The following is a 144,179-nucleotide window of genomic DNA, read 5'->3' on the forward strand; positions in this document are numbered from 1 at the left end:
ACAGTATCTACTGTTGACCCAAATTTCACAGCTAAATTGTAGGGAGGATATCACCACTACCACATTGAAATAGTTAACCTGTTTGGAAGCCAAAGCTGTGTTCACACAGCAGACTTTCTCATAAATTCACTTCCCATGTTATATTCTGTTTCTTTGTTTATTTTGTATCACACAAAAGGGTATTGCCACAGCTGTTGGATTAAGTAATGCCTCAAAACATTAGTCTTCAAGGTCATGCAAATACACTATTTCATCCTTTGTGAAAAGTTGATAAAGATTTCAACTTCTGTAAAAATCTCCTGTATATTCAAAAATAGCTCTACCATGGATCACCTCTTCTCTCCAAAAAGCATATTAAAGACAGTTTCTTGTTTTTTAAAATTCCTAGCATGTCCCCTGCTATCTCTCCTTGAAGCACTCTACTTTCTGGGTTCTTAAGAATGTTAAGATTGTTTTCCAGGTATTATGCTTACAGCTTGTTGCTGAAATGAGAGTAAAATGAAATACAAAAAAATATTTGGGAGTCTAGTACTTCAGAAAAAGTAGGATTTCTTAATGAATGTGTAGAAAATGCATATTTAAAAATCTTCCAGCTTACTGCACAAGCTAAACTCTGAAGGCCCCTATATTTCCAGTTATTGGATTAGTAATTATCAATTCTTTAGAAATGGTTCCATTTTTACTATTCTAAGCTATCATTAACATTTTGAAGATTTAACAGATGAAATTGTGGCTTTTTAAAAGTACCCAAACAGAGAACTCAGTTCTTTCAGGGATGAATACATTACTTCCTTTGTACATTGAAATAAGAGAAGTCCTCTGATCTTGATCATTCGGGCATATTTCTCCTAGAACTACCAGTCCTCCTTAGTACATGAATAAGGCACTGAGGAATTAACTCCTTCAAAACCCAAGGAACCCACTTCAATACAGAGGTGTTGATTTACTGTACTATCCTGTATAATCAAATGACTTTATATAGCATCTTTACTGAAATGCAATTAAATTATTAACCCCCCAAATAAACCAATAACCTGGTTTATTTTCTAGAAGCAACATAAACATTAGAAAAGTACAAATCAATTTTAGACTAAGAAGAGATTACAATCACGTATTTGCAGCCAAAGGAAGTATGAGAGAGGTGGTGGGGAAGACAAAGGGGAAAAATGGCATACAGCATTGATTATTTATTACAAGTTTTGCTTTTAAAGCAAAACTAACATTCTTAAGCAGCATACACACACACAAACACACACACACACCTGATTTTTTAAGACCTACTTTTCAAACAGCACTCTTAATGTCTTTGTAGATAGCACCCAAGAGTTAAAAAAATAAATAAATAAAACACTCTCATCTTGTGTTAGATAATACCACAGAGAGTATTTCTAACTTCAGCTTTAGCTTTTTGTCTACTGACTAGACCTATTTAAATTTCCTAACCTTTTTAATGAGCTCCAAAAATAAATGTATATTATACAGAAAACTGAAGCACGCTCACTCTTTACAGAGAAATGACACAGAGAGGGAATTTATGCAGTATGTAACCTAAATAACCTAGATCAGATTTAATTCAATATGGGAGCCTGGGATTACATTAGGGCTGTTATCTGGGTCTACCAGTAACTGTAACAGCATCTTCAAAAGGTGGTACAATCTTGGCTCATCTGTGTCCTAACAAAGAATGAACCCTTTGTGAGAGCAGAATTCATTTTTGTTCTCAATTTTTAAAAAATCAAATGACGTTTCCTTAAAATTTTATAGCTATTTATAAATAAAGAAATTAAAAATTAAAAAAAAGATGCATTTCTGACAGTGCTCAGAAAAACAGAAAGAACTGTTCCCAATGACTGCCTTTCACTGCACAAACCCAACACTTAGGCTGAGAGGTACCCGGAAAGACATTCCATAGAAGCTTCAATTTTATCACCACAGATTCAGTCTTAAAAAATTCAAGTAATGCTGATGAGGAAACCCACAGTCCTGCCAAGACTCTAGTGCAAATGGGTTTATCCAAGTGATTTTTGGCAGATGGTTCAAGGCAGCAAAAGAAAAAGAACAACATGGAAGATATGCTGAAAGGGAGAGGTGAGTGGGAAGCAGGGCCAAAAAGAAGTTGCCAGTGATTATTTCATAATAAAAATGCTTGCCTAGAGCCAGCTATGGCTGTTCCTCCCACCTGCTGCCACTCACCGAGATCCTAGGGTGCCTTGAACCCACTGATGAGAGCAATGAAGAGGGGAAGTGAAGCAAAATAGAAAAGTTGGTAACACTTTTCTGCTGTTGAACCTGGTTAACACCTGTAGTGGATACAAATAATTTGACACAGCAGTTGATTGCATAAGATCAAATATGTCAAGATAACAATAGTCTAAGTGGAGAGAAAGTTGTGGTTCTAAGGAACTCGATAATTTCCATTTATAATAAAATTTACTTCTGAGCAACAAAGACCTACGAAGATTCAACATGTAACTGTAACTGATGGACACTGGTTGGGGAAGATCCTCAAGCAGTCCCAGCTCAGGCAAATTTAGTTCAAAGAGTTCAGTTACTTCTGAAAAGCAGCAAATTGGAAGCCTCTTAGTATCCTTTCCCCACTTTATAAAAGTGCCCATGATGCTGAGGGTGCAGTTCATGCTGAAGAATTAGTTTCTTGTAAATTTATTTTTGCAGTGTAAGAAATAAGACTTCTGATGATAATTCTACTTTCAAAGAGATGAGTTCTGGAATGATAAGTCTAGGAATAAGATCTGTAAGAGATGCCAGAGTGTGGGTAGAAGGACATTCTGTGGAGGTAATGTCTAGAATAGCACAGATCTGTTCCTTTGGTGGATTTCCTTGTGACTGTCCAGAGGAGAGGGGGGAAACTCGAGGTGAACTTAAAGGGTATATGTAGTGTCAACATATATCAGACCCTCCCTTTTTTTTCTTTTAAAAATATTACTTTTCTTCTTTCAGTTACTTCTTATTTCTCTTTACCAGAACTACATCTCAAATTTCTAATTATACCCTGGTAGAAATCGAGCCTTGAGGAAGGTATAGAAACTCGTTCTAAACTGGGATACCACACACTACACAGTAGCAATGCACCTGGCACACCCTCGTTTGAAAATCTGTCTCTGAAAATTTTGGCAGAGAAGAAGGCTGTCTAGTTTTCATTTCTCATGAAAGTTCACTTCATTGGTTTCATGTCATAGGCCCATGACTCTATAGAGTCATAGTTTTCATAAACACAACAATGACTCAACAGAGAAAGGTTGTAAGCTGTAATTCAAACACTGATAGTAATTTCAGAGGCCACTAAAAGAAGAGTTTTTACTAACCAAAAAATTGAATAACACAGTTCCTGACACCCTGAACAAACCATTTTTGCTATATAGTGACTGTAGAAGTCACCAATAAGAACTTTCAACACTAAACCTTCAGGTATGAAAAACCATATTAAAATCAATAGTTACTTCAATCAGTTGGTAAAGTTTTGGAATTTACTTAAACACAAAGGAATGAAATGATCTCTGCAAATATGTTGGCTATAGTTTTCAAATCTGGTGACTTAGTTTGAATTAACTCCTTTGCTGCTACTTCTCATTAACACATAAATATAACAAAAATGAAAGATAAGCTTAAAATTTATGAGGAAATTATTCTAGCACCATTTTTTTGGCATAATTAAAAATTAATTTATTTGTTTTAATTGGAGGCTAATTACTTTACAATATTGTAGTGGTTTTTGCCATACATTTACATGAATCAGCCTTAGATGTTCATGTATCCCCCATCCTGAACCTGCCTCCCAACTCCCTCCCCATCCCATCCTTCAGGGTTGTCCCAGTGAACCAGCTTGGAGTGTCCTGTTTTATGCATTGAACTTGGACTGGTGATCTATTTCACATATGGTAATACACATGTTTCAATCCTATTCTTTCAAATTATCCCACTCTCGCCTTCTCCCACAGAGTCCAAAAGAGTGTTCTTTACATCTGTGTCTCTTTTGCTGTCTCACATGTAGGGTCATCGTTAGCATCTTTCTAAATTCCATATATATGCATTAATATATTGTATTGGTATTTTACTTTCTGACTTACTCACTCTGTATAATAGGCTCCAGTTTCATGCACCTCATTAGAACTTATTCAAATGTGTTCTTTTTAATAGCTGAGTAATATTCCATTGTGTATATTTAGCACAGCTTTCTTATCCATTCATCTGCTGATGGACATCTAGGTTACTTCCATGTCCTAGCTATTGTAAACAGTGCTGTGATGAACATTGGGGCACACGTGTCTCTTTCAATTCTGGTTTCCTCAGTGTGTATGCCCAGCAGTGGGATTGCTCGGTCATATTTCCAGTTTTTTAAGAAATCTCCATGTTGTTCTCCATAGTGGCTGTACTAGTTTGCATTCCCACCAACAGTGTAAGAGGGTTCCCTTTTCTCTTCACCCTCTCCAGTATTTGTTGTTTGTAGACTTTTTGATAGCAGCCATTCTGACTGGCGTGAAATGGTACCTCATTGTGGTTTGATTTGCATTTCTCTGATAATGAGTGATGTTGAGCATCTTTTCATGGGTTTGTTAGCCATCTGTATGTCTTCTTTGGTGAAACGTCTGTTTAGTTCTTTGGCCCATTTTTTGATGGGTCGTTTATTTTTCTGAAATTGAGGTGCATCAGCTGCTTGTATATTTTTTCGATTAATTCTTTGTCAGTTGCTTCATTTACTATTATTTTCTCCCATTCTGAAGGCTGTTTTTTCACCTTGCTTATAGTTTCCTTTGTTTTGCAAAAGCTTTTAAGTTTAATTCGGTCCCGTTTATTTTTGTTTTTATTTCCATTACTCTGGGAGGTGGGTCATAGAGGATCCTGCTGTGATTTATGTCAGAGATGTTTTACCTATGTTTCCTTCTGGGAGTTTTATAGTTTCTGGTCTTACATTTAGATCTTTAATCCATTTTGAGTTTATTTTTGTATATGGTGTTATAAAGCATTCTAGTCTCATTCTTTTACAAGTGGATGACCAGTTTTCCCAGCACCACTTGTTAAAGAGATTGTCTTTTCTTCATTGTATATTCTTGCCTCCTTTGTCAAAGATAAGGTGTCTACACGTGCATGAATTTATCTCTGGGCTTTCTATTTTGTTCCATTGATCTATATTTCTATCTTTGTGCTGGCATAATTTTTGAATGCGTTTTTCAGTTGTTTTAATTTGTATGAAAATTATTAACAAGGAGTTAGTTGCCTATGTCGGAGAAGGCAATGGCACCCCACTCCAGTTCTCTTGCCTGGCAAATCCCATGGATGGAGAAGCCTGGTAGGCTGCAGTCCATGGGGTCAGAAAGAGTCGGACACAACTAAGCAACTTCACTTTCACTTTTCACTTTCATGCATTGGAGAAGGAAATGGCAACCCACTCCAGGGCTGCGTCTATTGGGTTGCACAGAGTCAGACACAACTGAAGTGACTTAGAGTAGCAGCAGCAATTGCCTATGTGGGCCTTTAGTGGAGCCCAATTGTTAGAACTTGTGTAAAAAAATAAAGCATTTACAACTTTTATGAGATAACTGGAAATTTGAATCCAGATCAAGTATTTGATGATAGTAAGAAATATTTTTATTACATTTTTAGAATAATATGATGATTTTTAAATAACTTATATATTGTTTATTACACTTCATCATTATCTTAGTCATCAAACATGTGTTGACCTTCTGCTGTATCAGAGGCACTGTGTCCCAGAAGAAGTATTTGATATTGGGCAGAACCAGGTGGTAGTTATTCCATCTCTGTTTGAAGATTATGCCCTGCCCATTTGACTGCTTCTAACTTAAGTTCATTCTTGAACACTTGCCACTGAATTCCAGACATTTTCAATGATAAATTACTCTTTATAAAGTCAATAAAATATGTGTTAGCTGTATGAAGTAACCCATTTGACATGAATATGTTATGTCAGCCTTAATATCATTGCAAAAGGACCTATAGTGAGTTTAAGATTTGGCCTCAGTTCTTTTTAAATATGTGAATTTGGCTTGTCTCAATGTGCGTGCGTGCGTGTGTGTGTGTGTGTGTGTATAAAACAAAATAGTATGACAACACTTAAGAGGACAATGACATATGCTTGCCTCTTACCCTCTTTCCAACCCACATATTCAAGGATCTGTCAATGCCCTCCAGCCAAAGGCCACCAGGAACAGACCTTTAATTGAACAGACAGGGCTTATTACTCATTTCAATGAGGGGGAACTCACACCATGAGGAGCTATGGTGCATCTCAGTTAAAGGGTATTGAAAGGGATTTATTATAAGATTGGGGCCTTTGTTGAGAAGATCCCCTAGAGAAGGGAATGGCTACCCATTCCAGTATTCTTGCCTAGAGAATTCCAAGGACAGAGGAGCCTGGTGGGCTATAGTCCACGGGGTCACAAAGAATCAGACCTGACTATTTTACATACAATAGTGTGTATGTTTTCATGCTACTCTCTCCATTTGTCACAACCTCTCCTTCCCTGTCTGTGTCCATAAGTCTGTTCTCTATGCCTGCATCTCCATTGCTGCCCTGCACATAAGTTTATCAGTACAATCTTTCTGGATATGCATTCTCTTTCTGACTTATTTCACTGTGTACAATAGACTCTAGATTCATTCACCTCATGAGAACTGACTCAAATGCATTGATTTTTATGGCTGAGAAATATTCCATCGTAAATATGTACCACTGCTCCTTTATCCATTCATCGGTCAATGGACATCTAGGTTGCATACATGTCCTAGCTACTGTAAATAGTGCTGCAACGAGGGTACGTGTGCTGCAATTGGGGTACATGCATCTTTTTCAATTATGGTTTTCTCAGGGTATATGCCTAGTAGTGGGATTGCTGGATCATATGATAGTTTTATTTCTGGTGTTTTAAGGAATCTCCACATTGTCTTCCCTACTGGCTGTATCCACTTACATTCCTACCAACAGTGCAAGAGGATTCCCTCTTCTCCACACCCTCTCCAGCATTTACTGTTTGTAGATTTTTTTTTGATGATGGCCATTTTGACTGCTGTGAGGTGATCTCATTGTAGTTTTTATTTGCATTTCTCTACTAATGGGCAATGTTGAGTTTTTTGTCACGTGCTTACTAACCATATGTATGTCTTCTTTGGAGAAATGTCTGTTTAGGTCTTCTGCCCGCTTTTTTGATTTGGTTGGTTGTTTTTCTGGTATTGAGTTGCATGAGCTGCTTGTATATTTTGGAGGCTAATCCTTTGTTAATTGTTTCATTTGCTATTATTCTCTCCTATTCTGAGGATTTTCTTTTCACCTTGTTTGTAGCTCCCTTTGCTGTGTGAAAGTTTTTAAGTTTAATTAGGTCCCATTTGTTTTTTGTTTTTTTTTTCATCACTCTAGGAGGTGGGTCATGGAGGATCTTGCTGTGATTTACATCATAGAATTTTCTGTCTATATTTTCCTGTAAGAGTTTTATAGTTTCTTGTCTTATATTTAGGCCTTTAATCTGTTTTGAATTTATCTTTGTGTATGATGTTAGGAAGTGTTCTAATTTAACAGTTCAGTTTTCCCAGAACCACAGAAAGAGAAATTAAGGAATCAATCCTACTTACCACTGCAACAAAAGGAACAAAATACCTAGGAGTAAATATACCTAAGGAGACAAAAGAGCTGTATACATAAAACTATAAAAAACTGATGAAAGAAATCAAAGATGACATAAACAGATGGAGAGATATTCCATGTTCCTGGATTGGAAGAATCTGTATTGTGAAAATTACTATACTACCAAAAGGAATCTGCAGATTCAATGCAATCCCTATCAAATTACCAATGACATTTTTTTACAGAACTAGAACAAAAATTTTCACAATTCATATGGAAACACAAAAGACCCCATATAGCCAAAGCAATCTTGAGAAAAAAGAATGGAGCTGGAGGAATCAACCTTCCTGACATCAGATGATGCTTCAGTGCTACAGTCGTCAAGGCTGTATGGTACTGGCACAACGACAGAAATAAAGACCAATGGAACAGATAAAAAGCCCATAGATGAACCCATGCATCTATTGGCACCTTATCTTTGACAAAGGAAGCAAGAATAAATAATGGACAAAAGCTAGTTTCTTCAATACAATAATTGGTGCTGTGAAAACTCCATTGCTTTTGGAAAAGCTACATCCCTTGGTAGTTTCCCAAGAATGGGTATAGAGGAGGCAAAAGCTTTGATATTTGCATACCTGAAAGATGCCCTTTCTCCCCCTGCACACTTTTAAAAAGTGTCTTTTCTCTCAGCTTTATTGAAATATAACTGACATATAACATTGTGTAAGTTTAAGGTGTACAGTATGTTGATTTGATGTACTTTTTACTGTGATATGATTACCACTATAGCCTTAGCTAGTAACTCCACCACATCATATAATTACCATTTCTTTTTTCTGTCCCTGGCTCAAATGATGTCTTGAGGAAAACAGAATTCTGAGTTAGAAAGAGGGAAATCTCAGAATATCAAAGTCACAATTGAGTGTTGATTTTGAAAAGTCTAATGCCTTCTGATTTAAATGTGACCTTTCTTGCCTCTTTGGAGGCTATTAGTATCTTTGTCCTTTATGCTTTGAATATTCATAGTATTTAAAGTAATATGAATAGTCACAATAATATGACTAGTTATGATTTTTTTCTTCTTTTTTCAATCTATAGTTCTGATCCTATAGTTTCTTCAGTCTGGAATATCAGACACTTCATATGGGAAATTTTCAGTTTTTTGATAATTTCTTTCTTTTATTTCCTTTTTCTAGGACTTATATTAATTGAACCACTTAGACTGAACCATTAATTTTCTTAACTTCCTTTTCTTTTTTCTATTGTCTTTTTGTCTTTTGTTTGACCTCTGGGATATGTTTACCTATATACCAGCTTAAAAACTTCCTGTTGTATTTTAACTCCTATGAGATCTTTCTCATTATCTGAGTACTTCTCTTTTTTTAAGAAAATCTTTTCTTATTGTATGGGTACATTATCTTCTCACATCCTAGATGCTGAGTATTAATTATAGATTTATTCGATATTTTCTTCTCTTTCCTGTCCTGGCTCTGTTATTTCAAGTTCTTTGTGTTTGCTTTAGTCTTCAGCAGCATGGAGGAGGCTTGTTTCAAATGCCTCACCCCCTTGACTGATATTCCATACTCAAAAGTGAAGCATTAGGCTCACTGTTTGGAAGGTTTTACATAATTACATAGGGCTTCTGACTGGGTGCTTCATCATGAATGACCTAACAGGAGCAGGGCAGTCTACAGAGGGTGAGGAGAAGGGAGAGGAGCACTAAACATTTCCTATGAATTGGCCTTTTTCTTGGGGTATTCAGTCACTCTAGAGAACAAACTTCTAATCTTCTGCCTGAGAGGTTAACCTTGCTGGCTCTATTCTTGGACCTGAGCAGAATAGAGTGGGACTTCACTTTCTAAAATCTCACTTTACCGTTATGGTCAGAATGGCACTCCCTTCCGGTTTTCTGCTCAGCCTCCTGCCTCTGCTGCAGTTTTTTCATAGAGAACATCTCTAGCTTCCAATGGGTGGAAGAGAGACTGTTGCCTGGCTACGTGGGGCAGAGAGGAGGGATCTCGGTATCTAATGGCTCCCCAAACGGAATTTGAACAAAACTTGTTTACATCTCTAACTTTATTCTCAGTTCAGAGTTATTTGCTGCCTCTAATTCCTGGGCTCTCCTGAGCTTCTACGGCAAGAACCAGTCTATTTTCCACCATATAGGGACAGTATTTGCTTGATTAGGTTATTTACAACTTGTCCATCTGCTTCTGATCTTCCAAAAGTTTGTTGACGTATTTTCTCTGTCATATTATCACCATTTTCTTTGTCCTTTGTAGTTTACCTGTTGTTTTATCTTCTTCAGTGGCATTTTAGGAGAAAGCAGAGATAGAATATATATTAAATCTATATTGTTTAACCAAAAAGTCTTAGCTTTGATTTTTACCACCTGTTTTACAAAGACATTTTAAAATTGATCATTCTGATATTTAATTGCATTTTCCCAGTACAGTACGTTATTGGGGAAAATAAAAACAAAACAATCATTTTTGCCTCCTCTTTCCACTCACCATCCAGTTGTGAGGACTTGCTCTAAATAGATAAAAGATATTCAACAAGAGTTTTCAAATGGGGAAAAATTAATGTGGGCTGACTGCACCAAAGTTTGGGGTCAGTAACTACGTAGAAACTCAAAGAAAATAACAAAATCAGATAACAGAACTAATAATGTTGCTAACATCTGATGTATCCACAGCTCCTCACCATAAACAAAATGGAAAGTAGCAAAGTTCCGTATACTTGGAAACTTTACTGTCCTCTCCTGCCTAGCATCAGTAGGCTGTCCAGTCTATTGCAAAGTTATACTTCTTCACTTGTTCAGTGAGTGACTGTCCTGCTTACTGGAATTTCCTCTGCACTCACTTTGATACTTTTGTATGAAGAACTGCAGTCTTTTCAACCACATAATGTTTTGTATGAATTCAAGACTGCATACTAATTCCTTTAATGTCAGTGGAAGCAAAGAATTCTCAGTAGAGAAAGTATTTGTAGTCATAATAATGAGTAACCACAATGAAGATGCTAATCCATTGTAAAGCCCATCAAGGTGAATTTTTTGCAGTTAACTTCTGTGGGTGTCACAAACCTTGATTGCAAATGTCAGTTCTTTCCATGGTTAGTGACATCAATTAACTGAAAACAAGATGCAGGAACATGCAGATGCTTGTTTTAATGAGTAAACACAGCAAGCGTGGCCTGTGGTAGGTCTCACCTTGCAATATTACATATTTTGGGGAAGCTAGACAGAGAACAAGTTTAGACTTGAGGACAGCAAATGTCAATGAGGCTAAAGCAAAATGTTTCGGCTTTTTTCCTCCTGACCCGAGAGAGTATTTTCCTGCATATCTAGAAAGAAATAAATGTATATTGGTTCAGTGATTCAGCATTTCATTATCAGTTTTATTCAATACTTAAAATGTACATGGTGTAAATTCCCCATTAAAGTCTTCTGTTTTTAGGGATTCATTCACTACCTATTCAAACATGCCAATATTTTTCTGACCTCTCCTAATTTATTAGATATTCCAAAGAATTGTCCCATGCTATCTAAAAGATGATAAATCCAAAATTAATCAAATGATCTACCTATCAAGCTGAATTTTTTTCTCCAAATTCCTTGACTCATTTGGTTTACTATCTGTTCAGTCACCTAAACCAAACATTTCAATCATACTCCATTACCAAGCACAGTTTTATACAAGTGGCCAAGAAATGTTTCTCAAGTAAATAGATGACTGGGTTTTCAATACTTTCTGTTCCTCTTTTTATAACTGATGATTTAGAAGTTATAATTCAAGTCAGGTTTAGTCGCTCAGTTGTGTCTGACTCTTTGTGATCACATGGACTGTAGCACGCTAGGCTTCCTTGTCCATCACCAACTCCTGGAGCTTGTTCAAATTTACACCCATCGAGTTGGTGATGCCATCCAATCACCTCATCTTCTGTCGTCCCCCTTCAGTCTTTCCCCAAATCAGGGTCTTTTCCAATGAGTCAGTTATTCGCATCAGGTGGCCAGAGTATTGGAATTTCAGCTTCAGCATCAGTCCATCCAATGAATATTCAGGACTGATTTCCTTTATGATTGATTGATTTGATCTCTTTGCAGTCCAAAAGACTCTCAAGGGTCTTCTCCAACACCAAAGTTCAAAAGCACCAATTCTTTGGTGTTCAGCTTTTTTTATGGTCCAACTTTTACAACCGTACATGACTACTGGAAAAACCATAGTTTTGACTAGATGGACCTTTGTTGGCAAAGTAATGTCGCTGCTTTTTAATATGCTGTCTAGGTTGGTCATAGCTTTTCTTCCAAAGAGCAAGCATCTTTTAATTTCATGGCTGCAGTCACCATCTGCAGTGACTTTGGAGCCCCCCCCCAAAATAAAGTCTGTCACTGTTTCCATTGTTCTAGTTCTAGTTCCTTTACTTCAAATCTCCTCTCAAAACATCACCTTCCTTTGCCTGCACTGTTGCTGCTCTAACATGGACTCTCAAGTCACTTAATTCTTGTGTGTCTACCATCTAAAACATCTAACTCCCTAAAGCATAGATTTTACTATAGAATTATTTGGTTCAAAAATATTTAATATCTCTCTTTTGTCTGCAAAAACACAATTCCAACTTCACCACTCTCCGTAATTATTTCTCTTACCACTTCCCAGACTCATAAACCCTCTTCAAAAGCCATGCTTTCCTCTTTTTTATCATACAATGTCATGTCTTACTTCCTTGCCTCTGATCATATTATTTCCTATGCTGGAACATCCCTTCCCTCTGTTGTGAAAGCTGCTCAAATCCTGCTCATACATTAGCTCCTAATTAGGGATTAGGCCTCTAATCTGGAGAAGGAAATGGCAACCCACTCCAGTACTCTTGCCTGGAAAATCCCATGGATAGAGGATCCTGGTAGGATACAGCCCATGGAGTAGCAAAGAGTCGGACATGACTGAGCGACTTCACTTTCACTTTCCAGGCCTCTAATCCGAGTGAAATTTTTACCCCTCAAAGCTTTGGGGATACTCTGAATTCACAGTTCTGCTCTAATTCTCAACACAGTTTAAGCTGATTTCAATCATCTTTCTGCCTTTCTCTGAAGTTCCCATCATGTAGATAGTACCTGGGCCACAGTAAATGCTACAGAAAGTTCTCAGAATTGGTATCAAATTAAAGCCATATACACAACATATGCAAATTACATACATATTTCAGGAGTTAAAGGAACAGAAGTCCCTGAAAAATAAGATTTCCACTGGAGAATAAGCCCACACCTTTACCCCAACCCTTACCACCCCTTCCCATATCACTCTTTTCCTTTTCTTCAGCCTCTTCACACCACAAAAATTCTTGGGCAGTATTTAGGCCTGTGGTGGCATTCACTCTTTATTCCCTATTCACTGGGCTGTATTTTCCCATTTCATCTTCTAGGTGTTCTGAGTGTTGCTCTAAGAACTCTGGTGCTTAAGATGAGACAAGGCAATGCCCATGGGAGGGAGGGCAGAATTCAGGCTGTGCTTTGGAAGTTTTCATTTCATTTCAGAGTCTCCCAGAGAACAGGAGCCTGTCTGGAATGTACTGCCTTCTGCCTCTGGTGCTGTACTCTCCCTAATGAAAGGAGGGGCCTAGAGAGGAGGCAGCAGGCTTCTTTGGGTTTCTCCTCACACCCTGGACTCCTCCAGTATCAAGTCCTGTAATGCCTTGGCCTCTGTACAATGTGCCAATGGAGGGGCAGGCAGCAATGGGAACTTGCTGTGAATGAATTCTAATTATACACAGTGAAGATTTCTCACTAGTTAGAGAAAGCCACTCTTCAGGTTTGCTTTCTTTTAGTGAAGGAGCATTTTATCCAATTAGAGAGAAATTATCAGAGAGGAAAGAGGCCAAGTACCTATCTTGATCTCACTGCAGATGTGCCATAGAAGAAGGCACTAATTAAACTAATCTCCTACCCAGTGGTAATAGACTCTGCTCCAGCAGAGGAATATTTTTAAAAATTCTTTATGGTAAAAATATTATAAGTATATGCTAACTAGAGATAATCATAAGGACTCTCACATGGAACTATATCCAGCTTCAACAATTATTAACCTATAGCTAATTTTATTTCATCTATACACCACTACCACAATCTCAGATTATTTTAAAGCAATTCAGACAACATATTAGCTCATGCATAAGTATTTTAGAGTATCACATAGAATTATTAGCAATGTTATTAACTTAGTTTACCTTTGATTATTATACTTCTCATCCTACCACAGAATCCACATTTTGTTGCCTTAAAACGTGAAAAATGTATGGAGCTTCCACGGTATATCAAAACTGTAAAAGTTACATGGCGAGTGGGATTGTGTGAGCTAACTCTGTCCCCGTGGTTTACCATTCTGTACACAATGGCATCCAGGGTGCTGGAATGCCCCTCCTTTGGTCACCTAGTAACTTTTCACTGGTCAACAGAAGCTGAATAAACTATTATGTGGCAGGAAAGTGCTTGGCGAGCTGACTTGGATCATCTCCTAGATTTTAGAAGAAAAAAAAAATCCATAGCCAAGATTAAATTTGCTAAACCTTTAGGCTTTGCTGTCAGGAAACATTCCACTCTTGGAGAGTAAGATGGATGCAGAAGACATGGGCTCAGGTAAACTAGGCCATATATTGAAGCAGATTTGGAGACAAAATCTGATGCTAACGCAGGTGCTTCTGGGTGAAGACCACTGTGAAGGGGCTGGTGGGGCCTCTTGGATCGCCACAGTGGTCTTTCTGGGTCAGGAGCTCAGTGGGGCCCTTCACCAACTCTTGGAGCACACTGCAGGGACTCTGCGCTCCACCTGCCAGCAGCTGTACGCACTGCTTGACAAAGAGAATCATTGTACCTGGAGACAAGGCAAGTATTTATTTATTCTTTCTCTAAAAAATATTTATTAGCCACTCTGAGAGGGCTAATGAGCACACAGAGGCTACGTTAAGGTCTCAGTCCATAAAGAATGAACGATTTGATGTGGGAAGTAACACAACTGCACAGTAACACAAGGGACATTGAGGACAGTCCCATTACAGACGTACAAATGAAGTGCCTTAAGTCTTCAGAAACAGGTGAGATTACATTTTTTTCAGGTGGAGAATTTTGCTAAGACAAATGCAGCATCTAACCTGAGGGTGAAGGAATGGATTGGGTTTATGCAGCCAGAACTTGGGCACGTTGAAAGAACATTCCAGGCAGAGGTGTTATCAGCAGGATCCAACACTTAGAAGTAGGAAAATATAGGCTTAGTTGGAGGCAGGTTGATCAGTTTTTCCATATTGAAATATGATATTCTAATTTTAGACTTATTTAAACTTGAACTTGCTAATCGCAAAAATATTGGGAAGTCCAGGGTGGGATGGAATATGAAATTATACCCCCAAGACACACATAAAAAGGGGTGCAGGTTCTTGGGAATAAGCCCAGTTATGGATGCTAAGTACAGCATGGCAGGAAGAATGTGGTATCCAATGCCTATTATCTCAAACAACAGTTACTCTAGATAAGAAGATGGGCATCATGAAATCCAACTCTAAATAACATGGGGTGAAGGCAAGTGGGCAGGTCTCATCAATTGGGAATCCAGGGCAGATAATGTTAAAAATTCAGTCTAGAGAGCAGATCGTGAACATTGAGGGAAATCTGTCCAAAAGCAGCATGACCCAGAGACCCTAAGCTGGAACTCAGAGACAGGAATCAAATCTCTAGAGAGACCTGAATGTGATTCTAGGCAATGTATGAAGACGTGATTATTCATGGAGAATAAGGTCAGCTCCTAGAAGAGGAGTTCAAAATAAAGACTGGTTCTCAGATACAAGACAAAAAAAAAAAAAAAAGTCAGAACTAGAGCCCAATGATAAGGCTAGACTAGTTGAAGATGTTTTAGTGATGACTTTGAAAACACTGAGCCATATGGCACCTTAAATTACATATTTCTGAGTTCAGAGTTGAATTTTAAAGATTGGAGAGTTGCTAAGCCTATAAGAAGCCATCAAGTGACCCCAGCTGTGAGGAGAGGAGGAATGATTAAATAGGAAAATAAAATAAGAAATAGGGATGGAGTAAGAGACTATATCAGATCAGATCACAATGAGAGGTTTACACCAGAGCAAAGAGGTTTGACTTGGTTTATTAGTTCTTGAGTAGCCAGGTTCCAATCAGAGAATTGGTGTCAGAGCTATTCTTTGAAAGGCTTATTGAAAATTGTCAGTGATCACAAGCCCAGCAGGATGAACAGTGTGAACCTAATTCAATCATAATAGCAAACAAAGTACTCAACAAAATATAGCATCTGCATCAGCAGAAATAATGTAGATATGGCATGCCTGCTACCCAAGTCTATTTGAAGCATTCCACTAAACTTCAGGCAAATCATTATATGTGGATCATTGATAAACTGTATAGTACATTCAAAGAAGAAAAATAATTTCCCCCAAATCATACCAAATGAGGAATGAATGGAGGGAGATGTTGACTTCAATAAGACAGCATGTTATGGGGAGGTTGGTGGTCATGATACCTTCAAATATTCAAAGAATTTTCACAAGCAAGAGGAATTGGATTTATTCTTTGCTATTATGTTAAAAAGACAATTTGTCCCCAATTTCTAGATGTGTTTAAAAAATTACAGTTGTACAAATGACTTCTTCAAGAGGGATACAGGCTTTAAAGCCTAGTAAGGGTCTTACACACACAAAGGTCTTTACAGATTTCTAGGATAATTTCTCCATACTTTATTACATGTCAGTGGAAAAACAATGTGGTTTAGTTTTGTATTTATTCTTTTTATGTGTCTCTGTGTGTATTGTGTGTGTAGAAACCATTACGTTCATAGACTGCCTCATGAAAATAAATGAATATTTGGGGAGCACTGCTACATTTCTAAAGAAAGAAGAAAAGGAGATGTGTAATTTATGCGGCATGCATGATGAATGTACTCCACTGCAGACAAAGTCCACCATTCAAGATATCAAAGCAACAGACATTGCTGCAAGAGGGGAACAAAATGTCATAGAAACAGCTACTGTTTCTCCCACAAATGGAGAGGAAAGTCATTACACAAACCAGGTCCAGTTGAAAAAAAATAAAATACATAAGAGTTCAGAATTAGTGGAAAAAGAAAACAATACATCATTGAATGGAGATGTAACAGGGCAAGAAGAGTCACAGAACAAAATGTTCCCAGATAATGCAGAAAATAAAGATGATAAACAAATAGAACACATGACTATTGAGAGTATAAATGGCAACAGGGAAGAGTTGCATGACATAATCCAGACAACAGAAAGAGAAATTCAAGAGATTTCAGAAAGCCAAAGAGAAGAGATTACCACATCCTCAATAACATGTGATAGCTCCAATAAATGTGTGAATAGTCTTCCCAGTGACTCAGAGAGTCTAAAGCAAAAGAATAACATAATGGAAAAGGAGTAAGTAAATACAATGTAAGAGGTGCTTGTGTACGCCTACCTATATGTGTTTCCACTTGTATATAAAACAATTTACACATGAGTAAAATTTTATATCTATATTTCATATCTCCTAAAGATATTAGCAATCAATAACTGTTTAAATTACTACCATAAAAATTTATAAGGCTGTTATTATTAGTTTCTTACAGCTTCCAGAAAAAAAAAATGCTTCTTTAATGGAAGAAGGAATTGACTGTTTAAGAAAGTGGTTAAAATGAACAATTGTCCTGAACACGGACAGTTTCCTAAATCAGTACTCTTTAGATTGTCATGAGGAAAAAACAACTAGGAGACTGCAGAGTTCAAATATTAGAAGAGAATTTCCTAGCCTCTGATTTATTTTATGTATATTTTCAAATTCTCACATTTATTTTATGTATTAATATAAATCATCATGTATCTGTAACCTGTGTCTGTAGAACTCTGGGAGGGCTCAGGCATAAGCTTCGGGAGATTCTTAAAATTGAATGTATATTTTCACAACTACTTTATATCCTTGGAGATGGTCTAGAGCTCTCGCCAGACTTTCAAAGAGCCCATGACTTCAAAAAAACATGTTGAAATTGACTGGTCTATTTTATGAATCCATCGCCCCTATACAAGGTAATAATAATCCATATTTCTCTAAATAAAATAAAATATTCATAAGCTATATTTTCCCAGTAAAAATAAGACTCGTAGAAGACAATGGGGAATAAAAATATCATTGGTTTAGAAGACAGATAGACATAAATTTATCTCCTGTTTTATTCCATACTAGTTCTGTGACCCTGAGCAACTTGTTTCATTTCTTAGACCCATTTTCTTATTTGTAGAAATTATATATACTTCCTGGGATTATTTGATAAGATCAAAGGATAAAATCATCTAAAGGGTCTAGTACCTTGTTGCTTGGCCAACCTTCACTCTCAGCTAAACATCTCTATGTTGATTTATTTTACCACCACCAATCCTCACTTTCTCCACCACACACACACCATCAAACATCACTTATCCTATCTGTGCTCTTTCAGACACACAATACCATTTCCAGGACAACACCACAAATGAGTCTATGGTCTCAGGCAAGTCATTTTGCTCACTTTGACTTTGTTATCTCATCTATGAAAGGAAAGGGATGAGCTCTGAGGTTCCCTACATGTCTGAAAGTCTAGTCAATTTCATAGATGTCACAGGAGCACATTCAAGGCATGAAAGACCCCCCAGGTTTGAAAGACTTATGCTTCTGAAAAACAACTGTTAAAAGCAGTCAATATGTGGTTCCCATTTCACTTGAGAAAAACATTAACACTTTGAATCCTCACACTCAGAAATGACTCAATGCATCAACTAATGAGTCACTGCTGAACCACTCCCTCTAACACCTCCTTTAGGTGTTCTTGTTAGTGATTTCCTCTTTGTGGCAATGTAACCACTTTTGCTTGGCTTGCATGTTTCGTAAGATGACTGCTCATTGAAGCTCCTCAGGCTAGGAAGCCATGGTGCCCCAAGAAAGATGAGTGTCATAAACAAAACCTAGTTTGGAATCTGTTGTGATTCCTTCCTGGAGAATATTTTTTAAAAAGTCTAACTCTTTCAGGGTAGTTGTCCTAGTGTATACAGACTCAAAGGGAAACAACACTGGAATAAACCAATATGATTATTTTGGTGGCTGGACTAGATCTGCTTGATTAGATCTACAGGTCTCCTTGCTCTACTTTGTTAGTCTTTTGGAAGAAGAGTGTATTGAGTTGGGCTTCCAGGGCACAGAAGAGAGTCATTTTTGAAGTGTTACAAGGCAGAATCATTGCACCTTCCATTAAACAATGTATCTAATTTTCTGAAGTACCATTATCATCATGATCAGAGAATACTCAAACAGACCAATGACTTGAGTAATTTTCTATTCCTTCTCACTGTATGGGTTAAGAATTGTAAATATAAATAAATAATCCTTTCTTCTATTTCAACATATTTTTTAGATTTCTGTGTTACAGGGCATTTTAAAGTTAAATTTATTAATTGAAAATAGTTAAAACCTGATTATTTTAGAACTGGGTATTTACGCTGTATTTTATAAAGATCCTTTTCTTTTTTTAAAAAAAAATCTTTTTTAAAGATTCTCTTATTTCTCTTTGACACTGTTTATGTTTCAGTCATGTCACTGGTAGGAAATAAGAAATAGAAAGAAGAGAAGAAGTGCAAGCTGTGTAGAGATTTAATGTTTATTGAAAACTCATTTTATGTTAATTCACTATTATAAGAAGTTGAAACATTTTATCTCATTCAATCTTCACACTATTGTGAAGATTGAATTATTTGATATTTGATATTTGTTTCAGTTTATAATGGATAATGAAACCAGCATTTTAGAATGATTTGAGGAAGTCTGATATAATAGAAAGTTTGAGCTTTTGTGTTAAAGATAGATGGATTCATTTATTGACTCTACAACTTAATATCTGTGTAATTTTCAGAAAGTTAAAATTTCTAAACCTCAGTTTCTTTATTTATAAAATGGTAATGACAGTGGGATATGCCTGACCCCATAGCATGGGAATTTAAACGAAATAATGTCTAGCACAAAACCTGATCATAGAAAGAGCTAAAATATTATTAATAGCTATTTTAATAATAATTATTGATGTTAAAGATAAAGCAGTTAGTAAGTAACTAATATCAAATTTGATTTCAAATCTATAAGATTCTAAAATGTTTGGCAAAGCTGATGATACAGAAAGTAAGAGTAAAACCAAAGGTAAAAATAAGCTTTTGGATTGGTTCTTTGAGGACTGTGAATATTCTGTTTCTATTCACCTTGATTAAATGTACATTCACAGTACTTTTATATTTTCTCAATTTTTATTAAAAATGTAATAAGCATCATCACTTGATTTATGGCATTTAGACAATTCCAGGACAACATATATATACACACACACACACACACACACACACACACACACACATTTCCTTTCATCAAAACTTAGAAAACTATCCAGGTATTAGTTTTTGATTTATCAAGAAGCTTCAGCAATCTTCAGATTTATATTTGAAGTGAGCAAAACTGAGAGATGAATTGACCACCTAAATAATAACTGTAATAACAACAATAACAATGGATAACTTACATGGTACTTACTATATGCCAGGCATAGCTTTTAAATGACTTTACTGTATAATTGTTCATTTAATTCTCACAGCCTTCATATGAGACTGGTATTATTTTTCACTATTTTAGAGTTGAGAAAGTTGAGGCACAGAGAAGTTGTGTATCTTGCCCAAAGTCACAGTGTCAGAAATGGGAGAGCTGGGATTCACACCACAACACCGTGGCTCTAGAACTGATACTCTTAGACATTTCACTATATAGTCCATAAATCAACTAATTGAAAAACAATGATGTCCCCTTTTCCCCTACAGGTATCTTGATGTGCTGAGTGATGATACTGTCCCCCAAGTGTCTTGTTATATTACAGCACCAGCCTATGTTCTACAACATTTACAATGCCAGATAACTAATAGCATGAGTTCTTTAATAGTGAGTGAGAATGAAGAGTTGGTCAGCAATGTCATCACTGTGGAGTGCTCAGATATGGAAAAGAGAATTCCATTTCCAATATGCATTGCGATTCCATTTACTGCACGTTACAGGGGAAATTACAGAGATATCATGGTGAAAGTGTCTGACATAAACCTTCGATCAAGTTATCTAACTCCAAATTCACTGGAGGGAAAGACAGGAAGTTACAAGGTTGGTCAATCCTTGATTACACCAATATTTTCTCTGTGACTCTTCTTCTAACTAATTACTCAGATTACAAAATCATTGTATAGATATAATTGCTTCATTGGTAAAAATGGAAGGATTGATGAGATTTATGCTGGTGAATCCATGTGTTATTTTTGTTTGTTTGTTTCATTTTTCTATACATAAAGATCAAACAGCAGAGCTTGTTGGTCAAATTTGGGAGTGAAAAACTTGATTCTAGGAACCAGCAAGTGTTATATTTTTGCCTGGAAAGCAAAACCAACATCATTGTTTAATTAGCGTCATACCTTAGACTAGTTTAGACTAACATTTTTAATGGGATGAGCTTCTGTTTAGAATCTCTAGATGACAGTAGCTTTATTTTTATCATTCATGGGTTGAGAAAATATTTGAGTGTCTGTGTGTGCTTGTGTGTGTGTTTGCACTGAGATAAATCATGTTTACTATAAATCATGTTTAGTATATATATGGAAAACAGTAAATGTGGTAGTTAGGATATGGATTGTGGAGGAAGACTGCTGGGTTTGAAGTTTGGTTTCTACATCAAACTTTGGTTGCTTGCAATGTCCACTTGAGTAAATTATGTAACCTTGCTATGACCCAGTTTTTTCATCTTAAAAGTGAATACAATAATAGTGTCTACCAGGTAGGGTAATAAGGATTAAATGAGAAAATACACTCAAGATGATAGAAGGAAGCCCATAAACACATTATAGTAGTTAATAAACTATCATTTATATGGTAGACTTTACTATAGTAACTCTAAAGCCATCTATTCCATTCCAATCCCAAAGAAAGGCAATGCCAAAGAATGTTCAAACTACTGCACAGTTGCACTCATCTCACGTGCTAGCAAAGTAATGCTAAAAATTCTCTAAGTCAGGTTTCAACAGTACATGAACCAAGAACTTCCAGATGTTCAAGCTGGATTTAGAAAAGGCAGAGGAACCAGAGATCAAATTGCCAACATCTGCTGGATCATCGAAAAGGCAAGAGAATTCCAGAAAAACATCTAGTTCTGCTTCACCGTCTATGCTAAAGCCTTTGACTGTGTGCATCACAACAAACTGTGGAAAGTTCTTCAAGAGATGGGAATACCAGACCACCTTACATGCCTCCTGAGAAATCTGTATTCAGGTCAGGTAGCACCAGTTAGAACTGGTTCCAAACTGGGAAAGGAGTATGTCAAGGTTATATACTGTCACCCTGCTTATTTAACTTATATGCAGAGTACATCATGCAAAATGCCAGGCTGGATGAAGCACAAGCTGGAATCAAGATTGCTGGGAGAAATATCAATAACCTCAGATATACAGATGACACAACCCTTATGGTAGAAAGCAAAGAGGAACTAAACAGCCTCTTGATGAAAGTGAAAGAGGAGAGTGAAAAAGCTGGCTTAAAACTCAGCTTTCAAAAAACTAGGATCATGGCATCTGGTCCCATCATTTCATGGCAAATAGATGGGGAAACAATAGAAACAGTGAGAGACTTTATTTTCTTGGACTCCAAAATCACTGTAGCTATGAAATTAAAAGACATTTGCGCCTTGGAAGGAAAGCTATGACCAACCTAGACAGCATATTAAAAAGCAGAGACATTAATTTGCCAACAAAGGATGGTTAGCCCAAGTTATGGTTTTTTCCAGTAGTCATGTATGGATGTGAGGGTTGGACCATAAAGAAAACTAAGAACCAAAAAATTGATGCTTTTGAACTGTGGTGTTGGAGAAGACTCTTGAGAGTCTCTTGGACTGAAAGGGTATCAAACCAGTCAATCCTAAAGGAAATCAGTCCTGAATATTCATTGGAAGGACTGATGCTGAAGATGAAGCTCCAATACTTTAGCCACCTGATGTGAAGAACTGACTCACTGGAAAAGACCCTGATGCTGGGCAAGATTGAAGGCAGGAGGAGAAGGGGATGACAGAGGATTTGGTGATTTGATGGCACCACTGACACGATGAATATGAATTTGAGCAAGCTCCCGGAGTTGGTGATAGACAGGGAAGCCTGGTATGCTGCAGTTCATGGGGTCGCAAAGAGTCTGACATGACTGAGCAACTGAACTGAACTGAACTGCTAGCCATCTGTGGTGACAAAATCATATGCTTTGAAGAAAGAATGCATGCACAATTATTAAACTGAGCATAGAGTTGATGGGAACTAAAATTTGAAGTTCTTCTCTGGACCACGGGAACTTATTTTTAAATAATTAAAATTATTTACTTTTCAGCTTTATATAAGTTGTTATTATTTGTAGAGGTGGGTAGGGAATAAATGTAAAAAAATGCCATACATACAAAGAATTCTTCTTGACTCATCTTTTCCTCTTCCAATTTGGGTCTTTTCTGAGTTATAAACAAGATTATACAGTTGAATATGAAAGCTGTGCCTGTTCTAATTATTTACTCCAATTCGTGCAACTAAGACGTTTTCTATTCAGTCTAGGAAGTAGCTTGTGGCCTTTTACCATTGACCTATCCATGTGACTATCATAATAATAACAAAAAATGTTCATAGCACATATGCTTTTCACCAAATAGATATGAAGATGGTTAATAAATAGCGCAAAAGAAAAAAGGGAGAACATTTCTACTCAGAAAAATAAAAGCATATACTTTTCTTTTAATAGTTTTCTAATGGTAGTTATCCCTATATTTAGCCCAAGAAAATTTAAACTCTGGATTCCTTCCAAATTTTTGTGTGGTTCATACGACATTTAAGAATTCTAATTCTGGAGTCAGATAAACCATCATCAGAATTCTGCTCATGACACTCCCCTGCTTAAAAATCCTTCCGTTTCCCCAGTATCTGCCAAATATACTCTAACTGCATGGCAACCATCATGAGTTCCGAGAAAACCTTTTTTCTTACCTCTCACCATTTTCCCTCTGGCCAATTAAGAACATTCATCATGCCGTGAATTTTCCCAGCAACAGATTCATGCAGAGATATTGTGAAATCTCTTCCTTAGTCAGTTTTCAAATGATAGATTATTTTCCATTGTGATTGTCCTGAAATGTTTGTGTGTGTGTCTGGATGATTATCCTCTCATGCCTGGGTGGAGCTCGGCTGGTGTTTGGGGAAGCATTGAATAGACCAGATTACTTCTAAGTCCTCCTCTTCATTTTAAGCTTTGGTGATTATATTGAGTAGATAATTATGTTTTCATTTATGTACACAGTTCCTTTCTGTGTGATAAAAAAGCTTGAATATGTCCTTGCATATATGCATTCCAAATTTAAATGTCACTATATAAAAAAGAAACACAAGTGTGTCTCTTTGCAATCATCTGCTCCCCCTGCGTGGAAGAGAGAAATAGAGAAAATGACTTTATCAGAAGGTTATGAATTGTCAGAGGAAGGAATTTGCTGACAGTATAAGTGCTGTAGGATTGGTGTAAACTACCCAAATGATGAAATTTTAGCCCTCAGAATTTCTAAAACTGTTAAACTTTCTGGATAGAGGCCAGTGCTTAAAGTCCATTCTGGAAAAGAAGGATAGGATTCCAAACATGATTAATATTTGTGAAAACACTAAATTTACCTTTTACCTTTTCAGGGGAATAATTTAAATTGAAAAATATATTTATTTCTCTTTTTTTCTATTGTGTGGTTCAAGTTTGAGAAACTCCTAGTAACTACTTCTAGTTTATCTCATGAAAGGACCATCCATTTTGGGTTAATGAAGAAATTCTCAATGACAGAAACAGCATATAGCTATTGTTTTTTCTTTTTTCCCCACAGCTGTAGAATATATACAGCATATACTTCCAGAATAATGCACTACTAATGTGTTTTAATGTCATTGTCTTAATATCCTTCAATCCACACAGGGGACCTGTGCTGAAGTCAAAGTTTACAAGTTGGGGATCTTTTCTGTTGTGTCTTGTTTAAAGAAAGAGTCCTTTACAGTAACAAAGAAAGGTCTTACTCATAAGACAACCATGGATTCCCGAATATCCTTAAATTACCCTCCAGGAGTTTTCAACTCACCAGTGCTTGTACAAATAAAGGTAAATATTAAAAACTGGTGAGGCTTTGTGTGGGTTATCAAACTTTGTCCTAAAAGGGAAGAAGATACAAATATTTAATATAGCAATAAATGAATTTTCATACTTTTAATCACCTAACTTATAGTGTCATCAGTGAAATAGTGGTGATTTAGAGCATATTAAATCTCATTCCCAAAGAAATCCCTGACTTATTGTAAAGCCTGTTCTAGCTATTTTTTGTCTTATTTTGTTGTACTGTTTATGATATTTGTTGACCAAAAAAATGTTGAATATCTATGATAGAATTAATGTTGGACTTTGGGGCTTTTGTATAATTCAAGAATTCCACCTGAGAGGATGTTTAAAAAAGAAGCTAATCAGTTAGAACATTTCTGATTATGAATATTTGGTTATATTTAATTATAAAACAGTTCTTTTGGGGATGAGAATTTAATTCATACAAGCATTACATACAAGACGTACAACTATGTATCAGTATACATTTTAGAAAACATATTTCTTCAATATTTCCTATCCTTCTAGCCTAACTCTCCCTCATGCTCTCCTAATTTTTCCCAGTTGTTACCATAATGGGTAAGGGAAGAAAAGTCAGGAAGAAAACATATTATAAATAATTGATTCATAAATATTTTCTATAAACTGTGAAATTTTGAAATCATTCTAGTTATTTTTATTGGCCATTCTTATGTGAGAGGAAACAAATAAATGTAGTCTTGTTTGTCTAGTTTCTGAAGATCACTTGATCTAACAATAGTTCTAATTAGAAATTATGTAAAATGTCTATTTTGTTTTCTGGGTCATTTTGTTGCCTACAATTAACAGTGATTCTCAGTTATTTATAACATAGAACAAGAAACCTAGATTTTACAAAGACTTTGCAAAAAGAGGACCAATCACTATGATCTTTCATAAGATAGTGTTGATTCTAGCCAACAATGCAGAGAAAAATGTATAAAACTATGTTCTAATAAATTTTTAGAAAATTGACTTGGACATGTGCTGATACTTTGCATCTTCTGCTATATCCTTTATTTTTCTTTGTTTAGGTTCAACCAATTGAACCATCTCTGGTGGCATATTTAAAAACTCAGCAAGAGACTTCCTACTCAGTACTATCCACAAGCCCTATGATTCATGTTCAGCACCCATCTACACATTCTTTTCAGAAGCCAGTCACTGTACTCCTACCTTGCTCTCCACACCCTGACAAAAAAAATCTTGGGTCTGAAATAGATCATAAAAGAACAGCTAGTACCACAACAAACAGAATCATACCTTTGTACTTCAACAGGTAAGTTTGACCCTAATGGCTCTAGTTGACTTAATGGCAAACAAAGAAACATGATTAAAAGTGTAATCAGATATAGTTAAGTATCAGCACCGAAATATGATGAAATATTTTTAATATAGAAACAAAATATTGTGGATCTGGAAGGGTAATGGTTTTAGCTGTCATAGGTCCAAAAGTATGCTCTGAGAAAAGATTGACACAAAAGAGGCAAAATTAATCCTTGCTTTCAAAAAATTTATGATATGGTTAATTACAAAGATGTAAAGGTTTGATCTCTGGGTCAGGAAGATCCCCTGGAGAAGGAAATGGCAACCCACTCTGGTATTCTTGCCCGGAAAACCCCATGGACAAAGGAGACTGGAGAACTACAGTCTATGGGGTCGCAAAAGAGTCAGACACAAGTTACTGACTAAACACACACACACACACACACACACACACACACAAATAGTAACCCTAATCTTTGTTTCTGTCCTTTCATTTAATACTTTTTTTTTTTCCTAACAAGAAATGTAAACAGGAACCTTTACATTCTTTGATTCTGAAGGCAATTTTTTTTTTTTTTCTTTTTGGAAAAAACATTAGAGGGAGAAACAACTTCAGACAGAAATAATAACAATTATTAACTGAGAAGCTAATTTTTTAAACCAGATTCCTTATGTATATTATCTCATCCAATCTGCCCACCACCTCACCTTCATTTTATCACTTGGAAGTCTGAAACTCAATGAGACTAAGAACTTGTATTACAATTATCTGCAGGTTGTACATCTGAGGATCAATCTATCACAGGTCAATAATATTTTTTTAAAAATTCTAGCAAGCTTCCCAAGGCAAAACTTGAATATGCCATGCACTGGCAACTATTTATATACCATTTAACTGTATCAAGTATGATAATTAGTCTTGAGATAATTAAAAAGAAGATGTGTGTCTAGATTATGTGCAAAGCCTATGCCAATTTCAAAAGGGACTTGAAAAGTTTGGTACCTGTAGGGGTCTTGGAACCAGTCTCTTGCACCCAGATACTGAGGAGGGACTGTGCCTAAGAAGTGTGTGAGCTGGGTTTGGACTCACATATTTTACCTCTAATCATGACTCTGTATAGCACATGGATCTGCCATGTATTTAGTTTGAGGCTGTAAGATTAGAAATTGAGAGGTGGAGTATTTGCTCTTTACCACTGCGTTTCTAATTTAGGAAGCTGACAATAGTAGAACATTGGCCAGGCGACCAAGTTAAACTTTGGTTAGTATTAGGTATGTGAGAGCGAACATAGAAGTATAGACACGATTCAGTTGTCTGTGCTTTTGCTGTACAACACTTTATGTATTATATCCTAATGGCATTGAGTTAATCCATGTTCTTGTACATCATGGTAAAGTAAGATTTAAAACCAAAAATATCCTGGAGCTTCCTACTTAAACATATTAGTCTTAACAGATTAAGACATTCTCTTTCAAATATCCTCGCATTTTATATACATATATTTTATATGTGTGTGTGTGTGTGTATATATATATATATATATATATATATATGTATTTAAAGATGAGAACTTAACTCTAAAATTTGATTCTTACTGGTAACTTATTGCTAAAATCTAGTAAATGTTTCAGTTGTCTCTAGGGTAGGTTGCAAAGGATTAATAAAAATAAATTTGTGTTAACATGTACTTTATATTATAAAACAAAGTAGCTACATTTGCCAGAAAGATAATAATAAAACAATTTCCTGTTCCCAATTGTTGATCTTATTCATAGTCTATATACACCAGTGAGAATAAAAATGTATCCCTGTCATACACAAATATCATTTGTGCAAGTGACTAGATCAATGTTTCTTTTGCCTCTCCCTTGCTGTACTTCCACATCCCTCAGAAACAACAGGGCAGAATGTGGAGAGAAATCGGAAGCAGTGTATTGCACTGTCAAAAATGAAATTGCCAAAATATAGGGACAACAGTAGAGGCAATAATATCTCTAAAAGATATGCATACTGGGGGTGGCACATTTTCATACACTTCATTGACTCGAAGTACTGGAAATCTAGTCAGTACCGATAGGAGAATGTTACACCTTGGTCCAGAGAAATTATACTCGGCAAAAATGACTAGACACTGAAAACTGGTTTAGAAATGTTGCCCTCTAGATCTATGAAAGATTCAAATGACAACCAAATTGAAAATGGGTGAACAGATGTTCACTCGAAGATAAGAAAATACCCAACTCCTCCATGATGTGGTAAGGGAAAAAAAATAATACCAATCAACACTAAGACTTCGAAGAAGAACAAAAATAACAACAACAAAAATATATAGAAATGACCATCAGGATGGGGCAGAAAAGAATAAAGAACAACAGGGTGAGATACAAAGATAAGAAACTGAGATGAAAAGTCACCAAGGTATGATAAGGACTCATCTAAAGTGATATAACTTAAGAAATTTAAGTACCATTGAGAAAGAGACCAAAATAACCACAAAAGAAGTAATAATCAAAGGCACAGAAATGTAATTTTCTGATGTTGACTAAAACCTTGAGTTAGCAAGTGTTATTTCAAAATTTATGGAAAAAAACCTATACTTTAGACATAACATAGCAAATTGAAATGTATTTTTAAATAAAAGGTAATTCCATAAGCATTCATTCAGCAGAAATAGATTAAGTAAGAAGGAATAAAATCAGTCTAGCCCCAGGCTCATTCTGTATAGCATGATAAATGGACTAAAGCCTTCATAGATTTGAAGGGAAGATGTGGAATTAGGATTTTCACCTAACAAGCTTTTTTTTTTTTTAAACACAAGTGCTCACAAAATGTACTACTCACTTGATCTTAGCAAAATAAATAGATAAAATTAATGAGTTGGGAATAAAAGTTTAACAGATCAAGAATAGGACATTAACTCATTTTCAAAAATCTAGAATTGAATATAAATTATATAAAAGCAAAAGAAAAGTAAAAATTGATATGGCAAAGTGGTAACAGAAAGAAAACAAGAAAACAGCATGGTGAAATTAAAGAGAAACTATTATATAAATAAAATCATCATTTATATTAATGGGAAATAGATGGGGAAACAGTGGAAACAGTGTCAGACTTTATTTTTGGGCTCCAAAATCACTGCAGATGGTGACTGCAGCCATGAAATTAAAAGACACTTACTCCTTGGAAGGAAAGTTATGACCAACCTAGATAGCATATTGAAAAGCAAAGACATTACTTTGCCAACAAAGGTCCGTCTAGTCAAGGCTATGGTTTTTCCAGTGGTCATGTATGGATATGAGAGTTGGACTGTGAAGAAAGCTGAGCGCTGAAGAATTGATGTTTTTGAACTGTGATGTTGGAGAAGACTCTTGAGAGTCCCTTGGACTACAAGGAGATCCAACCAGCCCATTTTAAAGGCGATCAGCCCTGGGTGTTCTTTGGAACGAATGATGCTAAAACTGAAACTCCAGTACTTTGGCCACCAAATGCTAAGAGCTGACTCACTGGAAAAGACCCTGATGCTAGGAGGGATTGGGGGCAGGAGGAGAAGGGGACGACAGAGGATGAGATAGCTGGATGGCATCACCAACTGATGGACGTGAGTCTGAGAGAACTCCGGGTGATAGTGATGGACAGGGAGGCCTGGCGTGCTGCGATTCATGGTGTCGCAAAGAGTCGGACATGACTGAGTGACTGAACTGAACTGAAATATAAATAGGTTAAACATAATTTATATGAATGTCCACCTTAATCTTAAATATTTTTAATATTTTATATGCTACATTTGTGGAGATTTCCTTAGATTTATCATATATTTTACCAATTTTACCGTCAATTGTTTAAGTTGTTCATTTTAATAATTATAATTCTCTTTTCTAAAAGGCTATTATTATATATTAAAATTTTTAAAATATCTTTTCTGAGGTTCTCTATTTTTTCATTATGCTTACTATTTCTTCTTTTATTCCTTTAATCATTGTAAACACTTTCGTTTTAAGTCTCATTCAGATTATCTTACCTATGAGCATGATATTAACTGTGATATCTATTTACATGGTATAAACTAGTAAATTGTCTTTCATACTAATTCTACTCTACAAATTTTAGCCTTAGAAATTTATTTCCAAGTATTGATTATACTTCTTGATCAGATCAACTGTTCTTATCCCTTCCTTTCCACCCACAGCTTTTTTTTTTTTATTTTTAAACTTTACATAATTGTATTAGTTTTGCCAAATATCAAAATGAATCTGCCACAGGTATACATGTGTTCCCCATCCTGAACCCTCCTCCCTCCTCCCTCCCCATACCATCCCTCTGGGTCGTCCCAGTGCACTAGCCCCAAGCATCCAGTATCCTGCATTGAACTTGGACTGGCAACTCGTTTCATACATGATATTTTACATGTTTCAATGCTATTCTCCCAAATCTTCCCACCCTCTCCCTCTCCCATAGAGTCCATAAGACTGTTCTATACATCAGTGTCTCTTTTGCTGTCTTGTACACAGGGTTATTGTTACCATCTTTCTAAATTCCATATATATGCGTTAGTATACTGTATTGGTGTTTTTCCTTCTGGCTTACTTCACTCTGTATAATTGGCTCCAGTTTCATCCACCTCATTAGAACTGATTCAAATGTTTTCTTTTTAATGGCTGAGTAATACTTCATTGTGTATATGTACCACTGCTTTCTTATCCATTCATCTGCTGATGGACATCTAGGTTGCTTCCATGTCCTGGCTATTATAAACAGTGCTGCGATGAACATTGGGGTACACGTGTCTCTTTCCCTTCAGGTTTCCTCAGTGTGTATGCCCAGCAGTGGGATTGCTGGATCATAAGGCAGTCTTACACTGTTGGTGGGAATGCAAACTAGTACAGCCACTATGGAGAACAGTGTGGAGATTCCTTAAAAAACTGGAAATAGAACCACAGAAGCTTTTGTATGCTTCTTTGTTGCTTTCTTGAGTCAGTTGTTCAAAGGGATTTTGGTTGTTTTTGTTGTTTCTCATTTCAAGGCCAGTACTGTCCTTTTGGGGGTTCCAGTTTTATGACTGAGTCAGTTCTAGCTGACAGCTGGAGGCTGTATGTAATGTGCCTAAGTGCATGTTAGACTCCAGACCCCACACATCTGGTGTGTGTGTGTGACTGGTGGGATTGGGGCAGGCTGATTCATGGAATCAATCCCTTGTGTTCCCTAGGAAGGAAAAAGAATTCTAGCTTTTTGAGATTGTTCTCCCCCCAGATCTAGGGGATTTTCTTTCCAGCTTCAGAGTTTGTCTAACTTGTGTGTTTGTGCGTGTGTGTCACTTTGTCTGGCATTCTAAGATTGCCATTTGTCATCAATTCAACTAGCCAAATTTCTTTTTTCTTCTCCATTTCTTTGCCTTTGTACATGATCTCTCTGCTTTTTCTGCCATGATTAGCTGAAGAACTCTCATTTGTTCTATAAGTTGAAGCTCAGCTCTCTCCTTATGTCAGGATAGTCTGTGATCTCCAGAAGGGATTAACTGCTCCTCTCTTAGTTCCAGCCCTGTTCTTTTGTATATCTTAAATCACACCATAGTGTTATTAAATTTATCTTTTCCATTTATAATCACTCAGCATAATTACAACATAGTTGGTGCCATGTTGAATTTGGTGAATTAAATAAATTAATGAGTAAATTTGTGGAAAAATATTTCATGCCATTAATTTTCTGTACTTTCTGACAATACTAAATTGATAAATTATGATATGCTCTGCTGCTATTAGTGATAGACATGGGAGATGCATTTTCCCTATCTAGAGGAGCATAAAACAATTAAGTAAAAACCTATATGAACTATTTACTTAACATTCTTATATCAAAGAGTAAAAGTTAGCTGAACATTTTCTGTGGAAATAGAAACACAATGAAGCAATCCATGTCTCAGAATATAAAAAAGATAAAATGATTTGATGTCAAAATGTAGTTTGAAAATAAAGAATAAAAGGTCTTTGTTGTAGTACATTCCTTCATGTGTGAATGATTTCTGGGCAAAACATGACAGTCATTTAATTATGAGCCAGAAAAGATTTCTTGATAGTAATGAAAGGAGAAATTAATTTATTAAATAGAAGCTTATTTCATACTATGCAAGAAATATTTTAGAGAATTAGATGGGAAATTGTGTGTTTGTTTTTTTTTTGCATGAAAAATGCCATTTCTACAAAATGCTATTGGTTTTAAGATAAACTTATCAAAATATATGTGAGTCATATACAAGAATATCTGTACAATATACATGTCATATAAAAATAATAAAATGGAGAAACTGGTAACACTATCACATAACTTAAGAAATTATATATCATTAATAAAATTACATCTCTTTACTTGTCTCTTCCCATCCTATCTCTTACCTCCCTACCCTAATTACTCTTCATTTTCACCGAAGTTAACCACTGTTAAAAAATTTAGACTCATTCCTTTGTTTTTAACATTTTTTACTTTCATCAATTTATTTTTATTCATCCATATATAATGTCTTGTGTGGCTTTGTCTGTGCTTGCCACCTCTAAAAATGCTACCCTTCTGCATATAGTCTTATGGTCTTGCTGTTCCATTTATTATTGTATAAAGTTTGTTCTCATTTCTGTATAATAGTCTATTGAATAGCTTCATATTTCAATCATCAGTGTTCTTATTGGGGGATATTCGTGTAGTTTCAATTTTTGCTAACATGGATATTACTATTATGATTATTCTTCACTCAAAGTATATTGTGTAAGCACTTCTTCAGAGTATCTACCAGTCTTACTGCTGGGCATAGTGTATACACATGTACAATTTTACAGGTTTTACAAACTGGTAGAACTAAATTTCATTTTCCCAGTATTTTTTATATTTTTTAGCCTTGCATATTATCAGATTTTTTAATCTGAAAATCTAATAGTTGTAAAATGGATTTTTGTGGCTTTAATCTGTAGTTCTCTGATTAAAATAAAGGTGGCATCTTTCATAATGCCTTTTATTAGATATTTGTGTTTTCTTATATGTCAGTTCAGTCAGTTCAGTCGCTCAGTCGTGTCCGACTCTTTGCGACCCCATGAATCGCAGCACATCAGGCCTCCCTGTCCATCACCAACTCCCGGAGTTCACCCAGACTCACGTCCATCAAGTCAGTGATGCCATCCAGCCATCTCATCCCGTGTCGTCCCCTTCTCCTCCTGCCCCCAATCCCTCCCAGCATCAGAGTCTTTTCCAATGAGTCAACTCTTTGCATGAGGTGAACAAAGTACTGGAGTTTCAGCTTTAGCATCATTCCTTCCAAAGAAATCCCAGGGCTGATATCTTTCAGAATGGACTGGTTGCATCTCCTTGCAGTCCAAGGGACTCTCAAGAGTCTTCTCCAACACCACAGTTCAAAAGCATCAACTCTTTAGCGCTCAGCTTTCTTCATAGTCCAACCCTCACATCCATACATGACCACTGGAAAAACCATAGCCTTGACTAGACGAACCTTTGTTGGCAAAGTAATGTCTCTGCTTTTGAATATGCTATCTAGGTTGGTCATAACTTTCCTTCCAAGGAGTAAGCGTCTTTTAATTTCATGGCTGCAGTCACCATCTGCAGTGATTTTGGAGCCCCCCAAAAATAAAAGTCTGACACTGTTTCCACTGTTTATCCATCTATTTCCCATGAAGTGATGGGACCAGATGCCATGATCTTCGTTTTCTGAATGGTGAGCTTTAAGCCAACTTTTTCACTCTCCACTTTCAATTTCACCAAGAGGCTTTTGAGTTCCTCATCACTTTCTGCCATAAGGGTGGTGTCATCTGCATATCTGAGGTTATTGATATTTCTCCCAGCAATCTTGATTTCAGCTTGTGTTTCTTCCAGTCCAGTGTTTCTCATGATGTACTCTGCATATAAGTTAAATAAACAGGGTGACAATATACAGCCTTGACATACTCCTTTTCCTATTTGGAACCAGTCTGTTGTTCCATGTCCAGTTCTAACTGTTGCTTCCTGACCTGCATAAAGATTTCTCAAGAGGCAGATCAGGTGGTCTGGTATTCCCATCTCTTTCAGAATTTTCCACAGTTTAAAGTGATCCACACAATCAAAGGCTTTGGCATAGTCAATAAAGCAGAAATAGATGTTTTTCTGAAACTCTCTTGCTTTTTTGATGATCCAGCGGATGTTGGCAATTTGATCTCTGGTTCCTCTGCCTTTTGTAAAACCAGCTTGAACATCAGGAAGTTCACGGTTCACATATTGCTGAAGCCTGGCTTGGAGAATTTTGAGCATTACTTTACTAGCATGTGAGATAAATGCAATTGTGCGGTACTTTGACTGTTAATTTCTTGCTCATTTTTGAACTTTTTACATTGATTTGTAAATTTTTAATGGTCTCGGTGCTAACCTTTGTCAATTTGTGGCCTGTAGTTTTATAGTTATGTGACTAATTTATCATATATTTCTTTTATTATCAGTGTTTTTTGTCCCAGTCCTAAAATACTTCTATCTCCTAAATTATAAAAGTGTTCTTCTTTATTATCTTATAATTTTAAAGGTTTGGATTTCATGTAAGTCTTCAATCCATCTGAAATTGACTTTTACATACAATGTGAGGTAAAAATTCATATATTGTTTTTATGTGGATAGACAGCATGATTTATTGAATGGTTATTTCTTTCCCTAACAATCTGTGAAGCCTCCTCTGTCATATAACAGATTTTCTTCTGAACTGTTCCACTGGTCAGTCTTGTTGTATAGTTTGGAGCTAATCTAACACTGTCATAACTTTTAAGGCTTTATAATAAGTTGATCCCTGATAGGTAAGCCATATCATATTATTCTTATCCAGATATTTTTTTGGTTTGTTTTCCTTGAAATTTTTCCACTCATATAAAATAGAATTTGTTAAGGTCCACAAAAACAAACTGTTGGGGTTTTGCTGGTAATTGCCTCTGACATATGGGTCAGTTTGGAGAAAGATGACATCTTTAGTATATTGTATCTTTAAATCTATTACCTGTAATATATGCTTCAATTTGTGTTGTTTTCCAATGTCTTTCAATGAAGCATTGCCAAAAAGTCTCCACACATATACTATATATATTTTATTAGGCTTATTCCTAAATACTATATAGCTTTGGTATGTGGATTGGAAAGTCAAGTAAGAATTTAATTTTCCAAATCAAAAATAAAATATCACTCAGACTGGCCAACATAATACAGTAAGCCTCCTTTGTGCAAGTTGTGAACTTTCAAAGATGTGAACATGTGTCTGCATGCCCAACCATGTAAGTTAGTTCACATGTCTGGCATACATCATCATGTGTATGCATTCTCTACAAGTGGCTATGATTTTGTGTACTTTATTGTTCTATGGAGTATTCAGTAGAACAGTATCTTTATTTCAAGTCCAGGATGTATGGAAAAAAGAGTAAAAGCAGTGGTGATACAGTTGGTACTGCTAAGAAGTGCCAAGAGATACCGATGGAAACAAAAGTGAAAATAATTGAGAGAGTGGAGCGAGGCGAAAAGATGACAGACATCTCTTGTTCTTATAACATGAATTGTTCTGGTATGATTCTAAAGAAAAAAGACGTGAAGATTATAGAACGTGTGAAGTCTGCTGTGCTGATGATGTCAATGATGTTGGCAATACTATTTAAGAAGCATGGAAAAGTGATAGAGGAAATGGAGAAACCTCTCAGTGTGTGAATGCATGCATGCTAAATTGCTTCAGTCATGTCTAACTCTTTGTGACCCTACAGACTGTAGCCCGCCTGGCTCCTCTGTCCTTGCAGTTCTCCAGGCAAGAATCCTGGAGTGGGTTGTCATGCCCTAACCCAGGGGATCTTCCTGACCCAGGTATCAAACCAATGTTTCTTATGTCTCCTGCATCAGCAGGTGAGTCCTTTACTACTAGCACCACCTGGATCAGCATCAAGTCCCACTTAGCTTAATGCTGCCTGGGAGTTTCCTGAAATACTTTGAGAAATTATTGATGAAAGCAAGTATTTACTTAGTATTCCCTGGTAGCTCAGATGGTAAAGAATCTGCCTGCAGTTCAGGAGACCTGGGTTCAATCCCTGAGTTAGGAAGATCCCCTGGAGAAGGAAATGGCAACCCACTCCAATATTTTTGTCTGGAGAATCCCATGAACAGAGAAGCCTGGTAGGCTATAGTCCATAAAGCTGCAAAGATTCAGACACAACTGAGCAGCTAATGCTTTCATTTACCTAAGGAGGTTTTTAATATGGATGTGACAGCGAATGTGCAACAGAGAAAGAACAAAGAGAAACCAAAGGAAACAGGAGTAACTGAAAAACCAAAGAGATTCGTGACACAGGAAATGGCAAGGAGATTTTCTTTATTTGAGGAGGTACTGTTTATTCTTGAGGGACAGGACCCAGATGTAGAATGTTACATGAAGGTTGCAGCAGCCATTGCAGAATGCAATCCAAAGCTACCCTGTCATCTATGACAAGAAAAAAAGAGCTACTACCCAGACATCACTGGATTTTTTTTTCCAAGAGGGTAGATAGAATTTAATCCAGCAAGAAACCAGAACCTGTGCCATCAATGTCAGGCATGAGTGAAATTGCAGCTTGGCCTCCATCTCCTATTGCTGATGATCCTTCAGCTCTACCACCTCTCACTTTCTTCTCATTCCTCTAGTCAGTAACTTGTTTTGCTTCTTTACTAGATGTCAACCCCTGTGTGCAAGCTATTGTAATATACTACAGTACTTTTCAAGGTACTTCATGATTAAAAATGATTCCTTTATTTTTTGTGTTTGTTTTTTATGTATTATTTGTGTGAAAAATATATTAAACCTATTACAGCATAGTACTATATAGCTAATCATGTTAGTTGGGTACCTAGGCTAACTTTGTTGGACTTATGAACAAAGTGGACTTACAAACTCTCTCTTAGAACAGAACTCATTCATATATAAGGGACTCACTGTATTAAGGAAGATCAGCATTGGAGGACTGACCCTCCCTGACTTCAAGGTGAACTATAAAGCTACAGTGATCAAGACAGTGTGGTAGTGACCACTTAAGAATTGACACATAGACCAATAGAACAGAATAGAGAACCCAGAAAATACAACCAACTGATCTTTGACGAAGGGAAAAAGGCAATACAATGGAGCCAAGTCAGTCTCATCAACAAATGGAGTTGGAACAAGTGAACATTCACATGCAAAAAGAGTGAGTCTAGACACAAATATTATACCCTTTACAAAAGTTAATCCAAAATAGTAGCATGTAAACATAAATATGAAACACAACAGCATACAAAACTCCTAGAAGATAACATAGGTGAAAATCTAAATGATCTTGTGTAAAGCGATGACTTTTTCGATAAAACATCAAAGGTATAGTCTGTGAAAAAAATAATTGATATTGTTGGACCTCATAAAGTTAGAAACTTCTACACTGGGCAAAAAATGCCAAGTGCGTAAGAAGATGAGCCACAAACTGGGAGAAAATATTTGCAAAAGGTACATCTGATAAAGGACTGTTATCCAAAATTTGTAAATAAGTCCTAAAACCCAACAATAAGAAAACAAAGACCTGATTCAAAAATAGGCCAAAAACTTTAATAGATACCTCACCAAAGACAATGTACAGTTGCCAAATAAGAATTTAAAAAGATGATCTATATCATATAAGTGAGACTCACTTATAACACTTATAACATATAAGTGTTAACATAACACTTATAACATCTAAGTATTAACATAACACTCTAACATATGTAGATATCACTACATATCTATTAGAATGACCCAAATCTGGGACACTGACAACTTCAAAAGCTGGTGAAGATGGGGCAAAACAGGAATTCTCATTCGTTGCTGGTGGGAATGCAAAATGGTACACTTTAGAAGATAGTTTGTTGATTTCTTACAGAACTAAATATAATCCCACCATATGATCCAGCAATAGCACTCCTTGGTATTTCCCCCAAAGGAGTTAAAAATGTATACACACAGGTGTTACAGCAGCTTTATTCTTATCTGTCAAAACTTGGTAGCAAGCAAGATGTTCTTCAGCAGGTGAATGAATAAATAACACCCACACAATAGAATATTATTCAGCACCAAAAATAAGTGAGCTAACAAGCCACAGAAAGACATGGAGCCACCTTAAATGCGTACTGCTAAGTGAAAGAAGCCAATCTGAAAAGGCTACCTACTGTTTGATACATACTATACAGCATTTTGGAAACGGCAAAACCATGAAGACAGTAAAATATCACAGTTATAGGAGTTTGGCATTGGAGACAAATGAACAGGCACAGTACAAAGACTTTTTAGGTTGGTAAAAACCTAAATCACTCTGTACAATACTATAATGATGGATATGTGTCAATACGTATTTGTCCAAATCCACTGAAGTGTTAGTCACTCAGTCATGTCCTATTCTTTCAATCTCATGGACTGTAGCCCTCCAGGCTCATCTGTCCATGAAATTCTCCAGGCAAAAATAATGGAGTGGGTTGCCATTTCCATTTCTAGGGTTTCTGTAGGGGAAACTAGAATTGGATGCCTCCTCTAAGGAAGATTCCTGGGCATGTTCATTGTCAGAACATTCCTCTCCTTTGAAACACTTAGGGCTTCCCTGATAGCTTACCTGGTTAAGAATCTGCCTGCAATTCAGGAGACCCTGGTTCAATTTCTCAGTTGGGAAGGTCTGCTGGAGAAGGGATAGGCTATCCACTTCAGTATTTCTGGGCTTCCTTGGTGGCTCAGCTGGTAAAGAACCCGCCTGTGATGTGGAAGACCTGGGTTCAATCCCTGGGTTGGGAAGATCTGCTGGAGAAGGGAAAGGCTACTCACTCCAGTATTCTGGCCTGGAGATTTCCATGGACTGTATAGTGCATGGGGTCACAAAGAGTTGGACAGACTGAATGACTTTCACTTTCACTTTCTAACTGCCAGATTGTTTAATTGTTAGCCATTCAGTGCAACACAAAGAGTGAACTCTAATGAAATTAAGGACTTTGGGTGGCTATGCTATGCCAATGCAAGTTCATCAATTATAGTAAACATACCACTCTGGTGGGGAATGGGGAATGGGGATAAATGGAAGAAGTTATGCATTTGTGGGAGTAGGTGATATATGGGAAATCTCTGCACCTTTCTCTCCTTTTTACTATGAATCTAAAACTGCACTAAAAATATAGTTTAATAAACAAGAAAAGAAATTATCCTTGAAAAGTCCCCTGTATCGTCTATTTGCAAAGACAAAATATTGAGGTACTTTGGAACAGATCTTTTTATCTTGGAGAAAAATCTTTACTTGTGTGGCACTAAGGCATATGTCTGGGAATTATGTTATCAGTACACTGTAAGACTTGAAAAAAGCAGCCTAGGGCGGATATGTGCTGGTTTGTGTATCCTTCTACTTTATTTTTAGATAATTATACCAGAAATTCTAGAAATTGTCTTTTCCATCCATGTGGAGCTCATAGAAGTTTTCATGTTCTTCAGTGTTCAGTATAATTGAATATTTGACCTCAAACGGGCCAAACATAATTCCCTCAATGCCTGAAATTTTGGACATGGAAAGAGTCTTGAACTCAAGAAATAGCAAAGTCAGCTGTTCTTGAATAAACAGTTGATTTAATAAAGGTTGATTATGTTTTATGGAACTATTAGTATATCAAAATCTCATCTTTTGTGGAGTCTGATCAAGGGCTATTCACTGTCAGGTAATACTACTTGTCAAAGTTTGCTGATGGTATCATAAAACAAAGAGTTTAATTACAGAGTTGTTAAGAACATCTGGAATAAATAAGGATGTCATCAAATTATTTAATTTCAATACAGGTTGTGTCTATTATCATATTAAAGACTAAATTTTAAGTGATAGATGTACTAACTAACCTAATTATGGCACTACTTGTCAATATATACAAGTATCAAATCATCACATTGCACATGTCAAACTCACATAAAGTTATATGTATATTGTATCTCAATGGAAAAAAGTAGTCTAAATTTGATCTTCATATCATTAAGGACTTTTTTTACTTTAAGTGATAGAAAAACAAACTCAACAGGGAATCCTTTAGTCCATGTAAATTACAAATCTAGGGATACTTTTATTTTAATATTTCACTTGAGCCATAAAGAATAATATTAAAATATTATTTTTCAGTATTTCTGCTTTTTCTGCCTTTCTCTGTGCCAGTTTCATTCTTTGACATATTCCTCATGCTGGAGATATTTCTACATCTTCAAAACTCCAAGTTCAGTAGAAAAGAAGAATCTTTCTTTCGCCATGACTATACGTAAAAGCCCTGGGTCTTATTCTTACTCCAAATCTGTCACAAACCCATCACTAAATAGATCACTGAAACCAAAAGGAAGACGTGCTATACAAGGCAGGCTTGCCTAGTTTATGACATGATAACAAAAACCTGATTCATCAAAGCCAGGCTGCCTCTTGGTCATCTCTCTCCCAGACTTAAGTTGAAGGGCAGTCATTGTTTTGTTGCTGTCATGGTAGCAGAAAAAAGAGCCTTAGATACACTTAAACTAGCAGTTAAATACTTAGCCTGAAAATGACAAAATGACATTTCTCAATATTCATTAACCAGAACTGGTCACATAGCCCCACTCAACCACAGGGGACAAGGAAGTACATTTCTATCATGTGCTCAGAATGTGCAGAAATCGGGCATTTTGGCAGACAGCACTGATGAATGCCACATGTACTATATGGCTCAAATCAAACACCCACCCAGACCTGGGAGTGGGGTGAGCCCCACCACAGTGGATAACATGTAGATTTTCACAGAAAACTTAGGCTATTAGCAGGGAAAAAGTAGTTTTTTATCAGAAAAAATTAATATTACACATAATGAAGTCAATGTATAGTAAATGACCAAAATTCTGAATTCAGTATGAGTATATCTTCCTGTGTTAATAGATCATTAACTTCCAAGTGTTAAAAATTTACCATATTTGTGATTATAAGCCAAAAGCTGAAAACTTATATTTTCCCCTATCCTCTTGCTTTTAATCTGGGTTGATCAACATAGTCTAAATTTTTAAGGGTAGACATTTTAAACATAGTTCAATTCCTCATTCCAGTTCATAAGATAGCTCAACCTGTGAAACTAAAGTGGTTTTAAACACATAACTAATTCTATTCACAAGTGAAGATGGGAGATTCACGTTTACATATTCATTCTTTTTGTTTGTTTTCTTTTCTTCTTTCTTTTCTTTTTGTTTTAACTTTTTTGGCCTCATAGTATGGCATGTGGGATCTTAGTTCCCCGAGCAGGGATCAAACCCACATCCCTTGTCATGGAAGTGAGGAGTCTTAACCACTAGACCTACAGGGAAGTCCTTGTCTTAATTCTTTTAATTTTTTAAAATGTAGTTTCACTTATTTATTTCTGGCTGTGCTGGGTCTTTGTTGCTGGGTAGGCTGTTTATCTGGTTGTGGGTAGCTGGAGCTACTCTGTAGTTGTGGTGTGCAGGCGTCTCTCGTGGAGCACAGGCTCTAGGGCATACGTGCTTCAGCAGGTAGGTTCAGTATTTGCGGCTCCTGGGCTCTAGAGTACAGGCTCAATAATTGCGGCACTCAGACTTAGTTGCTCCACTGTACATAGTATCTTCCTGGATCAGGGGAATGAGCCCGTATCTCCTGCATTGGCAGGTAGTTTCTTTACCACTGAGCCATCAGGGAAGCCCCCTGTCTTCATTGTTAAGTACTTAGCTAGAGTTGTTCTATCCTCTTATGGGATGTAGCATCATTAGATCAGGTTTTGTTTTTCTTTTTCCAGAAAGATATTCAGTATCAAGGAATTTTCTTTCATTAATTGTGAGGAACCGGTATCTATTTCAATGAATTTAAGAAAAGAAGAACTTACTGTAAGGCTTCAATACTTAATCTCTGCTTTCTCCATCTCTAAGCCTACATTATTTGATCTTGTTTTTTTGTTTATTGTTTTTCCTTTTCTCTCTTCACATCTGCTCTAGCATTTCTTTCTTAATAATCTCTCTGCTTACTCATTTTCATAGCCCAGGGCACTACAACCAAAGGGCAGCAAGTTATAATACAATATCTGGGCCTCTTTATTAGTTAAATTTCAAAGACAGGAATCAAATTGGTTAGGTGTTGGAAATTGATCCACTGTTAGCGAAATCAGCTCTGGTTGGGGGAAAGTATCACATAATACAATACAACTGCCTCTTTTAAGGCTTTAAGGTGGGGCAGGTTAGCAAGAAGGAGAACTGTACAAGAAAGCTAATTGGCCATGCCTACTGTAGGAATTAGGATGAGAATATCAATACCATTTACGCTTATACAATTTTATGTGCTTTACAAACTGTAACTCATTTAATCCTACAAGGTTGATAGTATCATTACACTCATATTGCAGATGAGAAGACTGAGATATAGGGAGGTCAAGGCAGAGCCATCCAGAATTTGGAAGTAGGTAGCATTGCTCCAGAATTTATGGTGCTATATCATGAGTCTTGGCTATCCTAAAATATTGGTTTACATCAGTGAGTTTACTGTCTTGGGATATTCCCTTAACTCTTTGACCGGGAGCAAAATGCTTCTCATTCTCCAAGGCTCATCTTGAATATTAGCATTGTCACTTTGCAAGCTCTCCTTCTGCTGTTAAACCATCTCATACATTCCCTTCATTACTACACAGATCACCTTGTCCTATGATTAATACTGTGAGCTTCTACTGAGCAAGGGCAAAATATTTCTTACCTTTGTGTTCTTGATGCATGGTATAATGACTGGCACACAACATATACTTAAAGAACTGTTATTGGATAGTTCACTTAATGAAAGAATGAATTAATTAATTATGATTTATGCTACACAAACCTTACAAATTTCTCTCCTGCTACTGCAATATAGGACAAAAAGCACTTCCATAAGAAAACCCAGAAACAATGCTTGCGAATCTTTGAAATTATTGGGATTCAGAAGCCGGGAGAGTGGTTGGTTTGTGCTTGATGATGTCGTGGTGAGATCTGTGCAGAGTGGCCTGATGTCATTTGAATTGTGTGAACATCTAGAGAGGTAATACAATAGTAAACAATAAATGTTGATGATATTCTATTCTGATGGCTTGTAATTGATGTTTATAGAAGTAGAATCATAGGATTCGATTTTTTTTATTTCTCAGATAGAAATATGAATAGTCCTTTAGGGTGTGTTTAAAATGCAAACTAGATCTGACATGAATACACTATCTGTAATTTCATTCATGATAGTTTAATAAGTGCTGTTGGAAACAAGTCTTAACTTAGATTTATTTTTACAGCTTTCTTCTAACTCCAAAATAGTTCTAAAATAGTGCCTTCATTTCTGAAATTCCATGGAGATAGTAATTAACTGTTCTTATTATGCTCATCTCCTATGTATGTATTAACTGAATTTATTTCTGTGTCCTCATTTTGCTTTCTCATTTCCATGTTTTCTAGACAGCTCATTACTCTAAGGGTTTCAGACATTTAAAGGTTCATGAGAAGTAGACACTCATAAAGAGAGGGCCATTACATGTCCAAAGACAACCTTTATCTTACAAAGGAAGAGTTACATCTACAATTGTTGTGGGTCAGTTTCCCTAGAAAGAGTCTAAAATGAGAATGCAGGTGATAGATTGAGAGAAGGCTCCCAGCGGACTCCTGTTGAGGAATGAGAAAAACAGATAGGGGCAAGGGAAGAAATGGGAGAAACTATGGCTTAAGTTGAGGTTTGACCTCAGCCTGACACCTCAGGAGAGCCCTGATGTGAGTACCAAGGAGACTGGCTTCACACTCTTTCATCAGTTAGTCTTTGTGGATGTGGGGCTGTGATGGGGGAGGGGGCTCTTTAATGACCTCACACTGATTTGATTACCTCTGTTAAGAACATACCTCCAAGAAGGCCACATTCTGAGGTATTGGGGATTCGGTCTCCAATGCAGAAGTTGGGTGGAGGTGACACAATTCAAATCATTCGGGGTACACTATAACAACCCTTATCACACAGTGATGAGATGAATATTTCTATCCCCACTGAATATGATGTATATTTTTATCCTATTGATACTAGGATATTGTTGATAATAAATGGATTATCTTGATTCTCTCTCTCTTTTTGAAGGAGTACTCTTTGGTAATGCTAGGTAAAATGTAATTTAAAATATGCTGCCATAGGTAGAGCTAACCTGATGATTTCTTTGTTTATGGACATCTGTTTTAGATTTAGCTTGATTTAAGCTGGTTTCCTGACTGCCAAGAGTTTCATTCAAGTCATTCATTCAAATTCATTCCATTAATGGATTTAATCAGTCTTTAGAATGCTTGATTTTTAAAGGAGGTTTGGTTTATCATGGCCTTTCGGAGGTGTGATTAGTTATTTGTGATATTTTTGAGACCGGTTGTTTTCCCTCAGGTCTCCTCTTTACCTCTCTGCAGGTTTATCGTGCTTCACTCTTCTTCCAGTGTGGACAAAGGCCATTTGGTTTCCTTTGTGAAGTCTTTGGAGGAAGCCATGTTCAGCACCACTGCCTGTGTTATACTTTATTACCAGAAAGACAACCCACATAGAATTGTTATTTTAGTGGTGCCTTCTAAAGATTTATACCAGGTGCTTGGGAACTTGCGCTCAGAAGCTTCTAGTGGTCCTCCAGAACCATCTCGCCATTTCCAAGTGAAAGAAGGAGAACTGCTTCTTTTACGATTTACTGGAAATATATTTGCTTCAAGTAAGTATCATGAAATTGTTTTGTATATACTGTGGGCTATCAGCCACGTGCTTCAGATGGAGTTCCCTAAATGTGCTTCAAAAGAGTCTTCAAAGGACTGAGGGAAGGCTTTGGAAAAGTAGGAAAAGGACAAGGACTTATTTATGTCTTTCTTTCCAGTCTGTTTCTTCTCTTTTTTAGGGCATGCATGTTCCCTTATGGGCCTACTCTAAGTGACACTCTTCTGGAAATAGTCTTCTCTCCATAACTGCTCTAGCTGAGACTATGCTAGGATCATCTTTCCAACACCAATGTAGTTGCTTTCTAAATATTCCTTTGCTTCTACTATTAGCCATGTGAAACAAAATGTATTTCCATACAGTAACAGCAGTGATCTTTTAAAATTATAAATCATACTTTATTACTCCCCCCAGTTAAAACTTTATAATTACCTCCTATTCTACTTCAAACAATATCAAAACTCTTTATGTTGTTCTGCAAAGAATCTGATCTAGGGTCAGTGTACTCCCAAGAGATGTGTGGATAGAAATATGTTTCAGTATAATTGCCTTATTTATAATTCCATTTCTTTTACTTTGTATACCTAAAAGACTACACTGAGAAGGAGTCAGTAAGTTTCACCACACTCAAAAAGGGTTCAAAAGTTGCTATGAACCTCAAATCCAGATGACATACCCCTGCTTACCTCTTATCTTTACATTTATCTAGTGATCTTTTATTTCTATTACAAATCTTACCACAACTTGAAATTATTTATTTGTTCTTATACTTTTCATTCCTATACTTAAGTTCTTGACTAGAATGTAGATTCCATGAGGGCAGTGACTGTGTCTTTCTTGCTATGCATCCCTGAGACCAGAGTAGTTCCTGACACTTCAAGGGCTTTCAATAAATTCATAGTGAATGAATGAATATATGATGCCAAGGAAAACAAGGTGAATGACTATGAGAGGTGACAGGAGAGGTGGGAGAAGTAAGGAAATGACTGAGGTAGAAAAGCTAAAAAGAGATAAAAAAAAATAGTAAGCAAAAAGAACAGAGAGAAAACAGCTGTGTGAGAGAAGGGAAGAAAAAATCTTTGGGGGGTGCTGCCATCACAGGCATTTATTTTTATGAAAAAGACTACTTTCCCTTTCTAACTCCCTTCCTTGAGGTAGAATAAGATCTAACAGTGTGCATGTAAAGGAGGAGGTGTGGGGGGAAATTCAGAAATGGGTTTTGTGGGGATTTCTGGCTCATTATAGACTTGACTTAAAGTAATATTCTCTATTTATAAATTAATATAGATCCCATTGATTTTTTAATGGTTTCTGTTTTCTAATTTTGAAAATTACTCCAAGCTCCACTGGCTCTTTGCTCTTTGTTGTTTCCAAAATGATGTGGCTTAAAGCTTCAGCTGACCTTTTTTGGTTTCTCAGAAATAAGTGAGATTCAAAGTATCCCAATTTGAAGTATCTCTTCCACTGTCACAGACATTGCCTCAGCCATCTGAGCCAGCTGTCAGGACCTAGGGAGTAAGTGACACAATATCAGAAAAAGAGGAAGGGAAAGGAGAGGAGGAAAGGAAGGAAGGGTGAAAGACATCCCTCCTACTTGGCTTCCAGAGAAGAAACCACCCTGGGACAATCTCTCTAAGATACAGTCAAAACCTGGAAGTGTCTCACCCAAACTAATGATGCAGAAGACTTCCTGTAATACTTGGGACAGCAGCTGTGTTTACTTCCTGCCCTAAACAGGAGAGTTACTGTGATTCTCATAGGCAGGGGTGAAGTGTACTGTCATCTATAAGGGGGAGTGAAGAGCATACACTAAAATAAAAGTGCCTGGAGACAGCCAGTGCGTTCACAGTTCCTCAATATAGGAATGGAATACTCCTCTTCAGTCAGGGAAAATGCACCAGGCAGAATGCCAGGATCCTTCCTGCTTCGCCTTTTTTAGAGATGTATATTCAGACATGGAGCTTCACTGGATTTTCTCCATCCATCTTTCTAGTGTATAACATATAAGCCCCCAGTACAATCTAAGAGGAGCAAGACCCTCAGCAAAAAACTGATACCTCTGTTTGATTCCCTTTGTTGTATGGCAGAAAGTAACACAACATCTTAAATAAACTATGCTCCAATAAAAAAAAAAAAAACAAAACAGAATTGTTACCTCATCCTTTCATCAGGGCCTGTGGTAGCCTCTGTGAATCTCAAATACAAACAGCCAGAGGTTGTCTGCCTGGGGGTCCATCTCTTGACCTATCCCCACGGGCTTCTGCAGTTGTCTCCTACTATATTTTCATATCTCATTATAATGATCATGTTCAGAGAAGCCTTTCCTGTCTTTCCTGATTATATCAGTTTGTATTTTACTTTTTCAGATTTCTATGTAACTCTCATTGGAAATGGCCATAGATTTCATCTTCTATTTATTTTTTAATTGCTTGATCAACATCAGTGTCTGTGACTACAGTCCCAAGAGAGGACTGTCTCTTTAATTAGGGAGGACTATTCAATTCCCAGCACCTAGAATGGTACCTAAAAGCTATACGAAGTATTTGTTCAAAGAATGAAGATAAAACCTTGGGGATAAACTCAACATTATAGTATTGTGTGATTAAAAGTATTTAAAACTTTAATAAATTTAGATGGCTTCTCTCTGAGAAATATCAAAATCTCTAAATTCTTTACATAGTTGGACATTCAGTCATGTCTGATTCCATGGACTTTGTGACCCCATGGACTATATAGTCTATGGAATTCTCTGGTCCAGAATACTGGAATGAGCGGTCATAACCTTCTCCAGGGGATCTTCCCAACCCAGGGATCGAACCCAGGTCTCCTGCATCACAGGTGGATTCTTTACCATCTGAGCCACCAGGGAAGTCCAAGAATACTGGAGTGGGATCTTCCCAGCGTATACTTCCCAGGAATCAAACTGGGGTCTCCTGCTTTGCAAGCAGATTCTTTACCAACTGAGCTATCAGCTGGAGCGATCAGGGAAGTCCGGGCTACCAAGGAAGCCCTCTAAATTCATTACATGGAATATAATGATTCTTTTGATTGAGGATCTCGCTACATGGAGATTATTTCTACTTCTAAGAGAAAATTAGACATATTTCCCCTTTACACTGGCCTTTGGCATTCCTCTGGACACTGCTAGAATCTGCCGTCTTTCTCTAGGTTATACATGTTGATATAGCACTTAAGCTTTCTAGTGTATCACATCTGAGCCTCCAGTGCTCATAAAATTCATAAAATGCTGGGAAAGGGGCAGAGAGAATTGTACATAATGATGCCTTAGCACAACTCACTCATAACACTAAGTAATGCCCTAAAGAGGTTTGTGTGTGTCCAAGTTTCCCCAAATACCCTTTGGCCTAGAGAAGTAGTTTTCCCAGACACAAGTGTTAGAGTGTTAAAATGGCCATCCTTTATTCATTTAACAAAGATTCCTTTCCTTTATTATATTGTATTTTACTGCAGAGAGACATAGAAGAAGCAAATAAGTAAATAAAATGTACAGCTTAATGAGATGGAAGCTTCCTTAAAGAAGAATAAAGCAGGGAAGGGACATAGAAAGTCTCAGAGAGAGTGGCAGATTTGTAATTTTAAATAGACTCATCTGAGAAGATCTTTTTGAGAAAGTACCATTTCAGCAGAGACTCAAAGATGAGAGAGCAAGCCACGATCCTATCCCAGGAGAGTCTGTCCCAGGCAGAGCAAGAAGGCTGAGATGGCTGGATGAGAGGGAGGGAGAGGAGACTTGGAGGAGATGAAATGGATACTGTTCCTGCCTTGAAGGGCATTTTAAGGACTTTTCCTTTTATTCTAAGTGGAAAGGGGAGCCTTGGAGGGTTTTCAACAAGGTTGTCACACAATCTGGGTCAGATTATATCTGTGTTGAAATTAGATGATGTAAGGCAAGTTAGCAGCAGGGAAATCAATTAATAAGCCATTGCAATGAACCAAGCAAAGAATACTGGAGGTTTAGAGGCAAACATATTGGAAATCATGTCTGGCATTTTTGCCATAGACATCTTTGCTGTGAACATTTTTACTGAATAACTTATTGACCATAACGCAATTTTGCCATAGAAGATACAGTGACAAAAAATAAAAAAGGGAAATTTAAAAGCAAATTTTAAAAGCTAGTGGAGGTGATGGAATTCCAGCTGAGCTATTTCTAATCCTAAAAGACAATGTTGTTAAAGTGCTGCACATAATATATCAGAAAATTTGGAAAACTCAGCAGTAGCCACAGGACTGGAAAAGGTCAGTTTTCATTCCAATCCCAAAGAAGGGCAATGCCAAAAAATGTTCAAATGACCATACAATGGTCCTCATTTCACATGCTAACAAGGTAAATCTCAAAATCTTTTAAGCTAGACTTCAGTACTACGTGAACCAAGAACTTCCAGATGAACAAACTGGATTTAGAAAAGGCAGAAGAACCAGAGATAAAATTGCCAATATGTGTTGGATCATAGAAAAAGCAAGAAATTCCAGAAAAAAATATGCTTCATTGATTGTGTGGATCACAACAAATTGTGGAAGATTCTCAGCCAGACCACCTTGCTTGCCTCCTGAGAAACCTGTATGCAGATCAAGAAGCAAAAGTTAGAACCGGACATGAAACAATGGACTGGTTCCAAATTGGGAAAGGAGTACATTAAGGCTGTATATTGTCACCCTGCTTATTTAACTTATATGCAGAGTATATCATGTGAAATGCTAGGCTGGATGAATCACAAGAAGGAATCAAGATTGCTGGGAGAAATATCAACAACCTCATACATGCAGATGATACTACTCTAAAGGCAGAAAACAAAGAGGAACTAAAGAGCTTCTTGATGAAAGTGAAAGAGGAGAGTGAAAAAGCTGGCTTAAAATTCAACATTCAAAAAACAAAGATCATGGAATCCAGTCCCATCACTTCATGGCAAATAGAATAAAGTGGAGACGGTGACAGACTTTTTTTTCTTGGGCTCCAAAATCACCGCAGATGGTGACTGCAGTCATGAAGTTAAAAGACACTTTCTCCTTGGAAGGAAAGCTATGACAAACCTAGTAAGCAAGTTAAAAAGCAGAGACATCAATTTGCGGACAAAAGTTCAAAAGTCAAAGCTATGGTTTTTCTAGTACTCATGTATGGATGTGAGAGTTGGATCATAAAGAAGGCTGAGTGCCAAAAAATTGATGCTTCCAATCTGTGGCGCTGGAGATGACTCTTGAAGTTCCCTTGTACAGCAAGGAGATCAAACCAGTTGATCCTAAGGAAATCAATTCTGAATATTCATTGGAAGGACTGATGCTAAAGCTGAAGATCACATGTGGCCACCTGATGTGAAGGGCCGACTCGTTGGAAAAGACCTTGATCCTGGGAAAGACTGAGGGCAGGAGAAGAGGGCGACAGAGGATGAGACGGTTGGATGGCATCATTGACACAATGGACTTGGGTTTGAGCAAATTCTGGGAGATAGTGAAGGACAGGGAAACCTGGCATGCTGCAGTCCATTGGGTTGCAAAGAGTCGGATGTGATTTAGTGATTGAACAACAAAACCACCTAATGAATCATGAGAAATGAATAACAAAATTATAAAGACTTTATTGTGAAATATAAAATATTTAAATATAATTAAAATGTGTGTAGTTTCATGCCAATGCTGCACAGATAACTGATTTATTTTGTGACTTGTACCTAAGCACTTGTCTCTAAGTATTTGTTCATTTTTTTTATATATATTTTTACTTGTTTATTTATTTAGCATTGTTTTTATTTTTTTATTCACTAAAATGTCATCCATCACTGAGAGAGGTATCAGTTTCCAAATACTGGGATGCATATTTGTAACTGAGCTTTGTGGAGCACTGCAAAAATACTGTCTGTCCTTGGTATATTGTCACATGTCCATTGATACATGTTCCAAAGTTCTATGGGAAAAGTGAAAGTGAAAGTCACTCAGTCACGTTTGACTCTTTGCCACTCCATGCATTATACAGTCCATGGAATTCTCTAGGCCAGAATACTGGAGTGGGTAGCCTTTCCCTTCTCCAGGGGATCTTCCCAACCCAGGCCTCCCACATTTCAGGCAGATTCTTTACCAGATAAGCCACAAGGGAATATGTGTTCAACTCTGGGTCTCTCAGGCCCATGGTCTCAGCCTCTTTCTACCCCAGTGTAGTGTTTCAAAGAAAAAAAAAAACAAAAAACAAAAAAAACAATTCATGGGGTAAATCATTGTCATCTGTCATGATTTTTTGGTTGTATATGTCAAATGAACCTATTAACCAGGTATTTTATCTCTTACAGCAAAATTGTCTTGTGGCCTGATCACTAAATCTGTAATATTACACATGCTGTGCTGTACATAGTCACTCAGTCGTGTCCAACCCTTCATGACCCCTTAGACTGTAGCCCATCAAACCCTGGGACTGAACCCAGGTCTTCTGCATTGCAGGTGGATTCTTTACCATCTGAGCCACCAGGGAAGCCCAAGAGTACTGGAGTGGGTAGCCTATCCCTTCTCCAGGGGAACTTCCTGACCCAGGAATTGAACCAGGCTCTCCTTCATTGCAGGTGGATACTTTACCAGCTGCTCTACTAGGGAAGCCCTATGGCCTGAGAGTTATATGGCAAAAAAGTTTATGGAAAAAGGCTCTGAGAAAGAGCCTGTAACTATTTGCTATAGCCTATTTGTCTATAGCAAATATGCTTACAGTGAAAGTACCTATAACTAGAAGAGATGTGTTAGGACAGAGAAATATCCCGAGCCAGTGGTTTTCATGAGAGTCTTCTGGTTCTCCACGTCCCTAGCCTGTTACTTCCTCATCTTACCTTTATAAGCAAAAGCACATATTACTACCTTTGTACTTCCTATGTTTTCAGTGAAAAATACTCCAAAACCCAATATTGAGAAAATATATTGCTATAAGAAATATCTAGTAACACAAAATATAAATAAATCCTGTTCTTCTTTCTATGATAAATTTTTACTGTATAGTTACTACCCTACTATTCCTACTAGGAACTGTATACATAATATGCACAAAGAGAAAGGTTCTCAAAATGTCAACTCATGATTGCTTTTATAATTTTGGTATGTAATGAATGACTTTTGGTTTTACTTCTCTAAATATGACAGAGTGGGAGAAAAAAAAAAAAAACAGTGCAATTTTCTGTGCTACTCATCCTCTTTTGGTTCTGTTATTTTTTTAAAACTGTGACAAAGGGTCTTCCAAATATAGTGTAGTATATCTTAGTGACAGTGAAATTCCACCTTTAAAAAGCTACATAATGTTTTCTATATAGAACAATAAGGTAATGTTATTTATTAATAGTAAATGCTCAATAATTTTATCCTTATTTCATATGTAAATGTGATTCTTAGAGATTTACATTTTAGATCTTTAGTTTTTTTTAATTAACTGGCAATAAAAGGTTGATAAGTTCCTCAATCTTTATACAATATATGTATGTAAATTATTGCTTATGAGTAATTGTGTACCTGGCAGGGAGCACCATTCATGAGATGGAAAGAGAAATTTAGTAAATTATATTCTACTGGGACAAAAGTTGCAACATTTTTCTTGCTAGTACTCTAGAGGGATGGAAGTAGGAGTTTGTTAGGTTGCCCCCCCGTGATCCAGAAACTCTAATTTATTATTTTCAAGATGGCATTTCAGTTTCAGTGACTCCAAATAATTTTCCGCCCCCCTACCCCATTTTTTTTTTTTTTTAACCAGAGTGATTCTTTTAAGGCAAATCGGTCTAGTCATGCTTATCTTAGAATGTCTTAGGAATCTGTTTAGTTCAATGAACCAGGTTGCCCCTAAAACACAGACTTGTGCAAAGGAACATACTGCTATACCTTCCATAACCTGGAGTTATTCTAATTCTAGATTTAACTGTGCTTTAGAAAGCCACCAAAATGACCTCTAGCAGTCACAACAATGAGAAAAGTATTGATGTCATCTGCGTCTCTCAAAGAACTCTTATGTCATTGGGAAGATTGGAAGTTTCCAGTCAGAGAGATAGCGAGGTAGATTGAGATAGAGATAGGTAGATAGAGAGAGAGAGATCTTGGAGTAGTCAACTTTCAGGCCTCTCAGAGCAGCAGGAAGTTGCTGCTGATATAAAAGCTTCATATTGACATTTTTTTTAAGAAATTCCAGTGGGTTGTTTTTGTCATAAACACAAATTCAAAACAATGTAAGAATCCCATCTGTTTTTTCTCATTTGTTGTCTTGCTCTTGTTTACTGAGCTCTTATTATGTGCCACATCCTTTCCTAATCATTCTATCCACACATTATCTCATTTCATCCCCAGAACAATCCTAGGAGGTAAGTTTTATTTTTCTTGTTTTAAAGGTAAGGAAGTGAAGGTTCTAAGAAGTTCAGATGTGAAAGAACTGGATAAATATTGCCATGTAAATAAATACTAGAAGCTGAACTTGGATCTAGATCTTTATGTCAGAGACATAGTATAACTGTGACTTTATGGCTTACTTTTAAATTTGTGAAGGGTAATGCACACCTGCCTTAGGGAATGTGACCGTGTCTGTTTTACTATTCCAATGAGAAGGTGAAATAGCCTGATAGTCATGGTAAAACCCCTATGAGTGAAATGTTATGTTCACTAAAGTTCAATTATTTTCAGTGGATCGTTGAGAAGACTTTTACATATCCTTGTGTGGGGGGATTCACTAGGTTTTAATAGAAATTTCAGTAACTATTAAATCTAGAAACTATTACAGTTGAAAGTTCTAGAACAGCACTGTATTTCTGCCATGGTGAATATGTTTTATATATGTACTCTCCAATAAGGTAGCTACAGACAGATGTGGCTATTGAACATTTGAAATGTGGCTACAATGCCTAAGGAATTGAATTTTTAATCTTAGTTTCAACTTTAATTTTAAAAGCTACATGTTGCTACCATATAGGAGAATATATTTCTAGAATGTCCATGGTGAGGTCATGATAGTGTGCAATATGAAATGGATAGTTAAGTGAAAGGAAAAAATGTCATTGTTAAGAAGTGAAAACAATTTTCTAAGTAGAGAAACAGCTAAATATTTCCAATGGTTTCTTGTAGTATAATGTAACAGAAAGTGAAAATCAGATCAATGATGATTCCCACAAATGCATAAAAAAAGAAAAGAACCAAGGATATGAGATCTAGAAGAAGCGGCCAGAGAGAACGTAGTTCAAGTATAGATGAGAATTCTTTTAGCAATTTACACAATCTCAGTCTAGTGCTGCTTTGCTAGGTTATGTTTTGATAAGAAGTATTTACACACAACAGATAAATTAAAAAAATGAATGATTATTTGAATTTTTAAAAATTAAGTTAGATCTGTGGTATGTATTAACAGTAACAAATACATTTTGCTTTTATTTAGGCAATGGGAAGGATTATGGGAAAGACTACAAGCTTATTTTTCATTTACAAAGGAAACCTAGACTGGAACTCCAAATCAAAGAAGTGGATGAATTTGGAAACTATAGCTGCCCTCATTATAAGGGTGCCATTGTAGTTTATAAAGTACCTAAAGAAAAGATAGTCCACAACTTGGATGAATCTCTTATATTTAATGAAAACAATTATCAGTTGCCAATTTGCAAATTAGCATTGAGATTACCAAAGGTGAGTAATTTTACCTCCCTAATTACTATATTTTGTTAATTTCCTGTAATTCTCTACAAATTCAATATTGCAGATATATGGATACTTACGGTTAAAAGGAAAGCTAGGAATAATGGTGACAAGGAAGGAGTGACTAGCCCCAATTTAAGAGTAATAGAATACATATCAGGATATAAAGTTCTTTCATATCATCATTATTCTAGGAACAATTCAAGTTGGTTTGATCCTGACAGGATGTTGTTAATGACTATTGAAAAATGTCATTCATTTCTATAACTGCATCTGATTAACTAGAAAAATCAATTATAAAAACATTGAAAATATTTGGAACACAACACTTTGAAAAATTGTGTGGTGAGCAGAAAAATTGTTTTGAAATACATTCAGGATAAACAAATCCTGCACATTTAAGACTTAATTACTCTTTCATTTCTGATTTTACTTGAGTTCTTTTTTTCTTCATTAGTCTAGTTAAAGTTTTTTCAATTTCGTTTATCTTTTCAAAGAACTAACTCTTAGTTCCACTGATCTATTTTACTGTCTTTTCAGACTCTATTTCATCTATTTCCACTCTGAAAAAAGGAAAAGTATTAATCACTCAGTTGTGTCCAACTCTGTGGGATCCCATGGACTGGAGCCTGCCAGGCTCTTCTGTCCATGGAATTCTCCAGGCAAGAGTACTGGAGTGGGTAACCATTCCCTTCTCCAGGGGATTGTACCAACCCAAGAACTGAACCCAGGTCTCCTGCCTTGCAGGCAGATTATTTACCATCTGAGCCACCAGGGAAGCCCCTATCTCCATTCTAATCTTTCTTATTTCATCTCTTCTGTTAACTTCAGGCCTTTTTGCTCTTCTTTTTCTAGTTTTTTTTTAGGTACAAAACTAGATTGTTTATTTGTGATTTTTCTTGTTTCTGAAGTAAGCCTGTTTTATTATCATGAACATTCTTCTTAGAACTGTTTTAGCATAGATTTTTGTGTTTACATTTCTGTTTTCATTCGCCTATGTATTTTGTGCTTGTGTCTTTGAATTTCTAGTTGGTTACTGGTTATTCAGTAGCATATTGTTCAATCTCCACAAATTTGGTGGTTTTCTGTTTTTTCTTATGGTTGATTTTTAATTTCATGACATTGTTGTTTGGAGAAGATGCTTGACAGGATTTTGGTTTCCTTAAATTTATGGAGACTTGTTTTGTGACCTAAGTGTGTGGAAATGGCCCATGTACACTTGAGAAAACTGTGTATTCTGCTGCTTTAGATGGAATGTTTCTTTTTTCTTTCTCTGTATATGTATATCTAATCTATTAGGTTCATTTGGTTTGATGTGTTGTTTAAAATTGATGTTTGATTATTATTTTTCTGTATGGATGATGTCGGAGAAGGCAATGGCACCCCACTCCAGTACTTTTGCCTGGAAAATCCCATGAATGGAGGAGCCTGGTAGGCTGCAATCCATGGGGTCACTAGAGTCGGACACGACTGAGTGACTTCACTTTCACTTTTCACTTTCATGCACTGGGGAAGGAAATGGCAACCCACTCCAGTGTTCTTGCCTGGAGAATCCCAGGGATGGGGAAGCCTGGTGGGCTGCCATCTATGGGATCGCACAGAGTCGGACACGACTGAAGCGACTTAGCAGCAGCAGCAGCAGCATGGATGATGTATCCATTGATGTAAGTGTAATATTAAAGCGGGACTTCCCTGGTAGTCCAGTGGCTAAGACTCCAAGCTCCCAAGTATTGCTGTCAGTTTCTCCCTTCAGGTCAGCCCTAATATTTGCTTTCTTTATTATAGTGCTCCCCTACTGGGTGCATATATATTTATAAATGTAACATCTAAAGAATAAATTATAATTGACACCATAAAAATAAAAAATATCATAAGAAACTACTATAAACAATTATAGACCAGCAAACTAGGCAACCTACAAGAAGTGGATAAATTCCTAGAAACAAACTATCTTTTAAGACTTAGTCATGGATAAATATACTGAATAGAAGATACTTAATCATGAAGAAAATCTGAATAGATTGATTTCTTATAAGGATATTGAAATGGTGATTAAAAAAATCTCTTAACAAACTATAGTCAAGGATCAGAAAGCATTGGGGGTGAATTCTCCCCAAAATTTAAAAAAATATTTAATACTATCCTTCAAACTCTTCCAAAATGTTGAAAAGGAGGGAATGTTCCTAAACTCAATTCATGAAATCAACATTACCCTGATACCAAAATCAAATAGGATACCACCAAAAAAGAGAAAAGTACAGGCTAGTATCCTTAATAAATGTAGATGTAAAAATCCTCATCAAAATATTAGCACACTGAATCCAACAATAGACTCATACAGCAGGATCAAGTGGGATTTATCCCAGGAATGCAAGAATAGTTCAATATTTGAAAATCAATCAATGTGTTATACTACATTTCAAAATAAATGATAAAAATCATATGATCATCTCAATAGAAGCAGAAAAAGAATTTGACAGAATTCAACATCCATTTATGAAAAAATATCAACAAAATAGGTATAGAGAAAAGGTACCTCAACATAATAAATGCAATACATGACAAATCGACAGTAAACACCACACTAAGTGGTGAAAAACTGAAAGTATTTACACTAAGATCAGGAATAAGACTTTTACCTAAGAAGATATGCAGATAGTTGATATGCATATGAAAAGATGTTCAAGATCACTAGTTATCAGGGAAATGATATTCAACACTGCAAAGAGATATACCTCAAATTTCTCATATAGAATGATTATTGTCAAAAAGACAAGAAATAACAAATGTTAAAGAGGATGTGGAAAAAAGGGAACATTTATACACTTTGGGGATGGTGGGAATGTAAATTGAAGGAAATCTAAATTGGTCCAGCCACTGTGAAAATCAGCATAAAGATACTTCAAAAATTAAGAAAAAGCTACTATATGATTCAGCTATTCCACTTCTGGGTATTTATCAAAGTATACAAAAATATTAATTTGAAAAGATATATGTACCCTATCCTCATTTCAGTATTATTTACAATAGCTAAGATATGGATACAACCTAACTGTCCATCAACAGGTGAATGGAAAAGGAAGATCTGGTATATATATACAATGGAATACTACTCAGGGATTAAAAGAATGAAATATTCCATGTGTAATGACATGGCCTGACTTTACGGTACTTAGTTATATTATTGACTAAGCAATATAAGTTAGACAAAAGAAAGACAAATACCATATGATTTTACTCATATGTGGAGTCTAAAAAACAACAGAAAATGATTAAACAAACCAAAATAAAAATAAATTCATAGATACGGATAACAGATCGGTGATTACCAGTCAGAGGGGAGGGGGTTTTAGGAATGAGCAAATGGTTGAAGAATGTCAATTGTATGGTGATGATTGATAACTAGATTTTTGGTTTTGTGCACTTTGCAGCATATACAAACATGAAATGGTAATACACACCTGAATCATCAATAATGTAACATAGCAATTTTACTTCAATTAAAAAAAAGAGTCAATTACTTTTGTCTAAAATTCTTCTTTGTATTGGGAAAGTAGGGTTGAATTGTTCCCTTCAACTTGTGAAGCAAAAAGTCAATGATGTTATTGCTATACATACTATTTCTTTTAGTGATCCAGGACTTGTACTTAACTATATTCTAATGAGAAGTGAAAAATGTTTCACTCCAGAGGAAGAACAAATTTTTTATCCTTTAAAGAAAGTTGAGTAGTTTTCCTACTTTTATGGTTTTTCTATTTTTACTTGTGTTATGAATAGCAGAAACATGTTTTCTATGGGAAAAGATTTTGTATTTACTTTAAATATATTACTAAAGTAAGTCATTTGATAAATATTAATTGAAATTCTGAAATGGAAAATGTGCTAAGTTAGGCATTATGATAAATACTGAGTTATATAGGATAATACAAGCCTTAAAACTGCATTGTCCTGAATGGTAGCTACTATCCACATCTTTCCATGGAACACTTGAAATATGGCTAGTCCAAACTGCTGCTGCCGCCGCCAAGTCACTTCAGTCGTATCCAACTCTGTGAGACCCCATGGACTGCAGCCTACCAGGCTTCTCCGTCCATGGGATTCTCCAGGCAAGAACACTGGAGTGGGTTGCCATTTCCTTCTCCAAACTGAGATGTACCATAAATGTCAAATACACACTGGACTTCAAAGACCTAGTACAAAAATAGAAAATATTTCATTAATTTGTTTATAATGATTTCATTGTAAATGATAACCTTTTGGATATGGAGTTTAAAATGTATTACTAAAACTCATCTCACCTGATTAAAAAAAATTTAACTAGAATATTTTAAAGTATATTTCTATAGGATATCATTGCTCTAAATTATTTACAATCTAGCAGAGTAGCAAAACATGAACAAAATTACCTTGTAAGATTGTGAATGATTAGATTAATGGTATAAACAGTGTACTAATAGTTATTCAGAGGAAGGAAATTGTTTTTCTGAAAGTTAAACTCGAGAAAAATTTCAAGGTGGTTATGGCAATTTATCTGAGCTTTATAAGTATGTAGAAATTTGGCCACTGGAAATGAAGAAAACGTATGTTAGGCTGAGGAAATGGAACAAATTTGACTGGGGATTGTAGGCATAGTTTAGCAGGAATTCAGAATTCATATAATAAGCATTATAATAATTTATAAAGTACCAAAGATCTTTCAAGTGTTTTCCCTTCATTGCATCATTAAATTCTCATAAAAATCACACGAGGCATTATCATTTTATAGGAAACTTAGACACAGAAATTTTAGGCAAGTTGTCCATGGACCAAAAACTAATAAGTGTCAGAATTGGGATTCTGACCCAGAAAATCTGCTTCACACATGGGCAATCACAGAGTACTATTGCCTCTTGAGCAGGTAACGCAAGAATTTTTATTCAAGGATGCAAGATGGATTTTAGGACACTCAGGTTCTCCCTGCAAGTTGTAAGACAATTTCATGTATAACATGCTTTAGTGTAGAGGTGACAGGACATGGATTCTGGTCATTGGCACTGAAAATAGCCATTTGCATGGGCCCAGAGACATTAACTCTACTTGCTGGTTTCAGAGAGACTTCCTGAGGTTCTTAAGAGCCATGAGTAAGGTAGCTGACTGTAGCAAAACCACTGATACAGAAAATGACATTTTAAGAAAGGTATAGCATCTTCCCTGCTGGCTCAGAGGTTAAAGCATCTGCCTCCAATGTGGGAGGCCTGGGTTTGATCCCTGGGTCAGGAAGATCCCCTGGAGAAGGAAATGGTAACCCACTCCAGTATTCTGGAGAACCTCATGGACGGAGAAGCCTGGTAGGCTATAGTCCACGGGGTTGCAAAGAGTGGGACACAACTGAGCAACTTCACTTACGTACTTATAGCTAGAGAGGTGTATATTCACTATCCATTGTTCATTTTCATTTCCACTTAGGGTCCGTGCCTTTGCTTCTCCCTGTGTTTGGGGGTCTCTTCCCTCCGATAGTCACATCAGTTCAGTTCAGTTCAGTCATTCAGTTGTGTCTGACTCTTTGAGAACCCATGGACTGCAGCACATCAGCCTTCCCTGTCCATCACCAACTCCCGGAGCTTACTCAAACTCATGTCCATCCCATTCTCCTCCCACCTTCAATCTTTCCTAGCATCAGGATATTTTCCAATGAGTCAGTTATTTGCATCAGGTGGCCAAATTATTGGAGGTTCAGCTTTAGCATCAGTCCTTCCAATGAATATTCAGAATTGATTTCCTTTAGGATTGACTGGTTGGATATCCTTGCAGTCCAGGGAACTCTCAAGAGTCTTCTCTAACACCACACTTCAAAAGAATCAATTCTTCAGTGCTGAGCTTTCTTTATAGTCTAACTCTCACACCCAAACATGACTACTGGAAAAACCATAGCTTTAATGAGATAGACATTGGTTGGCAAAGTAGTGTCTCAGCTTTTTGATATGCTGTCAAGGTTGGTCATAGCTTTTCTTCCAAGGAGCAAGTGTCTTTTAATTTCATGGCTGATTTCACCTTCTGCAGTGATTTTGGAGCCCCCCCAAAATAACGTCTCTCACTGTTTCCATTGTCTCCCCATCTGTTTGCCATGAAGTAATGGGACCAGACGCCATGATCTTAGTTTTCTGAATGTTGAATTTTAAGCCAGCTTTTCACTCTCCTCTTTCACTTTCATCAGTTCAGTTCAGTCGTTCAGTCGTGTCCGACTCCTTGTGACCCCATGAATCACAGCACGCCAGGCCTCCCTGTCCATCACCAGCTCCCGAAGTTGACTCAAACTCACGTCCATCGAGTTGGTGATGCCATCCAGCCATCTCATCCTCTGTCGTCCCCTTTTCCTCCTGCCCCCAATCCCTCCCAGCATCAGAGTCTTTTCCAATGAGTCAACTCTTCGCATGAGGTGGCCAAAGTACTGGAGTTTCAGCTTTAGCATCATTCCTTCCAAAGAACACCCAGGGCTGATCTCCTTTAGAATGGACTGGTTGGATCTCCTTGCAGTCCAAGGGACTCTCAAGAGTCTTCTCCAACACCACAGTTCAAAAGCATCAATTCTTTGGTGCTCAGCCTTCTTCACAGTCCAACTCTCACATCAAGAGGCTCTTTAGTTCTTCTTCACTTTCTACCATAAGTGTGGTGTCATCTGTATATCCGAGGTTACTGATATTTCTCCTGGCAAACTTGATTCCAGTTTGTGCTTCATCCAGCCTGGTATTTCTCATGATGTAGTCTGCATATAAGTTAAATAAGCAGGGTGAATATATGCAGCCTTGATGTACTCCTTTCTTGATTTGGAGCCAGTCTGTTGTTTCATCTAAGGTTTTAACTGTTGCTTCCTGACCTGCATACAGATTTCTCAGGAGGCAGGTAAGGTAGACTGGTATAGCTGATTCTTCTTATTTAGGTCTTAGCTCAGACATCACCTCCTTATCTATATTCCTCCATCTCCTTATCTCAAGGTGCTCTTTAATTAGTGAACCTTTTAAAACTTACTTCATAACACTTATCATTAATTGAAATTATTATATTTATTTATTATTATATTTATTTATTTCTACTTGCAATTGCTTCTTGAGAGAGCAAGGTCCATGTTCTTGCTCTAGCATTAGTGATTAGAAAAATGCCTCTCACACTGTAGGCACTCTAAATATTTGTGACTGGTTGAATGAGGGGAAGTCTACAGAGTCCCTTAGCTTCTACTAAAGTTTAGGAATTACTGACTTAATGGAATACTTGAGTACTCCCATATCAGTGATTTATAGGCTGTGTTCAAACACTTGGCAGGTAGGCCAAGGGGTTGATTTGGATCAATGTTGAGGATTTGAGAGCAGAGAAAGGATTCATCAGGGGTGCACTCTAGACACTTTGATTTAGCACTTTACTTCCTAAGATCATTATGTTGTTCTAATGCTATGGGGTAACAAAGAGGGAGACAAGTAAGGGAGGCTGTTGGGATTCTCTGACAGGATTTGGCCAGAGTTTCAGAAAATGGAAAGAAAGGCTCTTATGTGAGACAGGACAACTTGAGGTACAAAATGTGACCCAAATTCAGCTTTCAATTTGCAGTGATTTCTCTGTAGCCCAACTTCATGAATTAATTAGTCAAATTAGCCAAGCTAGAAAATTAAGAGGTTTATACAGGATTTTTCTCAATGAAAGTCCATTTAGAGATTGTCCAGATCTTTTGTATGAGCTCTTCCTTCGCTTTAATTCTAGAACAACTTCTCCACCTGTTTGCCTGAGCAATTCCTACTGGCTATCCCTTACAACTCTGCTGAAGTGTGACTTCTCTCTGGAAGCCTTCCCCTACCTCCTTCTCTACCAAGTTAGGTGCTCCTGGCATGTGTTTCCACGACATTCTATGCTTTCCCTATCACTGGAGTTATTATATTTTATTATAATTACTTGCTTTCCAATAGACAAGTGTTTCTCAATCTCTTTTCTCTTCCTAAGGGATCTTCAGACTGTATAACTGTTTATGTATTGTATGTGTGTGTGTGTGTGTGTGTGTGTGTGTGTGTGTGTATATATATATATATTATATTAAAACTTTAAGGTTTTTTGTCTTACCTAACAACAAATTTTCTCTCCTTAAGAGTGATGTTACCTCGGTTGGGAATGAGTATAATCAACCATGCAGATGCGCCCACTACTCTGCTCAAATTTGGATTGTCAGTGCTATGTTTATAGTACATATTTGATAATTATTTACCTGGAGAAGGCAATGGCAACCCACTCCAGTACTCTTGCCTGGGAAATCCCATGGACAGAGGAGCTTGGCAGGCTACAGCTCATGGGGTCGGGAAAGGGTCAGACACAACTTAGTAACTAAATAATTAGATAAATGAGATAATTTTTCAAATCCTAAAATTGTCCAACCTTGAAATTAATCATCTTGAGACTATATTGTCATGTTAAAAAATACATTTTAAATGTCTGCTGCCTTTCTTATATAAACACATAGCAAGTATGCCATCTGTCTTTTTTTCCCTCCTAGATAGATCTGTATAGGGATTTCCAGATTCACTCTTTTGACCTTTTCTCACGGTATAGCCTGGCAGGCTACAGACCACAGGATTGCAAAGAGTCAGACACAACTGAGCATCCATGCAAACTAACTCTTTACAAGTAAGTTTCTTGGCATTGAGAAAGAATCTGTGGCTGGAAAATTATTTCCCTCATTTAAAACTAACATATCTAAATGGGAATTGAAACCGTGACCTCTATTTCTGTGAGAAAAGACTTCTTCCATAAAGTTCAGAATTTAAAAAAATTCCATCTCAGCTAGACAGTACTAGGATGTGCTATTTTTCAGGAATGGAAGTAGCCGCATTATATGGAGCTTGGCATTAATGCATATTACAATACACATACATTTATAGATGTGGCATAAATTAGGTGAAAACATCTGTCAAAATTCAAAGTGTTTTCCACAGAGAAGGCAAGCAGTAAATATTCATATCTATGTATATAGATATAAACACGCACATATTGGCATACAAATAATTATAATGTATGACCTTAATGTACTACCTCTGTTTTCCAACAATGTGAATATATCACCCATTACTTCATGCTTGTGAGTATCTCTGTTTATCTTATTCTTCAGCCTCCATATTCCATTCATTCATATTTTAATTCATCCAACACACATCTTTTGTCTCCTGGGCCATGCATACTGTGGTGTTCCAATATATATGGTCTCATTCTTCCCTTGCATCTCTACAGACTACTCTCAGATCAGAGTGTAGAGTGAGCCTTTAAACCATCAGTCAGATCACCTCCTGCCTCTGCTCCAAACACTGCAGTGACTTTCGGTTTCATTCAGAGTAAAAGATTCTATATGAACTTGCCCCCTTGACACTAAGACTTTTGTTTCCTCTTTACTTACTTAACTATTGTCACAACGGCTCTCTGACTATTTTTGGAACTTGTTGCTAATGCATAGGCTTTAGGTCTTTGTATTAGTGGTTCCCCCTGCCTGGAATACTCTTCCAACCATTAGATACCTACATGGATAACACCTTCGTCTCCTCCTTCAGTTTGATCAAATTTCAGCTTCTCCCTGAGGCCCACCTTGATTCTATTTCTTATTGCAGTCAGTTCCTACCCATACAATTTGACACTCCTGATCCTTCTGAAATTGCCCTGATATTTTTCTTTCCTCTAAAGCAGTGCTACTTTCAAACATCTATTTCCTCATGTATTATGTTTATTGTAGGAGCACCTCCACTCCACAGCCAGGACATAAGGTCCTTGAAGGTAGATGTCTTTATCTGTTTTGTTCACTGATGAATCACAAGGAATTATTATAGGATAGTATCTGGCATCAGAGAAGACAATGGCACCCCACTCCAGTACTCTTGCCTGGAAAATCCCATGGACGGAGGAGCCTGGTAGGCTCCAGTCCATGGAGTCGCCAAGAGTTGGGCACAACTGAGCGACTTCACTTTAACTTTTCACTTTCATGCATTGGAGAAGGAAATGGCAACCCACTCCAGTGTTCTTGCCTGGAGAATCCCAGGGATGGAGGAGCCTGGTGGGCTGCCATCTTTGGGGTTGCACAGAGTCGGACACGACTGAAGCGACTTAGCAGCAGCAGCAGCAGCAACATCTGGCATATGTTAAGTCCTCAAGAAATGTTTGTTGGTGCATTCATAAATAGAGCTTTCATTCAAAATACCAGAAGTGTAAAGAAGAAAGTAAGAAGCAACAAGAAGAAAACTAAATTAGCATCAGAGTGTTGACAGAATTGGCAGTGGCTGCTTATGGATAAGATGGCCAGTAAGGGCTTCACTGTGGAGGTGTCCTTTGGGCTGAAGAGTCACAGTGACAAGAAGTCTGTGTGCTGTGTGGTCAGGAATGCACCCAGGCTGACAAACAGCAGGTATCAAAATGGCAGTGGGCATGAGCTTCTTATCAAGGACTAGAAGGAAGACTACTACAGTGAATGCACACATGAGGGACAGAGAAAGGGCCTGAGGTTTGAAAGTTAAAGAGGGTCCTAATGATAGTTGGCATTTCAATATGATCTTCTGAAAATAGTCACATAATCAATATATGTGTGAAAATGTATGGCTGAAAAAGGTGATTTATTTCCAAGTTTTTCTTAAGATGTGCTTCAAACTTCTTCCTTTTATAAATACTCAAGCCAGTTCAGTTCACATGATGTCTATTCGTGTTTTGGTGGAAACCAGGAGAGTTTCAAAGAAGTGTCAAAGGTTTTTAGGTGGCAGGAAGTAGTGTGCGTCTGTGCTTCTGAAATCACGTCATGTAGATGTCTGTCTCTGCAGTTCCGTTATTTGCACCAGCTTGAGTTGTGGCTGCCTTTGAGTGGTGACTCTTCCTGTCTGCTCAGAGGCTTTGCTTTGAAGGAGAGAAAGGCTCCAGGTGGCTGCTTCTGCAGGACTGTATTCAAAGTCGCAGTCATACCTAACCTTCATATTTACGTAAGCCAGCCGTTGACCCAAGTTTTACTTAGCCTGAACTTCCTCTTTTTTTTAAATTTTTTAAAAATGAACTCCTGACATGTGATTTCTAGTAAATAATGGTACTGCATCAACCCTTACTTTCTCACCACATAAAATAACTTGCTGTGTCAAAGGGAGGAAGCATGCAGAGGCTGGTGCAACATTCAGTTCTTCAGAATCACCACTTTCTTACCATTTAGGACTTTCCTTAGCATCTCCCTGCCCTGCAAAGGCTGACTTTCTTTGCTGTATGATTTTTTTTCCCCCAACAATATGACTACTAAAAAACAACCTTGATTAAATAAATGAGATGTTTCCACTATTGAAAATGTTTATATTCACAGGTACTACAGTTCTATCCAGGCTTTTTAGTTGTAACAATTTATAAAATTATATTACGTTTCAACAATGAAATGGAACTTTTAATGCTACTGGTAAGAAAGCAGATTAAAAAAAATTAAAAAAAAAGATAACCTGTGAGAGAAATCAGAGTTGTGTGTGATGGGGGGGGGGGATGGTAAATTTAAAATAGTAATTTAAAAATTTTTGATAACTTAGTCTCATGTTTTCTGTACTAATTATAATACTGTACTGCTTCATATTCCACCCCTACCAATTATAGAAAAAAAACACTAGAATCTTGGTAAGTAGACACATCATGTCAATGTCTTTATCCTCTGAAAGTTTTAAAAGCCTTCTCACTCTTCCCAGTGTTTCAATGCCAGCGTCCTGGGTGCTGCCTAAACATGCCTTCCCAGCCTGTAGCCTAACCTTCCTCTAAGCCATCAGAATGACCTTCAAAGAGAATTTTGCCCAGGTCACTGAAAAAAGAACTTTATATTGTACATGACACACAAAAGGGAGGGAATGAGCGAAACTGGTTTAGTCAGCAACAGGATCCTAATGTTTTGGAAAGTGCTTTGCCCACCAGTTTAATCAGAAGAGAATAATTGCCTTTGCTTTTACTTCTCCTTCCTCTTCTCTTCCCCTCCCTTTCCTTGTCCCTGTCCTCTCTTCACCTCATCTCTCCCATCTCTTCCCCTCGCTCTTCCCCTTTCTCTGTCTCCCCTCCGCCTTCCTCCTTAACCCTCTGTCCTTAAAAGGAAAGGTTTTCTCTGCTCAGTGGGCAGTACAACTAAACCAAGAATTGCGCAGTGTTTGGCCATATGGTTTTCAATAATTCTTTCATAAAGGAAGCACATACATTCCCGCCTGTCTGGAAAAATGTAACAAAAATAGGTTAATTGATATATTTGGATTTATTCTGTTAAAACTGTAACATTTAATAAGTAAAAAATGATGTTCATTAATTCAAACAATTTTCTAGGTCCTAAACTGTACTGTGGCTCAGCAGTAAAGATTCCATCTGAAATGCAGGAGTCACAGGCGGTAGGGCTTCAATCCATAGTTCAGGAAGATCCTCTGGAGGAGGGTATGGCAACCCACTCCAGTATTCTTGCCTGGAGAATCCCATTCACAGAGGAGCCTGGCGGGCTACAGTCCATAGAGTGGCAAAGAGTCAGACATGACTGAAGCGACTTGGTGCGCGTGTGCACACACACACACACACATATAAAATGAAGGGCTTAAAAAATGAATACAGGTCAGTCCTAACTTTCAAGGAAATTATGGTCCAGTGAAGGAAATAAAGCATAAACACTTTAAAAGTTATAAAACAATGCAAAATATAAATAATAATTGAATACAATAATACAGTAATATCCCAAGACAGGAAGTGATGATAAATTGCAAATAAGTGACTGAGATGGTAAGTGCTAGGACAATTTCAGAGAATTTCCAGTAGACTGAGGTGACTTGGGGACATTTCACAGAGCAAGATAGTTGTAGGGAATGTTTAGGTTCTGGAGAGGAAGAGAGAAACAGGCAGTGTGTTCCACATGAGAGGGATGGCATGGGCTGAAACTTACAAGTATCAAAGCACAAGGTGTGTTTCAAGAAAAGACAATGAACAGAACAGCATGGCTTGAGTGAAAGATTTGGAAAAGTCATATTAATAAGTTGGGGAACTATCATAGAGGGATTTGAATGCCTTATTAAGTTCATCCAAATGTCTCTGTGAAACTGTTATGGAGGAATCTTTGTGTCAAAATTTGTCAAAAGAATGTGGTTGATTTCATCAGAGAGAGATCATGTAGAAAGGAGAGATTCAAACCATACACCCTTAGGATATGAGTAAACAGCAAAATCTCTTAGCCACTGGATTCTTGGAATGAGTCTGGCCATACTGAGGATAGAGAAGTAGGTATCTAACTAGTCATCATTGAGCTTATCTTTCGTCCTGTAAGTAGTGGCTAGTGATTGGAAAATTTTAACCAGGACGGTGACGTGATCAAATTTTGTTGACTTATTACTGTGACAACCTATAGGTATATATTAGAAAGAGATGAGTTTCAGCAACAGTAAAATAGAAATCTAATGAGGCAGCCTTTGGACTAGATGGTGACAGGCTGATGCTCAGATCATGGCAGCAAGGATGGCAAATGGAGAGCAGGGTTGGAGCAACTGGACTTGGTGATGGAGTGAATATGTTTGGGGATGGGAGGCAGATGACAATGGGAGATGGACAAAGTTGTGGAGTGGGCTCTTCTAGGGTGGCTCTTAGGACACTGGATTGAGCTGCTGTCCTTTGACATAACTTCATGTTTCATTGACTTTAGTTTGGGAATGTGTTCAAACTTCCATTTCATCTCCGTTCCCTCTAACGTCTCATCCAGTAGATCACTGCAACTTTCTATGTGAAGCCCTATCACCAGTCCCCTTTTCTGTCAATACTTCTAGGCTACATGAGTGATAGGTAGTTTTTCTCAAAAATAAATATGATTTTATCTTTTCTCCTAAAACATCTCAATTGGTGCTTTCTATCTATTGATCAAAGTCCAAGCCACTTACTTACCCATATATAAGACCCTTAACAAACACCCACAACTTACCCTTGCAACTCTTCATATTACATTTACCCAAAAAACATTTTTGCTTCACTTCCACTTAAGCTCTCACTTTTTCACACAGTATTGTATTAATTGCCTCATGGCTCTTCCCAAAGTTTGTCCCTGTGAGCACTGACTCCACACTTAGCTCTATTATCATCTCTTTAGAAGAAGCTCTTAAATTTTCCAGGCAGAATAAGGTACTACACAGTAGCTAGAACCAAAGAACTTTGAACATGTACTAACTATGGTCTGTTATTAATTTAATTTATATAATAATAAAAGTAATGATAATATAGCTGATATTTGTTGTTCTTGGATAGTAACTTGGTAAAACACTTACACGTATTAAACCATTTACTGAAACAGTGGTTGAAGAACCTGAGATATAGAGAGGTTTGAGAACCCAAGTTGGTCTGAGTCCAATGATGGCATTCACAACCCCTCTACCCAGGGACTCCTTTTGTGTTAGAGCTCCTCAGACCTAGGAGAATAGCTCATTCAATCCTTTAATCCCATCTCTAATATACATTCAATAATGTTTTGTTGCACTATCAAAGGATAGATGAATGCATGCTGGGGAAATTGATAAAACAATTAAAGGTGGAGTCTTAATAGCTGACCAAAGCTTTACCTGCTTCCTTTCCCAGCTAACAGTTACATTTAGCAGAAGCCTTTTGTGCCTACAAAGGAATGACTAATGTGGGGATTTCACACACTGGCCACAGATGGGAGGAAGATGTTTGTAAGCTATCTAGGCCTTTCCCAGCACATTCACATCATCACCTCTTTCTGTTGGAAAGGTTATTCCTATCTAGAAGCAGGAAAAAACAAGCCAGGAAATTAAAAAAAAAAAAAAATCTGTTAGAATATTCCAGAGAATTTTGTTCAGAGTTGAACAGGAACTTTGACAGATATTTGTGCCTGAAAAAAAACTTGGGATTATAATTTAAAAGTGAAACAATGAAGAGACAAGGTGAAAGCTTATACAAGTTCTAATAGTGCTGTTTATCTTTGATTTGTTGAGTTGTTTTTAAAATCAATATGGTCTCCCACATAGCTGCATTTATGCATCAAAAGCATCTGCTTTGGCCAGAACTGCTTGGAATAGTGAGCAAGCTTTTAAGCATATTCACAATAGTTAACACTGATGGAGTACTTGGTAAATTCCAGGTACGTTTGAAGTGTTCAATGTGCATTAAGTCTATCTTCACCGCAACCCCACATACTACGTCTAATGCCTCACCCTTCGGTATATAAAAATATCAATCTGGAGATACTAATTTATATATTATCTATTCCAGACTGCTCTTGATGACTTTCCTTTACTGATTCCACATGTCTTCCATTTTGTTGTTCAGTTGCTAAGTTGTGTCCAATTCTTTGCAACCCCATGGACTGCAGCATACCAGGCTCCTCTGTCCTCCACGCCCTTCTGCAGTTTGTTCAAATTCATGTCCATTGGGTGCATGGTGCTGTCTGTATTTCCTGAGTTATCCAGGACCTTACTTTACTTTATGCCTGCAGTCATCCCTAAGACTTCTTCCTTCTCCCTGTGCCAGCTCTTTCGATCATTTAGGGTTTTTTGGATTGGTCTATCTAGATTCCTGGGTCCTCAGGTTGTCTTCTTTTGTGATTGACTCCTTCAAAGGTTGAAAGATAATCAATTCCTTCCTCTGGAGAAAGTCATACTCAAATTGAAGCCTTAAATAGAGTCATTTTCTAAGAAGTAATTTTAAAAAACAATGAGGAAACAAAAGTTTGGCTGCAGTAAAAAGTGTAGAGTTTTAAAACTAAAAAAGATCTGAATGAAACAAAATGGACATTTCTAGTATTGGTAACAGCCTGATTTCATTTCCGAAGATCTTAATTTCTAGATTATCTCCAAGTGAGACCACTCTGGGTCAGTTCTTTTAGCTCTAAACTCAGTTTCTACTTTTTTTCCACAGTAGTCTTACTTCTCTGTAGGCTTATTAGGATCTTCAGATCTTTCTATGTAGAAGCCCTTCCTTTCATTGTGTGGACCAAGCCTTGAGGAAGTTCTACACTGTGCAGTAAAAATGTTAACTGTGATGAAAACAATAACAGGATATTTATTGACTGATGCTTATGTCTTTTAATCTGTTTCCCCCCCCCCCCCTCTCTCTCTATATATATATTTAAAGGTGTGAGTGTGTGGAAATTTTCAGAAACACACGAAACTAGAGGAACTACAATGAAACTACATGGACTCATCACTTTACTTGTAATTCTGTTTGTTTCTCTAAGGGTAAGGATTTTTTAACAAACAATGGCAAAACCCAATAGAATTAGTTCAGTTCAGTTCAGTCGCTAGGTCGTGTCTGACTCTTTGCACCCCATGAATCACAGCACGCCAGGCCTCCCTGTCCATCACCAACTCCCGGAGTTCACTCAAACTCATGTCCATTGAGTCAGTGATGCCATCCAGCCATCTCATCCTCTGTCGTCCCCTTCTCCTCCTGCCCTTGATCCCTCCCAGCATCAGAGTTTTTTCCAATGAGTCAACTCTTCGCATGAGGTGAACAAAGTACTGGAGTTTCAGCTTTAGCATCATTCCTTCCAAAGAAATATCAGGGCTGATCTCCTTCAGAATGGACTGGTTGGATCTCCTTGCAGTCCAAGGGACTCTCAAGAGTCTTCTCCAACACCATAGTTCAAAAGCATCAATTCTTCGGTGCTCAGCCTTCTTCACAGTCCAACTCTCACATCCATACCTGACCACTGGAAAAACCATAGCCTTGGCTAGATGGACCTTAGTTGGCAAAGCAATGTCTCTCCTTTTGAATATGCTATCTAGGTTGGTCATGACTTTCCTTCCAAGGAGTAAGTGTCTTTTAATTTCATGGCTGCAATCACCATCTGCAGTGATTTTGGAGCCCAGAAAAATAAAGTCTGACACTGTTTCCACTGTTTCCCCATCTATTTCCCATGAAGTGATGGGACCGGATGCCATGATCTTCGTTTTCTGAATGTTGAGCTTTAAGTCAACTTTTTCACTCTCCACTTTCACTTTCATCAAGAGGCTTTTTAGTTCCTCTTCACTTTCTGCCATAAGGGTGGTGTCATCTGCATAGAATTAGTAGTTATTACTAATAGTATCTACTACCCAACCCATGTTATATATTTACCTACTGACTCACGTTCCTCCTTTTACTATTAATTTGTTCAAAAAACAAGTTCTGAAAAGTATCCATCCATACATTGCACTTGGCTTGTGAGTCTCCTCCTCCATTTTTTGAATTCTCAGTGTAGGTGACATCCTTTACAGACATCACCTTAATCTAGCCTCAGAGCATACTTCAGAGGTAGGAGCCATCGTCTCTGTTTCACCAATTTGAGATTTTAGCAAGAGTTTAGATGACTTGCCTCGACTTGCATAATCTCACAGGGCAGAGGCTGTGCGAAGGCCCAGTTTTCAAAATCATTCCTATCTCATGCTCTTACATTTCCCTCATTCCTTACACAAGCTGGGTCTTCTGTTTCCTTTTGTCTGCCACTTTTGTCACTACATCATATTTCCTCTCATATCTTTTGCCCCTTTCAATGTATTTGGCAACTCTGGATCTTTCAGGAAGCCAGGGTGCTTGAATCTTTTGCTGAAGCTAATAGAGCAACCTTAGTCTCATAAGGTGGTTTCCTTTGTTATCTGGAATTTTAAGCTCTTGAGGCAGAAGCAGATTTCTCTATCATCTTGGTTTCACATACACAGTGACTTCTGAACAGCCCAGTAGGTTCCTCTGTTCTATCCACATAGATAGGTCATAGCTCCTCATTTTCAGAGCAGAGTCACTGCTATCCTTTTAGCATGATGAAAGCTCCGGCTTTCTCTGGCTCAGGTTATGAGTTCACATTTTTAAACTTTTTGTTGCTGACCTATCACTCAGATACCCTCAAAATTTTCTTTATGGTTTTAAAAGAACAAAAATACTTTCCATGCATGTTTACAGTAAAAGATGGTAAAAGGTAAGATTACTAGCAAATAAAAGTCAATGCTCAGTTACATTTTCCCCAAATTTCAGAATTCTAAGTACTTTATTTTTAGAACAATAACATAACAGCTTTGAATAAAATGGATTCACATAGTGAGGCAGTTATTTTATTTTTAATTCTTTTGAATCCCTGATTCACTCAGTAGATCTTAGATTGGTGCTTACATGTTTTTAGCTCTCTCAAATACCTGCAGAGTTAACAAGCAGAGAGCAACTCTCAGGCTCAGAGATCTTGGCTGGCAAGATAATAATATTGTTTTAACTGTATTTTTTTTTTAAGATTTCCATGTGTTTATACAAGTTAAATGGTATTTCCACTTATGCCTGAAATACGATTTTTTAATTGTATTTGTGTAGGTAAAAAAGTAATTTTAAAGAAAAATGTTAAGTAATAGCTATTATCTTGAGTACTTATTATATACAATGATCTTCTCAAAGTTATATGATGTAGCGAAAGATTTCTTTTAAGGGCACTATGAAGCAGATACTATATATCATCATGTCAGATTCATGAATGAGGCAAATGGGACACAAACCTGTAAGATCACAAGGTTGATATCATTAGGAATTGATTTCTTTCCCTCTTTCTAATACTGCTTCCAAATCCAGAGCAGTGATGATATTTGTGACTGGTGAGCTTAATACAAGAGGTACTAGAATGGCCAAGGGAAAGCCTAGTCTCACATCCTTCCCTTTATATACACAGGTTATAAATAAAGGATCCATAGTCTTACAAATTTTAGCTTTAGTATTACATCTGCTACTTAGTATGTATATTTTTAGTCAAATTATTTAATCTCTCTAAGCTTCAGTTTTCTAGGGAACCCTCCTCTACTGTTGGTGGGAATGTAAGTCGGTGGGAATGTAAGTTGGTGGGAATTTAAGTGGTGCAGCCACTGTGGAAAACAGTGTAGAAGTTCCTCAGAAAACTGAAAAAGAGAATTACCTCCTGATTCAGCAGTCCTACTCCTGGGTATATGAAAGTGAAAATGAAAGTGAAGTCACTCAGTCGTGTCTGACTCTTTGCGACCCCGTGGATTGTAGCCCACCAGGCTCCTCCATCCATGGAATTCTCCAGGCAAGAATACTGGAGTGGGTTGCCATTTCCTTCTCCAGGGGATCTTCCTGACCCAGGGATCGAACCCAGGTCTCCCGCATTGCAGGCAGACGCTTTAACCTCTGAGCCACCAGGGAAGCCCTGGGCATATAGTTGGGTAAAACTATAATTCAAAAAAGATAAGTGCGCCTTTATGTTCATAGCAGCACTATTTACAATACCAAAAACATGAAAACAACCTAAATGTTGATGGACAAATGAATGGATAAAGATATGGTTCATGTATACAACAGAATACTACTCAGCCACAAATATAATGAGATAATATTCTTTGTAGCTCCATGGATCCAACTGGAGATTATCATACTCAGTGAAATAAGTCAGAAAGAGAAAGACGAATAATATATGTTATCACTTATATGTGGAATCTAAATTATGACACAAATGAACTTATCTTCAAAGCAGAAACAAACTCATGGATGTAGAGAAAAGACGAGTGGTTGCCAGGGGAAGAAGTATTTGGAGGTGGGTTGGAGTGGGAGGTTGGTGTTAGCAGATATAAGCTATTACATAGAGACTGGATAAATAGCAATGTCCTACCATATAACACAGGGAACTATATTTAGTATTCTAGGATAAACCATAGTAGAAAAGAATAGAAGAAAAATGTATACCCTGAAGAAGGGAATGGCTACCCACTCCAGTATTTCTGCCTGGAGAATCCCATAGACAGAGGAGCCTGGTGGGCTACAGTCCATGCGGTCACAAAGAGTCAGACACAACTAAGTGACTAACACACGCACATATACGTATAACTGAATCACTTTGCTGTAGAGCAAAGATTAACAATGTAAATCAACTATATCTCAATTAAAAAAATAAACTTCAGTCTTCTCATTTGTAAAGTAAGTATAACAATTACCTTACAAAGTTACAGATATACTAGACTCAACCAAGGTTATGTAATATATTTTCAGTTATTAAAGTTATTACTGGTACATGATAAGTAATTAAAATTGTAGCTAATATCATTATCTGGAGGAAATAATATTAATGTTTAACTCAGGACTTTAATTGGAATTCTTTAAGACAGGGCTTTGGACAGAACTGGAATTCAAGATTAGTCCCATGTTACCTTGGAGAAGTTACATCTGTGAAAGGGGAATGACAAATTTTCAAATGTGGTTTGGAATGAAATAATATAGTTACACATTTAGCCCAATTGTTGCCACCAGTCCTGCTTGGTATTCTCTGAGCTTCCTGAATCTGTGATTTGGTGTCTGATATTAATCTGGGAAACTCTCACCCATTATTGTTTCAAATACTTCTGTTTCTTTCTCTTTTTCTGGAATTCCTATTGCACACAGGTTTTCATAGTCATTTCACAGTTCTTAGATGTTCCGTTTTTATCTTTTTTCTCTTGATTTTCAGTTTGGGGTTTTCTGTTTAGATACCCTTAAGCTCAAATTTTTTCCATGGCCATGTCCATGTACTAAAAATCCTAAAGTCATTCTTCATTACTCTTACATGTTTTGATCTCTAGCATATCTATTTGGTTCTTTCTGAGACTTTCCACCTCTCTGTTTACATTACACATCTGTTCTTATATGCCGTTCACTTTTACACGAGAGCCTTTAGCATATTAATCGTAGTTTTAAAAAAATCCTATCTGATAATTCTCATAGTACTGCTATATCTGAGTCTAGTTCTGATGTTGACTTGGTCTCTTCAAACTGCTTTTTGTCATTTAGGCTGTCTTGTAATTGCTTCTCTTGATAGCTGAACACGATGTACTGGGTAAGCGGAACTACTATAAATAGACCTTTAGTGACGTGGTGGTAAGCGTGAGGGAAGGCAAGTGTTCTACAGGTCTATGACTTGGTCTCAGTCTTCAGTGAGCCTGTGTCTCCTTCCCATCTACCTTTGGTGGGACAGGATGGCTAGAGGGACCTGAAGTTGGCTATTTCCCTTCCCATAGGGAATATACTTTGGTTAAATAGTTTCTTCTGAGGGCAGGCCTTCTACAGAGTACTCTGGGATATTTCAAAAGGCTTCCTTTCCTCTCTCCCTGCAGGAACCACAATGGGATTTTTCTTAGATATTCACTATAAGAACCTGGTTGAGTTCCTGGAAGTAAAATTCACAGAAGTGTGGGAAATTTCCCCATGCCTGGGTGCTCCTGGAGTCTTCTCCTGGAGCTCCTGGACTTGTCTGCTCTGCGCCTCCAGGAATTTGTTGATCACAGTTCAGGTTTCCTTACCCTGGGCCTAGTTCCTGCGGTTGTTTGTGCTGTGGGTTTCTGCTCTGGTTAGTTGTGATTCTCAGTAGCTCCTTGTCAGTCTCTTCAAATCTGACTAAGAGGTTTGCCCCTGTGACCTTATTTCTCTGACAAATTTAAAAACAGTTGTTGATTATTCAGCTTGTTCTGCTTTTCACTGTTTAGGACAGAATGGCAACTTCTGGCCTCTCACGTGCCTAACTGGAAACTGAAAATCTAGCCTAGTTCTTCATGCCAGTAGGTCCTTACTCAGTGCTACTATAAGCTCTTATTTGATTTGTATTATGTTGGACCCATAACTGAAGCACAGAGATTTTATGCTAACATTAATATTTTATATCAGATTACTTCTTTGATCAAGATTCTATCTAATGTATTTATAATATAAAATCTCTAAGAGTTTTATAGGAGTCATACATTATGAAGTTTGAGACTCTACAGTTGATTACTATGATGTGATAAATGAACTCAAGTTAAGCAAATGGCCGCTATTACTTAGTTGAAGAGGCCGCTATATGAAATAAATAAAGAATAAAGTAAGCAGTTAAAACTTGTATGTAGCTATGGTATCTTAAAGGCTTTTGGCAAAATCCATGCTAAAAATACACAAAAATATACTAATTACATATATTCCCTTGATTTATTATTCATTCCACTTCCACTTTTATATCTTCTGACTACAAAATAAATGACCTATTTATCAGAAAAGTCTACAAGAAGTGTTTGGGGATAGGAGAAGTATGACGGTTAAGGCTGGATGGAGGAGTTGTTGCCACAAGATATTATCATAATTACCTGTGAAAATGTCTCCATGAATAACTGCCTTAAGGTAAATGATAAAAATGCTAATATCAGCATCACATTTTTTTTGTTGGATGTGTAATGCTGCCCTTTAGCTATAATTCTCTGTGGCATCCATGTTAGATGGTACTTAAAGTATCAGAAACTTTTTAGCATGTTACTTTACACAAAAATTGGTTCTTCAGTAGAGATTCCAAGAACTAGTGTGTGTGTGTTACTTGCTCAGTCATGTCTGACTCTTTGCAAACCCCGTGGACTGTAGCCAACCAGACTCCTCTGTCCATGGAATTTTCCAGGTAAGAATACTGGAGTGGGTTGCGATTTCCTTCTCCATGGGGCTTCCCGACCACAGCTCTCCTGCATTGCAGGCAGACTCTTTACTGTCTGAGCCACCAGGGAAGCCCCCAAGAAATAGTAGGCATGTAGAAATTAAAGAAGAAAAGTCTATAACTTGTTATTTCTATAGCCACCAAATAGCAATAGTAAGATCTTCATGACCCAGATAACCATGATGGTGTGATCACTCACCTAGAGCCAGACATCCTGGAATGTGAAGTCAAGTGGGCCTTAGGAAGCATCAGTACGAACAAACCTAGTGAAGGTGATGGAATTCCAGTTGAGCTATTTTTGAAATCCTAAAAGATGATGCTGTGAAAGTGCTGCACTCAGTATGCCAGAAAATTTGGAAAACTCAGCAGTGGCCACAGGACTGGAAAAGGTCAGTTTCCACTCCAATCCCAAAGAAAGGCAATGCCAAAGAACGTTGAAACTACTGTACAATTGCACTCATCTCATACGCTAGCAAAGTAATGCTCAAAATTCTCCAAGCCAGCATTCAACAGTACATGAACTATGAACTTCCAGATGTTCAAGCTGTATTTAGATAAGGCAGAGGAACCGGAGATCAAATTGCCACCATCTGTTGGATCATCAATAAAACAAGAGGATTCCAGAAAACATCTACTTCTGCTTTATTGACTACACCAAAGTCTTTGACTATGTAGATCACAACCAACTATAAAATTCTGAAAGAGATGGGAATACCAGACCACCTTTCCTGCCTCCTGAGAAATCTGTATGCAGGTCAAGAAGCAACAGTTTAAACTGGATGTGGAACAACAGACTGGTTCGAAATTGGGAATGGCATACATCAAGGCTGTATATTGTCACCATGCTTATTTAATGTATATGCAGAGTACATCATGCAAAATGTCAGACTGGATAAAGCAGAAGATGTATTAAGATTTCCAGGAGAAATATCAATAACCTCAGATAAGCAGATGACAACTACACTTAAGGCAGAAAGCAAAGAACTAAAGAGCCTCTTGATGAAAGTGAAAGAGGAGAGTGAAAAAGCTAGCTTAAAACTCAACATTCAAAAAACTAAGATCATGGCATCCAGTCCCATCACTTCATACAAATAGATGTGGGGAAACAGTGAGAGACTTTATTTTGGGGGGCTCCAAAATCACTGCAGATGGTGATTGCAGCCATGAAATTAAAAGATGCTTGCTCCTTGGAAGAAAAGTTATGACCAACCTTGACAGCATATTGAAAACCAGAGACATTACTTTGCTGACAAAGGTCCATCTAGTCAAAGCTATGGTTTTTCCAGTAGTCATGTATGGATGTGAGAGTTCAACTATAAAGAAAGCTGAGCACTGAAGAATTGATTCTTTTGAACTGTGATGTTGGAGAAGACTCTTGAGAGTCCCTTGGACTTCTAGGAGACAAACCAGTCCATCCTAAAGGAAATCAGTCCTGAATAGTCATCAGAAGGACTGATGCTGAAGCTGAAGCTCCAATACTTTGGCCACCTGATGCAAGGAACTGACTCATTGGAAAAGACCCTGATGCTGGGAATGATTGAAGGCAGGAGGAGAAGGGGACACAGAGAAATTGGTTGGGTGGCATCACTGACTTGATGGACATGAGTTTGAGCAAGCTCCAGGAGTTGGTGATAGACAGGGAAGCCTGGCATGCTGCAGTCCATGGGGTCAGAAAGAGTTAGAAATAACCGAGCAACTGAACTGAATTGAATTATTGTAGGTATCCTTGAAGTTAGTGACCACGCATGTTATAATTGGGGGCTTCCCAGGTGGCGCTACTGGTAAAGAACCTGCCTGCCAATGCAGGAGACATAAGAGACATGGGTTCAGTCCTTGGGTTTGGAAGATCCCCTGGAGGAAGGCATGGCAACCTACTCCAGTATTCTTGCCTGGAGAGTCCCATAGACAGAGGAGCCTGGCAGGCTACAGTCCATAGGGTTGCAAAGAGTTGGACACGACTGAAGCAACTTAGCATGCAAATAACTGAGTCAGTGTACCATACACCTGAAACTAACACAGCATTGTCAATCAAATACAAAGTAAAATTAAAAAAAAAAAACAAAAAAATAGGATATTACTTTAGGCACAAAAGATGTCATTTCATGTCACTCTTTCCATTTTTCACTTCAAAATATGTTTTATTATAGTAAGGATTTATAATTTTCCTGACTTCTTTTTTACTTTCAGTTTGGTTTTATGGGTTATCATGGTGAACCTGCAGAAATTTCACCCAACAACTTTGTTGAATTCCCTAATTTTACCCATATTTGTTATTTTAAGCTGGAATGGAAGGCACAGTGATGATATGATGTTACTAAACAAATCAGTGCTGAACCCAACCTATAATGGCTGTTTCCACTGCTTTATTTTTCACTCTAGTCTTTTTGGTGTATGTTCCTAGATCCCCTGGAAAAGGAAATGGTTACCCACTCTAGTATTCTTGCCTGGAGAATTCCATGGACAGAGGAGCCTGGCAGGCTGCAGTCCATGGGGTCACAAAGAGTTGGACACAACTGAGTGACTAAACACTTCACTTAACACACTCCTAGCATGAGGTTACCTTACTTAACTATGGCACCATCCTAAGATTCCTGAAAGCCTATAATAAGGGCGAGTCCTGACCAAGATTGAAACTCTGAGCTTCTTTCTATCAGAAACTCGATAGTCTGCAGCTGCTGAACCCAGGTGGGCTATGAGACCGCAGGGAAAGGGGTTGTCTCCAATACCATTATGTCATGAAACACTTAACTTGTGTCTCACTATATATAAAGTTATAGGATTTACCTTATTTACAAATGGATCTTTTAAAATTAATTTTTATTGGAGTAGAGTTGCTTTATAATATTGCATTAATTTCTACTGTATAGCAAAATAAATCAACTGTATGTATACATATATCCTCTCTTTTTTAGATTTCCTTCACATCTAGGTCACCACAGAGCACTGAGTATGGAGCTCCCTGTGCTATATGTAGGTTCTCATTATTTATTTCATACATAGTATCAGTAGTGTATATATGTCAATTCCAGTCCCCCAGTTCATCCCACTGCCCTTCCTTTTGGTATCCATTTGTTTGGTCACTACATCAGTGTCTCTGTTTCTGCTTTGCAAATAAGATCATCCATACCATTTTCTAGATTCCACATACACGTGTTAATATAGGATATTTGCCTTTCTCTACAAATGGATCTTTGGACAATCATTTATTGTATTGTAATCTGAGAGGTATCAAAACATTTCTGATACAAAATGAGACTCTAGTTCTATCAAGAATTGTGTGACAAAATTAAGTGACTTACTGAGCACACACTCTGTACAAGGAATTCAATGAATCTATTCCATTTTATTTCATCTAAAGTATGTTACACATTGTATTTCATATAAAGTTCACTACACATCTAGGAAGGAGACAAGATGATGACAGAAATTTTAAAGTTTAGGGAACCAAGTCATGAATTGACTCAGGGGTCAACAACTGATAGAATGAAGTTTAGACTCAGTCTTACCCAAGAGCCCTCAGGCTCAAGCAGCCTTGTATTAAGGAAAGCATATATTTTGGAGTTCATCAGAGTGGTATTGAGCCCACAGTTCCCTCACTCTGAAGTCTCAGCCACAAGGCCTCACTACTTTTAAGCCTTGATAGTCTCTTTCATCCAAGAGGAAAAGAGTAAGAACTCCTCATCTTCCTCACAGCATTTTGGGGAAAGATAGACGAGATAACCCAGAAGAACACACTTTGTAAATAACTCTGAAGCAGGCTCAGTTTTGACAGTTTCAGACAAGCCTGATAAATAAGTGCTGAGATTCATCCAACTCATAAGAGTATTTGCATAGAAGCTGAAGTGATTCCTGGAGTAAGAAATTAAACTGTATTCACTGCTGAGTCTGAAATAACTGAATATGAGATATGGCTTGACAGAGTTCTATTTGCAGGGGACTCAGAGTATGTTTGCCCTCCCTACACACATATTTATATATATTAGAATATAAATAATTTTTTATTAAAGACATCTAAATATATACTAAATATTCTATGTTAAATGTGTCACATATTAAAATATATTTAAAGCATACAGGCCATCAGATGTTGAGAACAGAGTACTATAATTATTAATGAAATCTGATTCTCAGTTCAGCCCCTTGTCCTAAGGGGAATGATTTTAATTTAAAAACAGAAGACATATTTAATTGAGTCCTGTGACACAACAGGGCAAAGTTCATATTACTGTAATGTCACGTAACCCAAGGGGTAGGGAGACGCTTACTTCATTCTATCACATTTTACCACACAATTTACACACCAGGAGAGCTCAGAGTGGTCACTGATGGAGAACTGCTTTGCTCAGGAGAAAAGTAGAAGAGATGATGGGCTTCATGTGGAGCAGGTTAGAATGGTATCACTGCTGAAGGATCCAGCAGAATGGTAGTGGGGTTGCAACAGAACAAACCCATGGTAACCACTGATATGGAATAACTGTGCTTACGTGAAACCTTGGGAGAAAAAGCGTGGCGTGGGTAGAACACTCATGGCACTACTTGGGATATGCACAGGAAGGGGAACTGCTGTGCCCACAAAAAGGGCTTTGATGGTTGTGTCGCCTGGCTGACCACTGTGCTGAACCTGGGGGAACGTGTGGATACCAAGAAAGGAAAGCCCATAAGACTGCCAGAAATACCTGGATGGGACTTTGCCAGAGTTGGAGTTTCTATGTACGCACCAGAGTTAAGTCATCTGTGCAACTCCTATGAAGCAACTTTTGAGTGAGAAATTAATTTATTACTGTACCTCTATAGCATTGGTTGTGTAAGAAGCAATCAGAATCTCACTTTGGCCCTGACATGATATTAGAAATCTCCATCATTTCTTGGATAAAGATATGTGTTTCATTCTTCCATGCACTGCTGGGATACATTTGGAATGCTAGGTGATAACTGATGTTAAGTCCAACTCAATGGTGCTTGTCTAACTGGAGCCACCATACTTCGGAATAAGAACCATCTGTGTTACAAATTTGGCCTTATCTGAGACCAATTCAAAGTATGAACTTAATTTTTGCCTTTTTCTTAAGATTCATTTTCATGAATGCTATGGTTTGAGAACACAGCCTTATTTTCTCAGTGAGTAGAAGACAAAGCCCCTTGATGAGAGTGTTGGGCAAGGGTGAGGTAGAAGTCTTGCAAAGAGTGGTAAATGTGTGCAATAATTTCTATAAGCAATGGTGGAAGAGGTCTTCAGAGACATATAAAAATATTGCTGAGCAGTCCCAGTCCCCATCTGAAACAACAGACTTTAAATTTGTGGTGATAACAACCTTCATAATTGTCCACTGAGAATCCCCAAAGCTATGAAGAATTGAGGCTTGAGGGTATGGTGTAGTCACCCTGTGGTAAATAGAAGCACTGATATAAAAGAAAACACAGAAAATGATACAATAGGACCTACCAATATACAACTGTAAAGAAATTTAACAATGGTTAAAGAAGACAGCTTAAGTCATACAAGTAAACTTTGTTTAAGACTTCATGAAGTGGATAGTCTCCTTTCAAAGAACTACAAAATGGGGCAAAAGGTAAGAAACCTTTATAAGATAAGAAAAAGAGCAAGGATGAGACAAATAGAAAATATCCAATTCGCTGGGGCCACAAAGTCACCCTTGATGGGCGTGAGAAGGCTGGACTGGGCTTGGCCTTTATGGACTGGCCGACTGGATACACTGCATGTCTGGTCAAGCAGAACATTTATGAGGACATGAATGTTTTCTACGTTTTGCTTTGCTGATGTGGCATCCTGGGAAGGAGTGTGGATTCTTCTTGGGCCTACAGATTTATTTCAACAGAGGCACTGTCCTGTAGGGAAAGAGATCATGACACTGAGAGCTCCAGTTGGCCTCTGGGTCTCCATGTTTCACGGCTTCTGTGCTCATATCCATTCTGTGGTTCTGAAGAAGCAAAGAAAGACAGCTCTTGGGCATCATGGAACTAGAGGAACCAGAGAAAGTGGAAGTGCTGCAGCCTGAGGAACATTTCGAGCAGTTTCTGTTTCCAGTCATCAGTGAGGTGCAGGAGGCTATTGTGCCTCGCACTGGCGTGCACAGAAAAGCATATGACATAATAGGATCAGGCTGTAGGAAATGGGCAATAAATTCTTCCAATAAAACACAGGTGGAAAGCCTTGGGAAAAGCACTCTGAATTATTTTCAAAATCAATGGAGTCAAGGGCAGAGTGACCAAAAGGTGCAAGAAGGAGGAGAAGGCAAAGGAGATTGCAAAGATGACAGAGACAGATGTTGGCTGACCTAGTCAGGCAGGTAAAGAAAAGCAATTGTTGTGAAGGAAGGTCAGCCATTTATGTCTAACGGATTCTGGTCAAGCAGTGGAGATTGGCTGAGACCCTGAAGAAGCTGAAATCATAGAATCTTTGTTTCCTTATTTTCTGTCTACACACTGTCCTCACTTACACTAATGTCCTGCTATGGTCTGTGGTTAATGACCTCAATATGAGTTGTAACTAACTGTTAAATAATTTTGTTTGAGGAAGTAACTTTTGTTTGGAAAATGCCCTCACATATGAGAATTGGTGATAAAGGCTCTTGCAGGAGTAAGAGAAGCTGCAAGCCTTCTGTAAGGAATCTCGCAGTAGCTACATTTGTTTCTGGGCTTTCAGTTATTTCTAAATCTCGAGGTGCTTTGCTCTTTCTTGTGTGACCAGCTAGCTCCCAGGAATATTGAGTATGTGCTGTGCTGTGTGGCTCATGGGACTCAGAGCTGGAGTTCTGTAGTTCTGGAGGTGTCTGCCAAAGGAGCGGTGCTATTTCTGAAACATGATTTCACGCAGCAACTGCTAAAGAAGCTGTGCAGGGGACCAGACTCTTACAGGGAGTGTGAATATGGTTGACTTGGCTAAGACTGATGAATCAGAAGAAGGGGTAGAGGATGGTATTGTCTGTGTTTTGGGACTTTAATTTCTGTGTAAGACCTAAGAAGGAGATATGTATTTTGTTGAAAATTTAAATTTTGTGTGGCACACTATCTGATGTAATCAGTCTGGTCATTTTGTTTTGATAGCCTAACTCAGCTTTTTTGACATGGTGGTTTCCATGTCAAAAGATGGAAGAGTCCTTGTCAAGATCTCAATAGGAGATGAGCTCTTGGCATTCTGTTCAAGTTGATATTATACCTGGATGCATTTCAGGGGATTCTGGACATAAAAGAGGTATTTGCAAAGGCCCTTGAGAGGCTAGGGAAGGAAAGTGAAGACTATCTGCAATGGGCCCTAACCTAGACAGGAAACAGGTATCTTCAATGTTCCATAAATCACCCAACAATAAGTTCATTTGAGTAGCCAACCTGACAATTATTTGAAGTCAAAACTTTACCATGAGGGGAAATATTATTATGGTAATAAAAGTAATTATTTTATTGACAATAAAAGGATACAAAAATTACCAAAAGTCTAACTGGGGAGGGAAAACAAACATATACAAGTAATGGTATGAGTGGCATTGATGACAGCACAAGACATTAAGAGATAAATTGACTGATGGTACATAAATTCTCAAATAAGAAACCAGGAACCAGAGTAGTTGATAAAAGAGGTGGAAATGATCAGTGGTCTTGAAAACATGGTAGGATATGAAGGAAGAGATCATTCAAGTCAAGAGAAAGTATCACATAAGTTAAATAGTTCTTACTACCCTATGTGTACGTGTCAATACCATATAAAGCATGGTAAAGAATTAATATAGGAACAAGGTACTTTATTGGCCCTCAAAGAGATGATAGTCTAATACGCAGAGCCCAGACTGATCATGGCTGGTTTCTGGAGTGGTGAAAAGATACAATGAAGGGAAACTTTTAGGTGCATCACTAAAAATAATGTTGGATAAAATAAAGGATGTGCTCAAGTTAATATTTTTGTTGTTGCACACAAAAGACCAAGTTGGTATAAGCTCAACTAAAAATGTTTCCTACGTTTTAAAAATTCAGTAACAGGGTTGTACTTAAGGAACATGGAAACAATAGACTTAAAAGCAGGGGCCTGTAAGACTCAAGACACAATACCCCTTCCAGGTGTAAGTGACTGTTTTTAGTTCCAATCTTTTAAAAACACTTCCAAGTCAATGAGAGCTGTGTTGTAACAAGACATAGTTGTATATATTTCATTATTTATACTTGTATACTGATGGCATATAGTGAAGAAAAAACTGCCGCATAAACCCTACTGCACCCTTCTACAAGGTATGTGTGTAAAACTGAAAACTTGAGAGTCAGGTTTAGATTTGCTAGACAGCCTTACTGAGAAGTAACATAATGAAAGTGGCATTTTAGAAAGTTTATTTGGCAAAATAAAGTCTACAGTATTAATGTAAGAGCAAGTTACCTGAGAGGAATAACAAATTTTCTCTAGCAAATAGTTGACCCTTAGGGGATGCAACAGAATAGCATTTGTTGATGTGAAGAAGAGAAGAGAGATAAGTAGGGAAAAATCAGAGTCAATCCTGCCAATGAAGGCATCCAGATAACCCTGTGTAGACACAGAATCTGTGGGAGCGGACACTGTAGGACAAGCACTGGCTTCCCTGCTTGGCTTGGAGCTGACCCTGAGCACCAGTGAGATTTTAAAGGTGGTATGCAAGGCAAAAATAGTGCACAGAAAAAAAAAAAAAAAAAAGGAATGAAAAGAAAAAAGAAAGAAAGGGGGAGGGAAGGAATAAGAAGGGTGTTTGAAAATCCCTGAATGATGAGAATATATGGGAGACCAGCATACTGCCTGGAAGTATAAAAGACCCAAGATTTCCCATGCATCCACAATTCACTGCTTCTGCAGTTGGGTTCCAGATAAAGAATATGGCTTGAATTTTCACATATTTAAAAAAATACACATACTTGACCACCAGAATCACTTTCAGTGCATCAAGGTGCTACGAGCCATCTGTGAAGAAAGAATGACTGGAGGGGTGGGTGGTAAATTGTTTACACACAATAAAGAAAAAATCCAATGTGTACCTCTTGTCCTAGACTCAGTCCAGGCCATATGTCCATTGGTGGGAATGACAGAATCTGCTGCATGATTTAAACTGGCATTTCTCAATTTTTTTGGAGAGGATTAAGTGCAAAGTTAATGCCTCAAAAATCTGTGCACTTCTTCTGAAATACTACAGTATCAATACTCTTGGATTTATATTTTTCTTATGTTGATTCTTAATCTCCTCCCATTAAAACTTCTTATTGTAAGTTTTTTTTTTTTTAATTTCAGGTGTACAGCATTAGAATTCAATATGTGTATACATTACACAGTGATCACCAATACAAGTCTAGTTACCATTCGTCTTTTTACAGTTCACCTCCATCACCCATTTCACTAACCCCTCCAGCCCCCTTCTCCTCTAGAAACCACAATTCTGATACCTGTATCTGAGTTTGCTTTGGGTTTATTTTATTTATTCCTTTGGGTTTTTCTTTTGAGGTTGGACATATAAATGAAATCATATGGTATTTGTCTTTCTCCATCTGATTTATTTCACTTAGCATAATACCTTTGAAATTCATCCAAGTTGTCACAAGTGGGAGAATTTCATTCTTTTTTATGGCTGAGTAGTATTTCACTCTGTTCTTGGGTTTCCCTGGTGGCTTGGATGGTAAAGAATCTGCATGCAATGTGGGAGACCTGGGTTCGATCCTTGGGTTGGGAAGATCCCCTGGAGGAGGGCATGGGAATCCACTTCAGTATTCTTGCCTAGAGAATCCCCATAGACAGAGGAGCCTGGTGGGCTACAGTCCAAGGGGTCTCAAAGAGTTAGACACAACTAAGTGTCTAAGCACACAGCACAGTATTTCACTGTATATATTTGTGCATGCTAAGTCACTCAGTCATGTCCAACTTTTGCGACCCCATGGACTATAGCCCACCAGCCTCTTCTGTCCATGGGGATTCTCCAGGCAAGAACACTGGAGTGGGTTGTCGTGCCCTCCTCCAGGGGATATTCCTGACCCAGAGATCAAAACTGTTGTCTCTTATCTCTCCTGCACTGGCAGGCAAGTTATTTACTACTAGAGCCACCTGGGAAGCCTCGGGTGTATATATATACATATATCTATATATGTATATATAATGTATCTTCTTTATCCATTCACCTATCGATGGACACAGGTTTTTTCCATATCTGACAACTGTAATATATTGCAATAAACATAAGAGTTGACTCATTGGAAAAGACTCTGATGCTGGGAGGGAATGGGGGCAGAAGGGGAAGGGGACGACGGAGGATGAGATGGCTGGATGGCATCACTGACTCAATGGACGTGAATTTAAGTGAACTCCGGGAGTTTGTGATGGACAGGGAGGCCTGGCGTGCTGCGATTCATGGGGTCACAAAGAGTCGGACACGACTGAGTGACTGAACTGAACTGAACTGAACTGAAGGGTGCATCTATCTTTTCAACTTAGTGTTTTTATATTATTCATATAAATACCAAGAAGTGGAAATATGGTTAGTTCTATTCTTAATTTTTGAAGAACATCCATACTGTTTTCCATAGTGGCTGCACCAATTTACAGTCCCACAACAATGAGTGTTTTCTTTTCTCCTGTCCTCTCTAACATTTGTTATTTTTTCTCTTTTCAATAATAGCCATTCTGCAAGTAATATCTCATTGTAATTTTGATTGACATTTCCCTAATAATTAGTAGTGTTGAACATCTTTCCATGCCTGTTAGCCATCTCTATGTCTTCTTGGCAAAGTGTCTGTTCAGATTCCCTGTCCATTTTTAAATTATTTGTTATTGAGTTATGTGAGTTTTTAAAATGTATTTTAGATATTAACCCCATAGATAAATAATATCTTCTCCCGTTCAGTAGGTTGCTATTTCATTTTGATAACAGTTTGCCTTAACTCTTCAGAAGTTGTTTTTTTTTTTAATTTATGTAGTCCAATTTGCTTATTTTTACTTTTCCCTTGCCTTTGAAGTGAGATCCACAATGTTACTGCCTATGTTTTTGTCTAGGATTTTTATGATTTCAGATCTTACATTCAGATCTTTAATCTATTTTTAGATCAGGAGCTTTCTATGCCACCATCTTGCTTGTATGCCTTAATGGATATTTTATATACATGTCTATGTAGTATACATGACAAGAATACCTACAAAATATTATATTCTGATTTAATAAATTAGTGCTTTTAATGAAGCAGTTTACAATACATTAATATAGAGTTCTACATCATTCTTGTATCATTGCTATGAGAAGACTTTTTAAAAAATCAGTTTTATTTTGAAATAATTATAGATTTACAGGAAGTTGCTAAATATAGTACAGAGAGGTGCTAGATATTCTCACCCAGTTTTCCTCAGTGGTTACACCTTACATAACTATAGCAAAATATCAAAGCCAGGAAGTTGACATCAATTAAACACGTGTATATAGTACTGTTACTGTTTTATCAGATGTGTAGATTTGTGTAACCACTGCATTCAAGATATACAACTGTTCTAGCATTACAAAGACCTACCTTGTGATATCTTTTTATAATCTTCTACCACCATCCTAACCCCTGGAAATCACCCATCTATTCTATATCTTTGTAATTCTGTAAGTTCAACAATGTGGTATAAATGGAATCAGAATATATGACCTTTCGAGACTGAATTTTTTTCACTCAGCACAACTCTGAAGTTCATGCAAGGTGTTGCATTTATCAATGACTTATCCTCTTTATTGTTTAATTGTATCCCACCTTGTGGACGTTCAATAGTTTTTTTAGCCATTCACCTTAGCTATTACAAATAAAGTTGCTATGAATATCTGTGTACAGTTTTCTGAGGTGTGTGTGTGTGTATGTGTGCATTTTATTAAATCATGTTTCAGAGCTGAGGCTGAGGATGGAAATAAACTGTCCAGAGCACTGAACAGGTTTTCAAACATATATTTTAACTTACTCTCTTGTGCTATTTTTCCTGATTCTATATTAACTGAAAACAAACCATTCTGTGGACAGTGTAGAAAGGTAATGATTATATATTTGATTTCTTCTTGACAAAATATTGATTCAGAATAATATTGGCTTAAAGACTTGGTTGTTTTTAGCATTATGTCTGCACATTGATTCACTCATTTATTCACAAAAACTAATGTTTGAATACCCACCAGGTACCAGGCCTGATGCTGAGTGTTGAGCAAGGTGCCTGGTCCGCAGGGGCTTTTACTAAATATTATGTTTGTATCATAGAGGTAGCTTGCTCTTTGTTAGCTGTATTAACAGTTTTAAATTTTAGTTTAGAAAGTGTTTATTCAGAGTTAATTAAACTGCTATAATATTTATATGCATATTCCTAATTTAAATTTTCTGAAAGATTTGTGTTAATATATGTTGCCTTATCTTGGGAAAGCAACTGCTGAGCATGCAGACAAAAATACACAATGTGATTTTGCAAGGCATGCAATTCAGGACTTTTCCCAAACAGGGGTGAAGTTCAGAAGGACTTTAATGTGTAGCTTGTTCACAAATTAATGATTTCTTCTGCTTATTCTGTGTCCCTTTCTCCCCAAAGCATGAAAAATTAATCAACCGTCCACAGAGTACCAAAAGAATTTCTACAGATCCACTCGGTAAGAAATATTTGCTGTGTCCTCATTATGATGGTGCTCTTTTCTTCTTATATTTTATATTTTATGTGAATCTTAGGACAAACAGAGAACTTTGCTATTAACAATAATTTGCTAAATAATCATTTCTTATCAGCCGAATAAATAAGTTTTCCTTTATAAGTCATGCACATAGGAACAAAATTCTTACATGGAGATGTAGTTACACTTTTAGTAAAGTCTATAAGAAATATGAATTCTTCTAAGTACTGTTTAACTAAGGGAACTAGTAATTGCTTTATTTGGTCAACAAACTACTATGGTTTGTTCTTAAATGTTGACTATTAGGTTTTGAATCTTAAAATAGATCTTAAATAGAGATATATATAGCGGTATGAAACCACAAGAGAAATATAAAATTTGACTGCGGTTATGTCTAATTCAGCTACATAACAATGACACATATTTCAGAATTTGACACTTTTATTCTATTTTAGTCTCTGAAACAATTCATTTTGTGATGCTAACAATTACTATTGTGACAATTTATAGGTCTTCAAAAGATATCAGTGAATATGTCTTGACTATTGTGTCAGTCTCCCAACTGATGGCATAACATTTCGTTTAGGGGTTTTCTTTGTGGAAGTGTATAAAAACTTTACAAGCTGCTGAATTAAATTATAAGTAGGTAGGATGGGCATAAACCTTAGCATTATACACTCTTTCAGAGGCAATAAAATTGATATTTTCAGTGAGAGCAGGATATAGAGCAAAAAGAAAACATGAAAGCCCAAACCCCCAAAACCAAACAAAAAATCCCCACTGAAACAACAATAGTAGTAGATGAAAACCAAGCAGGGTGATAATGTTAACTTTGAAGAACTTGGTGTTCAAATAAAAGCTCACCCACTCCCCCTGGTAACAACCAGCAGAGAGGACAAGGGTACAGGGATCTTTCTTAAGTGTACCAGGGAGTCCTAAACTGCTATACAATGTGGTCTTGCAGGGCCAATGCCATCTGAGCTGCTGCAGGATGATGGTAGATGAGGTTAGAGCAGGATACAGTTATAAACAGCCTTAAATGCTAAGTTGAGAAGTTTAGACAATGAAGGAGGCCACAAGAGATGTATTAACAAGGAATGAACAAGATCAGATTAGACTTTGAAAACTTCTCTTTGTTAGTTGTGTAGGAGACTAAAGTCAGCCTACACTGATAGCAGGGGTATGAGTTATAACCCTGGTTCTTAAAATTTTCCAGAAAAAAGAGGTAGGACATGATTGAATCCATAAGACTATAAAGTGGGAGAAACATCTGAGGTATGATTACAGTTACAGCCAATAGAACTTGAGTATAGGTGATAAGATATAATAAGCTTTGAGAAACTGGGATAATCTTATGTGTATTAGTAATACTAAGCTGTAAAGTGAAGTGAAGTCACTCAGTCATGTCCGACTCTTTGCGACCCCATGGACTCTAGCCTACCAGGCTCTTTCGTCCATGGGATTTTCCAGGCAAGAATACTGTAGTGGGTTGCCATTTCCTTGGAGTGGTCCCATTTACTAAGATAGTGAATAGAGTAAAGGATCAGGCAGAGGGAGGGAAAAACTAAAGTTTATTTCAATTTTAGTAATGCGGAATTTAAATTGGCTGTACAATAAACTGGTAAAGATAACCAGGAGATGAATATTGCAGATGAATGTGGGTTTGGTTTCAAACCATTACAATAAAGCAAATATCATGATAAAGTCACATGAATTTTTGGGTGTCCTAGTACATATAACGGAGAGGGCAATGGCACCCCACTCCAGCACTCTTGCCTGGGAAAGCCCATGAACGGAGGAGCCTGGTGGGCCGCAGTCCATGGGGTCGCTAAGTGTCGGACGCGACTGAGCAACTTCACTTTCACTTTTCACTTTCATGCATTGGAGAAGGAAATGGCAACCCACTCCAGTGTTCTTGCCTGGAGAATCCCAGGGAGGGGGGAGCCTGGCGGGCTGCCTTCTATGGGGTCACACAGAGTTGGACATGACTGAAGTGACTTAGCAGCAGCAGCAGCAGTACATATAAAAGTTACATTTACATTATATTGTAGTCTAATTGTGCAACAGAGTTACGTCTAGAAACTAATGTACATACATTAAAAATACTTCACTGCTAAAAAAACATGCTGACCATTTTCTGAACCTTCAGCGAGTCATAATCTTTTTACAATAGTAACATCAATGATCACGGATCACAGATCACCATACCAAATAAAATAATGAAAACATTTGAAATACTGTGAGAATGACCAAAATGTGACACAGAGACACAAAGTGAGCAAAGATGTTGGAAAAATGGCACTCATAGATTTGCTTGACCCAGAGTTGCCGCAAATCTTCAATTTTCAAACAACGACAACAAACAGTGCAGTATCCATGAAGGGCAATAAAGCAAAGCACAATAAAACAAGGTGTGCCTGTACCAGGATTTAGGAAAACAGAGTTAAAGATGAAGATACGCTAGATCTGGGATAATTCACATAGAGGAGATGGTTACGGCAGTTGGTGAATTTCGAGGGGAGGGGCAGAAATAGAAGGGGCCTGAGGTAGGAAGCAGTAATTCAGCACAATTAGGAGGAGGAAAGTCAGCACAGAGGGAAGAGAGAGAAAAGAGGAACACCAGGGCAGGCCATGGAACCCAAGGGAAGGAGTAAAATGCTATGTGGAAGCTGGAGAAGATGCACACTAAGAATCAGTTGCTATAAGTATTATCTAGGAGGGCTCTAGAAAGATTGGAAATAAAAGCTTAAACAGAGTTTTAAAAGAGGATATCAATATCCTGTGATAAACTATATGGAAAAGAATATGAAAAATAATGTATATATATCTGAGTCACTTTGCTGCACAGTAGAAATTAACACATCATTGTAAATCAACTATACTTAAATAAAATTAATTTTTTAAAAAGAGGTTATATAACCCCAAAGCAAGGGCCTAGGAAAGCATTAATATTGATGGATTTAGGGCATCAAATTTACGTTAGGCACGAAAAGGTTTTATGGAAAAGGAGGGAGAGAGCGAGCCTGGGAGCTAGAAACAGTAGGAGAAACAAGGGAAAGGAAAGCCTGAGAGTACTTGTGGGAAGCCTGGAAAGAATCTGATGGAAGAGTGGTTAAGGGAATGGTGTGAAGGGAAATTATTTGATGAAAAACACTGTGGGGATGGCACCCATCAAGCATGGTGGAGTGAGATTCTATAAGAAAGTGATTTTGAAATGAAAGTGAGATTATGAGAACTCAGGTCAAATGGCTTTGTGGAAAGTTAGGAGGAAGAGCCGCTGGCTAAGTGAAACACAGTAAGAGTGAGATTGAGACTTGATTGACACTGCTGTGGAAAATTTTAAATGGGAAACAGACTTTTTAATGAATTTGTAAGCTGCTAAAGACTTAAAATGTGTGCAAAACATAGAACTTGAGGATCACATTCTGTTTCTTTTATAACCTGGGATATCCCAGTAGTTGACTGCCATGTAAGTAAGACAGAATTGATGGCTGACAAATTGAGAACATTGAAAGCTAAAGAGGACAGCAGATTTTAAGGAGGATGCAAACCCATTATTGACATATAGAGCTGATTGTCATGGTAGTATGTGTTCAGAGGCAGATAGAATGGTGTGAGTATCAAAGGACTTGTTGTATTAGCAATGGGGCAAGAAGCATATTAAGTAGGAGCAAAGGAATAAAAGCTGTGTAGGTTTAGGGGGCAGTGGTTAGCAATAATACTGAGCAGGTGAAGCCAAGGAGACAGAATAATTCTGGCTGGTGATGAAATGTAAGGATTGGCCATGAAAGTCAGTTTCTAATATGGAGTCATCACACAGGTCAGTGATGTTGACAAGATTTAGAAATGAGGAGGTCAGAAGCGCAAATAGTTATCAACAGGATTGCTGATGACGGGGCCTGCCAACGGCAAGAGACAGATGATGCAGTCAGGGAGAAGAAGGCTTATCCATGTGGCATGGGCATTAAAATGAATATATTGCAGGAAGGAAGTGGAATGTTGGTAAAGTGACAGTGGAGAGGACGGATGTGTTGGCTCCATTTCCTGAGTAGCTTTCACAGAAAAGTGGTGTGATTTATAGTGTAAAAGCAGGTGCAATCTATGTGAGGAGGTAGATAGAATAAAGTAAAAGGTGGCAGACAGACAGCTCTTTTCTGACACCAAACCAGGGAAACTGGTGCAGACTTTTGCATGAGTGGGAGAAAGTGGCTGTGATGCAGGTTAGAACTTACATGAGGAAGGAGAGAGATGGTGGGGTCCGAGGGGTTTTCTGAGAGTGAGGGCTACACAATAAAATAAGTAACAACAACAATAGAAAATTAGAATCATACATTTAAGTGGTAGCAGGAGTCACAGGGTAAGGGAAAGGGTAAGCTGAAAATATAGGATATATTCAGAGATGTTTATGGTTCTAAATAGTCCAGAAACCAAGGGAAGGACGTGCAATGGATCTTCTATAGAACTCATCTTTGGAGAGTGGATCTTGGTGAGTTTATGTGTGTGTGTGTGTGTGTGTGTGTGTGTGTGTGTGTGTGTCTGTAGTTGGGGGACTGGGGTGTGAGGATTGCCTAACTGCTGCTATAGTTTATGTATTAGGTCAGCACGAATTAAGAGAAGTATTTTTTGAACCTAAAAATGTATTTTAACATAGTACTATCCAAATGTGGTTGGGGACCTCAGCATCAGTGTCATCTGGGTGCTTATTAAAAATGCTAAGTTTTGCCCATATCCTAGTCTTATTTAGACTATCCAGGGTGGGGACATGAGCACCATGTTAACAAGCCCTCCTTGATCTCATGGAAGTTAACATTGGAGAAGCATTTCTAACCCTCTGCAATAGGTGGTTCCCTCAAAAGAAGATCCCAAAGGCTCTCAGCTGTTCTGGGTGGGCCGATATCTTTCTGCTGACGAGAGGCCAAACCAGAGACTGAGTAGGTTTCCTGTGAACAGGTGGAGGGTTGGATGAGCACACCCCCCAGGAAAGGGTTCTAACTCTGAGTGTCCCCCGTGTGCCTGGCAGAAGCCCTGTGGGACAACTTGCTCTACTGGCTGGCGGATGAGCTCTCAGAGGAGAATGCCCTGTGTCTCTCCTCCTCACTCCCTCTTCGCCGCAGCACCATTCAGCTCATCAAACTGAAGAACCCTGATGATCTCACAGAACAGACCCATGAACTTCTTTGTTTTTGGAAAAGATCACTCCCAAATTCCACCGACAAACTTCGCCTCCTGGCTCGCCATCTCCGCAAGATCGGCAGGAATGATCTTGCAGATGAGCTCAAATTCAAGTGGGAAAATAAAGTGTTCACTGAACCACAGCAGTGGTCTGAGGTGGCCGAATTAAGCCCCACTGCTCTTGCTTTAGCCCTAGAAAAAGGGTCATAGATGGTTTGAAGATGGTTTCCATTAACATTTTACTAGCAGTTTCCCAGTAATGTTGTTTGAAGTGAACTGTTTGATAGATGCAATATTGAGACAAGCAGAGAAGCACTAATCAGACCATAAAAAGCATCTGCGGGTTTGAGTCCTTGCTCAGGGTTCAGTAGTGTATGTTCTGGAAGTAAGATTGTCTTAAGCCAAACTTAATAGCATTTGTAATAGAGTTTGCCCTGTGTATATTTTAATAGCTGAGGTAGCATGTTAAGTGTAAAGGAAATAAATTCTGTATAAATTCTGTATATCATATATATATATATATATGATATAATATATTCCTTTTTATTATTCATTTTTATTATTATCTACATAAAAGTAAACTAGTCACTCAGAACTCCAAGTAGCTAATTCACATTCTAGGTATACTGTGGAGCCCACAGGTAACAATGCAAAATAAATTAGGCTGCAGAGGCCTGATGTTGATGATAGAAAATCACTTTAAAAAAACAGCCAAGGTTGAAATAAATTAAAAATAGACTAACACTCCAGCCATTGAGTGCCACAAATTTTTAGTGAGATACAGCCTAGAATCTGGAAAGCCTCATATTTTATTGTTAGTGAAGTGAAGCAGCAGAGAGATGATGGAATAGTGGTGTCTTTTGCCCAGACTTAGGAAAACAACCTGCTACTAAACCAGTTTGACAGAAACCTTCTTACATAAGCCCTATAGGATCACTGTTTTTTTTTCAATTGCCTTAAAAAGGAAAAACCTGAAAGAAAAAACAGTAATAATTACCTAAGCCGCTCTATCATTGATAATCCCTGTTAACATCTGTGTTTACACTTTGAGGCTTTGGTAACCCTAAAGCACTTTAGCTCCTAAAACAGTGTGACATGATGGTTCATTAGATTCATAACGCCAGTCCACTGATGGAAGACCATAGGGCCTTGGATTGCAAATACCAATAACTATTAGTTTCGATTATGGGAACAGCTGAAAATTAATGAAGTTATATGAAAAATTACACATTTATATGCTTCTCATATTTAAAGACAGGATCCCATTCTATAAATTAACCAGAGACTTAAGATATCTGTATGGTTATATGTTAAGAAAGAGAGAAGTCCAATTTTCAAACACATTGCTATCAAGAAACCTTATAACAGTCAAGAATTTTTATTATTTTTACCTGTTTCCAGAAAAGTACAATATTTCCCATGTGCTCTGGGAATGAAGGAAACAGACTGAAATGTTCATTGTTTTTTTTGACTACAAAATAACAGAAGAGTCAAGAAAATTAGATTTGCCTCTTACTCCACCACTAGAGATCACTATTATGAAAATATTTTGTTCCAGTTTTCTATTTTCTTGAAGGAAATGTTTCTTGAAGGAAACATTTTTACTTCTATGTATACAGATGTATCAATATATAAATACACCTATGTGCATGCATATGCACACACACATGCTAATACACACAAATCTCTTCACACATAGAGTCTTACCCGCCTCCTCCTCACTCATACACGTCTCACACACCCTCTCTCTGTCCTCACACCCCAACAAGGATACTCACTCATATAAATGCACACGTCCCCTCCCACACACCTGTCACAAACATGTCTGCCCCTTACAGGAACAGAGACTCTCATCCACCTGTACATTCTCACATGCATTCACACACTCTCACACACAAACAGCTTCCCATACTAACACACTTTTTCACATACAACTCCCCACCATAGACAACCTTACACACCTTGGATGTGTGTGGGACACACACACCTTACCACCTTGGATCCACTTGTGTACTCTCACACACATGCTTTCACAAATGCATCCACACCTCCCTCCCACAACTCATACATACACACGCTCATTAACATGCATACCCCCCAGATACACCGACAAATACACCATTTCACATTACCTGTATACCTTCACATCCACACTCACCCATACCCACCTGCACTGTGTCTCACACACACACATAAATTCCTTTACATTCATAACCTCACAGGCTCACATCTCTTCACACACTCTGACACACATTTCCCCCTAGAATTAAAAAACTTGTATATTATTGCAACAGTATAATAATAGGTACATAAAGAACAAAATGGGTCTTCTCTGTAACCCCTCCTCTCCCTTCAGCAATCAGAGGGCATGTGTGCCACGCCCACCCCCTCCCCTGTGCAGCCTGTGCTCTACCTGGTAGGCTGACCGGTAAGGACCACAGCCATAGCACTTTGGCTTCAAGGTTAACGGGGAGCCCCAGTGGGAAGCTGGGAGGATGGAGAATGAGTTGGATGTTCCCTTTCTTCCTCCCTTGAATTCACTGCAGCCAGGCTGCATCTTCACCCAAGGGCCACTGACCCTCTCCTCTGTGAACAGCTCTCTCCTGGCACTGGGAGCCTCTCCTGCTCATGTCTCATCAGGTCTGGGGCAGTAACAACTCTATTGCATCACTGCCCCTTGTGGTTCCCCACACCCTGCCCAGGCTTTTAAGACAAAGCCTCCTCTAATTATCCTAATTTGAGTGTGTCATATATTTCCTATTGAGATCCTGACTGATATTTCTCACAGCAACTTTTCTTTTTTTTTTTGCAGAATGGGGATCATATATTATATATAGTTTTAAATGTATTGTCTTTTATTAAATTATGAGCATTTTCCAATATCTTTAAATATTTTAATAACTATCTCACTTTACAGTCATAGCATAATTTAATTTTAGTATTATCCATTAAAAAAATTAAAAAGTGGAATAATACAGTATATATATTTTTATGTCTGGCTTTTGAATTCAAATTTACTTTGTTGAAATTAATTCATGTTGTTTGTGTGGCAATAGTTTGCTCCTTCTCATTAATAAATACTATTCCATTATATGAAGCTACTATAAGTTACATATCCATTTCACTGTAACTAGGCATTTCAGTAGATTCCAGTTTGTACCTCTCATGAACAGGGTTTTTATTAACTTTCTGTAAATATCTGTTGGTGAACATATATATTAATTTCTTCTAAGCATTTAATTAAGAGGACTATAATTGGTTACCCTAATTCATTTATCCTTTCTTCTCTTGTTGGATATTCAGATGATTTTCTTTTCAAAAAATGATGCACGATCATTTTCTACATGTGTATATAAATTATTTCATTAGGATACATTTTTGGAAATGGGATTACTTACTAGGAACAATTTTAAGGCTCTTGATTCACATTGCTAAGTTGCCATTTATATTCTAATTGTCAGGTTATGAAGATTCATAGGAAAACAGCATATTTAAGTATATTTATATAAATTAGTAATTTATATAAAGTAATTTTATATAATTTATATAAATTAATGGCTTTGATTAATTACATTTATTAATCGATCAATCACTTTTATATAAATTCATATTAATTTATATAAATTAATCACTGAGGTGAATAACATGAAGTTCTACATCATAGGTAAGCCTTTGGATTGTCTTTAATTGCTCTATTGGAAAAAAGAGATATCAGCTTAAATCTTTTACAATATTTCTTCTACGAATGAATAGATCATATCCTATTGTCATTGCCAGTTTAAAAAAAAGCATATGAAGCGAAATAATATAGCAGGTATGGGAAGATTCCAGGATGTCAGAGACCTTAGCAAATATAGCTAGTTTTCAATGAAAACATGTTAAATCCATTTATTCAGTATATATGTACTACTGAATACAAACCCTGGGTCAGGCAATCTGTTTAATGCCAGGAGCACAGAATAGAGTAAGAGACAGTCCCCTGGGTTATGCTTTATGGGTTAAAGGAAAAAAAAAAGAACCAAGGAATGAGATAAATATATTGTTCATTGCCTGTAATGAATCAGGCTCTTTTGGCTTAGTCTTTTGCAAGTAGTTATTTCTTTAATTCTTCCAATGCCCTAAAAGGAAGGTACACAGCCCAGTTCTACAAGAGAGGAAATAAGATTATAAAGATTGAGTGCCTTGATTAATGTCACAGTTGAGTGACAGAGGATCCAAAGGTAGGTTGTTGGCTTGGCTCCTACCACATCATGTTGCTACTAACCTAAGAAGAATAAAGAAGGGAAATGGATATATCTATTTTTTCCTAAACTTTCTCTATTCCTACTTCTCATTTTGAAAAACAATATTTCTAATTCATATCAGTGGTACAAACAGATACCAGTTTTGAGGATGGGAATGGGAAAAGGGCCAGGAGGTGGGATGGGTTATGATTATTGATATGTGTCCCAGCTCCATTAGTTAAATGTTCTCTTAGAGTTAAGAGACTGACAGATTAGGATAATATTGCATATTGACCTAACACAGACTGGTGATGCCCAAATACTGGGATATTTGCAGTAGATATCAGTAATCACCAATAGTTGGAGCCATACTACCATAACTAGCTATTTAGACACAGAGAGAGCCCTTGAAAACAGTGGCTGCAAAACAAGGCCATTTAGCAATAGGTTTTGGGCATCACTGCTGTGTACAGAATGAGGACTTCATCTAAGGCACATGGGTTCCCTGAATTTAAAAAAACAGTAGTTCAGAAGAAAGGGAAGTATCAAGTGAGGTCGAAATAGTGGCTGACGCAGATCTCGGATTTCCCGTGTAGCTTAGTCAAGCTAGCTTCTTGTCCCTAACCTCATCAGTATGCCCCTGGACTATGTCACAGGTTTTTGACTAACTTCACATCCTTAAACCTCCACTTGCCATTCTCTCTCATGTCCTCCACTGGCACTTTCAGTTTTCTCCACTCTGCATTTATTAGCCAATATACTAAATACTTTATACTTCAATTATAGTTATTATTTTTGTAAACCTCCACCTTAGTGCATGTTATTCAAGGGTGAGGGAGCTTGTCTCTTTTGTTCACTGATGTAATTTTGTTACTCAGTACTCTTGTCTGGCACTTACTGAATGTGTCTCTGTTTTGGTATCCTTATTTTACAGATGAGAAAACTGCAGTTCAGGGTTACAGTGATACCCAGTCTGGTAGAGCCTGGATCAGAGCCTAGATGATTCTGTTTTCAAAGTCCTTTTTCCTCTGCTTCCAACATTTTGCCCTTGACTCCCTTGCCCCCGTCCCCTCCATAGCCCTCTCTCTTCCAGAACCTAGGGTAAACTTTTTCCAGTCCCCTGAACCACCAAGACTCAGTTAGTTGTCCTTGGCAGCCTAGACTTAGGTCTAGTTACCGCACCTATACCCCGTTGTATTTGCCTATGTATCTGTTTTTTCTACGAGTCTGTAAGTTTCTTGACGGAAGAGACTCAGTTTTGTTCATTGCGGAATTTCCAGTACCCTGCACAGGTCCCAGCACGTAGTAGGGACTCAACAAGTCTCTGCTGAATTAATGCATGAATCATATCTATACACTGTCATGCTTGGGCCCTCTTCCTGTGCCATCTTCCTTCTGGAAGCAACAGAGCTGGAGCCAATGTTCTGTCTGAAAAGGAAAAATTTAGATCAGACTCTGCTGTCATTCATCAAGCTGGAATAACTGACACAGATGAAACCAATTGCAAAGTTACCAGGATTCAATATTTCTTCACTAAATATACTGCAGCTGTAAAGTGTCCTCTTTGAGTGACTGCTGCTTTCTTACATGCAGAAAAACTTTGTTATCCAAAATCACAGACTATCAGAAACTTTGCTGTTTGAAATCATATCAGTAAGAAGGAAATATCCCTCTCTTGCCTGGAGGATGTAAGTCACTTTGACACAGAAAAATGGTCTTGATTGACAACCTGAGTGCAGAGCCTCTGATAAAGGGTTTCTGGATATAGCATTGCCCCTCTGTCTCAACGTTAGTGTTTCCAAGGAAACAGGACTCTAGGTGCCCTTTTCAGTGCAGACCTGATGTTGATCTCTTTATACAAGCTGTTTTGCTTTGAGTCTATCAAAACACTCAACTCCACCCTATACCCATGACCTAAAATAACCCTGTCTTTGCCTTTCCTCAATGAGACACCACTGTTCCTTCAGTGTGCAATCTCCCTCATTGCAATGAGACAATCAGCCCAACTTTGTTGAACTTAAAGTGGGTACCTGGTGGTCCTAGGCTGTTTGGGCTAGCACATCCATGCTTCTGTGCTCTAATCTAGTAGTTCTCAAATTAGTTGCATGTTAGAATCAGCAGGAGGTGCCTGGACCCATTCTGAGAAATCCTGATTGAAGTAATCTTGAGTGAGTCCTAGGAATCAGAATTTTAAAGTCCTTCAGTTGATTCTACAGCCAAAGCTAAGAATTAGTCTTGTAGAGAAATGGACCTAAAAAAAATCTGGAATGGGCATTAAAATTCAGTTTCACAGGACCACAACTCAGTCCCCTAAGTCAGAAATTTCGGCTACAGACCTGAAGAATCTATACTCTCAGTGAATATCTCAAGTGATGTTTACATACAGGGAAGCTGAAGGACACTGCCCATTCTGTATAATTCGTGCTCAAAGTACTCTCTCAATTATGATTTTTCATGGTTAGCACAGACCCTAGAGTAACACAGGAGGAAAAAAGAAAACAGAGCAGGCTGTGTGCTGTGCTAGATATAAAAGATTTTTTTATCTTAGTTTATAATCTTTTGAGACAATTCATCTGTTCACAAGACTAGGTAGGGTGGTATCAGGAATTGAGGCAGGGAATTGGGACAATTGGGAAAGAGGAACATTTGACCCAGAGGAACTAAATATTGAGTTTTACTCATCTGTGTTACCAGAAACAGTCATGCCAAAATCACAGAGATAAACTGACTCCCCTGAAAGCTGAATATTGTACACCTTTAAATTTGGTTCTGTTGATAGACTACACACCCCATAATACACTGTTAATTAGTATTTTTGATCTTTTCTCTCATTTTAAAGAGCAGATTTATATTTCATTTTAGTAGGTGTGCTAAAAAGTTTAAATGAACTATATTATATTATTTGTAGACATCTTTTTGGCCATTTTTATACATTCTAAAGACCTCAAAAAATTTAAATGACCCAGGACTTAATCCACTTGAAAAGCCCATGTCTGTGCCAGACAAGTTGAAACTTAAAAAACAGTCACTGCAAATGCCTAGATGCCACCACAAGAGGGCCTCTGTATCTCAGATAAAACTAAGGAAATGTTCAAGATTTCACAGAGAAAACTCTTTATATTGTCAAATAATTGTTTTGCATGACACTTTAAAAATATTTGTTATAAGTCATTTTGGAGCGTAGCCTCATTCATGATCAGTATATTGTTAGTGTAATAGTACATCATTTTGTGGCTAAATTATGCTCTAATATTCTGAAATGTCAACTCTCATTTGACATAAAAACAAAATATATAAAAACTCTTGCATTATAGACACCTTTATGTTACATTGTATCTTCTGTTTCTTCAGTCAATGCAATAGACTTGAGAGTGCAATCTATTACTGATCATAGGAAATGATGTAATTTCTCTGAAATTATCTGGAAATAAGTTTTTAAAGTATAAACTATTAAAAGTATTACAGAGTATATGTATTTTTGACTCACTTTACTTTCAAATAAAGGTGATTGAATTATTTGATTTCTAAATAATTACCTTCTTGCTTTTGAAATATTTTGAATAAAGTGTTGCTATGGTTTGCCAGCAAATAAAAATGGGTTACATATATTCAGAGTAGATTTCTGAATAAATATTATTTTAAAATAATCAAATAATATTTTCAGAATGTTTTGGTTGCAATTTTAAAATAATGTACTTCTGAGATTAAATTATAAAAAATGATGAATATTACCCCTTCCACAAAGCATCATGAAACACAGTGTGATAGCCATAGAACAGCCCTTGAACATAAAGAAAAAATGGGCATGACAGCTGAAAATAATCGAGCTACAAAGATGGCCACTAAAATGTAATTGATTGTACAGAAATATTTGCCACTTCTCTCTGTGGAAAGGCAGTGAATTCCTGCCCCATGGTTTTTACTGTTGGTCGTATAATTTAGAGTGCCCAGTGACATATGGGTATCATATTTGAGCAGAAGCTACATGAGCCATCCAGTGTTTCCATTACATTCCTTTGAGATCAGCAATGTCTCAAATAAGAAAGTTCTATCAGTCTGGATCCTGGAGCATGGAAGAGAAATTCATAGCCTATTTGTAACAAATAGTATAAAAACTATGTGAGAAAAATATGTTTCATTGTAACTCCCTATTATCCTGATTGAGGTAATTAATTTATCAAGCATAAACAAGAAAATACTGTGATTGGTTATCAGTCCTCAGATTTTAAGAAAAGGAATAGAGCCTTGGGCTTTACAGGCAAAGTAAAAAATAAATGATAAGAAGGGCAGCAAAAAATGCAAAGATTAGAATCACTGGTGTTAAGAGCAGACTGCTATAGCAAATGGGGGGAAGAGAAAGTCACTTATAGATATGGCAAGCCCAAATACTATGCCACTGAAGAAAGATTAATAATAGATACCAATTTATTGAATGCTGACTGTGTGTTAGTTAACTAACCAATCTAATCACATGGACCACAGCCTTGTCTAACTCAATGAAACTATTGAGCCATGCCATGTAGGGCCACCCAAGATGGGCGGGTCATGGTGGAGAGTTCTGACAAAATGTGGTCCACTGGAGAAGGGAATGGCAAACCACTTCAGTATTCTTGCTTTGAGAACCCCATGAACAGTATGAAAAGGCAAAAAGATAGGACACTGAAAGATGAACTCCTCAGGTCGGTAGGTGCCCAATATGCTACTGGAGATCAGTGGAGAAATAACTCCAGAAAGAATGAAAGGATGGAGCCAAAGCAAAAACAACACCCAGTTGTGGATGTGACTGATGATGAAAGTAAGGTCCTATGCTGTAAAGAGCAATATTTCATAGGAACCTGAAATGTTAGATCCATGAATCAAGGCAAATTGGAAGTGGTCAAACAGGAGATGGCAAGAGTGAACATTGACATTTTAGGAATCTGCGAACTAACATGGACTGGAATGGGTGAACTTAACTCAGATGACCATTTTATCTACTACTGTGGGCAAGAATCCCTTAGAAGAAATGGAATAGCCATCATAGTCAACAAGAGTCTGAAATGCAGTACTTCGATGCAGTCTCAAAAACGGCAGAATGATCTCTGTTCGTTTCCAAGACAAACCATTCAATATCATGGTAATCCAAGTCTACGCCCCAACCAGTAATGCTGAAGAAGCTGAAGTTAAACAGTTCTATGAAGACCTACAAGACCTTCTAGAATCAACACCCCCAAAAGATGTCCTTTTCATTATAGGGGGCTGGAATGCAAAAGTAGTAAGTCAAAAAACACCTGGAGTAACAGGCAAATTTGGCCTTGGAGTACAGAATGAAGCAGGGCAAAGGCTGCTTCATAGAGTTCATAGAGTTCTTCATAGAACTTCAGAGAGTTCTGCCAAGAGAATGCACTGGTAGTAGGAAACACCCTCTTCCAACAACACAAAAGAAGACTCTGTGCATGGACATCACCAGATGGTCAACACCGAAACCAGATTGATTATATTCTTTGCAGCCAAAGATGGAGAAGTTCTAAACAGTCAGTAAAAGAAACACTGGGAGCTGACTGTGGCTCAGATCATGAACTCCTTATTGCCAAATTCAGACTTAATTTGAAGAAGGCAGGGAAATAAATGAAACAGAGACTTAAAAGACAATAGCCTTGACGTACTCCTTTTCCTCCTTGGAAGGAAAGTTGTGACCAACCGAGATAGCATATTGAAAAGCAGAGATATTACTTTTCCAACAAAGGTCCATCTAGTCAAGGCTATGGTTTTTCCAGTGGTCATCTATGGATATGAGAGTTGGACTGTGAAGAAAGCTGAGTGCCAAAGAATTGATGCTTTTGAACTGTGGTGTTGAAGAAGACTCTTGAGAGTCCCTTGGACTGCAAGGAGATCCAACCAGTCCATCCTAGAGGATGGATGTTCATTGGAAGAACTGATGCTAAAGCTGAAACTCCAGCACTTTGGCCACCTGATGCGAAGAGCTGACTCACTGGAAAGGCCCTAATGCTGGGAAAGAATGGGGGCAGGAGGAAAAGGGTACGACATAGGATGAGATGGTTGGATGGCATCACCAACTCAATGGACATGGGTTTGGGTGGACTCCGGGAGTTGGTGATGGACAGGGAGGCCTGGCATGCTGCAGTTCATGGGGTCACAAAGAGTCAGGCATGAAAGAGTGACTGAACTGAACTGAACTGGGAAGGGTAAAAGAGAGAGACTTGGTAAGGTGGTATGTGACTGTATGGACTGCTTACTTTCATGACAGAAACAGTCGCAAAGAGTAGGACACGACTGAGGGACTGAACTGACTGACTGACTCCTTTTCCTATTTGGGGCTTTCTTGGTGGATTAGAGGAAAAGAATCTGCCTACAACGCAGGAGATGCAGGTTCGAAATCCTGGGTCAGGATGATTCTCTGGAGGAGAGCATGGCAACTCACTCCAGTATTCTTGCCTGGAGAATCCCATGGACAGAGGAACCTAGAGGCTACAGTCCATAGGGTCACAGAGAGTCAGGCATAACTGAAATGACTGAGCTGCTGCTACTGCTGCTGCTAAGTCGCTTCAGTCGTGTCCGATTCTGTGCGACCCCATAGATGGCAGCCCGCCAGGCTCCCCCGTCCCTGGGATTCTCCAGGCAAGAACACTGGAGTGGGTTGCCATTTCCTTCTCCAATGCATGAAAGTGAAAAGTGAAAGGGAAGTCACTCAGTCGTGTCCGACTCTTCACAACCCCATGACTGCAGCCTACCAGGCTCCTCCACCCATGGGATTTTCCAGGCAAGAGTACTGGAGTGGGGTGCCATTGCCTGCAGGCACACATATTAATCATAAGGGCTTCCTTGGTGGCTCAGACAGTAAAGAATCTGGGTGCAATGCAGGAGACCAGGGTTTGATCTCTGTGTCAGGATGATCCCCTAGAGAAGAGCATAGAAACCCACTTCAGTATTCTTGCCTGGAGAATTCCATGGACAGAGGAGCCTGGTGGGCTACAGTCCATGAGGTTGCAGAGTCAGACATGACTGGGCAAATAACACTTTATATTAATTATAAAAGTAGAATACAGCAAAATTAGCTTTCAAGACACTCTTTACTCCTATATATATTTTTTTTTCATTGAAATCAACCTTCTGACACAAAGCTTGAGTATCAGTTCAGTCCTTCAGTCATGTCCGAATCTTTGTGACCCCATGAATCGCAGCACACCAGGCCTCCCTGTCCGTCACCAACTCCTAGAGTTTACCCAAACTTATGTCCAATGAGTTGGTGATGCCATCCAGCCATCTCATCCTCTGTTGTCCCCTTCTCCTCCTGCCCCCAATTCCCCCCAGCATCAGAGTCTTTTTGCATGAGGTGGCCAAAGTATTGGAGTCTCAGCCTCAGCATCAGTCCTTCCAATGAACACCCAGGACTGATCTCCTTTAGGATGGACTGGTTTGATCTCCTTGCAGTCCAAGGGACTCTCAAGAGTCTTCTCCAACACCACAGTTCAAAAGCATCAATTCTTTGGTGCTCAGCCTTCTTCACAGTCCAAATCTCACATCCATAGATGACCACTGGAAAAACCATTGCCTTGACTAGATGGACCTCTGTTGGCAAAGTAATGTCTCTGCTTTTGAATATGCTGTCTAGATTGGTCATAACTTTCCTTCCAAGAAGTAAGCGTCTTTTAATTTCATGGCTGCAGTCACCATCTGCAGTGATTTTGGAGTTCCCAAAAATAAAGTCTGACACTGTTTTCCCATCTATTTCCCGTGAAGTGATAGGACCAGATACCATGATCTTTGTTTTCTGAATGTTGAGCTTTAAGCCAACTTTTTCACTCTCCTCTTTCACTTTCATCAAGAGGATTTTTTGTTCCTCTTCACTTTCTGCCATAAGGGTGGTGTCATCTGCATATCTGAGGTTATTGATATTTCTCCCGGCAATCTTGATTTCAGCTTGTGCTTCTTCCAACCCAGCGTTTCTCATAATGGACTCTGCATAGAAGTTACATAAGCAGGGTGACAATATGCAGCCTTGATGTACTCCTTTTCCTATTTGGAACCAGTCTGTTGTTCCATGTCCAGTTCTAACTGTTGCTTCCTGACCTGAATATAGGTTTCTCAAGAGGCAGATCAGGTGGTCTGGTATTCCCATCTCTTTCAGAATTTTCCACAGTTTATTGTGATCCACACAGTCAAAGGCTTTGGCATAGTCAATACAGCAGAAATAGATGTTTTTCTGGAACTCTTGCTTTTTCCATGATCCAGCGGATGTTGGCAATTTGTTCTCTAGTTCCTCTGCCTTTTCTAAAACCAGCTTGAACATCTGGAAGTTCACGGTTCATGTTTTGCTGAAGCCTGACTTCAAGAATTTTGAGCATTATTTTACTAGTGTGTGAGATGAGTGCAATTGTGCAGTAGTTTGAGCTTTCTTTGGGATTGGAATGAAAACTGACTTTTCCAGTCCTGTGGCCACTGCTGAGTTTTCCAAATTTGCTGGCATATTGAGTGCAGCACTTTCACAGCATCATCTTTCAGGATTTGAAATAGCTCAACTGGGATTCCATCACCTCCACTAGCTTTGTTCATAGTGATGCTTTTTTTTTTAATTTTTATTTTATTTTTAAACCTTACAATATTGTATTAGTTTTGCCAAATATCAAAATGAATCTGCCACAGGTATACATGTGTTCCCCATCCTGAGCCCTCCTCCCTCCTCCCTCCCCATACCATCCCTCTGGGTCATCCCAGTGCACCAGCCCCAAGCATCCAGTATCGTGCATTGAACCTGGACTGGCAACTCGTTTCATACATGATATTATACATGTTTCAATGCTATTCTCCCAAATCATCCCGCCCTCTCCCTCTGCAACAGAGTCCATAAGACTATTCTATACATCAGTGTCTCTTTTGCTGTCTTGTACACAGGGTTATTGTTACCATCTTTCTAAATTCCATATATATGCGTTAGTATACTGTATTGGTGTTTTTCTTTCTGGCTTACTTCACTCTGTATAATAGGCTCCAGTTTCATCCACCTCATTAGAACTGATTCAAATGTATTCTTTTTAATGGCTGAGTAATACTCCATTGTGTATATGTACCACTGCTTTCTTATCCATTCATCTGCTGATGGACATCTAGGTTGCTTCCATGTCCTGGCTATTATAAACAGTGCTGCGATGAACATTGGGGTACACGTGTCTCTTTCCCTTCTGGTTTCCTCAGTGTGTATGCCCAGCAGTGGGATTGCTGGATCATAAGGCAGTTCTATTTCCAGTTTTTTAAGGAATCTCCACACTGTTCTCCATAGTGGCTTATTAGTTTGCATTCCCACCAACAGTGTAAGAGGGTTAAGGCCCAGCTGACTTTACATTCCAGGATGTCTGGCTCTAGGTGAGTGATCACACCATCATGATTATCTGGGTCATGAAGATCCTTTTTGTACAGTTCTTCTGTGTATTCTTGTCACCTCTTCTTAATATCTTCTGCTTCTGTTAGGTCCATACCATTTCTGTCCTTTATCGAGCCCATCTTTGCATGAAATGTTCCCTTGGTATCTCTAATTTTCTTGAAGAGATCTCTAGTCTTTCCCATTCTGTTGTTTTCCTCTATTTCTTTGAGTGTAGACTGGCTAAAACAGGCCAGACCCATGAAAACTATAAGCATATAAAGACACATTTTTCAGGTCATTAATTTTGTGGTAATTTACTGTATAGCAAGAGAAAACTAAATGCATGTACCTTTAGGCTGGTAATTTTGAGTCATTAATCAAAGTTCAAAGTTTAATTTATGTTCAGAATTATTTGCTTGAACAAGTAGGAAAGTATGATGGTAGAGTTTAGAAATATGTTCAATAAAGAGCAAGGCAAAAAAAAATAAAAAAGGAAAAGCAATGAGAAATGATTTTAATAGAGGATCTCTAAGCTTTCTTCTATATCAAAGTTTATGGTTTTATTATCTATGATTTCATGACCTCTAAAATCCCTTCTTTTCAAAGTTCTTCTATGGATTTTATTAATTTTGCCAGATATACTTAGTTGTTGATTCTGGTAAAAGTTTGTGGCAGTGGTGGTCTACCCACAATATATAACTTTGATTGGACAGGAATTCTTCATTGTTTCCTTATATGAGTCTCAGGAGTCTATGCAAAAGGTTTCTCCCTGAGACTAGTATGAACAAACGTAAGGGCCCTTTCATTACCATAGTCTTTTCTGTCAATGTATGTATTTCGTACCATAATCTTGACCTGTATTCACTTTGGCTTTTTCCTCTCTCTGCATTTATACAGCAAAGGTTAAATATTCATTGACAAGCTAAGATTTTTTTGGACGAATCCCTGTAGTTTTTGTGCAAGATCATTTTTAACCTTACTATTCTTCTATAGCAAAAACTTCAAGAATAGTTTTAATTTTTCCTATTTGTAATATGTATCTCTAATGAAATGTTGTTCCACTAAAATATATGGCAAATATATGACCTTTATTTTAAGAGAATCCTTTCCCTTTCCAAGATCTATGAAATATTTTATTCCAAATACAAAATAAGGCATAAAAGCAGAAAACTGGTCTTCCATCCTATAGCTTTACAAATCTTGGTGTGAGAAAGCAGCTTCCTAAGTAATGGATGTTCTTTGCGTTTCTCTTGCAGTGTGCTCCATTATTCATTAGTATATACTGTCAGGATGTCCTTTATCCAAGTTTAATTTCCCTTTCTTTCCTTTTTAATTCATTACATTGAATTATATGTCTCTATTCAAGAAAACAATCCCCCTCTTTATTCTTCTTAAGTATTTGGGAATATAATTACTTTTGGATTAAGTAACATTGCTTCAATTAATGTATCAAGTTGTCTTTCTAGAAGAGAATTGTTCTTGTCTTGTCTGTTTGGGACTTGCACTGTTTTGAATAACATGTAAAGAAGCTAAATTGCCACTCCCAGTCATTGAACAGAATGCAGTACTCAGTTCTAAAGGAGCTATTTAGTTACTTAATAAAATCTGGCAGAGGAACAACTCTGCTTTTTGTAGAAGAGTCTGTGTTAAAATATGTAAAAATTGCATCGTATGGGTTGTGAAGCTACTGCCTTATGACATATGTGAAAGCGTTAGTATTAGATTGTGGGTCAGATGTCCTGAATCTCTAGTTCAGGTTCTGAAACTCACTCACTGTTGACTTTTGGCCAAGTTCCTTAATATCTTTGTCTCAACTATTTTCACTTAAGTTTGAAAGGGTTAGATACATTTAAGATGGCATAAATACTGCTTGAGGGTTGTTCTCTCATGTCTACGTATCCATAACACATAGTTGATGGTGGCACAATTCATTCAATCATTCATCCAAATTCAGCCAAAATCCTCATTCTTAAACTCAGTGGTTTTCAACATACATTGTTACTGTTTAGCATGAAACAATATACCTCTCTAGGAACAGATGGTCCCCAAATAATCTCCTATTTATCCAGAGTTCTATGTTTCTTGTCCTACCTGCTAACTGAAAGAGTTTTACATGACTCAAAGAAGGCCCGGTTTTGCTCCAGTTCTTGGCTGTGTGTCTTATTTACTCACCTTTTCTTAATGTGGAATATACTTTGTTCCTGAGTAGAATAGACTGCTAGCACAGTGGTTCCCACTCATCCGTGTGCATCAGCATTTGTTGAAACCCAGATTGCTAGGCCCCATCCCTGGTGAATGATTCAATATGTCTGAGTTAAGACCCATGAATTTGTGTTTCTGGTAAGTTTCTGCTGCTGCTGCTAAGTCACTTCAGTCGTGTCCGACTCTGTGCGACCCCACAGACGGCAGCCCACCAGGCTCCGCCATCCCTGTGAGTCCCCAGGCAAGAACACTGGAGTGGATGGCCATTGCCTTCTCCAAGTGAGTTTCTAGGTACTTGTGATTTTCTGGTCTGGGGATCACATTTTGAGAAACACTGCTGTTTAGAAGAACTTTACTTAACCTAGCTATGCTACTCTTCTGTATTATTTTTCTCTTTTGGAAAATATAGTATTTTTAATGAAAATATAGTATTTCTATTAATATATAATTAACTTATAATTGTTATTTTTAAATAAATTTATCAATAAACATGTCATGAATTTTGTTTTAATTTATAATATGATAAATATAGCCAGATATAATCAACAAGAAGAAAAACAACACTTTAGGGTCTTCCATTTTAAAGCATGGAATGAAGTCATGAACCAAGGTTTTTTTTTCCCTAGAGAATTTACAGCCTGAATAATATAATTATTAAAATATCAAAAAAGTCTACTAGTGACGGGTACTTTTAGCAGGTCTTGAACCAAGCACATAAAAATTGCCTTTTCTTTGGGAATTTATTAAGACTACACATTGACAGAAACTATAAAAGAGATAAGATCAAACTGGGAACATAAGTGATTTAAGGAATTATTTTTTTTTAAGTTCAATAACTTCAGAGGATGACAGGATTAAAAGAAAGCAGGGTTGGAACAAACAGGATGAGTTGGTGGCCACACCTGTGGCATGTGACAGCATGCCAAGATGTGTTCCTTCTCTACAAGTCTCCTTTACCTGCTTGGCATTTTTATTACAAGGAGAAATGGACAAAGTAGAAATAGTCCAGACAGGAAGCATATTAAGTAAAATTCTCATTAAAATATGAATAACTGTTATTAAATCTCAAGAGCCAGGCTGGGAATGTAGACAGGCAAAGCCCCTGTGGTGTCAGAGAATATGAGATTATGAGCTAGATGACTTCATTCAGATGGGGCACGTATTTACAAGCCTTCTAGTAGAGGAAGCTTAGATAGAAAGTAGAGAGGAAGATGACCTAATGGGGGCCTGAAGGAAATGTCAGTCAATGGGAAAAGAGTAGCATTTAACACAACATTTATATAGTTCAAAATCATGTTTTGGGTAACCATTAGTAAATCTAACTCATGGCTAAGGGTGAAAATAATGTCTGTTCTCTTACATACATAGCAGGCAGTCTTCTGTAGGAAACTAAAATATGCAAATCTCTTCATTTTTATTTTAAGTTCCTCCTTGAAGCAGAGGGATTTGAACTATGTTAAAAAGTCTATGTACTGATCATAGCAAACACCCTCTTCCAACAACACAAGAGAAGACTCTACACACGGACATCACCAGATGGTCAACACCTAAATCAGATTGATTATATTCTTTGCAGCCAAAGATGGAGAAGCTCTATACAGTCAGTAAAAGAAACACTGGGAGCTGATTGTGGCTCAGATCATGAACTCCTTATTGCCAAATTCAGACTGAAATTGAAGAAAGTAGGGAAAACCTCTAGACCATTCAGGTATGACCTAAATCAAATACCTTATGATTATACAGTGGAAGTGAGAAATCGATTTAAGGGACTAGATCTGACAGATAGAGTGCCTGATGAACTATGGAATGAGGTTCGTGACATTGTACAGGAGACAGGGATCAAGACCATCCCCATGGAAAAGAAATGCAAAAAGCAAAATGGCTGTCTGGGGAGGCCTTACAAATAGCTGTGAAAAGAAGAGAAGTGAAAAGCAAAGGAGAAAAGGAAAGATATAAGCATCTGAATGCAGAGTTCCAAAGAATATGAAGAAGAGATAAGAAAGCCTTCCTCAGCAATCAATGCAAAGAAATAGAGGAAAACAACAGACTGGAAAAGACTAGAGATCTCTTCAAGAAAATTAGAGATACCAAGGGAACATTTCATGCAAAGATGGGCTCGATAAAGGACAGAAATGGTATGGACCTAACAGAAGCAGAAGATATTAAGAAGAGGTGGCAAGAGTACACAGAAGAACTGTACAAAAAGGACCTTCACGACCCAGATAATCACGATGGTGTGATCACTCACCTAGAGCCAGATATCCTGGAATGTGAAGTCAAGTGGGCCTTAGACAGCATCACTACGAAGAAAGCTAGTGGAGGTGATGGAATTCCAGTTGAACTATTTCAAATCCTGAAAGATGACGCTGTGAAAGTGCTGATTCAGTATGCCAGCAAATCTGGAAAACTCAGCAGTGGCCACTGGACTGGAAAAGGTCAGTTTTCATTCCAATCCCAAAGAAAGGCAATGCCAAAGAATGCTCAAAATACTGCACAATTGCACTCATCTTACACGCTAGTAAAGTAATGCTCAAAATTCTCCAAGCCGGGCTTCAGTAATACGTGATCCGTGAAATTCCAGATGTTCAAGCTGGTTTTAGAAAAGACAGAGGAACCAGAAACCAAATTGCCAACATCTGCGGGATCATCAAAAAAGCAAGAGAGTTCCAAAAAAACATCTATTTCTGCTTTATTGACTATGCCAAAGCCTTTGACTGTGTGGATCACAATAAACTGTGGAAAATTCTGAAAGAGATGAGAATACCAGAACACCTGACCTGCCTCTTGAGAAATCTGTATGCAGGTCAGGAAGCAACAGTTAGAACTGGATATGGAACAACAGACTGGTTCCAAATAGGAAAAGGAGTATGTCAAGGCTGTATATTGTCACCCTGCTTATTTAACTTATATGCAGAGTACATCATGAGAAACGCTGGGCTGGAAGAAGCACAAGCTGAAATCAAGATTGCCGGGAGAAATATCAATAATCTCAGATATGCAGATGATACCACCCTTATGGCAGAAAGTGAAGAGGAACAAAAAATCCTCTTGGTGAAAGTGAAAGAGGAGAGTGAAAAAGTTGGCTTAAAGCTCAACATTCAGAAAACTAAGATCATGGCATCTGGTCTCATCAATTCATGGGAAATAGATGGGGAAACAGTGGAAACAGTGGCAGACTTTATTTTTTGGGCTCCAAAATCACTGCAAATGGTGACTGCGGCCATGAAATTAAAAGACGATTACTCCTTGGAAGAAAAATTATGACCAACCTAGGTAGCATATTGAAAAGCAGAGACATTACTTTGCCAACAAAGGTCCATCTAGTCAAGGCTATGGTTTTTCCAATGGTCATGTATGGATGTGAGATTTGGACTGTGAAGAAATCTGAGCGCCGAAGAATTGCTGCTTTTGAACTGTGGTGTTGGAGAAGACTCTTGAGAGTCCCTTGGACTGCAAAGAGATCCAACCAGTCCATTCTGAAGGAGATCAACCCTGATACTTCTTTGGAAGGAATGATGCTAAAGCTGAAACTCCAGTACTTTGGCCACCTCATGCAAAGAGTTGACTCATTGGAAAAGACTCTGATGCTGGGAGGGATTGGGGGCAGGAGGAGAATGGGACGACAGAGGATGAGATGGCTGGATGGCATCACTGACTCGATGGACGTGAGTCTGAGTGAACTCTGGGAGTTGGTGTTGGACAGGGAGGCCTGGCGTGCTGCAATTCATGGGGTCGCAAAGAGTCGGACATGACTGAGCAACTGAACTGAACTGAACTGAACTGAAAAAGTCTATTATATAAGGAAAAAACTCATTATTAATGTACTAACAAGTACATACACTAAATAGATTAATTAATGTTATTAGTTTATAGGGCATCCATAAATCATTACTGACTGAATGATCATGTTAATCAAAAAACTAGACTAACTGGCTAGGTGCAAACACTATAGCTCCCTACCCTCAAAGAAGGAAATATTTCCAGTTATTAATAGCTTGTAGTACATGATGGCAATTGGTCACCAAACTGTAGACAGGTTCTTTATTTTGTTCATTAATATTTCCTAAGTGCTGAGAATAATATGTTATCCAAAATTAGTGCTCAGTAAATATTTAATAAATAAATTGTTACATTGGTTTAGGGTGTAAAAAAGACAAAATTTAACTCAAAGCAGAGAAAACAATAAAGTGAAGTTATGAGTTAGCTTACTGATAAGTATATCGTTTGGGAGAGATTTAGAGCATCCTCTCCTATAAAAGGAGGGCTTTGGAGCTTTTATACTAATTCTCAGTGAGCTTCTCAAATCCACTCTTGTCAATGAGTTGTCCTTGAACACAGGCTGGCTTCACCCGTGGCTGTAGCATACAGTCATTTCTCAGTATCCCTGAGGGATTGGTTCTAAGACCCCCATGGATACCAAAATTCACTGATGTCCTTATATAAATGGTGTAGTATTTGCACATAACCTAGAAACATCTTTCCATATACTTCAAATTATCTCTGTATTACTTATAAATATAATTACTTAATTTATATAAAAATATATAATATATAAATATATATTAATATAATATAATCTCATATAAATAGTAGTAAATACAATGTAATTGCTACATAAATACTTGCCCATGCTTGGTAAATTCAAGTTTTGCTTTTTGAAACTCTTTAGAATTTTTTTTCCAGATGTTTTTGATTCACTGTTGGTGGATGTGGAACTGGAGGATGCAGAGGGTTGACTGTCCTAGCTTCTTCCAATTGTTTCTGAAAACAAGAAATCTCACTCAAAATGATCAAGACCTTCACCTAACAGTATTTGGACCGTCCTCAATATATCCTTATGAGCAGAGGGTACCAGGTTCTGGGACACTCATGGTGACAAGAAACAGAGTGATCAACACACCCCTCCATCCTTACGCTAAACATTGTCTGTTTTTCCTTAAAGCTTGTACTATCTGCTCCGGCCTGAGTGCAAGCCTTACCTTCTTTAGCATTCATTAAGGCATTTCCCTCCACACCACTGTGATTATTTTATTAGAAGTAAAAAATGGTTTTAACAGAATGTTCCTCACTTTGCTAAACTTTAAAACAGTGGCTGCCAATTCTGGCTGATCATCAGAGTCATTGCTGAGTTTTCTAAAAATTCAGATTTCTGGGACCAAGCTGGTGATTTTGATTCAGTGTGTACCTTAAGTCATTCTATCAGTTAAGTTTTAGCATCGTTGCTATTAGCACTGAAAAAATGTATGGTACAATATTTGAAACTAAGAGTTTGTTTGTATTGGGTTTGGCACTCATCATTGGGTGACGTTAGGTACTGTTTCTCTTTGTTTTCCTTGAGATTGTAAGCTTATTAAAAGAATAAAACCATCCTCCTTATATATATGCCTCACTATATCATCATATTTGATATACTGTATATAGTGTGAGTTCTACAAATATGATTGGTTTCGACATATCACCACAAAGGAGACATGGGGATTTGGGGCCAGCAGATCTAGAAGGTTCGACTGGAGTCTGTGCCTTGCTTACAGAAACTAAAGGTTTTGTACCTCACATTTAACCTGGAAACCAACCCATAGGTCCATCAGAAGCACTGCTCTCCCACAATAACCAGGGATGCTCAGTCTGGTAAGTCAGTGGGACAGTCAGATTAAAAGCTTTATTTGATTTATATAATAAAAATATTTCTAATGTGATATTTGACATTCACAAAAATTCTATGCTAGCATTTATCAAATAAAGTTTGAGAATAAGAAGAGACTCCATATAGACTAAAAAGTCAATATTGCTTTGATTTGCAAATCAAAACTCCAGTGAGGTATTACCTCACACTAGTCAGAATGGCCATCATTAAAAAATCTACAAATGATAAATGCCGAGTGGGTGTGGAGAAAATGCAACCCTCCTATACTGTTGGTGGGAATATAAATTGGCATAGCCACTATGGACTATAGCATGGAGCTTCCTTAAAAAACTGAAAATAGAGCTACCATATGATCCAGCAATACCACTACTGGGCACATAGCCAGAAAGAATTTAAAAAGATGCATGTACCCCAATATTTATTACAGTACTGTTTACAATAGCAAGGACATGGAAGCAATATAAATGGCCTTCGAAAAAGGAATGGATAAAGAAGATGTGGTGGATATGTACAATGAAATATTACTCATTCATAAAAAGGAACAAATTAAGTCACTTGCAGAGATGTGGATGGACCCAGAGTCTGTCATACAGAATGAAGAAACTCAGAAAGAGAGAACAAATATCGTATATTAATGCATATCTGTGGAATCTTCAAAAATGGTACAGATGAACCTATTTTCATGGAAGGAATAGAGACATGGACATAGAGAATGGAAATGTGGACACGGCGAAGTGGGGGAGATGGTGGGATGAACTGAGAGAGTAGGATTGACGTATCTACACTACCATGTATAAAATAGATAGCTAGTGGAAGCCTGCTGTACAGCACAGAGAGCTTAGCTCGTTGTTCTGTGCTGACTGAGATGGGTGGGAACGGAGGGATGGGGGAGAGGCACAAGAGGGAGGGGATATATACAGATAGCAGATTCACTTTGGTGTATAGCAGAAACTATGGGCTTCCCTGGTGGCTCAGTAGTAAAGAACCTGCCTGCTGACGCAGTAGATGCAAGAGAGAGGAGTTCGATCCCTGGGTTGGAAACATCCCCTGGAAGAAGAAATGGCAACCTATTCCAGCATTCTTGTCTGGAAAATTCCATGCATAGAGGAACCTGGCAGGCTACGGTCCATAGGGTTGCAAAGAGTCAGACATGACTTGGCGACTGAACATACACACATGCAGAGAACAGAAACTAACACAGCATTGTAAAGCAATTATACTTCAATAGAAATTTAAATCTCATCTCAATAATTATATAAGTCATATGTAGAAATGATAAAAAAATTTGTGAAAATGGTATGGAAAAACAGGTTTTTTAAATGCTGTATTAAATCAGTTAAGTTACTATACTATGCTATGTTATTTATCAATTTTTAAAAAATTTCTGAATTTCTTAGTCCTTGCTTTATATTTTTACTCAGTTCCTTAATGGAATTTTATGGTTTCATAGTTCAACAATGTAACTTTCCTTTTGATTAGAAACTTCATTAGGGCAAAACATATATATTTATTCAATTTCCTTGGGGTCCTATATGACAATGTTCAAAATGGATATGGAGCATTTATTCACAAAATCAATTTTTATGGAGATGAATGCTTCTTTGTGCTTTTCCTTAACTTTACATCACTCATTTATCGCAAGTGTTAAAAGCCTAGATGATTGCTATATTTTCCTTTGGAGTGACTAACGTTTTGATCATTGATAAGCGCAAAATTATCACTGGGATTTTTTTTTTTTTCTGTGATCACTTGCGTTGCTTTATTCTGAGATCAAGGTAGGTTAATCTCTTGTTCTCTGCCAGGTCTGAGTGTATCTATTTAGAAGTGGGAGAGAAATAGACATCATTTTGTAGCTCAATCTCAACCCCTTGGCATGGCCGCCTAGAAATCTGTCTTGAAGATTCTAACTCCATGAGTACTGGGACCAATTTATGAGTGAAGGAGAGAAGATGATTATGTTATGATGGATCATGCATCACATACCTGGAGAACTCAACTTAAAGATGATTTAATACCAATAAACGTTACCACTCTCATAAGGAGCCTCCAAAAGCCTGAAAAGCTAGATAATAAGATGTATAGATTTCAATGCACAAATTCAGACATTTGGGGCAATGGTAGAATGTGTGAGAGCCTTCCTGGCCTCCTTCAATTATTTCCACAAAGGGGTTACTAAATTTGCCTAATTTTGAGGCTGCTCTTTTGGAGCAGTTTTTTTTTCACATATTTCTACCAAAATATTTTATGACTTATACATGAAACTTGATTTTTAAATAAAAAATATAAGTAAAAACACATTACCATTATTATCATTATGGACAAAACAGACAATAAATTCACATGAATATAGAGAGGGAAAATGTTCCATTTAATAGCACAGAATCTTTTTTTGTTGGAAGAAGAGAAACAAAATGTCAATCTCTCAAATTTAAAAAATGCTTCCCAGTTAGCTTGGCCATGATCCCAGGCTGGTTTCTGGGAACGCTATGAATCACCCCTGACTTACCATATATGCCAGTTTAAGTTCATCCCAAATGAGGCCAAAGGCAGTCAGTTCTCTCCCTATACCACCTCACCTGCCACGTTGCTTATTCTTGAGAGAGATGCTGCTTTGATCATCTGTCAGGTACAACTTTCTCAAAAGTAATTTAGAATTTCCATTTATAGGAAGTGTTTCCCAAGCAAGCACTCTATTACATCACTTACCAGCTAGATGGCAAATTTTTTGAGGATTGGAGAAATATTTTATTTAGCATAACATTTCTGGGACCAAGGGCAAAGAACTGAGATGACTCCTCCTCATATTGTTTCCCTGTTGAGGGCTGCTATGCTTTGGTATACATATGCAGGTCCCTCCCATCTGTCCATCTGTCCCTCCATCCATTCATCACACTAATCAGCAAGCATTCATTGAGCATCTATATTATCAGAAATAAAGAGATGAATACATTGTTTTGTTTTGTTTTTTCCTCAAGAAGAGCACACTCTAATATGAAAGAATTAAATTATAATACCTTTAATTTTCTGTAGATAGATCAGAAGTGCAGTTAGGGTCTACATACCCTTTAAGGACAATTTTTTTGAGCAGTAAAATATCTAGATGTCAATGCTTTTATAAGAAACATTACTTCTGGGAAGGTTTCTCCTGTAGATTGGGAGTCAAAGTAAAAGGAACTTAAGGTTGACTATAGAGCAGGGGTCCCAGCCTCTGGGATCTAACATCTGCTGATCTGAAGTGGAGCTGATGTAATAATGATTGGTTGACTGAAAGTCACTAGGTGTGTCTGACTCTGCGACCTCATGGACTATACAGTCCAGGGAATTCTCCAGACCAGAATACTGGAGTGGGTAGCCTTTCCCTTCTCCAGGGGATCTTCCCAGCCCAGGGACTGAACCCATGTATCCCGCATTGCAGGTGGATTCTTTACCAGCTGAGCCACAAGGGAAGCCCTGATGTAATAATAATAGAAATAAAGTGTACAACAGATGTAATGCACTTGAATCATCCCAAAACCAGCCCCCCTACCCGAGTCCGTGGAAAACTGTCCCCCATGGAAATGGTGTCTCGTGCCAACAAGACTGGGACTGATGCTATAAATGACTCTATAATTGAACAGGAAGCACGTGGATCAACACTGAGGCCACGTAGTAAGAACAGAAGTGCATCTCCCCTGAGCTCTGGCAGAAGTATGAGACTGATGGTTCTTGCTTTGGAGAAAGAGACCCACTCTATCTTTTATTTATTTATTTATTTTTTCTTGGTAGAAATATCTGTTCCATTCATTCATCTGACAGTTGAACTCCAGAGACATACTTGAAAACATAGGCATCTTTCCTTGGACTCTGCAAAGATACTTTCCTTGGGAGCTAAAAGTCAGCAAGTGTACCTGTGGTGACACGGGCGCTGTGAGCAACAGTAACAACGCAGAGCCAAGCCTGCCCTGCATAGTTTGCAAGGGTCAATGAGAAAGTACTTCATTCATCAGCCTGCAGCCTGGGGCTTCCGTATGACTCTGCTCACGAGGCAAGCTGGCAGTGTATTCATTTGACTGTATTAGGACAATAGAGTCCGTGGATAGATTGCAATTTTGAGTCTCTCCTGTTAGAGAAAAGCAAATGGGATGTAGTACCCATCCCTTTTGAACATGTGTGCATTTTTCAATGGAGATCATTTCTTGCATTCATTCATTCATGATTGTTTTTTCATTCAATTAATCATTAAACACCAATCAGCTAGAGTCAGGTAGAATGTTAGATGCTGTGACTCCAACAGCTTGAAAATTTTTTTCTCAAGAAGTTTTCATTCATTTTTTCATTCAGCATATATTATCTGAACACCTACTATGTGCCATATACTATGCCATGTTCTGAGGATACAATAGTAAACAAAAGCACACGTGGCCAGGTGTCTGCCCTCATTATTTTGCAGTTTTCTTTTTAATGCTATGCTGAGAATACTGAAAATCTAAGTTCTCTGACTTGTGGGTGGAGCCACAGACTGAAAGCTCCCAGAAAGGCAACTTATTCTTTCAGAACTAAACAATCAGGAAGAAAAAGAAGAAGCCTGTTTCCTATATGGAGGAGGAACCACGGTTAATCTTTTCCTTGGAAACAAGAGCAGTTAACTAAAAAGATTAATCTGATATATATTTTTCATATTAGTATATTATATTAGGCTCAATGCAAAATAAATTTTGGAAAGTACAATTATAGATATAAAACTGATAAAAATGTGGAGAAGCAGTAATAAATATGTTCTTTTTATCAGTATATTGTTTTCAATATACTGATATATATTTCAGGACACTTCTTCACATTGAAATGGCATGAAGCAGTATCCACTCTAGTATTCCTGCCTGGAAAATCCCAAGGACAAAGAGCCTGGTGGGCTATGGTCCATGAGTCATAAAGAGTCAGACACAACTGAGCCTCTGAGCACACAGTACAAAAAGAGTCTAAAAGGAATAGCATTGTGACACAGCTGGATTCTTGTCATGGAAACTTCCCTCCAGCAGACTGTCTTATTCTTTGACATTCAGCATCCTTAAATATCAGGGCAGAAAGTTAGAATTAGATTTCCTTTCTTTTACAAATGCAATTAGAAGATAGAAATTTAAAAATAAGTAAATAGGTTTTAAGTAGAGGCCACACCAAGAAAGTAATATGAAGAAAATAAAAGCTATGGCTGTTTTTTAATGACTGTTTTTTAATATATATAAGAAAAACTGGAAAGTGTAGTTTGTAATGACTGAAATAAAAAGTCCATTATATGGAATCTAGAAAGATGCTACCAATCATCTGATATGCAGGACAGCAAAGGAGACACAGACATAAACGACAGCGTTCTGGACCCTGGGAGAAGAAGGTGGGATGATTTGAGCGAATAGCACTGAAACATACACATTACCAAGTGCAAAATAGATAGCCAGTGGGAGTTTGATGTATGACGCAGGGCACCCAAAGCTGGTGCTCTGTGACAACCTGGAGGGATGGGGTGGGGAGGGAGGTGGGAGAGTTGTTCAGGAGAGAGAGGATGTATATATGCCTATGACTGACTCATACTGATATATGGAAAAAAAATCACAATATTGTAAAGTAATTATCCTCCAATTAAAATAAATAAATAATTTTAAAAAGTCATTATATGGGGTTGAAAGGGGAAAATTCTAAGTGAGAGGTTACTCCAAATGTTCTCCTCATTACCCACAAGCACATCACAGACAACACTGGCCCTCGGCACATGCTACTAATCTATACCTGGAATAAACTCTTCTCTTCAGCCTTCTACCCAAATGAAACAATTCTCAAATATTTCTCCTTCATGGCTCTTCCAACCACTGTGATCTCCTTTGAAGTCATTAGACTTGTCTCTATTGCCCATTTCTCTGCCTAACCAAATGTTGCTTCGTGAATATTTTTTTTTAGATCATAATTATTACCACTAAAGTATCTAGACTAAGCCCAAAATGGAGTTGCTTATGTTAAACTCCACATCAGCAAACCAGAACTTAACTAAGTCTATATGTTCAGCTGTTCAAGAAAAGGAAAGCCAAGGTCAACCATTCAGTGTTTGGCTCCTCAGCTCAAGTTTCTGGACCTGGCTGCAAGACTTCCCTTTGCTCCAGGTAAAGAAAGTAACCCTGCTTTAACCAATCAGCAAACACCCAGGATAACGTCTTTGTTCCTGCTCACTGCAGTCTATGGGCTTCCCTGATAGCTCAGTTGGTAAAGAATCCACCTGCAAAGCAGGAGACCCTGGTTCGATTCCTGTGTCAGGAAGATCCACTGGAGAAGGGATAGGCTACCCACTCCAGTATTCTGGCTTGGAGAATTCCATGGACTGTATAGTCCATGGGGTCACAAAGATTCAGACACAACTAAATGACTTCCACTTTCACTGTGGTCTGTAAAATCCTCTTGCTTTATACAATTCTTTAAAACTTCTTCTACACTGGATGCTTCCAGATCTGTGAATTGTTGGATAACCAATCAGATATTTTCAAAATTTTAAGATTATTGGACTTTAACATTATTCAGTTCTTCCACATGTACATATTTTTTCATATTTTCCATCTCTGTCAAAAACTTTAGGGATCTGGGATGTCTCTTCCACATTTTTCTTTATCAGTCACATGGACCAAAAGGGAATAAACACCTAAATTCCTCTATGACCTTAGATAACTCAGGATCTGCTCAATACATTTACACCAAGCGGATTTAGGAAACTACTGCACAATTGCACTCATCTCACACGCTAGTAAAGTAATGCTCAAAATTCTCCAAGTCAGGCTTCAGCAATATGTGGCGTGAACTTCCTGATGTTCAAGCTGGTTTTAGAAAAGGCAGAGGAACCAGAGAACAAATTGCCAATATCCGCTGGATCATGGAAAAAGCAAGAGAGTTCCAGAAAAGCATCTATTTCTGTTTTATTGACTATGCCACAGCCTTTGACTGTGTGGATCACAATAAACTGTGGAAAATTCTGAAAGAGATGGGAATACCAGACCACCTGATCTGCCTCTTGAGAAACCTGTGTGCAGGTCAGGAGGCAACAGTTAGAACTGAACATGGAACAACAGACTGGTTCCAAATAGGAAAAGGAGTTCGTCAAGGCTGTATATTGTCACCCTGTTTATTTAACTTCTATGCAGAGTACATCATGAGAAACGCTGGGCTGGAAGAAACACAAGCTGAAATCAAGATTGCCGGGAGAAATATCAATAACCTCAGATATGCAGATGACACCACCCTTATGGCAAAAAGTGAAGAGGAACTAAAAAGCCTCTTGATGAAAGTGAAAGTGGAGAGTGAAATAGTTGGCTTAAAGCTCAACATTCAGAAAACGAAGATCATGGCATCTGGTCCCATCACTTCATGGGAAATAGATGGGAAAACAGTGGAAACAGTGTCAGACTTTATTTTTCTGGGCTCTAAAATCACTACAGATGGTGACTGCAGCCATGAAATTAAAAGATGCTTACTCCTTGGAAGGAAAGTTATGACCAACCTAGATAGCATATTCAAAAGCAGAGATATTACTTTGCCAACAAAGGTTCGTCTAGTCAAGGCTATGGTTTTTCCAATGGTCATGTATGGATGTGAGAGTTGGACTGTGAAGAAGGCTGAGCGCCGAAGAATTGCTGCTTTTGAACTGTGGTGTTGGAGAAGACTCTTGAGAGTCCCTTGGACTGCAAGGAGATCCAACCAGTCCATTCTGAAGGAGATCAGCCCTGATATTTCTTTGGAAGGAATGATGCTAAAGCTGAAACTCCAGTACTTTGGCCACCTCATGCAAAGAGTTGACTTATTGGAAAAGACTGATGCTGGAAGGGATTGGGGGCAAGAGGAGAAGGGGACGATAGAGGATGAGATGGCTAGATGGTATCACTGACTCGATGGACATGAGTCTGAATGAACTCCGGGAGTTGGTGATGGACAGGGAGGCCTGGCGTGCTGCGATTCATGGGGTCCCAAAGAGTCAGACACGACTGAGCGACTGATCTGATCTGATCTGAGAGCAGTAAGTAAACTTGCAGATCCTATCTGAACCGCATATGTTCTTTGTCCTACTTTGGCTTCTTTTGTAAATAATTTCTGAATAATAACAACAAATATTTGTTAGCAATTAAATAATGGAGAAAGAGATGACACCCCACTCCAGTACTCTTGCCTGGAAAATCCCATGGACGGAGGAGCGTGGAAGGCTGCAGTCCATGGGGTCACTGAGGGTCGGACTCGACTGAGTGACTTCACTTTCACTTTTCACTTTCATTGCATTTCATTGGAGAAGGAAATGGCAACCCACTCCAGTGTTCTTGCCTGGAGAATCCCAGGGACGGCGGAGCCTGGTGGGCTGCCATCTATGGGGTCGCACAGAGTCAGACACGACTGAAGTGACTTAGCAGCAGCAGCAGATACTGCCAAAGACTTCATTTTTTCTCTCTTCCAAGGTGATACTGCAATGCTATTTTACTCCAAGTGTACTGTCTATTTTAGAGTCCTTTTCCCTTTCTTAAGTTTTGATATTGTAACTACTTGAAATTCTAACAACATTACAGCTAAGAACTTTGGTAGAACAAAGTAGAAGCAACAAAAACCTGTCAAAATTCATTGCATTTTTTTCTTCAAAATTTCAGGAGGTCCATGAGTCTTTTGATATATTTAAAAATAATCACTATGAACATAAATTACATAAGCTTTCAGTTCAGTTCAGTCACTCAGCTGTGTCCGACTCTTTGTGCCCCCATGGACTGCAGCACGCCAGGCCTCCCTGGCCATCACCACTCCCGGTGTTTACTCAAACTCATGTTCATTGAGTCAGTGATGCCATCCAGCCATCTCATCCTCTGTGGTCCCCTTCTCCTCCTGCCTTCATTCTTTCCCAGCATCAGGGTCTTTTCCAATGAATCAGTTCTTTGCATCAGTTGGTCAAAGTATTGGAGTTTCAGTTTCAACATCAGTCCTTCCAATGAATATTCAGGACTGATTTCCTTTAGGATGTACTGGTTGGATCTTCTTGCAGTCCAAGGGACTCTCAAGAGTCTTCTCCAACACCACTGTTCAAAAACATCAATTCTTTGGCACTCAGCTTTCTTTATAATCCAACTCTCACACCCATACATGACTACTGGAAAAACCATAGCTTTGACTAGATGGACCTTTGTTGGCAAAGTAATGTCTCTGCTTTTTAATATGCTATCTAGGTCGGTCATAAATTTTCTCCCAAGGAGCAAGCGTCTTTTAATTTCATGGCTACAGTCATCATCTGCAGTGATTTTGGAGCCCAAGTAAATAAAATCTGTCACTGTTTCCCCATCTGTTTGCCATGAAATGATGGGACCAAATGCCATGATCTTAGTTTTCTGAAGTTTGAGTTTAAGCTAACTTTTTCACTCTCCTCTCTCACTTTCATCAAAGAGGCTCTTTAGTTCTCCTTCACTTTTTGCTATAAGTGTGGTATCATCTGCATATCTGAGGTTACTGATAATTCTCCTGGCAATCTTGATTCCAGCTTGTGCTTCATCCAGCCCAGCATTTGTCATGATGTACTTTGCATATAAGTTAAATAAGCAGGGTGACAATAAACAGGCTTGATATACTCCTTTTCCTATTTGGAACCAGTCTGTTGTTCCATGTACACTTCTAACTGTTTCTTCCAGACCTGCACACAGATTTCTCAACAGGCAGGTCAGGTGGTGTGGTATGCCCATCTCTTTCAGAATTTTCCAGAGTTTGTTGTGGTCCACACAATCAAAGGCTTTGGCATAGTCGATAAAGCAGAAGTAGATATTTTTCTGGAACTCTCTTGCTTTTTCAATGATCCAACAGATGGTGGCAATTTGATCTCTGGTTCCTCTGCCTTTTCTAAATTCAGTTTGAACACCTGGAAATTTACTGTTCATGTACTGTTGAAGCCTGGCTTAGAGAATTTTGAGCATTACTTTACTAGTGTGTGAGATGAGTGCAATTGTGCGGTAGTTTGAGCATTCTTTGGCATTGTCTTTCTTTGGGATTGGAATGAAAACTGACCTTTCCTAGTCCTGTGGCCACTGCTGAGTTTTCCAAATTTGCTGGCATATTGAGTGCAGCACTTTCAGAACATCATCTTTCAGGATTTGAAATAGCTGAATTGGAATTCCATCACCTCCACTAGGTTTGTTTGTATTGGTGCTTCCTAAGGCCCACTTGACTTTGCATTCCACAATGTCTGGCATTCCAGAATGCCTTGGGAGAAAAATAAATGGTTTGAACTTTCTATTTACTTGATCATTGTATACATGAAAATTTAATAATTTATTTTTACTGGAATAAAGATCATTTGTTACCCTAATATCAATATGAAGATGATACCTGAAAGCCAGTAGCTAACATAATATTAATACTCAACAGTGAAAAAAACCAAAGCTTTTCCTTTAGGTACAGGAATAACTCAAGGATTCTCACTCTTGCCACTAACATTTAACATAGTTTTGAAAGACCTAGCTGGATAAATTGAGTTACTTGTTCAAAAGGAAGAAGTAAAATTGTCACTATTTGCAGAGGACATGTATAAATAGAAAGGCCTAAAGACTGTGAAAAAAATGTTAGAACTAATAAACAAATTCAGCAAAATTTCAGGATACAAAGTCAATACAGAACATACTCTCATGTTCATTACAGCATTATTTAGGATTCACTGATGAATGAATGGATGAAGAAGATGTTTTATACCTAAACAATGGAATACTATTCAGTTTCAAAACAGAAATATTGCCATTTGTGACAACTTAGACGTTGAGGGCATTAATGCTAAGTGAAATAAGTCAGATAGGGAAAGACAAATACTGCATGATGTCACTTACATTAGAATGAAAACAAAACAGAATCAAGGTCAGAAACCAGTTGGTGGTTACCAAAGGCAGGGGCTGGGGGGTGGGTGGGAGGAATGGGTGAAAGAGGTCAAGAAGCAAAAACTTTCAGTTATAAAATAAAGAAATATTGGGGTACATGTGTCTCTTTCCCTTCTGGTTTCCTCAGTGTGTATGCCCAGCAGTGGGATTGCTGGATCATAAGGCAGTTCTATTTTCAGTTTTTTAAGGAATCTCCACACTGTTCTCCATAGTGGCTGTACTAGTTTGCATTCCCACCAACAGTGTAAGAGGGTTCCCTTTTCTCCACACCCTCTCCAACATTTATTATTTGTAGACTTTTGGATCGCAGCCATTCTGACTGGTGTGAAATGGTAATGTTCATTGCAGCACTGTTTATAATAGCCAGGACATGGAAGCAACCTAGATGTCCATCAGCAGATGAATGGATAAGAAAGCTGTGGTACATATACACAATGGAGTATTACTCAGCCATTAAAAAGAATTCATTTGAATCAGTTCTAATGAGGTGGATGAAACTGGAGCCTATTATACAGAGTGAAGTAAGCCAGAAGGAAAAACACCAATACAGTATACTAACGCATATATATGGAATTTAGAAAGATGATAACAATAACCCTGTGTACGAGACAGCAAAAGAGACACTGATGTATAGAACAGTCTTATGGACTCTGTGGGAGAGGGAGAGGGTGGGAAGATTTGGGAGAATGGCATTGAAACATGTAAAATATCATGTATGAAACGAGATGCCAGTCCAGGTTCAATGCACGATACTGGATGCTTGGGGCTAGTGCACTGGGACGACCCAGAGGGATGGTATGCGGAGGGAGGAGGGAGGAGGGTTCAGGATGGGGAGCACATGTATACCTGTGATGGATTCATTTTGATATTTGGCAAAACTAATATAATTATGTAAAGTTTAAAAATAAAATAAAATTTAAAAAAAAGAAGACAAAAAAAATAAAGAAAGAAAGAAATAATGGGAGATATAATATACAGCAGAGTGACTATAATTAATAATGTTATATCACAGATTTGAAAGTTGATAAAAGAGTAGATCTTAAAAATCTTCACTATAAGAAAAAAGTTTGTCACAATATACGTGGACAGATGTTAACTGCACTTATTTGGTGGTCATTTTGCAATATATACAAATATACCATTATACTTATTTCATGTGTACAACACAATTCTATATGTCAAATTACCTCCATAAAAAGGTGATACAAGGAAAAGCAAAGAGTTACTACAAAGAAAATTCAAAGTGCTTGAATTTTCTGATTATTTTACATGTATTATCTCTGCTGTCTATTCTCTCAAATGTCCAATGAAATCTTACTTTTTTATTGCCCTGATACAGACAAGGATTAAGATATATAGCAGTTAAGTAACTTGCTCAAAACACAGAGTTCTATACTGCTGAATCAAGATTCAAATCTAGGCATTCTGACTGGAATTTACGCTCTGAATTCTGATATCAGGAACTAGCTGCTTCTTCTGGCTCACAAGAGCTGATTGTTAAATTTTCAGGAACCTCGTGAGCCAGTTGATATCACATTGGTAGTTTGAAACTGGCCATGGTGAAAGTCATCAGCAAAATAATGTCCTCTCAAAGTTGTCTGTGTCCTAACTATCCTGGAACCTGTGAACAAGTTTCTTTCATGGAAAAAGGGACTTTTACATGCTATTAAGGATACTGACTGTGGGGAGATTATCTTGGATTATCTAGGTGGGTTAATTTGATAACATTAATCCTTAAAAGTAAAGAAATTTCCCCAACTGTAGTTCGAGAAAGAGATGTAAAAACAGAAGCAGACTCAGAAAGATGAGTGTGAGTAGGAAATTGGTATGACAGCAATAGAAAACTAAGGAGGTTAGTGGCAATATTTATAGCACAGAATTCAGCAAATGGTAGAAAGAGGCTCCATGCTTTTTTTCCTTACCAGCACATCACTGCTCGTAAAGAGTATAATATACTGTATCTTATTATGTAGATGAAGAAATAGAAATATCAAGAGCTTAAGTAACTTATCCAGAAGATAGACTAGACATTTGGTTAAAAACTGTTTGTTATAGTTAATATATAAACATGTTTCTTTGCAATAGCCGGGAAGTTTAATTTATTTATTACTGTACAATGTATTTATGTCAAATATATCTAGGTAAAATCCTTCTCTATAACATTCATATATCCATTAATTTACACATTCAAACAAGAATCCTGTCACTTCTCCAATTTAACAAATACTTATTGATGAGCTACCATATGCTCAGCTTTAGGATTAGGTTACTGGCAGACAAAACAGTCAAGAACAACAACACAAAACCAAAAACTACTCCGCTTTTATAAAGTTAAAAATCTACCAGAATAATATACAAAATCAATGCCCTCAGACATAGAACGTTAATTTGGAGATTAGGAGCTTTCACATACCAAGGTGCTGTCATCTGGGGAAAGTCCATCTCAAATAAGAAACTGGGGTCCACTCTGCAGCCTCCTTAACATTTATTGCCTTTCCTCCTTCTCCTACTAACCCTCCTCTCCTTGTGCTTCTTCCCCTTTACAGAAAGTGGGTCTCCCTTAGAAAATCATCATTAAAGAACTTGGTAAATGAAGATAGAGTTCAAAAAAAGAGCTATATTGAAGTCACTACTTAAAGAGGCATAACCAAAGCTGCTGGAATGAGAAAGGATGGTGGAGACACTGGGAAACTAACAATGTCAAGTTCATGAACCCAGAATGAAGAGCCCTGGATAGGAGTTATGCTCAGGTAGAGACTCAGCCTTTGCCAAAGGCACAGCACTCAGGCATGAAAGTAGGAAGGAAAAACTCCGTGATACTCCCTCCTCCTACCGCCTGTCTTCCTGCTGCTTCCTTCCATTGACCAGAGCTGCCGGAAGCCAGCCAGCAAAGGAACTTGCGTGATGCACTCTGTTTTGGTGGAGACCTGGGGTTGCAGATGTTAAAGCCTGGATCCAGATGAGAGATTAAGCGGAGATCTTGGAATACAAAAATAATTCTATTTATGTTGCAAATGGATAAACTATTACATATTAATGAGAGATATACCTTAAACTAAAGATAGAATCTTTTAATAGTGTAATTTAAGATGATGTTAAGAAATACTTTGGGGTGGTGAGGGCTTACCTCTTGACCTCATATCATACTGATCTTACAAATTGTCATCCCTATCATGCACCTTCTGTGTTACTGTAAGTCACTGCCGAATTCAATCATTCACCAGCTTTCAAGTCTGCTTCAGTTTCTGGTTTACTAAGTTACTGTGTTTTCAGAAGAAAGCACTCAAGAAAATAATCAGATACGGGAGATGGGGAGGTTAGGACATTCCAATCAGACTGTCTTTTGTCCTCTAATTTATTAGTGTTGACTTACGTAAAATGAAATCCTGCTGTTAAAGAATGGATCTGTGGGACACTTTGGGTGAAAGGAAGTCCCTGGTCCAGTGGGCATTGTCCTTATATGGGCAGCCTTAAGAAGTTGTTCACTGATGTGTGTGGAAAAACATGAGCTTTTGCTACATGTACACCCTTAACCAGTAGATGTTACACAGAGTCCTGTGCATGTATTTTTCTACTTATTGTTGGTAAGTAGAACAACTGTATGAAATCAAGGAAAAATTCTTATAGGCTTGAAACACCAAGGATTATCTCCATTTTCCTTGCAAATAGTAAATTTAATTAAAGATAATTTATATTTTAATGTATTTGAGGAGAAGAGAAGCAATGGGATATTTAATATATTTGGAGAAGAGAAACACTCAAGAAAAGAAGCAATCAAGTATTCCTAGCTTTATATCTTAAAGTATAGTTATTCTAATTGTTCTCCATGGGCATTCTAGCCCTCATAGTAATTTAGCAAATTTAGTAATTGTGCTGTTCCAAAATGTATGGAGGACAGGGTAAATTTAGAGTGCTTTTCACAGCATTGATTCTGTTCTTTGATCAATGGTCTGGGTAGTTTGAAATCTAAATCATGCAGATTTATGACACACTGAAAACATGCTATTCTTCCCCACCAAATCTGTTTGTTAAATTTACAGAGTAACTTTCCCACAGTCACACCCTGTTCTCAGGCTGCTCATATCTTACTGGAATATTTTTCTCACTGTATACTATACTGACTGGGATTTTTCTTCCATATTAACTTCTGTTCTCTTCATTCTGTAAACATAAAATCCCCCCAAAATATGATTACTCCATTTTTTCCCTTTACTGTTAGCTGCATCATTTATAATTGTTGCATTATCCACATATTTTACACATTTGCTACTATCTTTCTCTTTTCCAGATCTAAAATGTCTAATGTCTAACAATTTGTTAGACATCATTCAGCTGGGCTTTATGGTACCCTATGGCTATCTCCCAATTATATAGGGAAAACTACAAGATATCATTATAATCTAATATATGTGAGTATGTTTTCATTCAAGCAAATATGAAACATAATTTATAGCTAGTGGATCAATAAACCAATTATAGAATAACAAATGATCCATGCTAAGCAGGCAGTGATTATTGATGACAAATAGGATAATAAGTTTTCATTTTTTTCTTACATCTAACCAGAACTTCAGTGTTACAGACCATATATTAGTCAGGATTCTCCAGAGAAATAAAACCATTAGGATGTATATATATTGAAAGTGATATAAGAATGGGATCATGCAAATATGGAGGCTGACAAATTCTAAGATCTGCTATGTACTCTGTATACAAAATGTATAAACAACAAGGACCTACTGTATAGCACAGGGAGCTTATTCAATATCTGTAATAACCTGTAATGCAAAAGAATCTGAAAAAGAACACACGTGTTCTGTGTGCATGTGTATGAATGAATCACTTTGCTGTACACTTGAAATGTAAATCAACTATACTTTAATTAAAAAAACCAAAACCAACCAAAAAAATCTTAAACAACAAAATAAATTCCAATATCTGCATTCAATAAGCTGGAGACCTAGGAGAGTCAATGGTGTTGATTTATTTCAAAGACCTGCAGGCTCGAAATTCAATGTTTCATTTCCAGTTTGAAGGCAAGAAGAAGCCAGTGTCCCAGCTCAAGGTCAGTCAGAGAGGGCAAGTTCTCTCCTCGGCTTTTTTACTCTATGGAGCCTGATGAGATGAAGCACATCCACATTATTGAGGGCAAACTACTTTACTTAGTCCATCAGCTTCAATGTTAAACTCATGCAAAACACAGAAACACCCAGAATAATATTTGACTAAAATATATTGGGTACCCCATGGCCCAGGCAAACTAAGACATACAATGAGCCCTCGTAGACCATGGGATACTTCACTGCCTTTGTTCAGTTTCCTCACTGTAGATTGAAGGGTTTGTTCTGGACCCACGGTTTCCAAATTCAGCTGAACTTCAGACTCACCTGGATACCTTAAAACACAGATTTTTGCTTCTCAGTTGAGATCTAGTGAATCAGACTTTCTATGAATAGAGCCCAGAAGTCAAGGCATTCTGATTCTATGTTCTGCAGGTTGATGGTTGGAACTCTGTAAGTTATATTTCTCTATTGCTGGCTAGTTTCTTCAAACAGAGCTCACTAGGAGGAGACTGGAATGTGGGAAAAGGAAAGAAGGAATTTCATGATTCCTATTTGCTTTGTACCTGTCAGCATCACTCTAGAAGTGGCACTTATACTCTGGGAAAAATTTGATTCTAGTTTTCAATTTTTGTTGGCATGTTCATAACTAGTCTCATTTTGACCCCAGAGAGCCACAATCTCACAGTCCCAGGTCTGGTTCTCCAGTTCCCTTATTTGCTCCTCTGAAGCATCAGTGCAGGTGGGGCAATGGTCCTTCCTCTAATATACCAGAGCAAAGCTTAGGGACTCTTCTGAGTTTCCGACATCCCAACACCAGGTCCTCAGATGTCTGAGCCATATCTCCATGGCCACTCCTCTGAACTCAGGGTTCTGATAGTCCCAAACCCTTCCATCTGCTTCTCCTACTTGTTGAGGTAGTTGCTGCTTCCTGCCTTTTCTATCTGGTGTTCATCTTACAGCTGCTTTTGGCTGTTACCGGGCTTCAGCATCCACTTCACCAATTCCATATAAGTCTTCTGTCTATAGGCTTAATGCAATTTGTGTTTCTGGCTGATGACTGTCTGCTGGATGTTAGGGAACCACCCCTGTGAACCACTTGCTGCACCAGACGTTAGTCAGATTGGTCTGCTTTTTGTATCTCGGACACATCAAGCTTTTTCTGGCTTCAGGACACTTGCACTTTGCTGTCCCTCTGCCTGGGAAATTATTCTCTTGACATTTTAGGCTTCTTCTTTCATGTATTTGAGATTTTGGCCTATGTACTCCTTTCTCAGAGAACCCTTTCCTGATAACATTACAGAAAATATGTGTTATGAAATTACTCTCTGTCATTATGCTGTTTATAGCATTTATCATCATTTGTAATTATCTGGTATGTATTTGCTTACTAGCTCATTATTTTTCTTCTCAACCAAAATGTATGTTCTAGCTATATCTCTAACACCTATAAAGTGTCAGGTATACGCAGAAGATCAATAAATTATGTCTGTGACATATAAAAATCTTTATTAAGATGATAATCAAACTCTCAGTATCCTGAAGTTCTTCAGACCTTCAGGATGTCTATTACTTTTAATATACATTCCACAATGATCTGAGTTCCCATACTGGATAATTGCAGGAAGTCTAATTTTCTACCCAAGTATTTTTGATATCACTCCTTATGTGTCCTAAAAATCTATTTTGTCTTGCTTATCACTTCTTTTTCTCCCTTACAGATTGCCCCCAAGCTTCTCATTACCACTTTCTTATTCGTGAACATACTTCATCCCAAAACATAGATAAAATCCTCTAAACACAGCTAGAGCAGTACTCTTGTCTTTAGCCATTTTACCAAGTGTTGAGGGCATAATATTGGCAATAATAACAATAATGTATTCAGCACTTGCTAGGGTGAGAGACTGTATATATTGACTTAATTACCCCACCAATCCTATGACAAAGTATTATTATTATCCGTGTTTTCTAGATAAGACACTGAAGCATTGGGAAGGTATGTAAATTTCCCAAAGACATTTAACTAATACGTGATTAACCCAGGATTTAATCCCAGACAGTGCCTGCAGAGTTCATTCTCTTAAATGGAAGGGAATTATAATCTACAGAAGAAAAGGTTAAAACTGATCATCTGAAGACTTTCTCCTCTAATGTGTTATCTCATTCTCTTTAATCTAAGTTCTCCCACCAGACATATCTTTGTCAGCTGCTGCTTATTTCCAGATCACTGGGGCTTGCTTCTCTTTCTTTGGCATAAATTCATCTTTTCTCAGCTCTATTTCACTCTCCAAACTTGCTCAAGGCAGAGAAAATCAATATGTCTTAACAACAAAATAATCTTTGCAAAGACTAACTTAACTCAAAATTAGCAAAGTCTTTTACATAATTAAACATTAACAACAGCTTGATCTGAAAAATGAGCATTTTCATTTTCTCATGGTCTTATTTATGCGAGGCTAAAAAAGTCACCAAGGAGGTCCTTATAATAGCAAAGGGAGGATGCTGGCATTTGCCTTATAATTTAGAAATGGCTGTAGGCTTTAAAATACCACACTTTTCTCTCCTCTTTATATGCCAGAGACAGCAAGGGTTATGTGAAACAACCGTGGCATTTGCTACACCCAGGAACTAACAGGAAGAGGGGTGACAGCATGACACACGGCTTACAGTGTTATAAAGTGGCCTTTGAGAGCTGGGAAGTCACAGCAGTTGGTTGAGCAAAGATAGCACGACAATGTCTGAAGAGTGAAGCAAAAATCCAACATGACCACCACGAGCCTTTAAGAGGGCAATCATGTAAAGAGTTTGGAGAGTAATGCTGTTGAATAATAAGGATGTTAGAAAAGACTGATTCTCCTGGTCTAAGAAGGTAGAGACCCTTGACATGTTAGAAACCCAACAATGGACCTAGCTTCTCTAAATATTTTAAGGACAGTCCATGCCTAGGTGGGTTGGAGATTAAACCACTGGCAAAACAAAAAGACAACCTACTGAAGGGGAGAAAATATTTGCAAATGATATGACCTATAAGGGTTAATATCAAAAATATATAAACAGCTCCTACAACTCAACATCAAAAAAACAAACAACTCGATTGAAAAATGGACAGACCAGAAAAGACATTTTTCCAAAGAAGAGATGACCAACAGGCACATGAAAAGATGCTCAACATCATTAATCATCAGATAAATGCAAATTAAAACCACAAGCTGTCATGTCACACCTGTCAAAATGACAATTATCAAAATGACCACCAATAACTACCACTGGCAAGGATGTGGAGAAAGGGGACCCTCATACACTGTTGGTGGAAACATAAGTTGCTGCAGCCACTGCACAGCATGAATGCCTTAAAAAACTAAACATAGAACTATTATATGACCTAGCAATTTCACTCCTGGGTGCATATTAATAAAACACTAATTTGAAAAGATACAAGACCCTAATGACCCTAATGTTCATAGCAGCATTATTTATAATATCTAAGATATGAAAGCAACCAAAGTGTCCATCAACAGATGAATGGACAGAAAAGACGTACACATATATGCATATACACACACATACACATACAATGAAATATTGTAGTGTGTGTGTGAAGGTCATTCTGCTGTATCTAACTCTTTGTTACCCCATGGACTGTAGCCCACCAGGCTCCTCTGACCATGGACATCTCCAGGCAAGAATACTGGAGTGGGTAGCAATTCCCTTCTCCCAGGGGATCATTCTGACTCAGGGATCAAACCTGGGTCTCTTGCACTGCAGGCAGATTCTTTACCATCTGAGTCAATGGAATACTACTCTGTTATAAAAAGGAATTTGTAATAATATGAATAGACTTGGAGGGTATTATACTGTTAAATAAGTCAGACAAAGAAAGACAAATAATGTATGATATCACTTATATTTGGAATCTGAAAAATACAACAAACTAGTGTGTATAGTGTATATACCAAAATGGAGACAGACACAGATATGCAAAACAAACGAGTAGTTATCAGTGGGAAGAGGGAAGGGCAGAGAGGTAAGATAGATGCATTGGATTAAAAGGTACAAACTATTATGTATACAGTAAATAAGCTGCAAGGATATAGTGTATAACATAGGAATACAGCTAATATTTAATAATAACTACACATGGGTTCAGGCTTCCCTGTAGGCTCAGTGGTAAAGAATCTGCCTGCAATGCAGCAGACCTTGGTTTGATCCCTGGGTAGGGATCTCCTGGAGGAGGGCATGGCAACCCACTCTACTACTCTTGCCTAAAGAATCCCACGGACAGAGAAGCCTGGCAGGCTGAAGTCTACAGGGTTGCACAGAGTTTGACATGACTAAAGTGACTAAGAAGCAGAAGTAAATGGACTTGCTTGGTGACTCAGATGGTAAAGAATCTGCCTGCAATATGGGAGACCTGGATTTGATCCCTGGGTTGGAAAGGTCCTTTGGAGAAGGGAATGGCAATCCACTCCAGTATTCTTGCTTGGAGAATCTCATGGGCAGAGGAGCCTGGCAGACTACAGTCCGTGGGGTTGCAGAGTTGGACATGACTGAGCAACTAATAATTTCTTTCACTTTCTTTCATAAACGGAGTATAACCTTTAAAAATTGTGAATCTCTGTGTTCAACACCTGTAAAATTTATATAATATTGTACATCAACCATATCTAAATTTTTAAAAAATAATAAAGTTTTTCTTATATTGAAAAGATATCTGCACACCCATATTTACTATAGCATCATTCACAATAGCCAAGACCTGGAAACAACCTGTGTCCATCAACAGATAAAGAAGATGTGTGTGTGTGTGTGAGTGCATGTATGTAATAAATGCATATGCACACACACATTCAGCAGTAAAAAGAAGGGAATCACGCCATTTGTGACATGGATGGCCTTTGATGACATCATGCTAAATGAAATGAGTCAGACAAAAAACAGCAAATTCTGTATGATTTCACTTATATTTGGAATCTAAAAATGCTAAATTCAGAGAGTATAAAACTCACAAAAACAGTTGAATGGTGGTTAACAGGGGCTGGGAGCTGGGGAAAATTGAGAGCTGTTGGTCAAAGTGTACAAACTTCCAGTTATAAGCCAAGTTCTGGAGATCTAATATGTAGCATAGTGACTATAGTTAACAATACTGTGTTATATACTTGAAAGTTATGCTAAGAGAAAGAAAGAAAGGGAAAGGGAAAGTCACTCAGCCGTGTCCTTCTCTTTGCAATCCTATGGACTATACTGCCCTTGGAATTTTCCAGGCCAGAATACTGGAGTGGGTAGCCTTTCCCTTACTCCAGGTCTCCTGCATTACAGGTGGGTTCTTTACCAGCTGAGCCACAAGGGAAGCCCAAGAATATAGGAGTGGGTAGCCTATCCCTTCTCCAGCCAATCTTTCCAACCTAGGAATTGAATCAGGGTCTCCTGTATTGAAGGCGGATTCTTTACCAACTGAGCTATGAGGGTAGATTTCAAATGTTGCCGCTTCCCACACACAAAAAAGTAATTATGAAAAAAAGTTTATCCTATTTGGAAAGTTAATATATTACACACGGCTTGGTAGTTTAGTGGTTCAGCTGCTTTTTAAAATGGTCTACCTTGTCTTCTCTTGATTTTAAAAAGCAATAGCCTGAAATTGACAAAGCAGAGAATGACAGAATAAGTCTGTCCCAAATCCCCAAACAGGTTTGATTTTGCATGTAACACATAGAATTAAAAAATACTGATAAATCTTTGAATTTTTTTAAAGTCTTTACTGTAGAAGATAAAAAATTATTCAGCTGAAAATAAATGAGCCACAAGTTGTTTATGTAACTGTCTGAGGATAATATGTCAAAGAATATTATGACAGTAAATTGATAGGAAAAAATGATTTATTAGTCTCAAGTATGAAATAATTAAAAAAAAAGTGTTGGACATCATGTTTGAAATGTCATTCTGCCTCATTGAATGACATAATTTGTATTAATAATTTATGATTAGACTATTTTTATTTAATGTGGCACAGTAACTTTTATGAGCATGTTGGGAATTATTGCAAACTGAATTTCACATGAAATATATCTGTTTCACAGTACTTTGCTTTACGCATCTTAAATATATTACCAGATAGGTAACAGATTCAATTTCTTTCATTTTCTTTTTAAAATAAACTTAATTTCAGAACATTTTGGATTAACATAAAGCTGAAAATACAGAGAATTCCTATATAACCCAGGCCCAGTTTCCGTCTATTATGAACATATTGCATATTTGTTATAATTAATGTTGACATATTAGTAACTAAAGTTCATAAATTATTCATATTTTCTTACTTTTACTCTGATGCCCTTTTTCTGTTCTTGGATCCAGCACATTAATTTTAGTTAACAGGTCTTAGGTTCCTCTAGGAAGTGATAGTCCCTCAGACTTCCCTTGATTCTGATGACCTTGACAATTTGGGGGAATACAGGCCATGTATTTCGTAGACTGTCCCTCATTTGGGATTTGTCTGGTGTTGTTTTATGACTAGACTGGGGTTATAGGTTTTGGGGAGGAAGACCATAGAGGGAAGGTGCCCTTTTAATTACATCATATTATGGGTAAATACTATGAATGTGACTCATCACAGTTGATGTTAACCCCATCACCTGGCTGAGATGGTGTTGTCAGGTTCCTCAACTATGCTGCTGCTGCTGCTGCTGCTAAGTCATTTCAGTCCTGTCCGACTCTGTGTGACCCCATAGATGTCAGACCACCAGGCTCTGCCATCCCTGGGATTCTCCAGGCGAGAACACTGGAGTGGGTTGCTATTTCCCTCTCCAATTCCTCAACTGTAGGGTTACTCGATTTTCTCTTTCCATATTCTACTCTTTGAAAGGAAGGTGCTTCCTTAATTAAACCTTGAGGAAGGTTTAATTCTCTGGGGCTGCCATAAGAAAGTACAACCAACTGGCTGGCTTAAATATCTGATATTTATTGTTTCACAGTTCTGGAAGCAAGAAAGCCTGAGGTCAAAAAAGTCAGCAGGGTCAGTTCCTTCTGAGGACAGTAAGGGAGAATCTGCTTCATGCCTTTCTCCCAGCTTCTGCTGTTCGCTAGCATCTTTGGAGTTTTTTGATTTGTACACACATCATCTCAATCTCTACCTTCAAGTTTACTTGATGTCCCTGTGCGCATTCATGACTGTGTCCAAATTTCCCCATTTTAAAAGGAGAAACAGAAACACAAATGTAGATAACAAACATATGGAATCCAAGTTGTGGAGGTGGAGAGTGGGATAGATTGGGCTGACTATGTACAAAATAGATAACTAATGATAACCTACTATATAGCACAGGGAACTCAGTGCTCTGTGGTGACCTAAATGGGAAGTAAATCCAAAAAATGAAGGGATATACTTATAACTGATGCATTTTTCCATATAGCAGAAAATAACGCAACAGAGTAAAGCAACTATACTGTAATAAAAACTAATTTAAAAAAATGACTCTAGTCATATTTGATTAGGAGCTCACCCTACTCCAGTATGGCCTCATTTTGACTAATTATATCTGCAATAGTCCTAGTCCCAAATAAAGTCAAATTCTGAGGTAGCAAAAGCTTGGGCTTTAGCAAATAAAGTTTGGGGGAATACAGTTCAAATGATGCTAAAACTGAAGCTCTAATACTCTGGTCACCTGACGCAAAGGGCCGACTCACTAGAAAAGATCCTGATGCTGGGAAACATTGAGGCCAGGAGGAGAAGGGGGAGACAGAAGAAGAAATGGTTGGATGGCATCACCAACTCAATGGACGTGAATTTGAGCAAGCTTCTGGACATAGTGAAGGACAGGGAAGCCTTGTGTGCTGCAGTCCATGGGGTCATAGAGAGTCAGATAGGACTTAACAACTGAACAATAACAACTTAACCCGTAGCAGTTGTTATATATAATGCACACTTAAAGAGTGGGGAGTTATAGTCTACCTCATTTATTTACATTAGAATGGACGTATTGGTACCTGCTTTATATTTGGGGTTATAATCCAATATTATTTTGTTCCTCAACTTTGGCATTTGGAGCTCTTTCACTTGGCTCCTCTGGTGCCTTTAACATACTCCCATCAACATAGTTTTTTATATATTTTTAAAAATGTAGCACTTCCTTACTTTCTGCCCCTACAAAATGCTCCAACCTCATCTTATGTATTTCCTGACCAGTATCATGGTCAAACTTTTCTCCCAGGACCCAAGGAGCCCTGGTATCTTTTGTTGGAGAATGGTATCAGCAACCAAGATCAGGGCATGAGGTGTGCTCATTGCTTCCAAGTTGCTTCTATGTCCTGTAAGCCAACAAAGTAAGGAGATATAGGTGTATATAGTAACCTATGTATATATAATATCTACATATATTTCCACATGTAACCATCTGAATCTATATTCAGCTAAATGAGTTCATACTAATGTCTCCAACTGTAACCCACTACCAGGCGGGTCATTCTAGCCTCTTCTCCTTGCTTCTATGTAACCTCCCACTATAACACTGAGCAATCTGAAAACTACCACCTACCATCCATTCACTTAATTGTAGTATATATTAGTTATTCACTTAGTTGTAGTATATATTTATAACAGATTTTCATTTACTTTTAATCTACAGAATTATTAAAGTATAAATATTTATAAACCAAGTATAAATATTTAAATATGCAAAATTTCACACAGTAATAGTTTTACATTTCCTAGGAATAGCTGCAGACTAAATTGAAATGTAATTTCTTCTCTGGATCATTGTTAATGAGGACAGTGCCATTACTAAAGTGCTTTCTGTTTAATATGTTAAAATTAAATATGTTTAATGTAATATGTTAAAATGTGCATTAGACCAATTAGAATAAGTGAAATAAACATCAACTTTATGTTTTCATCAAGTAGTAAATAATAAAGTGTATGTAATCTCCCTAACCCTCCCATTTCTGTCTCTCCATACATATATATATATATATATAAAACACATATATATTATTTGTATTTATTTCATGTTTATGTACATAAATATATTCTACATATCCATACAAACATGTAATAATATAATTGTGGAAATTCATAAGTAATGGAATAATTATTGAGTTTCTAAGACACAAATAAGATATAAAGGTAAAAGCCAAAAGGAATTTTCAATATAGTATTAATAATTGTTTTTGGTTATTATAGGGAAAAAATGCTTCTGATGCCAGAGATTTGTATTGGTAGAAATCCAACTAAGTTAAGCATTATGAAATGTAACCTTTTTTTTTGTTCATCATATGCAATGTTGAATTTTGCCTGCCTTCTATAAACTCTGTATGATACAGTATTTATCAATAGTGGGGTTTTTTATTTTGTTTGGTTTCAGTTATAAGTTTGGTTATAATTGTAAAGACCTATTTACTGGTTCCAAATAGGAAAAGGAGTATGTCAAGGCTGTATATTGTCACCCTACTTATTTAACTTATTTGCAGAGTACATCATGAGAAACGCTGGGCTGAATGAAGCACAACCTAGAAACAAGATTGCCGGGAGAAATATCAATAACCTCAGATAGGCAAATGACACCACCCTTATGGAAGAAAGTGAAGAAGAACTAAAGAGCCTTTTGATGAAAGTGAGAGTGAAAAGTTGGCTTAAAGCTCAACATTCAGAAAACTAAGATCATGGCATATGGTCCCATCATTTCACGGCAAATAGATGGGGAAACTGTGGCTAAATTTATATTTTGGGGGCTCCAAAATCACTGCAGATGGTGATTGCGGCCATGAAATTAAAAGACTCTTACTCCTTGGAAGGAAAGTTATGACCAAACTAGATAGAATATTAAAAAGCAGAGATACTATTTTGCCAACAAGGGTCCATCTAGTCAAGGCAATGGTTTTTCTAATGGTCGTATATGGATGTGAGAGTTGGACTGTAAAGAAAGCTGAGCACTGAAGAATTGATGCTTTTCAACTGTCATGTTGGAGAAGATTCTTGAGAGTCCCTTGGACTGCAAGGAGATCCAACCAGTCCATCCTAAAGGAGACCAGTACTGGGTGTTAATTGGAAGGACTGATGCTAAGGCTGAAACTCCAATACTTTGGCAACCTCGTGCGAAGAGTTGACTCATTGGAAAACCCTTATGCTTGGAGGGATTAGGGGCAGGAGGAGAAGGGGACGACAGAGGATGAGATGGCTGGATGGCATCACCGATTCAACAGACCTGAGTTTGTGTAGGCTCCAGGAGTAGGTGATGGACAGGGAGGCCTGGCATGCTGTGATTCATGGGGTCGCAAAGAGTTGGACACGACTGTGCAACTGAACTAAACTGAGACAGCATATTAAAAAGCAGAGACATTACTTTGCCAACAATGGTCCATCTAGTCAAGGCCATGGTTTTCCCTGTAGTCATGGATGGATGAGAGAGTTGGATTATAAAGAAAGCTGAACGCCGAAGAATTGATGCTTTTGAACTGTGATGTTGGAGAAGACTTGAGAGTCCTGTGGACTGCAAGGAGATCCAACCAGTCCATCCTAAAGGAGATCAGTCTTGGGTGTTCATTGGAAGGACTGATGTTGAAGCTGAAACTCCACTGCTTTGGCCACCTGATGCAAAGAGCTGACTCATTTGAAAATACCCTGGTGCTGGGAAAGATTGAGGGCAGGAGGAGAAGGGGACAGTAGAGGATGAGATGGTTGGATGGCATCACCAACTCAATGGACCTGAGTTTGGGTAGGCTCCGGGAGTTGGTGATGGACAACGAGGCCTGGCGTGCTGCAGTTCATGGGTTTGCAAAGAGTCGGTCATGACTGAGCAGCTGAACTGAACTGAACTTACTCTCAAGCAAAGAAAAAAATGAGGATGTTTGGGGACAGACCCCCAGATTAAACAGTTAATTAAAAATAATGAGTTTATGTCAAATTATGTGGTATAGGTTCTGAGCACTCACTGACTACAAACTTGGATCTAAGTTTTCTATCAGTCCCCCTGTCGTGGACACCTTTTCTGCAAGCCTTCAATGTCCTTCAGCTTCATTTGTCTTTTGTCTCAGTTACCACTGTGGTGACCAGTTCTGCCTGGAACTGGACTGACTTCACACAGCCACCAACATGACAGCTGGGCTCTGGACCCAAGCCACACTCTCACCTCCCATTCTGCAATTTCTCTGTTGATAGTATTTTATTTTGAGTCCTTGGCTTCTCTCTGAAATCTCATCATTGACATCAGCAAAGGAACGTAATAATCTTCTTGCTCTCAAAATGTGATTCCTGATGCCATTTTCCTTCTTGTATTGCTCTTTTCTCAGCAAACTCTTATGTATCTGTGTGCTTACTGTGTTATGGAGAAAGCATTAGACACAAAATGGGAGCCTATCACATGGGAGCCTCTGGGTCTCTCAGGGAATATGGTAAGACTATGGCAATTTATTACAGCATTAGTAGAGTTGATAATAGCAGTTTTTTTTAAGCTTCTGCATTTGTCTTAAAAGTTGAATATGAAGCTTCATGAAGAGCTTCCTGTACATGAAGAGAAAAGGCTGGCTGCCCTTAGGCGGTCAAAGAACAAGGGATTTAATTTTTACTTTAGACTCACTGAGCTCTTTCAGAGAGAAAAATCTGCAGATGACATTTAATTGCAAAGGCAAGTCCAGCATTACATGGGCAGATATCCTTGAAGGAATGAATTGCTTTATCAGGGCATCTGCTGCTAATCCCAAATCACATGGAATTCATTCACTTGGTCACCTTTGTAACTGACTGACTGCTTTTATTTTTTTAAATGTTTTATTTTATATTGGAGTAAATAAAGCTTATGTTCTACTAGTCCTTCTGATAATATTCTGAGATTCTTCATGAAACTGGGGAACAGAAAAAGAAGACAGAGAACATGGAGAATTGCTTCCAAACCATCCAAAGTGAAATTCAGGCTGTGAGATGATGATACTTTCCCTCCAGTGGGGACATTATAACCTTCTATTCATGGGAAATTCGATTAAAATGTGCATCTCTGCTGTTGCCTGAAACATTTAATTCATATCTTAACTTGCTACTGCTGTGCTCAAGATTTTCAAATCAAATATTAAAAATGAACTTGTCAACTCCAGCAGCTTTATGCTGGGAGTTAAACAC

At 37.7% G+C, this 144,179-nt stretch overlaps 1 protein-coding gene and 1 long non-coding RNA gene across 2 annotated transcripts; one reads left to right on the forward strand and one right to left on the reverse strand.

The window, feature by feature from the left end:
• Window positions 1–9,652: 9,652 nt before the first annotated feature.
• LOC133249440 (uncharacterized) lies at window positions 9,653–14,030 on the reverse strand. Its single transcript, XR_009736958.1, has 2 exons — window positions 13,820–14,030; window positions 9,653–9,896 (listed from the first exon to the last, which is right to left on the reverse strand). It is a non-coding gene; the product is annotated as an uncharacterized LOC133249440 (long non-coding RNA).
• A 35-nt stretch (window positions 14,031–14,065) lies between these two features.
• Window positions 14,066–95,194, forward strand: DTHD1 (death domain containing 1). The gene is made up of 10 exons (XM_061419877.1): window positions 14,066–14,474; window positions 16,429–17,041; window positions 20,486–20,816; window positions 24,672–24,851; window positions 25,898–26,142; window positions 43,020–43,184; window positions 44,567–44,856; window positions 54,247–54,491; window positions 89,456–89,513; window positions 94,552–95,194. The coding sequence occupies exons 1-10, from the start codon at window positions 14,204–14,206 to the stop codon at window positions 94,911–94,913; spliced, it is 2,760 nt and encodes a 919-aa protein (XP_061275861.1). The 5' UTR covers window positions 14,066–14,203; the 3' UTR covers window positions 94,914–95,194.
• Window positions 95,195–144,179: the final 48,985 nt, after the last annotated feature.

Source organism: Bos javanicus, chromosome 6 (assembly GCF_032452875.1).
Source record: "Bos javanicus breed banteng chromosome 6, ARS-OSU_banteng_1.0, whole genome shotgun sequence".
Lineage (NCBI taxonomy): Eukaryota > Metazoa > Chordata > Mammalia > Artiodactyla > Bovidae > Bos > Bos javanicus.

Bases quoted from the DNA above. Each gene is read 5' to 3' on its own strand.
- DTHD1 (XM_061419877.1), top strand. From the start codon at position 14,204: ATGGATGCAGAAGACATGGGCTCAGGTAAACTAGGCCATATATTGAAG. The intron at 26,143-43,019 runs GTAAGTTTGACC...ACTGCAATATAG, and splicing joins ATACCTTTGTACTTCAACAG to GACAAAAAGCACTTCCATAA. The intron at 89,514-94,551 runs GTAAGAAATATT...TGTGCCTGGCAG, and splicing joins AATTTCTACAGATCCACTCG to AAGCCCTGTGGGACAACTTG.